The sequence below is a fragment of the Canis lupus genome, chromosome 28 (genome assembly GCF_011100685.1).
Source record: "Canis lupus familiaris isolate Mischka breed German Shepherd chromosome 28, alternate assembly UU_Cfam_GSD_1.0, whole genome shotgun sequence".
Taxonomy (NCBI): Eukaryota; Metazoa; Chordata; class Mammalia; order Carnivora; family Canidae; genus Canis; species Canis lupus.
In genome coordinates, this window is record NC_049249.1 from 22,278,613 (window position 1) to 22,400,508 (window position 121,896).

Here is a 121,896-nt window from a genome sequence, read left to right on the forward strand (position 1 = left end):
CAGAACTATGAAACAGAACCATGAGGCCCAGAGCCAGGTGCATGGCTGAGGGGATTGTCCATGTGGCTTCCTAATGCCTACCCAGGCGGGTGTCTTTTAGAGGAGGCTGCGCTCTGGATAAATAATCTCTGGGGACACAGAGGAGGCAGAGACCATGATTTGTGATTACTATGGATAGAGTTGCCCATGCAGGGCTAGCTCCTTGGTATATGCATTTCGATTAAGATCATGGCAGATCAGAGGTGCAGACCCTTTCACATTCCCTGGGGATCTTGTTGGTGGTTTCTGTTTAGCCTGAGAAATACTGACTTCGCTGGAACCACATGTTTCCCATACTTTTGTGACTCAGCACTCTCCTCCTGCCTTTGACCTGGTGCCTGTGACTTTGCAGAATGCCCGAGAACTGCTCACTCAGCACTTTCACTCATACTTTAAAGATGATCACTTCTTAAGCGAGGCACTGGACGTATTTATCCCCAGCAATTTGGTTTCCTCTTACGGAGTGCTTTCTCAAGAGAAGGGACTCTTACAGAACTTCAGCTAATCAATTTGTGTGGCTCTGATGTGTAACCTGCCCTTTTCTTGTCTTTTCAGTGTACCTGGGAATATCTTTAAACCACACTTGCTAGATTCATTCCTTCCCTTTTTTTCATAAAATGAAATCAACCCTTCTTCCCATCCATTGGATGAGGAGCTGATTTTCTTTTCTGTTTTCTTCTTTTTTTAATATTTATTTTTTTAATTGGAGTTCAATTTGCCAACATATAGTATAACACCCAGTGCTCATCCTGTCAAGTGCTTCCCTCAGTGCCCGTCACCCAGTGACCCCATCCCCCCGCCCACCTCCCCTTCCACTACCCCTTATTCATTTCCCAGACTTAGGGGTCTCTCATATTTTGTCACCCTCTCGGATTTTTCCCACTCATTTTTTTCTCCTTTCCCCTATAATCCCTTTCACTCTTTTTTATATTCCTCGTATGAGTGAAACCATATAATGATTGGAGGAGCTAATTTTCATCATTCACTGAAGGTTTGAATTCCATCATGAATTATTGATCTTTGGGCAAAATCTTGAAAGAAGCATACTAATTCAAAAATATCTTCTTGATTGATTTGTTTTCTTGTAATGTCATAGAGTATGATAAGGGGGTCTCATTTGTGTCCTTGGAGAGATTGATTTGCGCTTCCTTTGATGCTGATCCACTCAAGATGTTGGACAAAAGGCTGGTGAGGTTATGCAAGAAGAAAGAGGACTGGAGAGGAACTAAGAACAAGGAAAATCAGGCTCAGAAATCTTGCCTTCGCTGTGGAAATGAAATGTGGAAATTGGCTCCAGGAGCTATATCCATTTAACTTTTAGAACTCAGTTACTTTCAGGTATAGTTTTGAGTATGGTTTGAACTACACATATCATTGGAAATGATTCCCTCTGTCCTCCATTAAAACTGGATTTGTCTCTGCATCAAATTCAGTGTTATAGTCTACCTTGTTAAATCCTGTGGGTGAACTCATTTTATCCTGTAAGCTAAGATGTTAAACTTTTGGCATGGATCCTGTATGTTAAGATTCCCTCATATTCTCATTTTAAGAGAATACTTAGACCTAGACTCCAACCCACTGAGATGAGTAATTTTAATCTTAATATCAATGGTAGATATTTTCTCATTTGTAAAATAGGGTTGCTGAGAGGGTGAGGTGAGTTTATGTGTGTCCCTGGCACACCTCTCGGGTAGCTGCATCATTAACATCATCGCCACAGTGGCCCTTACTCAGCCCAGCTTAGCCACTATAATGGGGGAAATCCCCACCTGGCTGTCTGCCCTTTGGGCTTTGGACTGGAGTCAGGTGGCTCTTGAGGCACATCCATGGCTGGGCATTGTCCCTTCTCTCTCTCTGAAGCTAAGCATTAGAACTGACTGCTCAGCTTCTTCAGGGGCTCCTTGGTAAGACCTGGAGGCCAATGGTACTCCCCACCACTTCTGCAGCCCCTGTGATAACGTCCAGACTCCACTGGAAACCCAAATGGAAAAGTGTTGGAAGCCAGGCACACTTCCATGTTAACCCTCGTTGTCCTCAGGAGCAGCTGGTTCAGTGAGACAAGATGGAGAAATGTGATAATGATTACTTCCTCCCATTCCCTGAGCTCTAGCTTTGTCCCAGTTTTCAGGGCACCGGGCTCAGCAAGTTCACTTGCCTTCTTTAACCTTCACACAAGAAAGTATTTTTCTCTGCACCTTACAGATGGGGAAACAGAGGGCCATCTGCTTAATGACACATGGTGAATAAATGGCAGAGCCTGGATTTTTAAACAGAGCCCATCTGGCTTTAAAGGAGTGATATTAACTAGTCCCTAGAGAAATGTGTATTTAATTAATGTAATAATAACATCAAGATACCTGAGGCCAGGTGGGAAAGTGGGCCGGGCTCACCTGGTCACAGGTGACCAAAGATATAAAACATCTCATAGATTTATTATAGTTTTTTCGGGGGAAGGACAGTCTCCAGCCCCTGCTCAGAGCTCACTTGCTCTTGGAGGCACACTCAGATAATCCAAATAATGTTGGTTGGCCCCAGCCTTTGTTTTGATGTTTCCTCAAAGTATATGCTGTTATTTGGCTCATAGCAACCTGAGGACAAATTAAGTTTCTGTGTTCTAGATGTATATTTTTCCAGCAAATAAAACAAAGTGAAATTACTTGTTTGAAAAAGTGCATGCATATGATAAAAACGCCTTTGCATCATTGGCGTTTTTGCATCATCATCAGTAAATCTTCTTTCTTCCTTACACTCACTTCACTTCTCCTGTTTCCCCTCTTCAGTTTCTTGGATTTCTTTCCAGAGATATTCTCCATTTATATAAACATTTATCTATGTATATAGCTTTTTTATGCAAAAAGTAACATATATGTACAGTAGTTAGCCACCATATTTAACTTTTTTGTAACACTGTTGTCTCTGAAAACATTGCTGCCTGTCAGCCCATACAAACCCCCTTGTCAAAACAAACAAACAAACAAACAAACAAACAGACAAAACCCTTGTCCTTTTGTCCTAGTAGAATAGAATTCCACTGTACGAAATACTGTACTTCATTTGCATAGTCCCATTAAATCTGAGTTGTTTCCACTGTTTTGCTTCACTAACAGTGCTGCAGTAGCATCCTTGCACGTGCATTTTTGCATGTGTTAAAATGAAAAAAACCGGGACTCCTGGGTGGCTCAGTGATTGAGCATCTGCTTTCAGCTCAGGGCGTGATCCTGGGGTCCCAGGATTGAGTCCCGCATTGGGCTCCCCGTGGGGAACCTGCTTCTTCCTCTGCCTGTGTCTCTGCTTCTCTCTCTGTATCTCTTATAAATAAATGAATAAAATCTTAAACAAAATAAAAAAGAAAGAAAAGAAAAGAAAAGAAAAACCCCACAGGGGCTCCAGGACGGTTCAGTGGGTTAAGTGTCTAACTCTTGATTTTGGCTCAAGTCATGATCTCGGAGTCAGGAGTTGGAGCCCCATGTGGGACTCTCTGCTCAGTGGGGAATCTGCTTGGGATTCTCTCTCTCCCTCTTCCCCAACCCCTCTCCCTACTCATGCTTGCTCTCTCTCTCTCAAATAAACAAACAAATAAATAAATCTTTTTAAAAAATAAAAAGAGAAAAGCAAACCACAAGCCCCAAATGGTGTTAGAATGTATGAGTCCATTGGAAGGATCCAGTTTCTCTAAGTAGGATTACTGGTCAAAGGTGTATGCATCTTTTTTTTTTTTAATTTTTTTAAAATTTTTTAAGGTGTATGCATTTTTATTGTGATAAAAATAACCAGCCAGGATATGAGAGTACATGTCTGCCCCACCAGTCAGCCATTGTCTCCAGAGTTGATGCCTTCTAGTTAACCTTCTGCTACCACCTGTAGAACCCAGGACACTGCCCCATGTATAAAAAGTATGTAAGCAAAGTTACTAATTAACATGCATCTTAGTTGGAGTTTGAGATATTTGCCTAGGTTTGTCAATTTCATAGCTTGAGCATTCAGCCCAAGGAGTGAAAGGCCAAGATACTAAACTTTTGGCATGGATCCTGTATTAAGAATTTAACAAGCTTAGACTATTAAAGGTTCTGCACAATGTGTATGTGGTTTTCTAGCACCAGCTGAATGTCCTATAATTCAGCTCAATTCTGACACTAATCTACCTGGTACTAGGTACTGCTCCCCTTTGCCCCCACTTCTGATGCCAGTTGCAAGCTCAGGGTGTTACCTGTACTACTTCTTCTTTTTACAAATGTTTTATTTGAGAGAGAGAGAATGCATGAGTGGGGGGAGGAGCAGAAGGAGAAAGAGAATCTCAAGCAGACTCCACACTGAGCTTGGAGCCCAATGAGGAGCCTGATCCCATGATCCTGAGATCATGATCTGAGCTAAAATCAAGAGTTGGACACTCAACTGACTGCACCACCCAAACATCCCTACCTGTACTTCCAACCAGCCCACTATAGATCAGAAGTTCCAGTGGCCTGTTCTTGAGTTCAATTAATTTGCTAGAGTGGGGGATGCCTGAGTGGCTCAGCAGTTGAGCGTCTGCCTTCAGCTCAGGGCGTGATCCCGGTCCGGGGATCGAATCCCATGTCGGGCTCCCTGTGAGGAGCCTGCTTCTCTCTCTGTCTATGTCTCTGCCTCTCTCTCTAGGTCTCTCATGAATAAATAAATAAAATCTTAAAAAAAACTAAACTTAAAAAAAAATTTGCCAGAGTGGCTCACAGAACTCCAAAAAAAAAAAAACCACTATACTTTGTAGATTACTAGTTTATTACAAAAAGGTATAACTCAGGAACAACCAGATGGAAGAGACATAGAGTAAGGTATAGGGAAGGGGTGAGGAGCTCCCATATCCTCTTCAAGTGTACCACTCTGATTCTCCACGTGTTCACCAACCTAGAAGCCTCTAAACCCTGTCTTTTTGGATTTTTCTGGAGGCTTCATTACATAGGCATGATTGATTAAATCACTGGCCATTGAGTCTGAACCCTCCAATCACCTGGTTGGTCCTCCTAGCTACCAGTCTCCATCCTTAGGTGTCCACTGAACGGCAACTTATCAGTATAACAAAAGACACTTTCATCACTCTCATTACAGGTAATTCCAAGGTTTTTAGGAGCTCTGCACTAGAAACTTGGTTAACACCAAGTATACATGTATTATAAATCATAATATCCCAGCTACGAAGAAACACTATTCCCCACCCTTTTCCCTGACAGCTGATTAACGGGGCAGTGGGCAAACCTGAACCTTCCCTGTGCCAGCTGGTCTGTCTTGGAGAGCACAAATGCATTTGCCCAAAACGTTCACACTTTCAGCTCTGGAGAGGGTGAAACTCAATCTTTTGGCAGCAAATACTAAAGAGTATGCATTTAGGATTACAAAGTCACAACTTCTTTGCAACCAGAGGGTTTGGGAAGAAGTTGCTTAAACCAAGAAAATCATAATGCAGTTTTTACAACAATTCAAGAGATCAAGTCTACATTCCCAAATTACACTCCCAGTCACAGGCTTATTTCTCTACAAAGTGGTTTGCATGAAATACACCCAGTCTGCATTGAATTCCCTTACTTATATTCTTCCCAAACACACGCTCTATGTGTTTGTCAACACATTTACAGCTGTATAGAACAAAGTGTTTTGTTCTACTTTTTGCATTAAATTTCACACATTTTTGGATTAGGTCATTCAACAATAATCCTGTTTCTGCTTTGTGTTTCCTGGGAGAGCAAGAAAAGAGAGGGACATAGTGGTTGCTAGTGGCCCATGTGTTCTTGGCACACCAGCTTCCCGTTGGCCCATTGAGATCCAGCACCATTTAATGAAGGAATTGTCTTTCCTTTTTTCCTGTAAGTTTTTTTGCTAAAGTATAACATTAGCAAACATATATATGTATAACATAAATATAATATAAAGTAGAACTTACTACAGAAATAGTGAACATTCAATGAATTTTCATACAGTGAACATATCCCTAAAAATCTATACTCAGATCAGGAAACAGGATTACCAACACCCTATGAGCCTCTTTGTCCTATTCAAGTCATTACTCCCCCTCCAAAGGTGATTATAACTTTGACCATTCTGACCCTAGTTTAGTTTGCCTGATTTTGAATTTCACATAATTATTATACATTATGTTCTCTTTTGTGCCTGACTTTTTTTTTGCTCAGTTTTAGGTTTGTGTGATTTATCAACATGGTAGCAAGTAATGGCACTTTGTCTTTTTCACTGCTGTATAGTATTCCATCAAATGACCATACCACAGTCTACTTATCTGTTTTACTCTTCATGGATGTTTAGGTTGTTCTCCTTCCTATTACAAATAATGCTGTCATGAACATTTTTATACATGTCTTTTGGAGAACATATGTGCATGTTTCTGCCAGGTATACACCTGGGAGCAGAATTGGTGGGTTATCTTACCAGGGGTCAGAGGACCAGATCTTGCTAACTGCTAGATTCTCTGTGGCCATTCATTCATTCATTCATCCATTCATCCATGTGCCAGGCACTGTGCAAAACAGTGAGATACGGTAGTAAGCAGAAAGAGATGTGGCTTTTTCTCAAGTGCAGCTATTAACCAAGCAAACACCAAGATGAGGTGGTGTAGTTATAATAGAGATAAATGTTAAAGAGGAAAGAAGCAGGGTTCCAAGAAAACATATGACATTGGAGTTGGATCTGAATTCAGAAAAAGAGTGGTATGTAAGGGGAGACTTTCCTGAAGAAGGGATACAAGATGAGATTTGAAGGGTAAAGAAGAGTAAGCCAGGGAATGGGAGAAGCTTTCCAGGCAGTTGGTAGAGCATGTGGGGAAGTTTCCAGGGCTAGCTAAAGGAATGCCAGGGTGGCCGGAGCGCAGAGCCGGGCTTGATGGGCTGCAGAGAGCATTGAAGCCGGGGTTTCGGGCCTTTGTGGTTTTTCTAGAGTAAGGGGAAGCCACTGAGGTGTTTTAGAATGCAGTCACAGGGATCTGTAGGAATCGTGAGGACTTGCCCCTTTGTTCTTCTGTTTGACCATCCTCCTTTCAAACAAGGAGAGGATGTCCTGGCAGGATGGTGTAGAGAATGAAGGTTTTCAGAAGCCACCATCAGCTAAGTGGATGATCCCTCTTAGGCCAGTCTCCTCATCTGACCCAGGCACTGGCTAACGGTCTTTTTAGGTCTGTGTGGATTTTGTGTGTGACCCTGTGCACAAAGTCATGACACCCTCTCAACTGTCCCCTTGGTTTTTGTTTGCTTGGCACCTTCTTCATAAAAAAGGCTACCAATTCACATCCTAAAACCTTCATTGACAAGAAAAGCTCTATAGATCTTATATTAATAAATCCCTTCAACTTTACGTGTGCCTGCAACAAACATTGCAGAATTCCTGCCAGAGCAAGGCTCCTTCCTAGTCCCAGCATTCCCAGAGTCTTTCTGCCTTCCTTCACAAAGTTCCCCTAGCATAGCTGGTATTTCTGTTTATCTGTTTAACCTGTTCTTCAAGTCCTGAGTGAGCTCACCTCCACAGGAAGCCTTCCCAGATTACTCCCACTCACAGTTATTTGCCCCTTTCCAGTTTCTAGCAACTACTGTTGCTCCTGGGTACAGAAGCAGTGTTGGGAACATTTGGGTGAATTTCCAAAGGGAAGTTTTGAAAAAACCTATTTAATATTTCAACATAATTTGATTATTGATGAAGTAAACAAACTCCCACTTTTGTAATAGAGCCTGTAGGAATTAAAGCCAAGCAGATGGCCCAGATGTTCTTGTCTAGTGATTCTCGGTGGGGTGGATGGGTATCAACATCTATGTGGTGGGGGATAAGAGGATATGGAGGTGTACAGTGTAGGATGGAAAAGGTACAAACCATTATTACTCATTAGGAAAACGCAAATTACAACCATATATGAGATACTACTACACACCCACCAGAATGAGTAAAATTTAAAAAGACTGACAATACTGAGTGTTGGTAAGAACGTGGAGAAATTGGAGCCATCATTCATTGCAGGTGAGATTGTAAAATGATGTAAACACTTTGGAAAACAGTCTGGCAGTTCCTCAAAGGTTACTTACAGAATTACCATATGGCCCAGCAGTTTCACCCCTAGGTATATCCCAAGAGGAATGAAAACATATGTCCACACAAGGACTTGCACATGAATATTCATAGCAGCACTATTCGTAATGGCACAAATGTGGAAAGCTCAAATGCGTATCAGCTGATGAATTGATACACAGTGTAGTCTGTCCATACACCGGAGTATTATTTGGCTGTGAAAAGGAATGAAGTACTCATACATGCAACTGAAGTCTGCTACACCGCTCCTGGAAAGGTAAATGGTACAACCATTTTGGGACACAAGCAGTTTCTTTTCTTTTTTTTTTAAAGATTTTATTTATTTATTCATGAGAGATACAGAGAGAAAGAGAGAGGCAGAGACACAGGCAGAGGGAGAAGCAGGCTCCATGCAGGGAGCCTGATGTGGGACTTGATCTCGGGTCTCCAGGATCACGCCCTGGGCTGCAGGCAGGCACTAAACCACTGAGCCACCCAGGGATCCCCACAAGCAGTTTCTATTAGAGTTAAATGTATGTCGATCCTATGACCATGTCATTCTACTGCTAGTTACTTAACACAGTATTGAGTATATACATCCATAAAAAGACTTGTAAGAATGTTCATAGCAGCCTTATTCATAATAGTTACAAACTGGAAGCAACTTGATTGGGCAAATGGATGAAGAAATTGTAGTATATTTATACAATGGAATAGTACTCAGAATTTCAGAGTAAAAGCGTATAAATGAATGTCAGAGATACATGAGTGAAAGGAGCCAGACACGAAGTGGTTATGTATGAAGTAGTATGTACAATACAATTCCAGTAATATGAAGTTCAAAATCAGGCAAAACTAAGCTTGATATTCGAAGTTAGGAAAATGGCTGCCTTGTTGTGAGGTATAGATCAGGGAGGGAGGTACATGAAAGAACATTTCGAGGTGCTGGAAATATTCCATGTATCTCAATCTATATTTGGTTACGTGGGTATTTATGTATGTCAACAAGATTAGTGTTCTTTATGTGCTTTATTGTACATTTTGAATTTCACAATAAAAATAACTTAAATTATTTTATAAAAAATGTAAATTATTTAAAATTATGTTTAAATGTGTTTTTTAAAATAATTGAATTTAAAACACTTTAAAGGGCTCCCTGGGTGGCTCAGCGGTTTGGTGCCTGCCTTTGGCCCAGGGCATGATCCTGGCATCGAGTCCCATATCGGGCTCCCTGCATGGAGCCTGCATCTCCCTCTGCCTATGTTTCTGCTCCCACCCCTCCATGTCTCTCATGAATAAATAAATAAAATCTTTTAAAAAAATAAAACACTTTAAAGCCAATTTTAAAATTGTCTTGGTTTTCAAACTAGCTGTAAGCTCTTTGAACTAAGGACCTTGGCTTATTCCTATCTGGGGGCTACTCAAGCTGATAGAAGGCCTGGCATCTTAGTTGTGCTTTTTTCTTCAGGTCAGCAGAAATAATGTGGGGGCCAGGGGAGCTCTCGGCCCAGTTTCTGCAGGGCCACTGCAATTGGTCTGCTATTCTCCCAAAGGAAATAAAAGGTGTTGTAGGATCTTCTGACACAGCATCCCTAAAGGGAGTCTGGCTGAGGAGCTTTGGGAGTCTTGGCGGGGAGTCCGATGTATTTGTCTGTCCTCAGTGGGACATGGGAGACTGATGCAAAGCCAGGCCAGCAGCCCTGAATGGGAAGGGCCCCTTCTGCTGCAGAATTAGCAAGAAGGGTTTGGAAGATTCAAAAAGGCTCAGAATCCTTCAGGGGGCTGATATGTAACTGCCAGGAGTGTGGGGAGTTGTCCGAGTCCTTCCAGGAGATAACTGCTGCAGGGGCTTCTCTGACTGGATGCACTAAATTTGACATATGTCTTTCTGTCCATTGAGTATAGCCTGATCTCATGAGAACTGAGGATGAACCTACACATATCTGGGTTATGCTGTGTCTTTGTGGCTTCTTTAGTCCAGTTGAGGGCTCTTGAAACCTTGCCTGGTTTTTAAGAAGGGGTTTGAGGAGGAAACCATGAAAACTTGAGAAGAATCTGCAGTCTGGAAGGGTGTTTGTTCGACGAATGTTTATTGGGTACCTACTCTGTCAGCAGGTGGCAGGTGCTGTCCTAGGCACTAGGCATCCAACAGTGAACAAAACAGAATCTCCGTCCTCGTGATGCTACACTCATCCTTAGTCTTCTCTCAGAATAGGATTGTTTTGTTGAGCTGCCTGAGATCTTGACATCTCAGAGAATTTTACACAGGAGACAGGCATTTTTGCGTAGACAGAAGGAAGGAAGAAAGAAAGGGAAGAAATTTCAAGAGCCTTCCAGATAGAACTTGATTTGAAAACTGACCTGGAGGGAAGCAGAGTAGAGCCTGCTCTGCGAAAGTCAGTGTCGTTTGAATCCAGGCCTGTGACTTCCTGGGCATGTGGCTTTGGGCAACTTTGATCTGCAAAACTTTGATGTGTAAGATGTAAAATAATCCGCAACAGTGGGATTGCTGTGATGATGAATGAAGATTACTGAATTGAAATCATGTAGGCTACTGGGGCATGAGGCTTCTCAAATCCTCCCACACAGCAGTGAGGAAGGCTCACCCAGTGCCCTCCAGTTCTGGGCATTCTCAGCCCCAGCCATGTGGTCTCCCTCCTGCTCCTGCCCCAGTGCCCAGACGCGCCCCGGCCTCCCCTGATCCTCAGCAATGCAGACTTGTCTGGGAACTTGGGTGCTAAGGCAGCTTGGCATTTCTGGCCAACTGCTGAGCGGAGACAGGTTCATGGTCAAAGCCGGGCCAAGGAAGAAAATCTGGTCAGAGGCCCCAGGGCCACTGGCCCCAGAGTTTGGGAAAGAAGGCAGTTTAGGATTTTGTAAAAGTCTGTTGCTTGGGTATGTGTTTGATGGCCTTGGCTGTGGGTCAGGGTGGAGCAATGTTGACCTTGGAAAGTTAGGATGCTTTTGTTTCTGGTGGAATCACGTAATGTAGGTTGCTGGGCTGGGGTGTTAGAGGGAAAACTAAATTTTTTTTCTGAGGTTGGGTGTTTGCAAATGCGCCAAACCTGTATGGACCAGGTGGATCTGCGCTGCTGAGTTAGTACCAGGTAAATGTGTTTCATGGGTGAGGGTAGGAGCTGGGAAGAGAAAGTTGGCCAAGGTCCAGCTAGAGAGAGAGGCCACAGACAGCTGGTGGGAGCCCAGTGTGGGGAGCTGCCTCTCTGCAGAACCGGGTTAAGGAACCACCAGAGGGATGGAGCCCACCTTCCCTCCTGGCTCACCATACCTTCCTTGCCCACGGGGCTTCATGGAGAGTGTGTGTCGGAGGTGGGGGGCAATTTGTGGCCACCTGGACCTCCATTGGGAATGGACTGGGGACCCCTTCCTGGGCTAAGATGACTTGGCTTTTTCTTTTCTTTTCTTTCTTTCTTTCTTTCTTTCTTTCTTTCTTTCTTTCTTTCTTTCTTTTTTTTTTTTTTTTTAAGATTTTACTTATTTATTCATGAGAGACATAGAGAGGCAAAGACATAGGCAGAGGGAAAAGCAGGCTACTCACAGGAAGCTCGATCAGGACTTATTCCCTGGACCCAGGATCACACCCTGAGCCAAAGGCAGACGCTTAACCGCTGAGCCACCCAGGTATCTCGGCTTGGCTTTTTCTTACCTTCGTTCATCTTATTCAGGATGGCAGCTGATACAACATTGTTATTTGTGTGAAAACATGGAAACATATTTACTTCGGGGACAGGGTTCAGCAGAGGCACTGCACATCCATAGCTCTTGGGAGTTCAGAGAGAGGTTGCAGAAGCCAGCTAGATCCAGTAGGGGAGAAGCATCCTTAGCAATGCCTGGTGCTAGAGCTTCTGTCCAGGATAACACGGCTGTCATTATCTGGGGTTCAAGTCCTTCTCTACCTTACTGTCCGAGTTTGTCTTTTCTTGTGATTCTGTGGTATTCCCTTGGGCTTTCCTTAACTTCCTGACCATCCAGGGTGGTCCTCAACAGTTCCCCAACACTTCTTTCAGCTTATCTTGCTTCTCTAGCGTCTCCTGTTCCCATCAGCACATTTTTTATCCTTGCCTTCTGTACCACCCTGTCCCTGGTCAGGGGCCGGAGAGAGGGAAGATCTTCACCTTTCATTAGCTTCCTGAGCCATTCCTTCCTTAGCTTTCAGCCTGGAGGCCCTTCTTCATGTCCCTCCTCTGCTTCTAGGCATGTCCAAAGACAAGAAAACAGAGGACTCGGACCTGTGTTTCTCCAGAGCCACAGAAGTCTTTAGAACCTTACCAACATGGAACTTTGGACCTTGGTCTGGAGGGTGGGGCTTGGGCCACCCTTGCAGTGTGCTCACCTGGATGTTTTCTGGAGCTGTTAAAGGCAAGAAGCCCAACTAAATGTTCTTTTTTTAAATTCACCCACAACATTTAAAAAATTATTTTTCTTTACCCACAAACTTCCTTGTACAGAGGTTCTCATTTCTTTTTTTATGATAGACATATTAAAAGAAAAAAGAACCCAAACTTTACGCACAAATAGTTCTGCTCAACTATGCAGGCGCAGCTGGGCCAGTGACTATATGTTAAGAACTACTAGATTTTTTTTATTTTAAAAGTACCTGGGAGGCTCTGTTCATGTTTTAAAACCCCTAAAGCAGAAATCAGAGATTCTTCTGATTCTTAGTACAGGACTGATCCCAGAAACATGGGAAGATTCATTTCCATCTTCTTCAGGCACATTCTTCATATCAGCTCTCCCCGTGGAAGATCTGCTTTCTGGTGAGCTTGGATCCTGAAAAGACGGGTTAGCTGGGCACAGGCCTAGGGCTGTCACACCAGGTGCTGGACACTTCCTTGCTATGATCCAAGCTGTCACTCTCAGAGCAGCTCAGGCCTGCGAGGGTTTTGAAAACCTCATGGTTTAATTGCTACCTTGTTTGGGGACCTAAGACAAACTGTATTATAAAGAGTATTTCTGAAAGGTTTATGGTAAAATGGTAAGTTTTATATTGTGTGCATTTTAGCAAAAACTTTTTTTGGAAGGCTTATAAGTAGAAGCTTTCACATATGTGATCTCACTTAATTTTCTCAACCTCCAGTGGAGAAAAAGATTTTACAGATCATTAAACCAAGGCTCAGAGAGGTTAAGTGGTTTGTATTCGTGAACTAACTGGGTCAGCTTTACTCCAGAACTTGTCTTCCCACCATCCCACAGCCTGCTGACCTGTAGTTTACACACACACACACACACACACACACACACACACTCACTCACATTCAATGCCTGCGTTGTCCCTTGTTTTATTTTATTTTTTTCTTAAAGATTTTGTTTATTTGAGAGAGAAAGAAGAAAGAAAGAAAAGAAAGGAAAGAAAGAAAGAAAGAAAGAAAGAAAGAAAGAAAGAAAGAAAGAAAGAAAGAAGAAAGAAAGAGAAAGAAAGAAAGCGCGTCCATGAGTCAGGGTGGGGAGGAGGCGCAGAGAGGGAGAAGCAGACTCCCCACTGATCAGGGACCCCCCCCCCCCCAACAATGAAGATGCGGGGCTCCATCCCAGGACCCTGATCATGACCTGAGCTGAAGGCAGACACTTAACCAACTGAGCCACCCAGGTACCCCCCCCCCCTTTGTTTTGTTTTTATTAGGTTTTCCTTATTGGAAGAAATCAGTTTCTTTTCACCAGAGAGATTTGTCAGTGTGATCCCTGGCAGGAGCTCCAGAGTCCTTTTAATTAGGAGGAAAGATTGCAGAATGATGAAGCATATGGGAGCAGGATTTCCTGGGTTTGAACCCTAGCTCCTCCACTTGCTAGCTGTGTGACTTTGGGCAAGTTACTTCACCTCTCTGAGCCTCAGGTGCCTCACCTGTGAAGAGGAAACACAAGTAGAAGTATGAGGGGGATTACATGAAGCAGCAGCTGTCAGTCTTCAAGTCTCCAGTAGGCTTGCAGGATGCCCGTGGTTTCTGTGGTTCTGATGTGCCTCACTTGGGGCCTCTGAGGATGGCATTTTAGAACCTCAGAATTTGGAGGGAGGAGTGGCTGGGAGGCTGTAGGTTCACTGGCACTTTGCTGATGTTTATTATTGGGTTGGCCGGGATGGCTACCAATGTGATGAGAAGGTAAGGGTGACTGGATATATAAGGTCAGTGAGCTTGGAGAAGAGTTATTACCTTAGAACAAGTGTGGCCCCAGCAGCAGCAACAGCAGCATCACCCAGGAACTGGATAGAATGCAAATTCTTGACCTGACTCCTCCAGGCTTATTGAATGGGAAAACTCTGGGGTTGGCTGCTAGCAGTGTTAATCGCATCCTCCTGCCCACCCCCCTGACACCCCCCCCACACACACCCAGGTGATCTGAGGCTGCTAAAGTGGGAAACCAAGCCTTAGAATTAGAGCCAGTGCCTTATTTCCTATTAGGTAAGTTTAGATGTACTTGTAGCCATTGGGGAAGAAATCTTAAGATCCATTCACCTGTGCCAAGAAGAGAAAAGAAAGGACTGCGGGGATATGGGGGCTCAGTTATATTTCTAGCAAAGGCAGTGAATCCATCCCAGTCCTTTGCTTGTCTTGTGGTGAAACGTAGCGGCCAGAGTGTGGACCAGTGGAGTGAATGGTCAGGGCACTGCACAGGAGCCTCCACCTCCCCCTTTCTCCGGGGGCGCCAGCAGGAGCCCAGGGTGAGAAGTTCTCTCTCTTGCTCCCTCCCGGATTGTACCAGGGGCCTTCTTACACACCCTCTCCCCATCCTTGTGGCTCTTTGGGTCAGTGTCATCAGCAGTTGCTTGAATCAAACCCTCTGCCTTCTCATCCTTGTTCTCTAGGCAAGCCCAGATGGTAACTGCAGACCATCTCAAAATAGTCACAATTTTCGGACAGCGTCTCCCACCCAGTTTGGCCAAATACCCCCATCTAGTGGCAGTGGAGCCACCGGAGCGCCCAGGAGTGTGGCTTCCAGTGGGTGGGATCAGCTGCTGTCCCTGTTACAGAAGGAGACCCTTCTAACTAACACAGGATGAGCAGGGAGGGAATGGGATTTACTTCGACACCTCACATACCGTTCTGGCGTCTTCTGCTTCCCTGAGGCCATCACTTCACCTTTTTGTACCTTTGTGGAGTATCATGAATCTCTTAGGCTGCCCAGTCTTGTTGTCATCTTCTCTCAATGTTCTACCTCCAAATTTCTGGACGGAGATTTTTCTGAGATTTTTCACTTCTACCTTTTTAAGGGCTGAATATTCATTTCTTCCTTTCCCTTTGTGCCTTCTCCCACTCTCAGAAAGCTTCTCTGTCCTTTGCCCCCTCAACCCATTTGAGATACTCCCAGACTCCTCTGGGATGTAGAAGCACGTCTTATCTTGAGCAGGTGGGAGCCGGTACAGGTCTGGGCAGGCCAGTCATACCCGGGGCCTGGACAGGGTTAGCTCTGAGGTTATCTGGGCAGTGGGGCCAGTCTCGGCTGTCTATGGATGGGTGGCTGGGTGAACCCCAAACCACCAACCACTGGTGTTGGAACTCAAAATCTTGGGTATCCTCAGATCCTCGCTCATGCCAACTGAGAGGTTGGTGATAGGTGAAAACGTTCCTTTTTCAAACTCATTAAAGCTGTAAAAATAACAGTAGTTCCTGTTTATTGAGGGCCCCTTGTGTTCTAGCTAGATGATTGGTTCTCAAACTTTAGCGGGCATCAGAACCCCTAGATGGCTTGTTCAAACACAGATCTCTGGGCTCACCATAGAGTTTCTGACTCAGTTAAGTCTGGGGTGAAGCCCAAGAATTTTCCATTCTAACAGATTTTCAGGTGGTGCTGGTGCTCCTGGTCCAGGAACCCCATTCTGAAAGCCCCTGCCATAGATCATCTGACAGGCACTCAAGGGGTTAACTTCATCCTCAGGACAACCCTGCAGATTAGGAAAGATTACCCCATTTTATTGGCAAGGAAACAAACGCTGTGAGAGAGAGCAACTGCCTGCAAGTCATGCATAGTGAGAACAGAGCTGGGATTTATGCTCAGAGCCCTTGAAGCCACTGTCCATCATCAAGCCACCGTGTCCCCCAGATCTCACAGGTTTCATGGCCTAAAGAGGTGTTCTGGCTTCTCTTCCAGGCTTGTCTAAATGTGAGACTGGAGGAGCCATTAGTCCCATTAGCCCTGTCCCCTCACTCTTTAGGGTTGGGGGGTGGGGCAGTGGTTCCTCTGCTTGAGATCTAGACTCATAAGCAAGTGTTCTGTCCTCTGATATAACTTAACACTCCGATTCAAGTGTTTGTTGGGGGCGCCTGGCTGGCTCAGTCGGTAGAGCGCGCAACTCTTGATCTCGGAGTTGTGAGTTCAAGTCCCACGTGGGTATGGAGCCTACTTAAAAAAAAAAAAGTTGGGATCCTCCTTATGGGACCTTGATCTCGCTCTGGGGTGGGGCAGGAGGAAGGAGGCTATGGTAGAGAAATGCATGGGTATCATGAAACAGCCAACAATGCCCCCTGCTAGATCCCAATCTTGTTAGCTGCCATCCTTTCCTGCCTGTTCCCAGGGTTCCCAGGGTTCCCAGCTTCCTCCTAGGCTCCTCTTGGGCCTGACCAATGCACTGTGGGAGATTGCAGGGGGAGGAAGGGAAATGCCGGGGTATTTCTGCCCCTCCTTCTCTGTGGCTGGTGGTGTCTTTGGCGGTAGCTGACCCTCTTCCAGGGCTCTACCCACCCCCTCCCTGCCCCTACCATCTTTTGTTTGCCTTCTCACCTATATTACAAATACCCTGGATTAAATTCTTTTCATTTTAAATACTTGGATTGTTTTCTTTTCTCCCGGTTGGGTCCATCACTAATATAGTGCCCCTCCTTGCCCCAACACACAGGTGGTCATGCCTCTGTTCTATCCTAACACATACTAACTACTCTTTGTCATGACGTATTTACACATGCGTCTTCTCCAATAGCTGTGACCTCTCAGTGTGTAGTGGTCAAGATTCACCATATGGAAATATTGATGTATGCTGCCCCCACCCCCAGTTTAAAATAGGAATAATAAGCCTTACACTTAGAGGCCAGAATACAGATTTTTAAATTTTTTTTTAAAGATTTTACTTTTAAGTAATCTCTATATCCAGCGTGGGGTTTGAACTTATAACCCCGAGATCAAAAGTTGCATGTTCCACCAGCTAAGCCAGCCAGGTGCCCCTGGAATACAGATTTTTTAAAAAAAAGATTTTATTTATTTATTTATTTATTTATTTATTTATTTATTTATTTATTTATTTATTTATTCCTTCATTCCTTCATTCATTCATTCATGAGAGACACACACACAGAGAGAGAGAGAGAGAGAGAGACAGAGACACAGGCAGAGGGAGAAGCAGGGTCCATGCAGGGAGCCCAATGTGGGACTTGATCCTGGGACTCCAAGATCATGCCCTGGGCCAAGGGCAGGTGCTAGACTGCTGAGCCACCCAGGGATCCCCATGGAATACAGATTTTTAAAGTTGTATACATTTGGGAGTGTGCGTTGGTTACATACCACTGTTACAAGCCACCCAGAATTTAGTGGCTTACAAGAGCTTGTGATTCTGTGGGCTAGCCTTTGTGTTGGCGTTAGCTGGTCTTCCCTGGGCTCACTCATTGCTGTCTCTGGCAGTCTTTCGACTTTGGCTGCCCGGTCCTGGATGCCCTCACTCACTTGCCTAGGGCCTCAGCAGAAATGGCTGACACAGCTGGTCCTTTCTTCCTCCCTCCACATGGAGTTCCATCCTCAAGGAGGCTAGCCCGGGCTTGTTTGAAAGGCAGCAGTGTTCTGAGAGGGTGAGGAGGGAAACTCTGAGACCTCTTGACGTGAAGGCTTGGAAATTATGCAGCATCATTTCCTGTGTTTGCTGTTCCAAAACAAGTCACTGACTCAGCCCAGATTCAAGAGATAGGGGAATAGGCTCCATCTCTTAATGGGAGGGGCTTCAAAGAATTTGTGGCCGTATTTAATCAACCACACAGTCGTCTTAGTACAAAACATTCATGATTAGAATATTCGATACAAATGTACCTTAAGTAGAGCCTCTTGGAATAGATGTAAAAGGTGACTCAGTAAGGAAAGGCCCAGAAACAGGACTACCCACGATCACTGACTTTCTTAGTTCTTTGTGTGGACACCAGATGGCACCATTGCTCAGTGGACCCGGAGCATTTCAAGGCCCGCCCCGAATTCCACCTGGAGATGCCCTTAAGGCAGAGGGAATCCAGGAGCTCCTGGCTGGCTCAGTCTGTGGAGCATGTGACTCTTGATCTCGAGGTTGTGAGTTCAAGCCCCACATTGGGTGTAGAGATTACTTAAAAATGAAATCCTAAAAAGGATGAGGGAATCCAGTGATCTTGCTTCCCTAGATCAGGGCAGGACAAGTGCTGACCACAGACCAGGACCGTGGAGAGGCCCGCAATGGGCGTTGGCTGTTCCTCTGAAAGAGAAAACAACAACCCTTTCTCTGTTATTTTTATAGAACTGTTGTGGGAATGAGGATCAAGGAAGCCTCTTCACCTCGGGAGTAAGATGCTATAAATGTCATCCCATCACAGTGGACACAATCACAAAAAAACAATGTAATGAAGCAACCTTTGCCTGCTCAGGAACTGCCTATCAAAATCATATACTGATTTCATTACAGTTGTAAATAATTCTATGCCAGTGCTTTATTCTCTGCACCATTATAGTCATTTGTAAACTTAAATGAGAGTGTATGTAACAGCTGATGATGTCTGATTAAGATCTGTAGACTAGTTCATCATACCGTGCTGTTGGGTCCTGGTTCTGATAAGGTAATATGGTTACATAAGATGTCTGAGTCTGCCATATATAATATGCACCCGCTAGACCAGCTGATCAGCTGTGCAGAGGCAGGTGCGTTCACATCCCTCCTTGCCCTCTGGACTCAGAAACCTACCATTCCAGGTGCCCCCTATATTCAGGGCTCTGTCCTATGCTGAGCTCTTCCCATTTGGTGTCTTGGTGGTGTCTTCCATCACCTCTCTCTAGCTCATAGGAAGGCACTTTTTAAAAAAAGATGTTATCTATTTATTAGAGAGAGAGTGTGTGTGCATGAGAGAGAGAGCAAGAGGGAGTGAGCGAGAGAGAGCAGGGGCAGAGGGAGAGAGAGAGAAGCAGGTTCCCTGCTGAGCAGATAGCCTGACATGGGGCTTGATCCCAGGACCCTGGGATCATGACCTGAGCTGAAGGCAGATGCTAAGTCACCCAGGCACCCCATGAAGGTACTTTTTTTTTTTTTTGAAGGCACTTTTAATTCTCATTTTATGGATAGGAAAACTACCTCTGGGGTCAAAGGATTTGCCTAAGGTCATAAGTGGTAGACCCAGGGCTAACCTTGACTTTCAGCCTGGGTCTCCCTTGCTGGTTTCTAAATAGACTAAAAGGAGAGAAAAAAAATTTCAAGTGTAGTAATAAAACTTATTTTTAAGTTGACTATGTTTAAACTCTAAGCCATTATGTCACATGTTTTTATTTATTGGCTTGCTCTATTAAAATGCAACCTATAATAGTCACACAGCGTTTGAAGTAGAGAAATGAAACTTTCTCTTATGAGTAAGTGGATAAAGTGGTGTTAACTCTTTTTTCCCTTCAATGAGAAAACAATAGGTAGCAGTTGGCTTAGTAGTTCTGTGACAAAAAGGCATTTCCTGAGATTGAATCAATGCCAAAAGGAGACTGTTATGTTTTGCTGAGCAAAAGAACGTGGGAACTTTTCAGCCCAAATGCAAGTTAAAACTGTGAAAAACATAAACAGCATCCAGCATGCTTTTCATTTTCCACCACACCAGTGAAGTCAGTAAGCCCCCTGGGGAAGGCTTGGACGACAGGTCCTGTCCTCAGACAGCTCCCAGTCCGGCTATGGAGACAAAGAGCAGCATGCAAGAAGCCACCAGAGAGCAATAGGGCACAGATGCTTCGGGGCCAGGCGGTGTACCGTGGATGTTTCTGGAAACAAGGGCTATGAAGGCCTGGATCACTCAGAGGAGGCATCAGGGGGGATGCACTGGACTTGGGCTGGATGTAAGATATAGAGGGATAGCTCTCTGTTGACTCTTAAAATTGCAGTGAAATACCAGGCTTTTAAAGTCAACTCTTATAATCACTTGATAGTTGTGTGCACGTGGAATAATTATTTATATATTCTTAGCCTTGGTGTGTGTGTGTGTGTGTATGTGTGTGTGTGTGTGTGTGTGTGTGTGTGTGTGTGTGGTGTGTGGGCTGGGAGTGATGCGTGGGAAATGGAAGTAATTCCGGCAGAATGCCGGTGGGGCATTGGCAATGGGGAGAGTGCAGACTGGATGGATTTGCCTTTGCCATTCATAGTGTAGACAGACTCTGAAGGTTGAGGCCTTGCATGGATGCAGGGGTCACAGGGGGGAGGAGGTGAAGATGGGCCAGAGGCAGCCAGTCCAGCCATTCGGTTCAGCCTCTCTCATTTTTGCTTTGGTCCACAGTGGGCTGGTTGTATCCTGAGAGGCTGCTAAGTCATCAAGGCATTTTACTGACACTCTGAGGGAAGCCTTTGGGGGTCTCCCTGGCAGAGCCTAGCTAACATCTTGTCCCCCGTCTTCTCAGCTTGCCCTGGTCCTTCACATGATCTATTCAGGGATTTTCAGTGTCAATCCTTCATGCAAACTTCCTTCAGGGGCTTGGGGCATTTCAGAGACTAAGCAGACTGTCCCTTCTCCACGGTCCCTGCTGCGACAGTACTTGAGGCCATGGTGCCTTGCAGGTGAGGTACCTAGAGATTGAAAGGTGGCCATGGTCCCAGGTGCGACAGTACTTGAGGCCATGATGCCTTGCAAATGAAGTACCTAGAGATTGAAAGGTGGCCTGTGATGATAAGTAAGTGGCAGGGCTGAGACTTGAACTCAGTCCCCTGCTTCGAGGGGAGCACAGTCTTCTCTCCATTGCTCATGCCCGCTCCGGACTTGCACTTCTTGCTGCTGAGGAGGGGGTCGCCACCTTCAGCCATTTTGATTTTACCCCAGATGTGCAGCACCCAGTTTTCCCTCTTTCTAGCAGTTTGCTAAGACAAGGCTGGAGAGGCCTGGGTTGGGGCCACCGTCATCTCATCCCCTGACGTTTGCATTCCTCCGTGTACTGCAGGCAGGGGAGCTAAGAGTTGGGACAAATGACTCAGGAGTACAGCTGATGGCTCTGTCAGCTTCAAAGGGAACAGGCACTTGAGCACAAGAAGGAAGGATGGCCTGCAGTTCTGTTTCTCTCTTCCTCACCACCAGCATTTTCTCATCAGGACTGAATGTGGTTCCTGGTGGATTTGTGTGTACAGCTAAGGAGGGCTCTGCTGGCCATGTTCCCAGGAACTGCATTCTTGCTGAGAAGCCAGAAGGTGTGTGGCATCACTCCAACTGAAATGTATGAACAACCCCCTCCTGCCCCTGGAGTTGTTCTGCACAAAGGAATCAGGCCTTTTGTTTCCGGAAAAGTCAGTGAACCATTCAGGGGCCAGTTAATCTCCAAAAAAATCCTTGTTCACATGGGATGAATAAGGAGGGAGAGGATAAATAGTTTTCAGAGGGTAGTCAAATCCCAAATTCCTGACAGAATTCAGTTTTTAAAAACCAGAGTCCTTTGTTTTCTTCATGAACTCTCAGGACCTCACTACGTGAGCCATCATCTCTGTAAAGTTATGTACACACACATGCAGACTTGAAGAACACTCATTTTAGAACTGTCTAGCCAAATGTTGTTGCAGCTTCTACCACATTTGCTGGGGTCAGAGAAACAGGAAGTGTCAAAAGAAACACTGAGTAGTAGAATTTAGAAACATGAAAGCAATAAGCAAACATTTATTGTGCACTTACTGTGTGACAAACACTGTACTATGGTGGATAGAAAGGAGTATGAGATTTAGATTTAGGCCTGGCTCTAAAGGAGCTTACTAGTTGGAATTTTTTAAAAGATTTTATTTATTTGACAGAGAGAGAGAGAGAGAGCATGAGCAGGTGGAGGAGCAGAACGAGAGGGAGAAACAGACTCCTCCCTGAGCAAGGAGCCTGATGTGGGGCTGGATCCCAGGACCCTAAGATCATGGCCTGAACTGAAGGCAGATGTTTAACTGACTAAGCCACCAGGTGCCCCAAGAACCTACTAGTTGGAAAGATGTCATCTGAGAACATGAAAAAAGGCAACTGCCATTCTGTGGCCAATATCATGCATACTAGGGAAAAATTAGAAGCATTCCCAATTAGAGTCAGAAGTAAAAGTAAAGATACTAGATATCACCACTGCTGTTCGATGTTGTCCTGGTGGATCTAGGCAATGCAATAAGATAAGAAAAATAAATGAAGCATGAAGATGGAAAATAGCAAAGTTATTGTTATGTGAAAATTATATAATTGTGTACCTTCAAAATTCAAGACTTTTCAAAAGTATTATGTTTAATAAAAGAGGTAAGCATAATTGCAGAGTACAGTATCAACATAAGAAAAACAGTAGCATTTCTGTATAACAACAGTAACCTATAGGAAAAAAGATATTGTTCATAATAGCAACTAAACTTTATTGTACCTAGGAATAAATGAAATAAAACATAGATAAGGCTTTGATAAAGAAAATCATAAAATATTATCAGAGTATATAATAAATGGTCAATGATATGTTCATAGATGGGACAACTTATTAGCATAAAAGCATCTCATTTAAGACAATTCTGATCAACATTCCAACAGGATTTCTCTTAGAACTATACAAAGCAATTCTGAAATTCATTTGAAAGAGTAAGGTACATAAATCGGTGTGATACTTCTGGAAACATTTTTTTTAAAGATTTTATTTATTCATGAGAGACACACACACAGAGAGAGAGAGAGAGAGAGAGAGAGAGAGAGGCAGAGACACAGGCAGAGGAAGAAGCAGGCTCCATGCAGGGAGCCCAATGTGGGACTCGATTCTTGGTCTCCAGGATCACACTCTGGGCTGAGGGCAGCGCTAAACCACTGAACCAGCCGGGCTGCCCACATTTTTTTTTTTTTTTTAAGAACAAAGAGAGCAATAAAACAGATTAGAGAGCAGAGAAACAGACCTAAGAATCCCTATGAACTTTTGGCATGGGTAACCATGTATTATAAACCAGTGTGAAAGGCTGAACTCTTCGATGACTCATGCCAAGACAACTTGTTTTCTATAAAAAAATATTAGATACTATCTCATAGCACACATAAAGATAAATTTCAGCTAGCCCTAAATGTGAAAATCAAAACTTTGACACTGTTAGAAGATAATCCAGGGGAATATTGTTATAATATTCCCTGGGGGTTAAAATAATTTTTTTAGAAAAGACATCCCTCTATAAAACCCCAACAACTCAGAAGTGAAAAGGTTGATAAATTTGTGTTAATATACTATGATTTACAGATGTGTAGTATGAGAATATGGCTTAAAAATATACACATACATATTGCCCCTGGACAGAATGGGAGGGAGGAGGGTGGGATGTTTATCTTCAGTGTTAAAATTGAGGCTATGTTAACCTTGGTTAATTCTGGATGGTAGGAATATGACAACTTGCTATATTTATCCATATTTTTGTATATAAAATTTTTTTTGAGAAAACACAAAGAATGCTCACTTCAGTGGCACAAATACGAAAAAAGAAATCACAAAGCAACTACCGACCCAGATCAGCATGCAGTGTGGAAGCTATAGTTGTATTAGGGAAATTGCCTGGCCCCATAAGTCTGATTCTGGTCCTGGCACTGCTGTCACCAAGTTGTGTCTGTGGTGAGAAGCTTCCCTCTCAGGGGCTTTTCATTCTGGGAAACAAGAGGGTTGGACTGATCAGCTAAGGTCTCTTCCTTCAGAGCTGTCACATTTTCTCTTCTCTCCGTGGGACAGCTTACCAAGGCTGGAGAAACAGAGAAGGAAGAGTACATGGGGAAGAGCCCTCTCATAAGCATGAATTCTGTATGAGTGCATGGAAGTAATTATCACCACATTCAATTCATGCTTGCCCAACCTCTTAGCTGATAGGCGTTGCCTGATGTCTGTGAAGCCCTAGACTTTTCTGTTTTCCTTGGCAGGGTGGATCTGCATGTCCTGTAGTGATAAATGTGCTCCCTACCAAGTGGCAGAGATTCTTAATTAGCTGGGATTGAGTAGGAGTGGCATGCTGCTGACATTGGTGTACCTGCTTAATTGGTCTCCATTATTCTCCATTATTGCTCTGGAGTCATAATATGAAAAAGAGCCAAGAAATACACCCTGTATGGTATGGTGTTGGTGGAGGGAGCATGGAGGAAGGATGTCAGGGTTGTCTAGGGAGATACCAGTGTTTTGGTCAAGATGGTTGTCCGTGGTCTGGTAATTTAGAAACAGGACCCTTGGAATCCTGCCTCCCCTACGGATCTGCAGGCCTGTCAGAGTTTTCCTGTCTGTGAAATGGGGTTGACCTGATGAGACTGGAGTGATGTAGGGGATGGTTTCCTTTTTGCCTGCAGAGAGAGAGCTTTGCAAACAAAAACAAGGGAGGGGTTGGTACAGTTTTCCACTGAGTTTTGTTGTTTTTTAAAAAATTTTTTAAAAAGATTTTATTTATTTATTTGAGAGAGAGAGGGAGAGAGAACATAAGGGGGGGGCAGGGAGTGGCAGAGAGAGAAGCAGACTCCCCCTGAGCAGGGAGCCCAACTTGGGGCTCAATTCCAGAATTCCAGGATCATGACCTGAGCCAAAGGCAGATGCTTAACTGACTGAGCCATCCAGGTGCCCCTCCACTGAGTTTTTTTTTTTTTAAGATTTTATTTATTTATTCATGAGAGACACAGAGAGAGAGAGGCACAGACACAGGCAGAGGGAGAGGCAGGCTCCATGCAGGGAGCCAGACATAGGACTCTATCCTGGGTTTCCAGGATTACACCCTGGGCCAAAGGCGGCGCTAAACCGCTGAGCCACCCAGGCGTCCCTAGACATTTATTTTATATCAGAGCCTATCTCGTATTTTATCCTTTCTCTTCTCTGTTTCCCCCACTCTTCATCTCACTGGAACATCTCTTTGCATCTTCTGGATTCTTTCCCTGCAAGGCGGTTTGAGAAATAAGGAGCTTTTGAAGACTCCATTCTGTGGTCACAACAGTGGTTCTCTAAATGCTCTAAAATGAACCCACTGAGGCTCTCCATGACCTGAACCATTTGAGAGAAAATGGCCACACTTTTTGAAACCCATGGTTCCCAATGTGCTGGCTGGGACTTGCCTATGCAACTTTTAATTTCACCACTTACTTGCTGACATCCACTAAGACAGCGCTGTCATTTAAGAGGACACTGCAATAGGCAGTGATGGTGTTTGCATAGCAGAAGTTGAGAGTGAGAGGCATCTGGGAAGAGTAGACATTTCCCTGAGGCAAACATACAGCTCCCATGTTTTCATGACTAGCGTTGAAAATCTTGTGCTTTATGGTAGTTGTTTTAATCTGTTAGACGACTGTATAGAGAATTAGCAGTAAATGAAGTTACTGTTTAAATATTTTTGTATAGTGAGATGAAGCTGGTTTCTTAAAAATTCTGTGTAGATTTTCTTCTTAGGCTGCTGCTGCAGTTGTGCCTCTGCTTCTCCATTGTCCCTGCCCAGCGCACCAGGCTGAGTGATGCTTCCTTTTGAGTTCCTTGGTCTGGGGCAGTGGAAGCTCCCTGTGGTCTGGTGTTGTTTCCCAAGGTGTGATGCATGACCTGTGGTTTTAGCAGCATTGTGTAGGGTGAGCATCTCATTGGGAAGCCACCCTCAAGTCCAGGCTTGATTATGTGTCCTGTTTTTTTTTTAAACCCTGCTCTTAAAAAAAAAAAAAAAAAAAAAAAAAAAAAACCCTGCTCTTGGGATCCCTGGGTGGCACAGCGGTTTGGCGCCTGCCTTTGGCCCAGGGCGCGATCCTGGAGACTCAGGATCGAATCCCACATCGGGCTCCTGGTGCATGGAGCCTGCTTCTCCCTCTGCCTATGTCTCTGCCTCTCTCTCTCTCTCAATCTCTCTCTCTGTGTGTGTGACTATCATAAATAAATAAAAAAAAATCAAAAATAAACCCTGCTCTTGCACCATCTGAATTGTATCATTGCATCGATATTAAGGGAGAGACTTGCAAAAGCCCTGTAATCACAGGCACTCACACTTTTCTGGCCACTAGCATCTCTTTCTGAAATACATGGAATAGTTAAAGAGTCCTGGGTATGCAGACTCAGTTCTGGTGCTATCACAGAGCAACAGATATAGCACTGGGACATCTTTCAGATGAGTTTGTGACATATAGAGTGGGTGAATGGGGAGAGGTCAGTTAAAAATGGAATTTACTTTTTTTTTTTTTTTTGAAAAGTAGAAATAAAAGTAATTCCCAATTAACTCTCTGGATAAAATCACCTGGCCTTGGATAAATCAATCCATTTCATTAGGCTTTAGTTGCATCGTCTGTAAACTGGGTATAGTAAGCATTTACTCGGCTCTAGACAGAAGGCTGGATGAAATGGTTTCTGGAGAACTCATTTATGGGTTTTTGATTTGCTGAACACTGAGCTGAAATAAAAAAGTCTGGACGTGGAGTATAGTTGAATGAGATAAGTATGTGATTGTTGATGTTTTTTCAATCATTTTCAACTGTAAAATATGGCACACACACCCCAAAATTTTGAAAGCACGTATGCAGAATTTAACAAATCAGGCAAACACTTATGTAACTGTCCTGGGTCAGTAAATGGGATGCCTACTGTCTCCCAGAGACGTCTAAATGTCCCTGACCTCCCCCACCCCCGAACCCTCCCAGCCTCCTTCCTCACTTACACTTTTATGGTAACTTCCTTTCTTTTGTCTTGAGCTTTCGTACCTCTATCACCCTCTACTAGGAAAGTCACACACTCTATTCTAAAACTTAACAGTGGGCAGCCCCGGTGGCGCAGCGGTTTAGCACCACCTGCAGCCCAGGGTATGTTCCTGGAGTCCTGGGATCGAGTCCCGCATCGGGCTCCTTGCATGGAGCCTGCTTCTCCCTCTGCCTGTGTCTCTGCCCCTCTCTCTCTCTGTATGTCTCTCACGAATAAATAAAATCTTTTTAAAAAATCTTAAAAAAAAACTTAACAGTATTAAAAAAATAAAAAATAAAACAACGGTATTCATACTTGAGGTTTACCAAAACTTTCATTTCCCTTTGGGTAATACCAGGTCTTTGGAATACTCTAAAAACATCCGACCGTATTTTTTCTCATTGCCGTGTGTTTTCATTCTGTCTACATTAAAGCACACCATGAAATATCTTGTCCTGCCCAGGCACATTCATGGTGATTTAGCTGGTGCATCCATCACTGCTCTCTGCTCTGCCTTCCCTTTTGTGTTGCTGGCCCTCTATCTGGGATCACTTCCCTTCTGCCTGCCATGCAACCTGTAGAGTTCCCTTTGGCAGTAGTGGACTTTCTCAGGTTTTGTCTGCCCAAGAAATCCTGACAATGTCTTCACTGTGGAGGATAGTTCGGGTAATCGTGTTTGTTTCCTGTGGCTGCTGCAACCAACTTGGTGACTTAGAACAACACACATTTATTCTCACACGGCCCAGGAGGCCAGAAGCTTGAAATTCGTTTCCCTGGGCTACTGTCCCCGTGTCAGCAGAGCTCGGCTCCCTCCAAGGCTCCAGGGCAGAGGGATTTCCTTGCCCTTCCCAGCTTCCAGAGCTTTGCCTACCTTGGTTCGCGACTCCTTCCTCCATCTTCGAAGCCAGCATTGTAACAACTTGACATTTCCATCATCATCTCTCATATCACCTTCTTCTCTGTGTCAGATCCCCCTGCCTCTCTCTTTTTTTTAAGATTTTATTTATTTATTCATGAGAGACACAGAGAGAGAGAGAGGCAGAGACACAGGCAGAGGGAGAAGCAGGCTCCATGCAGGGAGCCCGACGTGGGACTCGATCCCGGGTCTCCAGGATCACACCCTGGGCTGAAGGCGGTGCTAAACCACTGAGCCACCCAGGCTGCCCGCCTCTCTCTATTATAATAAAGCTGTGTGTTCGTCCACCCGTGTAATGCAGGATAATCTACCCATCTGGAGATCCTTCATGTAACCATTCTACAAAGACTTTTTCGCCGTATAAGGGCACATCACAGGTTCCAGGAATGATGACCTGGCTATCTTTGGGGGCTATTATTCATCTCTGCACAAGAGTGTATGAAATTCTAGGTTGGTTATTATTTTGTTTCAGCATATTAAAGATCTGATTCAGCTGTCTTTTGGCTTCCATTTTTGATGTTGAGGAGTCATTTCTCAGCCTTATCCTTTGTTTTAAAACAATCTATATTATTCCTTTAAGATTTTACTCTTGCTTTTGGTCACTGGGATGTGTCTAGGTGTGCATTCCTTTATATTTATTCTGTTTGGGCTTCCTTGGATCTTTTGAATCCACGGTATCTTTCAGTAGTTCTGGAAAATCCTCAGCTTATCTTGTCAGTAGTTCTGGAAAATCCTCAGCTCTTCTCCTCAATATTATCTCAGTCCTGTGCTAACTTCCCTTCTCTTCAGAGACCCTCTCAGCAAAATGTACATTGGACCTTTTTACTATGTCCTCCATGTTGTAAATCTACTTTCCTGTGCTTTCCACACTTTTGCCTTCTGTGTTGTATTCTGGACGATTTCCTCTGATCTAACCTCTGGTTTCGAATTGTCTTTTCTATTGCTTTTATCCTGCTGCCAGCCACTTCTGCTGGGATTTTTATTTGTTACTGAATTTTTCCTTTCTAGACATTCAACTTGATTCTCTTTCAGATCTTCTAGGTCATTTTTTACATTTGTTTTCCTCTCCTGCAGACATTTGCAAACTTGACATTTCCTTTCTTCATGTGTTAAGCGTATATAAACTTAATAAATCTGTATCTGAAACTGTCCAGGTGTCTTTCTGCACTCAGTTGTTTATAATGGTTCTCCCCCATGTTGCCTTATTCCCTATGTATCTCATTATCTTTAACTGTTTTATTGGGTATTGCCCTTAAAAAATTATTTGTAGAGATTCCTTGAGGCTTGGAATAAATGTACTTTCCTCCTTCTGGCCGCCTTTTAGGGGCACAACTTGAGGACCATTTTAAACCAGATTCATTGCCCATTTCCATTGTACATTCTTGGTCCGAAATGTGCATGAGGGTGGGTCTTGGTCACATCTTCTCAAGAATATTTTATCTCCTTTATATTTCCTTCTCCTGCTCTGCTTAGGTACAGAGCAACCTTCTTTCTGGGCCTGTGGGGTTGGGAAGGTATAGGAGCTGCAGATTTGTTCTGGTTCATCCTAATCCTCAGCCTATAGCCCTCCGGAGCCCAGCTTAATGCAGGAAAAGGTAATTATTTACATTGTAAATAATTGTAATTATTTACATTGAATTGCTCTGCACCTGGCCTTTTGTCACCTGTACCCCTCCAGTGTCTTTAAGGCAAAAGCAATGTTCGCACTCAAATAATCCTCTAACCTCTTTGGTTCAAGCTTCTTCCAAAATTGGCCTGACAGGGCTGCACCATCTTTTCAACTCCTCATTGCTTTTCTAAGGGGATTTCTACAGAGTTGTTTACAGCCAGAGGGTTTATCTGAATATCCTACTGCCTAACCTGTCTTATGAGAAATAGCTACTATATTTTTATTGTATAAAGTTATGTATTTGTGTTTAATGGTCCTCCTATCCCAAATATGGACAGAAACCTCTGAAATTATAATCAACATGAGGAAAAGCCTATAAGTCATTTGTTGATTCAGAAAACATTTAATGGACTTCTACTCTCTGGAATACACCATGCTGGGTATTGTAGAGTCCTTGCCATCAGAATGCTTATAATCTTGTGCTATGCAGAGAGCTCAAAGATCTAAGAGAGAAAACTGGGATTTAGAAGGGACCCTGGGGCTGAGTGTGAGTGATCTTGCCAATTCTCTCAAAAACTCATTGTTCTGCAGTGCTCCTACACTGTCCTGCAGTGCTCCTACACTGTCCTGCAATGCTCCTACACCTACAGCCTACCAAGTGAGGTTGGTGCATTTATTAAGTAATGCCACTAAGAGAGCAGTTAGAGTTCTAGCAAATAACTGCCATGTGCACCTTTAAAAGGAGATCAGCTTAAAGTCAGATTTGTTTCTTTAGTAGGAATTAGACGGTACACTGCTGAAGCTTCTTAAAGTTGCCCTCTCTTCCTTGGCAAGAAGACAAGCTGTTTGCTTCCAGCCCCCCAACTTCCTTGATTATGGGGAATTCTTCTTTGTTTGATTCTGAACAAATTTTACTTTCTATTTGCTTATTATTCTCCTTTCATTGTGTGTGTTCTTTTTATATGTCCAGCTCCTCTGATTAGGGTGACTTCTGTACTCAGCTTGTTATGAAAGTTCAGTACCGTGACACATGGTATGTTTTCCAATTTTATATCTTTATACTCCTCTACTGTTTAACCATGGCGATCATGTTTTGCTGAATGTAATACTCTTGCCATTTAAATTTTAATTGAATGTGATAATAAAACAAAGTTGTAGTAGACTTCCCCCTCCTCCTTCTCCTATTCCAGACAGGGCATCAGAAAGCACTCATAGAGTACACAGAGTATTAAAATACCAACAGGTTGGGGTGCTTGGGTGGCTCAGTCGGTTAAATGTCTAATTCTTGGTTTAGGCTCAGATCATGATCTCAGGGTCATAAGGCCGATCCCTGTTTCAGGCTCTATGCTTAGCGTGGAGTCTGCTTGAGATTCTCTCCCTCTCTTTCTGCTCCTCCCCCCACTAAAATAAATAACTAATCTTTTAAAAAAATACCAACAAGTCCTTAAATTTAGGATCCCATCCTATCGTTTACTTTTGTATATGCATGTGGAGGAAAAGTGATCATGTGTTGGAAGGTGTCTAGTATGTTTGTTTGAGGGTATTTTGATCTTTTCTAAAACAGAGGAGGACAGTACAAGAGCTGGGTCCAGCCCTGTTGACTGACTGATGGAGGTGATGGAAGGCATCTGGTGCTTCGGGAGGAAAATCAGGACCAGGGTGGGTTTCAGCTACCCTGCTTCTACTGGGTGCTCCCACAGTAGAATGGGAGCTCTAAATGGGACCCATGCTTAGATATTGTTTTAGTCCATGGACAGATAAGCTGCAGCTATCTTGAGTGGCTGGTGTCCTCTGAGCCCGAAGTGATGGAGTAGACTCATTTATTGAACAAATATTGACTTGAGCTTCTGTTTGTGCCAGACGCTGTTCTGGGTGTTGGACATGCAGCAATAAAAGAGGCAGACAAGCTCTTTGCTCTCATGGAGCTTATATTCCCCGGCTGGGACAGGCAATAAAGTACGAAACAAATAAGGTAATTTCAGATAGTGATAAAGGTAGGATAAGGGGGCAGAGTCAAGAGTCACCATATGTCCTTTATGTTCCTGGGTCTACAGTGGCCTCTTTGGGAAGATGACAGTAGCACAGGGGCCTGAGCTTAAGAAGGAGCCAGTCACATGAAGAACTGAAGCGATGCTGCCTGGAGGAACTTTCTGAATGCTGGAGATGTTACATACTGTGCTATCCAGTACGGTAGTCACTAGTCCCATGTAGTTACGAACACTTGAAATGTGGCTAGTGTGACTGAGGGACTGAGTTTTAAATTCTATTTAATATTAATAACTTACATTTGAAAGGTACATGTGGTTAATAGCGACCCTATTGGACAGTGCAAATCTGGAGGAAGGACTCTCAGGCAGAGGGAACAGATTGTGCAAAGGTCCTGAGGATATAGTCACCCTGAGAAGCCAGCATGGGAATTATTTCTGGAAGCTACGTTCAGTTTTTAAAGAGCAATTCTGGAAAACTTAAAAATGCTTCCTGCTTCTGTTTTGGGGGCCCCTGGAGAACCTGCTGAGGAACAACAGTTACCCAGAATGGAATTAAAACCCCTGATCAACAAAGAACCAGCTTCCTTTTCTAGGAAGGGCTCATTCCCACGTGTGACTCACAACTCTCGACCGGTTTCCTCTGCTAACGGGTTGTGACTGGCCTTTGTCTGTGCAGGAAGTAGCCATTACAGGACTGAGCTTGTTCATTCTGGGAACGAATCCTGTCTTTGTTCTCTCCTTGCATCTCACTGTGACAAGAGATTGAAGCCTCTGCCCTTGCTCTGTCAAGGGGTCACCTGCTGCCTTCCATCCATCCCAGGGGCCTGAGACCACCTCTTTTCTGGCTGGCTGCAGTTTTCTTTTTTTTCCCAAAGATTTTACTCATTTATTCATGAGAGACAGACAGAGAGAGAGAGGCAGAGACACAGGCAGAAGCAGGCTCCATGCAGGGAGTCCAATATGGGACTCGATCCCAGGACTCCAGGATCATGCCCTGAGCCGAAGGCAGATGCTCAACCACTAAGCCACCCAGAGGTCCCTGCAGTTTTCTTTTTTAAAAAAGATTTCATTTCCTTATTTGAGACGGAGATAGAGGGCACAAGCAGGGAGGAGGGCCAGAGGGAGAGGGAGAAGCAGACTCCTTGCTGAACAGGGAGCCTGATGCAGGGCTCGAGCCCAGGACCCCGGGATCATGACCTGAGTTGACGGCAGACCCTTAACCGACTGAGCCACCCAGGCGCTCCCTGGCTATACTTGTCTTTTTTCCCCCATTGCCTAAGATAGCATAGCCAGCCCTAGGTATAAGGAGAAAGTGGTCTGGAGAGATAGTTTGACCTCAGTTGTGAGCAGAGTTGGGGAGGGAGTGGCCAGAGCAGAGTGTAGCTCTGCCCATCCAGCGTGGGCAGAGATTTGGCTGTAGCCAGATTCCCAGCCTAAAACAGAGACGAGGTGGCCACTTCTGGCCCAGTGTGCTGAAAATTAGAGGAGGCCCAGCTACAGTCTGTAATCCTGGGCTTAGCCTAGATTAGTCATTGGTTAACACTATCCTTGAATTTGCATAACTCAAAAGAAAACACCATTCTTAGCCCTGCCCTGAAAAGTATATAAAACTGAGCCAAGGAGCTCGAGATGTTAAATTAGAGACCACAGGCCTGAGCCTACTTCTAGGGTTGTTGGGTAACCCTGCCTTTCCCCTCTGTCCTGACGGTAGCTCGCTCCTCCTCCCCACCCACAGACCAGCAGGGGTTGGAGGGGCAGGCCGTGAGCAGGCGTGGAGGCTGCCGACTTTCAACTGTGGCGTGTACCAAGAAGCCGTCTTCATGTTAATGATTTTGATCTTTCTGGTGAGAAGCCTGAGGTCATAAAATGAACCTTTGTTTACCCCTGAACGACATGCCCGTGTGGCCCACCTGCTTTGTGCACAGTGCCTTCCTGGAATACAGGTGTGAAACCCACCTGAGTCATGTCCTTTAGCCTTCATGAGAGGATGAACACCACCGCGTTTTGCGTAGATGCCTCATTTTTCCATGTACCTTGTCCTTATTTTTAGCATATGGTTTTCCAGGAGAGAAGTGTCTGCTGTGGCAAGGGGCTGTGTTACACTATGTAATATGAAAGGGTCATTTGAAGGTCCTTATAAGCTAGATGGGCATCATTAGCCCAACTAAATGTATTTTTCCCTAAAAAATTACTCCTAAAAAACAAACATGTTTATTAAGGAAAAATTAGAACATTTATGAAAGGAGAACAGAGAAACAAATTACCCAAGTTTTGCCGTCTAAACAAGTGCCCCTGTTGACATTTGGGTGTGTTCTGTAATTTTTTTTTTCCTTTCCTACCTAAGGGAAGGGTTATTTTCCCTTTCACTTGTCTATAACCATAATATATATAGAATTTTGTGTACTTGTTTTTAATTGAACATTAAAGAGTAAGTGGATAAACATCGCTTTTATGGCCACACTGCATCCCCTTAAGTTCCTGTATGCTTGGCCCTGGGGTGTTTTGAGCCACCAGGACTCAGTGACTGACTGGAGGTCACACAGTGAGCTGGGGAGGAAGCCAGACGCAGACCCCATGTTTCTTACTCCAGCTGAGCATTCCTTATACTCACTGGTTCTCAGCCGTTTTCTGCTTTCATTCCTCACACGTGAGCTGGCTATATATCCCTGCCACTTGTATCTCTTGTTACGTTACTGTGCATGACTTGTCCCCTACCTTCTACTATACCACCTGCTTTGGGCCTCTCCCCAGGAGTAGAGGCCAAATTATTCCTTCCCATTGTGTCACCTCAAGAAACTCAGTATCATAATGAATAGCAGGATTCGTTTGGGCCACATTTGCCTCCTGCTTCCCGCAACCCATGTTCCACCCCTGGACCTTTCTCTGGCCCTTGCATTAATGCTAGCTCAGTAGCAGGAGACAGAATGGCCAAAGGAAACAGGGACAAGCTTGGATGTCCAGCAGATGGTCCTGGGCTGTAGTGCTCTGGGAATTGCTGCTGTCAGTATGGATGGATAATGAAGCATCCCCCTCCCCCCAGTCCCCTACCTCTCAGACTTCTTCCCTCACTTTCAGGACTGGCTTCATGGGCATGTGTTCACAGGAGCCCCTTTGATTAGAATGGTTCTGCGTTTAATTTAATGCTCTGCTATTGCCATCTTGAAATTCTTTTTTTTTTTTTTTTAAGATTTTATTTATTTATGAGAGAGAGAGAGAGAGAGGCAGAGACACAGGCAGAAGGAGAAGCAGGCTTCATACAGGGAGCCTGATGTGGAACTCGATCCTGGGACTCCAGGATCACGCCCTGGGCCAAAGGCAGGTGCTAAACTGCTGAGCCACCCAGGGATCCCCATCTTGAAATTCTTAATAAATTTTTGAACACTGGCCTTGCATTTTGTTTTGCACCGGGCCCTATTTTGTTGCCAGTCCTACATTCTCATTAGACTTGGAATACACCTTACCTGTAGCATTCATCTTGTTTTACTTTATGACTCACCTCGCACCTTGGGGGATGTTTTAGTGGAACACAGGCCTTTGGAATAAAAAAGACCTTGTTTCAAATGACCATATATTGACTTTGGGAATTTGGGTTAGTTACCCTGTCATTTCAGAGGTTTGGTACTCTCATCTGTAAAGTGGGCATAGTGATCTTAAATTTTTAAGACTTGTGATGATCAGGTATGTGAAGTGGGTAGCATAATGCCTTGCACATTCATACTCAATACCACCTTGTGTTCCTCCCTCCCTACTTGCCTGGCACAGCGTTGGTATACAGTAAGTGCTAAACATGTACTTACGACATTGCAGTTTGTGATGGTCAGCTTGTGCCTCTTCATTTCCACACGGGGCCACGCTTTGTGTCCTATTCTCTGAGTGAGAGCTCGGGTCACACAATTAGAAGGGCTCATTCTAAATACTGTTCTTCACATTTGGGGAGATATGTGTAGTAAAGCAGTTGTGGGTCTTTTTTTTAAAAAAAGATTTTATTTATTCATTCATGAGAGACACACACACACAGAGAGGGAGAGACATAGGCAGAGGGAGAAGCAGGCTCCATGCAGGGAACCCAATGTGGGACTCGATCCCTGGACCCCAGCATCATGCCCTGAGCCAAAGGCAGATGCTCAACCGCTGAGCCACCCAGGTGTCCCTGTTTTTTTTTTTTGTTTGTTTGTTTTTAGAGAGAGAGAGCGAGAGCATGCACAGGTCAGAGGGAGAGGGAAGAGTGAGAATGAGAGAGAGAGAAAATCTTAAGCAGGCTTCACGCTCAGCACGGAGCCTGATGCAGGGCTCACTCTCATGACCCTGAGATCATGACCTGAGCTGAAATTAAGAGTCCAATGCTTAACTGACCCAGGCACCCCTGGTGGAGTGCTTTTCAGTAAACTCTTTTTCTAGGAAAGTCCTGAGCATAGTGAAAATAAGACAGACAGAGGAAGGGCAAAATATGCAGTCGCTGATTGGAGCCGAGCCTTGTGCCTTGGGGAAACCTGGTAGATCATGGGCAGGACCCATAGCCTGAGCAGAAGTGCAGCTGTGGTCAGGTTGGCTGGTTCCTGTAGGTCAGGATCTGGGACTGGCGCCTTGGGTGTCTGTGACTGAGTCGGTGGCAGAGAGCCAGGCAAGCCTGTGGCAGCTAGTGCACTATGACTAAATTAGGGAGAAAGAGCCCCTGGGCTCTCCCCAGAGCTCACTGGGCAGGTGGGCAGTGCTCAGGCCTCTGGTGGGCAGCTGGAAATGGGCTGTTCAGATAGACATGACTGGCTTTCACTATGACTTTTCAGTGGGCTGCAAGAAGGTCACACACTGAGTTCTAGCAGAGAGAAGCTTCCCTGATGCCAGTGACCATACCCATCCTTCTGCCTTTAGGGGTCCGTATAAAATAGGAGAACCCAGTGAGCTTTAATCCTTGGTCCTGTAGAAGGTCTTTGGGGGGGGGGTTTACTTTGTATAAAGCATACCCTCCTGATAATTTCGAGAGGAGATTATATTGGATACTGGGCATCACAGATGAACATCAGACCATCCAGATAGGACAAACTGAGATGATGGCTGCTGTACATACCCTGGCAGTGAGGTAGTCATTCATGGACAGCTGGTTTCGATTTAGAACATCACCAAAGGCTTAGTTTGGTCTGACTGTTTAAATATTATGGGTAACAGAAGAGGAAAAAAGTGGCAGGAGAAGAGTGACTCCTGGAGAGAAAAGCGAGCAATTTCCTAACTGATTAAACCACAATTCAGGCGAAGCCCATCCCCGGACCCTGGGGCTTCCAGTCAGGTCCTCCCAGAGAGGGGCTCCTTGGATTTCTTTTCTTTTCTTCCTCTTGTTTTTGTGTCATATTTTCTGTAAGACTTGTAGAGGGCTTTAGCATTACAGCAGTTTCTCAACCGAGGTACTATTGATGTCTTGGGCTGGGTAGTCCTTGTTCGCAGGGGTTTGACTTGAACTTTGCAGGATTTTATTTTATTTTATTTTGTTTTGTTTTGTTTTGTTTTATTTTATTTTATTTATTTTTATTTTATTTTATTTTATTTTATTTATTTTTATTTTATTTTATTTTATTTTTTTTATTAATGAGAGGCACAGAGAGAGAGAGGCAGAGACACAGGCAGAAGGAGAAGCAGGCCCCATGCAAGGAGCCCGATATGGGACTCAATCCCGGGTCTCCAGGATCACGCCCTGGGCCAAAGGCAGGCGCTGAACTGCTGAGCCACCCAGGGATCCCTGAACTTTGCAGGATTTTAGCAGCATCCCCCAGTTCTGACAAACAGAATGCCTCCAGCACGCCCTGAGGGGGAGATCACCGTCGTGAAGAGCCACTGCTTAGCGCAGAAGACAGTCATTTTTCCTGCTGAAAAGCATTGCAGTTACCACGGAGCAGGTAAAATGATGGCGAGTCACCTCACTCCATCTCCTGCTCCATAAAAATAAAACCAAGAAGGGGCAAGCTGTTCAGGAGGTTTGCTGGCCGGGGGTCAGTGTGCAGTGCTGTCGGATGTGGCTACTACATTGCTGAATGTCCTTTTGGCCACCTCCAGGACCAGATTGTTGCCCATGCAAACCGAGTAGAAAAAGCAACAACAACAACAACAACAAAACAAGCAAATAAACAACAAACCACCATCACTCCCACCACTACCAATGAGAAATGAGAAATAGCAAAGCAAACCAGGACAGGAGGCTTGGGATTTTAATTAAAATGGTTACACGATTAGCACAGGACCCTCTCCTTCAGAGGCGCTCTCAGGAGGCCTCTCTGTGCAGAGCTGGCTTGGGTGTTGATATGTGAAGAGGCTGAGAACATGTGGCATAAACATGGACTGATATTGTTTGCCATTTCGCTCGGCGTGTGTAATGCAGCAGGAATGGCTCCTGGCGGCATGTGACTCCCCTTCCAGCCGGGTATGCCGCACCCTGGGGCCGCTCTTTCTCGCTCGCTCCCTCGCCTGCTTTCCCCCTCCTCTACCCCGTCCCGGACTCCAGAGAGTCCAAGTGGACGCTTGTCGTGATTGGCAAGCAGAAAGCCGGTAGAACGTCCCTGGAATTTTCTAGGGAGGCACATGCGCGACACCCAAAATGACTCCCGGCTTCGCTGGCCTCAGGTGAGCGCTCAATGCCAGGCGCCTTGGTCTTTTCCAGAAAGGTAAGGTTGCATGACATCTTCTTCCTACCTGTCCCCAGCGCAAGAAGGAAGTCGAGGGCTTTCTTTTTATTCCCTAGTCCAGGCGGCACTTCTGACCATGTTCTTGGCGCTAAGCATCTGTGCATGAGTATGCGATTTGTCTGTATCCCCACCCCCTCCTGTTAAAAAAAAAATCGTTAAGAACCGATTCATGACAGCAGGGTAGCATGTGACCCAAGACAGCTCCCCATGACCCCAGTGAAATCCGCGATCCCGATGTCGGCGAGTCTAGATGCTCTTTTTACGCTGGTTTGCAAAAACCCTTTTATAAAGAAAAGTTGCGGGGCCGCGTGATCACCAGACCCTGAGGGGACGGAAGGGGACATTTTCGGGATCCTGCAGCCTTATGAATGATGGGGGTTTCTTAAGGCTGAGATGTTTTGTATTGCTTTGCTGGAAATTTGTCAGCGGTGGAAAGTGACCCTAACGGCGTTTGGAGGGTCTTGTGTCTGTTGCATGCAGAGTCACGCTCGTGAACCTGGAAGGGAGCGCTGTGTTGGAATTCAGAAGCCTGGGCTATTTTGCCAAGAAATAATGCCTGAAAGTCGCTTCTGAGCACCTCTGAAGGAGCCGCGACACGCACTTGTGCAACTACTCCGTATCTCTAAGTGGAGTTTCACAACAAAACTCTTTTCCTAGTCCCCAAGCAAGCAAGTGTATAAACATCTGTTGTGAGGGTCAGGGAGCATATTTGGATAGGGGTGTGATGATCTGTGAGCAGGCTCAAGCACAGCCAAACATGACTCACCTCGTTTCTTTATCTGATGCAATTAAAAGTGGCTTTGACACATTCGGGAGAGGACGACTGGCTTTCTTCTTGCAAGTGCGTAAAAGCAAACCCATACCCGTAAAACGGCGTGTGTGATGTATCTTACCTCATGGGAATTTTTTGACCTTAAAAAAAAAAAATCCATCCTGTAGTTTGCCATTGGTTTCTGCCTCAAATGTGTCGGAATAGTTTTTTTTTCCTTTTTTTTTTTTTTTTTTTGCACGCCTTTGTGAAGATGTCAGAAAACTGAAGGGGAGATATTTTCACACACTCACCCCTCCCCCACGTGCATACACCAACAGCTGCCACATATGATTTTGTGGAACTTGATATTTTGAACGAAATGACTCCCTTATTTTCCATAGTAATATAATAATCAATTTTACCATAGAGGACTGTGTACATGTCCAGCGTTGACTGCTCCCAATTAGCAATGCATGGGGTAGCAGGGGAAAGTGCTGGAGAGCAGTTTTGAGTGAAAGAAAAGTCAGCCTTTGAGTTTTAACCATTCATTCTTGCCTTAGCCACGGCAGCTCTCAAGTCTCTGTGGGGCTTAACCACAGGTTTAATTTGTGGTGTTCTGAGAAGATATGGAGAATGGCACGTGCAAATGTAACCAAGATGGCTACATCTGACTTGTTTCTGTTTTTTGTGTTTTTATCCACTTTATTCACTAGCTTTCATCTGGCCACAGCTGTGTAACATAGAGACAAAAGCCAGAAGTAACCTGTATATAATATTTTCTGCATTGGGTGACACCTGTGTTTTGTTGTCTGTAGTCAGAAAGGTAGGTGTCTTAAGGTGCCAGAAACCTCCATCCACTTTAGGAAATGGATGCTTTCTCAAATAAATAGTTGTATGGCAAATTTATAATGGTCCAACCTTAATATTCTCATTTGCTCTAAGCAATTTAACAGAATCAGACACTGTGCATTCCCAACACACACACAGGAAACATACCTCAAGCTTCACAATGAAACCCTGAGCATGCTCTGCTAGGGTCTGCGTTCCCACATGCTCAGAGACAGTCATAAATTCAAGTGAGTTGGATAAGTATTTGTTCAGTGCTTCTAATTTGCCCGGCACCGACCCAGAGAGACACTCAGAAATTTGAAAGATTTTAGGATGTGGATGATGTCCTCAAGGTGCTTATTTAGAAGGCAAAAGTCACCCCCGGCCATTGTCATCTGGCTCTCTGCAGCAGAAACTATGTATACTGTGAAGAAAGTCTTGCCACAAAAATATTGAACCGTGTGAAAGATGCTTCAGTGTATATAGCTAAGAAAAATTGATTGCCCATTGTGTTTGTGACTCTTTGTGGGCTTATAAAAAGTGCAGTGTTTATTCTTAAGTATAATTTAGGACAAATGGTCATGCTGCTTGTCGTGACAAAAATGGCTTGTGGGGAAAAAAATGGCTTGTGGGGCTCAAAGTAATGAAGAACAGATCGATTGTATTTCTTTATAGATTGGCAAGCCTCAGACTTGCTTCACAAAAGTTCTCCTGCGGAGCTATTAAAAATCCCAGAACCTAGGGTGAATCAGAATTTCTGGAGATCTGATCCAAGCATTGGTGTTTTAAAAACACTGTGGGTAATTGCAATGCCACCATGTTTAAAATTTAATGATAAAGATGATTTGTCAAAAACTTTTTTTTTTTCTAGCCTAGGATAAGTTTGGAAGGTGGACTTTCTCACAATGTTGCTTGACTAAAGAATTTTTGGCATTCTGGAGTCTGATCCATCTATTCTCTGCATCAGTGAACTAGGATAAATAGAGCTATGCTTTCTTCCTGTTCATCAAACCTGATAACAAGACGCTAAGCCAATCAACAAACTAATTAGATTACCCGGGGTTTTGTGACTCTTGTTTTGATTCCAGGAGGCCAAATGTTGTTGAACACATCCATTGAATCTCTCTCTTTTAAAAAAGAGTTATTTATTGATTTGAGAGAGAGAGATTGAATGTGAGAGAAGACAAGCAGGGGCGGGGAGGGGCAGAGAAGAGGATGAGAGAGAACCTCCAACAGCTCCCTGCTTAGTGCAGAGCCCAATGTGGGGCTCAGTCCCACAACCCTGAGATCATGACCTGAGCCGAAATCAGGAATTGAGTCTCTTAAAGGAAGGTAGATATAAGGAGCTGCATGTGCCCTTAAAGTTATTTCTGCAGTATTTGAAACCCTCATAAAAAAGGAAGACCCTTCTTGGTATACTGGTTGCCTAGTAGGTAGAAGTAGCTTATTAAAAACAGTTGTTACTAAACTCTTTATAACCCACCATAGGTTCTTATAGTTACAAGGTAGGTTCCAGATATTCTAGTTCAGTGGTTTTCAAAGCACGATATCATTATCACCTGGACTTGTCAGAAATGCAAATTCTCAGCCCAGTCCAGACCTTCTGATACAGCAACTGGGGTGAGCCCAGCATCTATGTTTTAAGAAGCTCTCCTGTTTTTTTGTTTTTGTTTTTGTTTTTAAGATTTTATTTATTCATGAGAGACACAGAGAGAGGGGGGCAGATACATAGTCAGGAGGAGAAGCAAGCTTCCCCCCCTTGCAGGGAGCCCAATGCAGGACTCAATCCCAGGACCCCAGGATCATGATCTGAGCTGAAGGTGGATGCTCAACCACGGAGTCTCCCAGGTGCCCTAAGAAGCTCTCCTGATGCCCACCTAACCCTTGAAAACCACTGCTCTGGTTTTACCTGGTCATTTTATAGACAGGGCTGTTGAGTGGAGGTTAAATGCCTCTCTTTGGAGTCACCCAGAACTGGAGGGGGGTAGAAACTCAGATCTCCCAAGGCTGAAATCTCTCACTAAACCATGGTCAGTTAATCTTAACTTTTCCATGTGCCATAAGTAACAGCTTTAAGAAAACACACACCATACTAGAATCATATGGCATAAAGGAACCTTAAAAATGTTGTCTCATCTGGGATCCCTGGGTGGCGCAGCAGTTTGGCGCCTGCCTTTGGCCCAGGGCGCGATCCTGGAGACCTGGGATCGAATCCCACATCGGGCTCCCGGTGCATGGAGCCTGCTTCTCCCTCTGCCTGTGTCTCTGCCTCTCTCTCTCTCACTGTGTGCCTATCATAAATAAATTTTAAAAAAAATTTAAAAAAAATGTCTCATCTGACCCTCCCATTTCACAGATGAGAAAACTCAGCTCTACAGGGTACAGTGACCACAATGAGATGTACAATTATTGGTGGGAAGGCTTGTTTGAGAAATGGCTCTACTTATGACCAAGACAGTATTATACCTCTGCCTCGCTCCCCGCCAATTACCCCATACTGCATCTTGAGTTTCATATGGACTCCTAGTATTTGGCTTAAGTGACATTGGTTAAAATGTCCAGGTTAATAGGCAACTCTGGGGAAAGATCAGCTATATTGACTGAGAATTTTAATTTTTGAAAATTATTCTAAAATTTTATTTTGATCTAAAATTGGCTTGAATTTTATGACCATCCTTGTACATTTACCGGAAAAATCTCAGTGATCTAAACTACTGAAAATAAAGTTAAGAGAACATAGGGATCATTCTCAGAGCATGTGTTTTATCTCAGAATCATGTAGATTAGATACTTATATCTTCTCAGATAACACACGAAAATTGCACTCTCTTCAGATTTAGTTAAAAGGAAAAATGTGACAACGAGTCTATTTGTTGAATATTTTCTAATTTTATACTTGATGTGGTTGGTCGGTACTTACGTAGTTTTGACAGTGTTCAAAGACCGAATCTAATCCACATTCTCTCTAGAGCTTCGTCTTCAAAGCCTTGTAGCAATGTACACATGGAACATTTAGCTAGGAAACCAAACTGAAAATGTGATACACAACTACTAAGTCCACACACAGCACATGGAGCAGATGTGTATGTGTATAGAAGTGTTTATTAGTACCATACACAACCATGTGCCAGACACTGTGATATGAAATGGAGCACATAATTCCTGCCTTCAAAATAATCACGGGGCAGTGAGGACATCAGATGAGCAATTGTGTAGACAATTATGAGAGCGGGTAGTAGGAGCTAGAAGAGCGTAATTGAGGATAATGGGGCACCAGGGCATTATGGGGGGGGGGTCACAGAAGGGGCAACAACACACGCTGGTGGGGGCAGGAGTCAGAGAAGGCTGCCTGGAGGAGGTGCCATCTGAGCTGCATGTTGGAAGGACCTGGAGGGGGACTAGGGCAGAGGTTGTACAGGGAGAGGGGACAGTCTTCATGTTTGTGTGCACATTGTCCTTCATAAGGGCAGTTGGGCCTATAAACTCCTAAATATTTCATTTGCATGTATAAACATTAACATTTGGTGCCTTGGAGAACTTGTATAGTCGTTTATAAATATACATTTCAAACAGCTTGTTATTCCATCTCAAAAGACCGAGGTTCTCCTGAGATGTTTGTTGGTTGAGAGGCCACCCTATCTTATGTTACTGAGGAAACAGAAAGATCTCTCCTAACCCTTGAAATCAAAACAGCTTCTTCAATTGTAGCCTGCACAAAACCAGTGAAATTCAACATGAATTTTCTGAAAAATTGTGTCTCAGGCAAACCGACTGCAGCCCAGAATGGATTTGAACTTCATTTTACGATGGAAGGCTCCTCTAGCCTGTGGAGTGCTTTTGTAGAGGAGAACATCTTTTAATGAGGCACTTTTGTATTTTGTTCACAAAATCTTCATGGATAGAGTTAAGAGAGACTCTTCTTGTGCTAAACTGACTGCCAAAGAGAACAAAGATAGAATAAATTAAATTATTTTGTGCTGACTGGCCAGCATCACATATATCTGAACCATGCCATATATATATTTCCTTTAAAAGCATTTTCAGGGGACACCTGGGTGGCTCAGTGGTTGAGCATCTGCCTTTGGCTCAAATCCTGATCCCAGGGCCCTGGGATCAAGTCCCGCATCGACTCCCTGCAGGGAGCCTGCTCTCCGTCTGCCTGTGTCTCTTTCTCTCTGAATCTTTCATGAATAAATGAATAAAATCTTAAAAAAAAATAAGAGCATTTTCAGGAGCTTAAACATAGCTTAATTTGTGAGAAGTAACAATAAATTATCTTACAGCATTTATTATATATCAACATGTAATATTTTATTAATAATATATAACATATCATATATGAGTAAGAATACTTATTAAATAGTGTTTATTTTATAATATTTATGTATTATTATTCAATATTATTTGATTCTATCAGCAACGTCATTATGCTTTACAGAGTGCCTGCGCATCATGTTTGCTCTCTGCAACAGCCAGCAAGAGCAGACATTATCTCCATTTGACAGAGGAGGAAATTAAACCTGAGAGTTATCAGATTTCAAAGGTGGAAGAGATCTCGGAGGTCCTTTCTTTCCTTTTTTTTTTGTTTAAGGACTTTATTTATTCATGAAGACAGAGAGAGAGAGAGAGAGAGAGAGGCAGAGACACACAGGCAGAGGGAGAAGCAGGCCCCATACAGGGAACCTGATGTGGGACTCGATCCCGGGACTCCAGGATCATGCCCTGGGCCAAAGGCAGGCACTTAACTGCTGAGCCACCCAGGCGTCCCAGGAGGTCCTTTCATCCAGCTTTTTCATTTTCTATATAAAGGGACACTGACCAGCCTCTGGAGTAAGGAGTAAGCAGTGGGTAAGCACAGGAAGTAAGCAGTTGCTGCAGCACCTGCTAAAACTACTAACTTTTAGTTTGGTATTTTTTTTCACACCACCATACTGCCTGCAGTCTTCAGTGTGTTAAAAGAAACTACAGACAAAATGCATTTCTTTCTTTAGGAGAAGTACTGTTGAACCAGTCCTACATGCTGATACAAGACATGCAGGTAGAGAAAAGTCTCTTAGTTTTATACTTTTTCTATGTTTAGAGAGATACAGTTAAATAGACACACCACACGAGAATGTCACTAGGGAGACGGAGGAATTAGCTTGGGCGGAGTCTCAAAGGGGACTTCAACTTTGTATAGTTTTGTTTTGTAAAAAAAATATCTGAGGCAAAAATGACCATAATCTGGACGCTTGGGTGGCTCAGGGGTTGAGCATCTGACTTCGGCTCAGGGCGTGATCCTGGAGTCCCGGGATCGAGTCCCACATCAGGCTCCCTGTATGGGGCCTGCTTCTCCCTCTGTCTGTCTTTGCCTTTCTCTCTCTCTCCTCTCTCTCTCTCTCTTTCTCTCTGTGTCTCTCATGAATAAATAAAGTCTTTTTAAGAAAATGATCATAATCATGGCATTTGTTAATTTGGGGTGATGGGCAGGCAGTGAACTTGTAAAGATTTGTTATATTCCTTATATTTTTATAAGTTTTAAAGTTCAAAACAAAAACAAATGTGAATATTAAAAATAAGTTACCAAAAAAATAAGTTACCACCTACAGTGCTATGGTTTTAGAAAATATTTTATTTATTTATTTATTTATTGGTTCGGGGGACAGAGGCAGAGGGAGAGAGAGAATCTTAAGCAGGCTCCACACCCAGCATGTGAGCCGGATTCGAAGTTTGATCTCAGAACTTCAAGTCAGGCTCACATGCTGGGTGTGGAGCCTGCTTTGGATATTTACCCAGCTGAGGCACCCAGGTGCCCCTCACTTTATAAGATAAAGGCTATTTTACAGAAAGAACATTGGTATAGAAGAAGGAAAAGAAAAAGAACGAATGCATGGTTCTTAGTGGATAAGTTGACATTAATTCTGTGTCTGCTATAAAACTTTCCTGTTATGATACTAGCAGAATGTACGTTCTTTACTCTGCATTGGCTGTGTTACCAGTTCTCTTTTGGACATTTTGAACACTTCTAATAACTCCAGCAGGAAAGGCGGGCCTTTTGTGTTAGTTATAGAACTGCTAGCTGCCCCTTGGTGACTGCGCGTCCCCTGGTTTAGAGAATCTTATTATGACTGACCAAAAGTGGAAGAGAATACAGTGGACCAAAAAGCTGATCATTTAGTAACGCCAAGTGTGTTATTTAAAATCACATCTTAGGGCAGCCCCGGTGGCTCAGAGGGTTGGTGCCACCTTCAGCCCAGGGCGTGATCCTGGAGACCTGGGATCAAGTCCCACAGTCGGGTCCCTGCATGGAGCCTGCTTCTCCCTCTGCCTGTGTCTCTGCCTCTCTCTCCCTCCCTGTGTGTCTCTCATGAGTAGATAAATAAAATCTTTAAAAAATAATAATTAATTAATTAAAAAATAAAATCACATCTTAGATTGTTAACCAAACTTATTGTGGCAGTCATTTCATAATATCTGCATGTATCACACCACTATATTGTACATCTTAAACTTATACAATGTTAATACCAATAAAGATGGTGGGGTGTGTGGCTAGCTCAGTTAGAAGAGCATGAAACTCTTGATCTCAGAGTGGTGAGTTCAAGCCCCACACTGGATGCAGAGATTACTTAAATAAATAAAAAACTTAAAAAGTATATCAATGGAGCTGGCAAAAAATAAAATACTTGATAAATTGGGAGGGAAAACCACAGAATAAAGGAAAATGCCTCATATTTTAGTATCTTTAAAGAAACAAATCAAAACCCCTGAAAAACTAATCATATCCAGAGAAATAGAGCCAGAAATGTGGTTTTAGAAGTTCCCTTTAATGAATGTGCAAGCAGAGGTTAGAATCCTGGCCTTACAGTAAAAAGACCCTCATTCAAGTCTCTTACTAGCTGGATGCCTTCATGTGTTTTACTAGACCCTTCTTGGTTTACTTTCTTTTTAAGTGAACTGGAAATGGGCATATCTGACTTACCTTCCCATTTGGTTGTCCTGGAAATCAGATAGATAATGAGGTGAAAACACTGATTAACACTCCAACTACAAAACAGGCAACAGAAGAAAGATGGAAGGATCATCATTGCTGTTAGGAATGCCTCCAAGAGGCGTCTTGGTGATATGAATCATCCTATGATAAGTACGTCATGGCCAAAGCCCACACATGGGGTAATGCCAGCATTGCCCCAGTCATCTTGAAATTATTCACAGAGGCCTTGCTAGTGATAATCCAGTAGCCTCTGTTACCAAGCAGAGGGCACCATGAGAAAAAAGTATCCCCTCTCTCCTCACAAAGGAGACTTGCTAGGAATGTTAATAGGGTGTGTCCCACCCTGGTAGCTACATTAGCCCTGAGGAATGAGAGGATGTGGGTTCCCGTCCCAGCTCTCCTCCAGCTAGCTGTGAGACTTGGGGTGATTCACATATTACCCCAACTTCATGCAGTTTCACTTTTTCCCCCTCTATAGAATGAGTAGGTTAAACTTAAGTGGTCTCTAAGTCCTCGTTTTGTTCTTAACGTCTATGATCATTAGAGTTGGAACCTTAGCCCCAATATTACCGTGGTATCATCATTTTCGCCTTTAGTCACCTGGCCTTTGGGGATTGTTCCCTGTGCCTCACATCCTGACCTGGCTTCTAAGAGCATTCTGGTAGAGTCCAGTAGATGATTTGAAGTTCAGCTCCCAGGAGACAAGGGAAAGGCAGGACTCAGCAGTGACGTGACCCCACGCATTGTGCTTTATTTGATTTGACCACGCGGGGAAGGTGTGACCAAACCTGGAAAACATTCCTTTCCCTGGTCATAAGCTCTCCTGCCCGGATTATATTTTATATCTTAGCACGTAAGAAGAAATGACACATTCATTGCTTGGCCGGGAAAGGGAAGTGAGTTGAACTGGAAGTGAATTTAAATTCCTGATGGGTTATCTTGAAAGATAACTGTGCTTAACTGCGAATGTCACCATTCGGGTTGGCTTCGGCACCCCTGTGGTCTGGACTGCGATTCTTGGCTTCCGCTTCCGGATGGCTGAGCGTTACCAGGGAAGAGCTTGCTGTGAGTCCACACACATTTATACTGCTGAACTGCAGCTGCGTCCTTGTTGTTAACCCACAGCCATTAAAGTCAGCTGCTGACGACTCACCCAGGTCATCAAACTGCTGTTATAAACTCTCTGTTCCCCTCAAGTCCCAATCCAGACTCCTGCTTCTTCCTCTCAGCAAGTGTCCACCCTTATGTTTACTTCCTTACACTTGACTGTGTTTCCCTCTTCCATTCCTATCTGTCTCTAGGGAAGATCTGTCTCTCTGACCTCACAGAGCTCACCTGCCATCTGCACTGATGATGACAATGACGACAGTGATGATGATGGTGAGGGTGATGGTATTAGAGATAGTAATATTGATGATAATGGTGATGGTGATAGTGATGGTAATTGTGATAACAATGGTGATGATAATGGTGATGGTAATAGTAATGGCGATAGTGATGGTGATGATAATGGTAATAGTGATGGTAATCATGATAACAATAGTGACGATAATGGGGTGATGGTGGTGGCATAATAATGGTGATGGTAGTGGCGATAGTAATGGTGATGGTAATAGTGATGGTATTGCTGATGGTGATGGTAGTGGGGATAGAGACGGTTGTGGTTATGATGATGGAAAAGACTAATAGTAGTCAGACTCATAGCTCAGTGAATGCTTACTGTGTGCTGGGAACCATGCAGAACAATTTATGTACACCCTGTCATTTCACTCTCAGGACAAGTCTGTAGCTTAGATGTAACTGTCCTTGCTTTAGAGGTGAGGACCCTGAGGCTAGCAAGGGTAAGTATTTGCCATCATCCCCAGCTTTTAAATAGCAAACTGGAATTCACACCTATTTTGATACAAACTCAGAAACCTGGGCCCTTAGCCTCTGGGCAGTGATCCCATCCCCGCCCCCATCTGGAGTGCAGAGCACAATCATATCGATATTGCTGGTATTCCATAAATATGGCTACACTGATTTTAACTTGTCTTACCCTGAATCCTAGGGGCAATGAGATTACCTCCAAGGACTTGAGTAACAAATATCACTTCTATTGTAGAGGAATGTTTTCAGAAATAGAAAGGTGCGTTGTGATCACAGGAAATGTTCTCTTCTCAGTAATGTTTCGGACATGCCATACGTTTTCATCTGTGCAGCACCAGATGCAACAGTTTGCAGAGGGATCTGACAACTCTTTGCTTAACCCCACATCAAACCTCATAATGTAAACAAGAAAAGATGGTGACTTCTCTTCTTATAGATGGGGATACCGAGGCTCAGAGAGGTGGAGTCTGTTTTCCACTGTAACGCAGCTGACAAGCCGCAAGTTAGCTCTAGAGCCCACAATGCCTGATTCCTACCCCTGGTTCGTATAGGGCAGCCTGCAGCCCAATTGTTACTCACTATGTACTCTCCTTTCCTCCAAGTGAGGGAAGACCATTTTATCTTGAATAAAGATCTTTTGTTGGGGGGAAGGATAGATAGCTAATGCCTTTTATAAAGCCAGTTCTTAGTATATTAAAACCGGCCTGTTAAGTGCTAAGAATGATTGGTGTTAGTTAGAAATTGTCCCCTGGTGAGGGCCACAAGGCATTACATCCCCTGCTCACAGGAGCACCCGTGGGTCTCCGTACCTATAAGAGGTTGTCGTGTAGCCCATAGGCTCATGGGGGATTTTACTCCTGCACCCCATTCACACCCTGGCCTAGTGACCAGCATTTGGGGGGATCTGACTCCACCAAGGGCGGAGGAGCCTTCTGTGTCTCAGACCTGCAAGAAGCAGGTGTCTCTGGTCAGCAGATAGTCACAGCAAAGTGCCTGAGTTTCAGTGACCGTGTAGCTCCAGCTGTTGGGGCCTTATGGTCAGTCCACTCAGTAGAGGAACCTGGAGAGCAACAGGGAGCTCTTGAGCCAACATGGGGCCATGGAGGAGAACCATCTGAATGAAAAGCAGATGATTCAGGTAGGCTGGCTTTCTTATTACATTTTTTATTTTTATGAAGCAATAAAGGTAATGCATTGATTCCTGTACAGAAATGTCCAAGCAGATGCAGGGGAAACTGATTCGAGGCACCCCTAGGAGGTCACACTGCCAGTGCCTCTGTCTTTGGGCAGTGCCTTTGGGTTGGCTTTATCCTCAAGCAGGCTTTCCTTAAGTGGTGGCGAAATTCAGCCAGTATAACAACCCAGGCATGGCAGGACAAAAGAATGTCTCTCTCCCAGTAGCTCCAACAAAATGCTCATCCCTGAGCCAACCACTGTGGCCAGGGGGCTCTGATCGGCCAGTTTTGTGTCACATTGGATAGAGATTACTATCCCATTTTATAGATGAGAAAATTTTGAGTGTCGGAAAAATTAAGTGACGTTTCCCCATCATACAACCAGAAAGAGGCAGGGTCTCTGACCACAGTTCATCATACAGCTGCTTTTCACCAACAGCGAAGACATCTTTGCATCTGTAGGTGACTTAATAAATTCAGAATATTTGTCTTTGTTCAGGGATAGCCCTCGAGAAGGCCTTTTCTTTCGTTGATTACATTTTTCTAAAACATCTGAAGCAGTCAATCAATCAATCAATCAATCAATCAAACATCTGAGGCTTGAACCACCTTCCCCGTGCCGTACTATCTCTGTGCTTACTGGTGTCAGAATCCTCTTCACACTCTGGGTTGATCTGGCTCCCTGGGATCTCAGGAAGATTTCTCCTTGCTCATCTCTGTGTTCCCATCACCTCGGAACTTTGCCTGGCACATAATACATGCTCAATTCACATGGGCGAAGTAAACAGGTGAATGCCCGTTGGCCTATTTGATGGAGTCTGTTTCTGAGCAGAGGCCCCACAGAGCCTGCCTGTGTCCTGGATGCTCTCCCTTCCTTGCAGAACCGAATGGGTTACACATCACGGAAATCTTGCTGCATTTCCAGCATCATGCCTGACTCGAACCAAGGAAGGACAGTGCCTCACTCACTCCTTGTGTGCAGATGCTGATCCATCCTTGCATCCTGCTTGGGACTCAGAATAAAACATGAAAGAGCTTTGGGACAAATAATGAGCTTTGGGACAAATAACGAGCATTTTCAAGTCGAGACAGCTGTTTCGTTCTCCTGGTGAATACAATATGTTACACATCCTTTCAACACTATGGAATTAAACCATTAGAAACAGCTTTCATCTGAATCTCCTAAATATCCTGGCATTATAAAGGCAACCAGCTCTTCTTTATGTTATATTTTATTTTTAAAACTCTTGAGAGAAATGCTGCTTTAATTAAAAAATGCTGTCTCAGAGAGCAGGGAACCAAAGTTTTTAATGTAATTATGCACCGAGAATTCTTTGTAACAATTAATGGTTCAGAAAGGCAGCCTCGGCCCCCGGGGCAGTTAGCCTCGCAGAGGCCTGGGTGAGTCACGGTGGCTGTGCTGAGTGATAAGCTGTCCCAGCTCTGTGCCAGATGCCCAGGCTACAGAACTCCCTGTGCGGCACGCCCTCCTCCCCTGTCCACACTTGGACTACTTGGCTGCAAACCATGCCACTGCACAGTTTTAGGAGAAGAAATGTGGCAGGTGCAGAGAACTTTGCCCCCGCCCTCCCCCCTTCCCCAGACAAGGGGGCATCCCTGCTACCACCTCCAGAGTTGTGGAGATTACAGAAGGGGACTGTACTTTGCATCTCCCTGGTGCTCAGGGAGTGCCTTGCATATCAAAGGTTGTCAGTATTTCTCAAAACTGAGTGGAGAGATAAAAATGGGTGGGGATGATAATTTGGTGATGAAATAGATACTTCTGGGGCTTAGTTAGGGCTTTTGGAGGCAAGGCTAATTCTATCAGGCACTAGAAGCTGGTTTGGATGATCTGGGCTCTCACTAAGGTGTTAGGGCTATGCAGCTATGTGGCTCGGGACAAGTCACTTTCTCTCCTTGTTGTGGGGGTGAGAGGATGATTTGATCCCTCAGGGCCTACAATTCAAAGCTTTCCCAGGTTGCCACTGATGCCAATGCTGACTTTGAAAGGGAAGAGACGTCTGGGTTTTTCTGGCCTCTGGTAAGGTTTCCAGAGGATGTTGTGACACCCAGTCTGAAGGTCTGTGCTTCCTAGGTTCCCTAGGGGGGCAGGAGTTTATACCAACGAGATCTGGCCAGTGACCCCACACCCACCACCTCCTCTCTGAGGGGCAGCTTCTCTTACATCTAATTTTCTTGCTGGATTATATTAGTTTCCTATCGCTTCTGTAACTACCAGAAATTTAGTGGCTCACAACAATACAACTTTCTTACTTTACATTTCTGGAGGTCAGAAATCCAAACTCAGTCTCACTGAGCCAAAGTCAAGGTGTCAGCAGGGCTGGTTCCTTCTTGAGGCTTTAGGGGAAATTCATTTCCTTGCCTTTTCCAGTGTCTAGAAAGTGCCTGGATTTCCTTGGCTCATGGCCCCTTCCTTCTTCAGAGCCAGCAGTATTGCATATTCTTTCGTTTCATTCCTCTGCTTCCGTCTTTGTATCTATTCTCTCTGACTCTGATCCCCCTGCCTCCATTTTATAAGGACTCTCGTGATTACATCGGGCCTGCCTAGATAACTCAGGATAATCTCTCCATCTCATGATCCTTAATCACATCTGCAAAGTCCCCTTTACCATGTAAGGTTACATTTATAGGTTCTGGGGATTAGGATTGGATTATCTTTGAATGGGTCATTATTCAGCCTACCACAGGGATTATTTATTCAATTTCAAAACCTAGATTTGGACAGGGAGAAGGATGTGTTAGAACTCCTGCTTTGGAATGGGGAATTGTAGACACTCTTCTAGGCAGGTGACTCTGTACCTGATTGGGGTTTAAGCTGTATACCGCAGCAAAATCCATTTGGTTTCTGGGTATATTTAGATTCTTCTTTTTAAATTGTTTGAGGGTTTTTATTCACGGAGATGTATACTCTCAAATGAGGTGTCCACATCTTAAAGCCACCAGGTTGTGATGAGCCATATCTATTATCTTCTTTCTTCACTCCATTCATCGAAGTTACTGAGTGACTACCAGGTTCAAGGCAGCATGCCAGGATAATGTGAGAATCTCCACGCAATGCCTTGTTCTCTCGTGGAGCTTTGGTCGAGTAGAGGGAGAAGGGTACATAGCAATTATTTTTAACACAAAGCAGGATATACTAAGTGATATAACTGACAAATGGAGGTAGCAGGAATACAAGAAGGCGACGTTAGTTCTAGTCCCTAGGGATAGCCCAGCTTGGGGCTTAGAAAGATGATTGCTATCTGTACCTGAATTTTAGGTTCTTAACTCTTGTAGGCTAAGGATTTTAGGGCTCTTTCTTTCTTTCTTTCTTTCTTTCTTTCTTTCTTTCTTTTTTTTGTAGATAAGATGATGTATCTCTTCCTTTTTAAGGATCTTTGGTTCAAATGAGGTATTTCACTGTCATGATTCATGTGAAATAACTTCCTTTCAAAGTTGGTTAAGGTTGGGGACAATATGAATATGCTAGTCAAAACAGAAATTGGGAAGAAAATCTAATGAGTCTATATTTCATGCTGCGTTGAAATGGGTAAACTTCTGTAATCTGCGCCGTACTTGGAAGAGCACTTATTTCTCGTGGCTGACCTACAAATACCCAGTGAGGCTGGCTTTCTTAGTTGGAAAGATAGCTCTTCCTCGCATGTCCTTTCAGAAGTGAAGGGGAATCTCCTGCAAGAGCTCACTCCAGTCCAGAACACAGTTTTAGAAAATACAGCTGACTTCTCTGGGGAAAACAAAACCAATCTTGTGTTACCTTGGTCATGGAAACTAAGTTGGCACCTCATTATCGCCTTGTTAGCGGGGACAGGCTGTGTTATGGACAAACCTGGTGGGAAGGGTTGGCCGTGTGTGGGCAGGGTTTTGAGTTAAGCTTAATTGCTCTTCTAAAGCTCAACTACTTAATACTACACAAGTAGAAATCTATCATCAGACTCTTGACCATCCTCCTTTCCCTTCATATTCTCGCCTACGTAGGCAATTAGTGCCTTCCTAGCTCTGCTGCTGCCATGATTTGTGCCTGGGCCACACTGGGGTACCAAGGCTTGGCTGTAACCAGCACTACACAGAGGAGGAAATGTCTGTAACCACCTTTAAACGTGACTCCCCCAGCCCCCCAATATCTTAAAATACAGCCAAACTATTCTATCCTGGGAGCCCAGCAAGGCTGCTGGCTGTGTGAAGGTAATGTGTCTTTAATGACTTAGGGAAAATTCTTGATTTCGCATAGACTGGGAAAGAGCAATCCAAAATTATTTTTATCTGACTCTGAAATGTGTTTTGCACTTATGTTTGAATGCTGGTGTGCATGATGTTCTGAGAATTCACTTCAAACAAAACAGTGGAGCAGCCAAGGAAGAGAAGGTGTATTCAGGGAGGGCTGAGAAGCTACACACCTAACTGCCTGTGCCCCTTCTTTTCTTTTCAAAACCTGGCTGGGGTTTGAATCCCATGCCTGTATTCACCAGGAGTGAGTATTCCTAAGAAGCTCACCTAATCTCTTTGTGCTTTAGATTCTTGCTTTGCAAAATGAGGTGAACATTTTCTGCCCAAAAAGATTGATGGAGACATCAAATGGGATGATATAGGCTGAGCACTGACTGGTCACACAGAAGCATCACATGCAGATTTGGCTCTCTCCTACTCACCTTCCTCTCTACCACCTCCACACCTCCTCCCTGCCTCCCACTGTTCTCTCAGACCAATGCAAAGTGCCAGCCTAAGCAGAAGCTCTCTTCCCTCAAAGCATGTTCGAAGTGGGAGAGATGTGACATGCCACCCACTTTCCATGTCTCCCCTTTTTTCCTCACTGGGCCCTCACCCCCAGCCTCTCTCCCTTTGTGTCATCAAACTTATCCTGTATAGAACCTGTGACAGTGGAAACCTTGTCTGAAGTGTCCCAGCCTTACAAATTCTGCCCCACACTCCCATAGGCATGCTGAATGTAGAGCCTGGGTTGTTCATGATAATCCCAGTTTCAAATGCACAGTTCTGTTCTTCCCATGAACCTTCACATGTCCTGGAAATTCCAGTTCATCAATATCCCAAACAGATTTCTCTGATTACATCCACTATCCAGAAGGGCAGTTGAAAACCCAGAAAATATGGTCTTACAAAAGAGCCCTGACAATACTAACCACATCTTCAAGAATTTCTGGGGAAGTCTGTCCCCTTTTCAGAACATGAATCCTGGTGTTCGGTCAAGAAAACACCATAACCAACCAACAGAAGTCACAAGAAAGGCACATGTCAGACAGATCACCCCCACAATAGGCTTCTGTAAGAGCCCACCACTGCCTACGGCTTCAAATGCAGTCTTCATCACTTGTGACTTTTTTTGGTTATTCCTTATGCTAGTTGGGTTTGAGAGTGGATTGAAGGGAGCTTGATTCCTGTTGTTTTTGGATGCGAAATGAGGATCGGGATGAAAATATGTTTGGTGAAGATATACACACGATTTACTCTGGATGCAAATTTGAAGCTTGCTTTTTTTCACTTAGCATATAGAGCATATGGATCTGCTCATGTCACTAATTTGCTGTTGTTGTAAACAATGACCTTACCAAATTTAATATAGTATATACTATTGGCAATGATGGGGTGGGGCATGGATGGGGAGAGCAGATGCCAGGGGGATTTTAAAATGTTGGAATGTTTTCTGTCTTAACCTTGGTGTTGGGTTTACTTTTTTGAATGCCTTAATTATTACATAATAAAGTAGAAATTTACATTAATAGTAAATGATTCCTTGACATTTATTATGTAGATATATTATAAATTACTTTGTTTAAATCCTTCCCTCAAACCCATTATCGGATTTTTGTAATTTTCAGCTTTGGACTCTTAAATAAATGTAGTATTATTAAACATCTTTAGGCATCAAGTTTTATCTACATTTTAGCTCATTTTCTCAGGACAGAATTGAATTATTAGGTCAAAGAGTGTGGCTGTAATGAGTGCCTATTATCAGACTATCTTTTAACAAAGTTGCACGAGTTCAGACTATTATTAACATTGTGTTCACTCCACTTTATTTTACCAGTAATGAATACTGTTACTAAAAATTTTTTTTAGCTATTTTGATAGGCAGAATTTTTTTTCTAATGGTTTTAGCTTGTATCTGATTTAATGAGATTGACCATTCTGTCATAACATAATTTTTCTGTCTTAGTTTTTAAAAAATCAGAGTATGTGTGAGTACAGGTGTTCTGCAGACTCACTTATATGTGGGGTCTGTGTGGGTGGGTTTTATATGAGATGGGGAACCATGGATAAGCAAAGAAAGAGCCCCTTGCTCCCTGGGTGAAAACGAGCTGTGCATCTAGACTTTTGTGTTTCTGCAGTGCCGCCAAGCTCCTGGACAAGAACCCCTTCTCCGTCAGTAACCCGAACCCTCTGCTTCCTTCGCCTGCCAGTCTCCAACTGGCTCAACTGCAAGCCCAGCTCACCCTCCACCGGCTGAAGCTGGCACAGACAGCTGTCACCAACAACACCGCAGCCGCCACAGTCCTGAACCAAGTCCTCTCCAAAGTGGCCATGTCCCAGCCTCTCTTCAACCAGCTGAGGCATCCATCTGTGATCGGCACTCCCCACAGCCATACTGGGGTGCCCCAACATGCTGCGACCATGCCCAGTGCCCAGTTTCCCTCCAATGCAATTGGCTTCTCACCCCCTGGCCAGACACGAGCCCCAGGACCCTCTGTGAGCCTTCCCAGCCAAACCCCCAATGCTGTGGTGATGCATCCTTTCAGCGGGGTCATGCCTCAGACCCCTGCCCAGCCAGCAGTCATCTTGGGCATTGGCAAGACTGGGCCCGCTTCTGCTGCAGCAGGATTCTATGAGTATGGCAAAGCCAACTCCAGCCAGGCATATGGCTCTGAAACAGACAGTCAGCCCAGCTTCCTGCCAGCCACAGCCTCTACCACAGGCAGTGTGACCTATGAAGGGCACTATAGCCACTCAGGTCAGGATGGCCAAGCAGCCTTTCCCAAGGACTTCTACGGACCCAACTCCCAAGGGTCGCATGTGGCAGGTGGATTTGCGGCTGAGCAGGCCGGGGGCATGAAAGGCGAGGTAGGTCCACTGCTGCAAGGTGCAAACAGCCAATGGGAGAGCCCCCACGGATTCTCTGGCCAGAGCAAGCCCGACCTTACAGCAGGCCCTAACCTGTGGCCTCCACCCCCCGGCCAGCCCTATGAGCTGTATGACCCCGAGGAGCCCACCCCAGACAGGACCCCTCCTTCCTTTGGGGGTCGACTAAACAACAGCAAACAGGGTTTCAGCAGTGCCCGGCGGCGGGCCAAGGAGGAGCAGGCTGTGCTGTCTGTGCGGCCCCTGCAGGCTCACGAGCTGAATGACTTTCACGGTGTGGCCCCCCTTCACCTGCCACACATCTGTAGCATCTGCGACAAGAAGGTGTTTGATTTGAAGGTGAGTCCTCCAAGACAGCCTGGGAGCCACAGCTGGAGCCTGGGAGGCTCGCCACCACAACCCACCGCCTGCTACTCAAGAGCTAGGAGCGGTCGCGTTTGGGGACTCAGTGGCAGGATTTTGCCATCAGTACCCGTGATTAAAATCATAGATATCAGAGCCAGAATTCATTTCAGAAATGTATCAGGGCCGCTCCCTTGCTTTAAGGCAGCTAAGAGATTCTTATCCATGTTTATCGATGAGAAAGCTGCAGCTGAGTGGGGGGCCGAGGGACCCCACCCGCGTGACAGAGAAGGGACTCAGGAACTGTCTCCTGCTTCCTTGAGGAAGGCTCTTCCTCTGTGGTGTGCCCAGAGTACATTGTACTGAGTATGCAAGGCACGGAAACGCTGGCAGAATTTGGGATGAGGGCAAGAGAGCACTTCTCAGGTGAGACGTAGACACAGCATTATAGAGTGCCTCGGTTTCCCATCTGGAAGACCGAGATGGAGCCTCATCACACCTTCCATGTGGTCATAAAATGCTTTGGGCCCCTGTTAGCAAAAGTCTATTATAGTATGAATCCCACCCCCTCCAGAATGTATTAGTGACACAGTAAAAAAAAATTCTAAGGCAAGAGTAATTAAAACAGCTAACATCTATTAAATCATTTCCATATGTCAGCAGTAACTCTGTGAGGTGGGTACGATTACTAATATCATTTTTCCTCAGGTGAGGAAACCAAGGCCCAGAGAGAGGATAGGACTTGTCCAGGGCCCCATCGCTAGAGAGTGGCAGAGTGAAGATTGGAACGTGGGTCTCACGCTCCCAGAACCTGTGCCGCTTAAGCACTGGGCCATGCCGCCTCTCTTCTCCCATCCCATCTGCAGAGCATAATGATTCCTGTGTAGCGGGAGTCACGCCACAGTGTCCTTCACCTCTGTTTGGGTCACGCTGTGCAAGTTCATCCCAGTCCCCCGGCAGAGGGAGGGGGCTGGCCGACACTGGGAGGCGATGGCAGATTTTGTCTCTCATAAGCCTTTCTTAAGCTTTGCAGCTCACTGTGAGTCCACTTGCCAGATTTCCCCAACCAGTCATAGACATGGATGCAGTCCCTCTAGGGGAGGGGAAGGGAGTAGAAGCTGGGAGGTGCCATGGGACCAGGGGTCCACTGAGAGGGGAGGAGGGAATCTGGCTTGGGATGCTGGGTTCTTGTCCTAGAGGGTCTGGCCAATGGCAATGGGGCTGGATTTGACAGTAGATGTGGGGAGGAGCCTGGGAGGGAGAGGAAGAGGGGAGGGAGATGTGCTGGCAGGGTGGTGCAGTCTCTGGGCTCTGAGCCCCCTGCCTGATGGGGAAGCCTGCTCTCATCCCTTTACTTCTCACGGATTCATTTCTACTTTGGTCACTTTTCCTTTCCTTCTGGCCTAGGACTGGGAGCTGCATGTGAAAGGGAAACTACATGCTCAGAAATGCCTGGTCTTCTCTGAAAAGTGAGTGCTGAGCTTTGTGCAGTGGCAGTATCGTAGCCAATGAGGTTTATCCGAGGCGCGATTATTGCTAATTGAAAAGTGAGTGCTGGCCAGGAGAACAGGTGCATGCAGATGCTCAGCAAACTTTCATTGAGCACCTATTGTGCATCACCTTCTGTTTTAGGTGCTAGGGAAGCAGCAGAGAACAAAACAGGCAGTGTCCCTGTCCTCAAGGAGCTTATACTTAATGTGGGTGGGGGGACAGATGATAAAATAAACAAGTGAATCCTATAACATCCCTGGTAGTAAATGCTAAGCAAAAAACAGGGCAGAGCAAGAGCAGGAAGCTTGTGTGCATATGCATGTGCACTCATGGGGACTGGTCCTAGCATTTTATTTATTTATTATTTATTTACTTTTAAAATATCTAAAAAATATTTTATTATTATTATTATTTAAAGATTTTATTTATTTATTCATGAGAGACACACAGAGAGAGACAGAGGCAGAGACACAGGAGGAGGGAGAAACAGGCTCCATGCAGGGAGCCTGATGTGGGACCTGATCCCGGGACTCCAGGATCATGCCCAGCACCGAAAGCAGGTGTTAAACTGCTGAGCCATCCAGGGATTTCCCTATTTTATTATTTTTTTAAAAAAATATTTTATTACTTACTTGAGAGAGAGAGCACATAAACAGGGAGAGTGGCAGGCAGAGGGAAAGCGAGAAGCAGGTAGAAGTAGGGAGCCTGATGCAGGCTTGATCCCAGAACTCCGGGATCATTACGTGATCTAAAGTCAGACGCTTAATCAGTTGAGCCACCCAGGGGCCCCTGGTCCTTGCATTTTAAGTAGGGTGGCTGGGCAAGGCCTCCCTGAGGACCTCTCAGGAGGGAGTGTGATGAGCTGTGGCTGTCTGGGGGACAGGTACTCCCAGTAAGGGGAACAGCAAGTTTGAAGGCCCTGGTGTGGCCCCGGGACGCTCAGGCAACATCAGTGTGACTGGAGCGGAGTCCTGGGGTAAGGAGCCAGGGAAGTCACCCGGGCCCAGATCCTAAACTCCTCGGCTTCTTGTGAGGACTTCCATTTTGCTTTGAGAGAGTATCAGAGGAGTATCAGAGGGTGGAACGAAGGAGTGATGCACTCCGGCTCCACCAACCGGGACCCTTGCTGCTGGGCTAAGAATAGGCAGGGGCAGCCTGAGGGCAGACCAGGAAGCAGCGAGCTGGGGTCATGGAGACAGAGAAGAGGGCACGTGGCCCAGGATGTGAACAGCAGACTGGAGTTAAGTGTTTTGACAAGAGTGCATTGAAAAGGCTTCCCTTTCTTTTTCTTTTCTTTCCTTTTTTTTTTTTTTTTAAGATTTTATTTATTTATTCATGAGAGACACACACAGAGAGAGGCAGAGATTAGGCAGAGGGAGAAGCAGGCTTCCTGCAGGGAGCCCGATGTGGGACTCGATCCCAGGACCCTGAGATCATGCCCTGAGCCAAAGGCAGCCGCTCAACCACTGAGCCACCAGGTGCCCAAAAGGCTTCCCTTTCTTATTCACAATAGCTAATGGGTGGAAGCAACGCAAATGTCCACTGACAGATGAATAGATAAAGAAAATGGTGTACATCTGGACACTGGAGTATTATTTAGCTTTAGAAAAGGGACTTCTGACCTATGTGACAACATGGCAGAGTGTGAGGGCATTGTGCTCAGTGAGAGAAACCGGTCACAAAAAGACAAATCCTGGGGGACTCCACTTACAGGAGGCAGCTAGAAGAGTCAGAAAGGAGAACGTGGCTGCCAGGGGCACAAGGGAGGGGAAGTAGGGTGTTAGTTTTTCATGGGGGCGGTTTCAGTTTTGCAAGGTGAAGAGTTCTGGAGATGGTTGGTGGTGATGGCTGCACAACAGTGTAAATGGGCTGAATGCCACCGAACTGGACACTTAGAAATGTTAAGATGGTAAATTTTATGTTATGTATATTTTATCACAATTAAAAAATTTTTATAAGGGTCTCCTTTTCTGGCTCCTTCTTTTTGTATTGTGGTAAGATTCACTTAAGAGTCACCATTTTATTTTTATTTTTTTTAAAGATTTTATTTATTTATTCATGATAGACACAGAGAGAGAGAGAAAGAGAGAGGCAGAGACACAGAAGAGTCACCATTTTACTTCATAATTTTTATTTTTTTAAGTAGGCTCCATGCTCAGCATGGAGCCCAGTGTGAGGCTTGAACTAATGACCCTGAGATCAAGACCTAAGCTGAAATCAAGAGTCAGATGCTTAACTGACTGAGCCACGCGGGTGCCTCCATTTAAGCCATTTTAAAGTGTACAGTCGAGTGGTATTTAGCAGATTCACAAGGTTGTGCAAATATTATCACTATGTGGTTCCCAAACATTTTCATTACTCCAAACCCCAAACTGATTAAGTAGTCATTTCCTTCTCCCCTCCCTTGTAGTCCATGGGAACCACTAATCTGCTTTCTATCTCTGTGAATTTGCCCCTTTTGGACATTTCATAGACATGAAATCATTTTATTACCTCTTATTACTGACTTTTTTTATTTAGCAGAATATTTTCAGGGTTCATCCATGTTGTAGCATATACAACCTTTTTATGGCTGAATACTATTCCATTGGATGTATATACCACATTTTGTTTATCTATTCATCTTTTGGTCTACATGTGGGTTGCTTTTACCTTTTGACTATTGTGAATAGTGCCACTATGAATCTTCGTGTACAAGTTTTTGTTTGAACGTCTCTTTTTCAACTGTTTGGGGCCTATGGCTAGGCGTGGAATTTCTGGGTCATATGATAATTCTTCATTTAACTTACTGGGTTCCCGGTTCCCCTTTTCCATCCGTCTCCAGCGCTGGTATCCGGTGTATACTCGGTTCGGCAGAGGGAACGCTGTGTGCCTCTCCCAACAGCACAGCTGTTTATAACCCTGCTGGGAACTCTGAAGGTAAGTAAGGCCCTTCCGGTCAGCAGCTTGAAGCAGAAACCAGCTTCCCAAAGGCTTACTATGTCATGTCTTTAATAACCAAACTTCCCTGCTGATGTCCCTATCCCCTCTCTCTTTCTCTCTCTCACTCTGTCTCTCTCTATATATGTATAAATATAAAGCAGACAGATCCCAAGACACTAAAATGCATATTGGCCTACCTATTGTCTAGGCTCTTTCAGACATAAGGCTTTGTTGGTTACCAACTTGCCCAAGGGTAAAAATCACAACAATCACTATTCAATATGTTAAGAGGAAATTTTAATTTTTTTCTTCCAATTTACGTCCTAATAATGCCTTTTGAAGGTAAAATAAATGACTAGGATTTCATACAGTTGGTGTAATTTATCATTTAGATTATGCCTCAAATCTTGGATCATCATATGCGGCCATTCCAGCAAGGTCATTTGCTCAGTCAAATCCCGCATTTCCTTCGGCTTCCCCTGGGACAAATGTGAGTACAGAAGCATTTTCTCCATTGTCGTTGTCATCATCAAAGCATTTGTGTCACCAGTTCCGCCTGGGTATAGAAGTTCAGAGGAGGCTGGGATGAAGCTGGCACAAATGTGACTTTGTGCAGTGCAGGAAAATGTGTCCCTTGGGCAGAGGTCGACAGTTGTTTAATTCAGCTAGTATTGAAACACATAGATTTAAAAAAAAAACCTGACATACATTATTAAAATCAAAAGCATACATAGACTCTCTAGCACTGAGCCTTGATGTAGTGGGGGGAAAAAGGGTTTGAGCTTTTCAATGTGTGTTTTTAAGACGTTTTGATATTTTATTCAAGTGGATTATTTCCTATGAGTGGGTAATCCTGAAAGTTGAACCAGAAAGAAAAAATGTATGTTGAAAATAAGGACATGCAGTCATGGTATTTGTTGGCCTGTTGGGGAAATAGTTACTTCTGTGAAATCCTTTGTTTCGGTTGTGTTTTTGTTCCCCTCTCCCTACAACTGCTCTTCAGTCCCCCAAAGCTTCATTCTTTGTTTACCCACGGATTGCGATTGCGACAAGTTCCTTTCCCTCCTGGTTTGGCTGTTGGCCCACCTTGTGTAGCCTCTTTCCCTTGAAGCCCTCCGGCATCTCCTCTTCTGAGAACAAGTGGAAGGAGGTGGAAGATGCAGAACCAGAACTAACTGTGTGCAAAATGTGTCTGGCCAGACCCTGCGATAGGGCACGTGTCTGTGTGTTTGTGGCTATGTACCTGTATTTCTTGCAGTTTGTGGTGTGAGCAGCTGCAGCCTCGTTCTCTCTTCTTGTGCAACCGGGGAACACAAGCTCCAGGGAGCAGACCTCCGCGTGCTGTGCCCTGCGCGCTTCAGGGTGTTCATGCAAAGCTTTGGAAGGGCAAGCTGAGAAGTGTAGGTGTTAGGCCCTAGGGGATGAGTGAGTGGGGAGGCCTGCCTGGGTGGAGATTTCTATTTGTTTGTGTTTCTCTGTGTGTGATGTTTAATGGGAGAAGGACTCTAAGACAGAGCTCTGGGCCGACAGCCCACGCACAGTTTGGCGAAAGAGAATTTTGTGGTTTCCCTCTCTGCACTCTCCATGCCGAGGACCGTGCTTGGTCAGTGCAGCTTTGGGTCAGTCCCAAGAGAGCAGAATGGCTGGGTTCAGTGAGGTCTGTCATTTGTCTTTGACCTTGGGGGGGATGGGGGGATGGGCAGTTCCAGCACAGGCTCAACCTCAGGGCCTGTTTCCCCCTGGGGATCCTGGAGGCAGCTCTGTGCCCACCATCCTGCTCTGAGATCTTAGCACTAGGAAAAAGGGACTGTGACCAGATGGCGGGGGGCGCTGGATTAGGTGGCAGATGGGCCAGGGGTCTGGGCAGGGAAAGAGGGTGGGTGTTAACTGAGCCCCTTTATAAGGGGAAGGGGCTGAGCGGTGGAGGAGAAGCAAGAGCAGGAGACTGCGTCTGTTCCGTGCCTCGACCTCCCCCTCCAGCGCCGACCAGTGAACCAGAAGCCCCTTCCTGTGGATTTGGAGCCAAGAGACCACGTTCAAGCCCTAGTCTGGGGCCCACCAGCTAAATGGCCTCACTTTATTGCTCGGAGGCTTCGTTTTCCTAAATGCGGGCAACCCCCCAATAATGACTTGTGAAAGTAAAGCAAACAGCAGCGTGTTTACCCGACTTGTAATTTCGAGGATGCCGCAAATCCTGGCGCATTCACAGCCCTCGAGCAGTCTCCGACGGGAGCTCAGAGCCCGACGGCGGAGCGAGCCCGAGGCGAGCAGCGAGGACACGGGCCTGGTGCTCAACTGCGCACGCGCAGGAAGCTCCGAGGCGGCGGAGCCTCAAGGCCCCTGGATGCGCGGCGGGAGGGGAAGCCGAGCCCCCGGCAGGTCTCCCCCGCAGGTCTCCCCCGCGGCGCCCTCCGTCTCGCACACATCTGTCTGGTAATTCCTGGGGCCTTGTCTGCGCCCTTAGAGGCCTGCGGTAGGCACAGGCGATCCGACGGCTCGTGTTGATGATGGTCCTTGGTGATAACGATCCACGATAATCCGTGTCCAAGGCTGACGATGCTGACCGCAGCCAACACTTCCATAGTGCTTAATAGGTTCCTAGCTTTTTCTTTTAAAAAAAGGTTTTAGGTATTTATTCATGAGAGACACAGAATGAGAGAGAGAGAGAGGCAGAGACACAGGCAGAGGGAGAAGCAGGCTCCACGCAGGGAGCCCGACGTGGGACTGGATCCTGGGACCCCGGGGTCACCACCGGAGCCAAAGGCAGATGCTCAACCACTGAACCACCCAGGCTTCCCCGTTCATAGCATTTTCGTATGTATTATCTCATTTAATCCTCCATACAACCCTCTGAGGTGAGGAAACTGAGGCATAGACTAAATGCTTTGCTGAAACTCACTAGCGGATAAGTGGAAGTGTTGGGATTTGGCCAGGCTCTAGAATCCTCCCTTGTAACCACAAAGGAGCCCTGCTGCCCCTCTCTGAGGTCTCTGCTCTGAGGTCTCTACCTTCTCTTGCTTGCTTGCTCTCCTTCCCCTCCCCGCCCCCGTGCACTTCCACGGCACACACTGCTCAGCAGGATCTGAAGCTGCCTTGGGGACTTCTTGGGCCTCAGCTAGCCATCAGCCGAGGAGCAAGGTGAGGAGGCCAGTGAGACCTGGCACCTGCATTCTTCTGCACTGTGACAGTGTCCCCTAAGATAAGCTGAAATGTTCGGAGGCATTTTCCTACAGATCCAGTGGATGGGGAGAGGCATCACCGGACTGGTCTCAAGGATCTTCCCAAGGATGTCTAGGAGGCAAGGACAAAGCCTGCCCCAACCAGTCTCTGTATCGTCAGTGTCTGGATGGTCACATTCTTCTGCCAGATTCTGGTCCATCGAATGCAAGTGTGTCTGTCTTTTGGAAAACTGGAAATATGCAAACACTGACATTTGAAGAGAAGCTGAAAAATGAAGAGCTGATTAATCTACTACAGAAGGATACTTCGCAAGGTTCCTTTAAGTAGCGGGTGTGTCCCTCAGAGAAATTATGAATTGTCTTTTCTGCCTACAAACACCTCCAAAGATAAGCAGTTTTATCAAGGGGTGATTACTCTGTTACCAAAAGACACTTTGTGAGGCTCGAGGAGTGTCCAGTGGGCTCCTTTTGCACATACATTTCTGTTGTTTTTCCTGCTTACATAATTGATGCTCTCTGTGAAAATTCAAACAGAAAAGAAATATTTCATGAAGACAGGGAAACTTATCCATTATCCCCCTCCCTGTTCTCATAGAGAACTCATAAAAGCTTTGATGCGTTTTTCCTCCAGAAATGTTTTCTGGTCCTGTGCCAGCGCTTTTTCAGGCCCATCCCACTTATACATCTTTTCAGAGACACATTTGGTTGAGTAAAACCAGAACCAGCCAGGACTCCACCATTATAATATCATTATTATTAGTGGAGCAAAGAGCAATTGCTGTCTCTAACATTCCCTGTTTTTAGGCAGGAAAACAGAGTGACCCACGGCTCTGGGAATGGACTCTCAGAGGGTCTCTGCACTGCTACAAAATCTTAAAGGATAGAGCAACCCATCTACCACCTCCACCAAGCCCAGGCTTGGCTGAATGTATACTTCTGTTACTTCGTGGGAGCCCGACCCAGCCTTTCATTTCCATGCTTATTGTTGACAGAGATGGGACACTGAACTGACAGTTCTGTGCTGTGTTCGCTGGTGGTGGGGGTGGTGAGGATGGTTTGTGCCTGACCCTCCCACCCCAGGGTCCCAGGAGAGGGGTGTTCACTTTCACTTAAGCTTTTGCCATTTGACAGAGCAGAGGCACTTTATCCTTGGCTGCCTGAGTTGTCATAAACAGAGTAATCAGGTTTCTGGAAGGGGCCACTAGGGCCTTCTCAGGCTGTAAATAGTTTTCTTGTGCTTGCCCAAGATGCACTTTGCTTGCTGACTCTCCCCATAAAATGGCTTTGCCATTTTCACAGCCACCTTAGAGTTATTTAGTGCTGATGCTGCAGATGGGCTGCTCTGGCCTGGGAAGACAGACATCTTTTTCATGATTTCTTTCTCACTGGGACCCTGCACACCAGAAAATTTGTATAAATAAGGAAACTGAGACACAGAGAAGCATAAATGTTTGTGGAAGGCCAGAGGTTTAAGTTGTTCCTCAGATGGCTGGCAGTTCTGGAACTTCTCTCTGTCCACTGTGGCCTCTCTGGTCCATGGCTTAGAACACTCTGGTCTCCGGACTTCCAGAGAGCATGAAGAACAGTAACTGATGTGGTTACTGCCTACCCCCCCCCCCACCCTTCCAGCTCTGTCATTGCTCTTGTACCCTGGGTGGGGGGGTCACCTTGTGCCTTTTCAAAGTGAGCAAAGAGCCAGGGGGAAACAGGATACCCGAGTGGCTTTTGTTTTCTGAGCTTTTTTTCTTTTCTGTTTACAAATCTTAAGTATTTTTTCTTGTTGCAAAAGTAGTACAAACATGGTATAAAAAATCCAAACAGTAACAGAAATATAAAAAATAGAAAATCCAGCTCTACAGATAAAACTGACCGCAAATGTCTTATACTATTTATCTCTAGCTAGTCTATGTATGCATGTTTAATTAGAAAAAGTATATATTTTTGCAAAAATCAGGTAATGCCATGTCATATTGTGCCACTTGGTTCTTTTTATTTAAGTTTCCAAAATATCTTTTCATTGGTATCTAGACATATTTCCATATCTAGACATAAAACCCTATTTTATGCTATAAAACCCTCTGTTGGATGCATCTACCTTGATTTATCAAGTCTGCAATTGATCAGTTTTTCAGTGAGATCAGGGTTGTAATCACAAATCAACCAGTTTATTGCCCACAGTTCGAGTCCCTTAGCTTCTCCTAGGTGTCACAGTGTATTCTGTAGCTCTAAAGTTTACAGGGATATTGAAGTTACTTGGCAGATGAACCACCCAAGACCTGTAGGCAAGTCTGACACCAATAAAAGCAGATGTACTTTAGGTCAAAGCTAGCATGCTTTATAAAATACATGAAAGTGTCAATAAAGATATCTGTGTCTACCCTCCAGGTTAAGCTAAGATCCGTAACTATGCAACTTATGCCCATTTGCTATCTGCATAATATGTTCAAAATCCACACCACGAGAAATAAATATCTGCCATGTGTGTGTCCTGAGGTGTGTTTAGCACAAAACGAGAGACTATGCCAGGCGAGATTAGGTCCACCTGGAGAAGATCAGGCTGGAACACAGAAATTGTTTATTGAAGATCCAATCTACACTTTGTCGCCCTAGGAAGGACTTTGAGAGACTGCTCTCACTCAGCAGGCCCAATGCCCTAAGCCACATTTTTATTGCAGTTTTGTGAGTTATTTGAACTGAGCCTCTTCTTTGAACTCCTCTATGAAGCCTGTTCCCACCTGCATCAGAGGGCACTAAAAGGTCTCAGAATGTTCCTACACAATCTGTTTGCTGCTTTCACATTTCCATCCATGTATAAGAGATTGAGTGAGTTGAGAGGTCTGGAACCCAGCCACATGAACAATAGAGGCAGAATCTGTTTTGTTTTTTTTTTTTAAGATTTTATTTATTTATTCATAGAGATAGAGACAGAGAGAGAGACAGAGAGAGAGAGAGAGAGAGGCAGAGACTCAGGCAGAGGGAGAAGCAGGCTCCATGCAGGGAGCCTGAAATGGGACTTGATCCCAGTCTCCAGGATCACACCCCGGGCTGCAGGCAGCGCCAAACCGCTATGCCACCGGGGCTGCTCAGAATCTGGTTTTAAATAATTGATCCAGCAGGTGAAAATGTACAGCCAAGACCTCTGATTGCACATGGGGCATTCCAGGTCTGAACTGGCCTGAAGGCCTACTGAAGTGTCTCCCAGGCTGAGAAAGGATGACTGTCCCTTTAGGTTAGTAGTTAGGACTTTGGTTACAACCCTTGACACCTTAGCTTTCTTGGAGATTTGACTTTGGGCTGAAAGTTTCAAATGCACCTGTCACATGTGTGCCTTCCAGGCAGAGCAGCAGGTGGGATGTCAACAGAGTCCATTAACACTTCACATCAAAAATCCAAGTTGGCAAAGTCTTCAATGATTCTCTCTAAACTCATCTACTCTTCTGCCCCAGAGCACATAAACATATAATACACATCTTTTATAGTGTATATTTTATAACTTTTATTTTTAATATAGTTCAGATTTACAGAAGAGTTGCTCTAGAGGTATATCTTTTGCTCAGATTTACTACTTCTTAATATTTTGGCCTGTTTGTCATTCACTCTGTCTCTCTCTCTCTCTTATTGTCCTTATGTTTAATCCATCTTAATCTGTTTTATCCATCCGTCTAACCATTTATGCATGTTTTTTTCTGAACCACTGGAGACATTGTACCTTTTCACCCCTAACCATCTCAGTATGAATTTCTTAAGAACACAGACTTTCTCTTTTAAAAAATTTTTTTTTTATTGGAGTTCAATTTGCCAACATATAGCATATCACCCAGTGCTCATCCCGCCAAGTGCCCCTCTCAGTGCCCATCACCCAGTCACCCCAACCCCCCGCCCACCTCCCTTTCCACTACCCCTTGTTTGTTTCCCAGAGTTAGGAGTCTCTCATGTCAAGACTTTCTCTTACATAATCACCGTACAGTTGCATTTTTTCCCCTCAGTCTGGGACCATCATAGCATATCCTTTAACTGTTGGGAGAAAGAAAGAGACATATATTTTAAGGAGACTGCTGGTTGCCAGGGATTGCATCAAGGCAGTTTACGTACTTTGTGGCATTTTTGTCTTCTAAAGAGTCCCATGGAATCAATTTTTATTTTCCCTGTTTTATAGATAAGCAAACTCAGGCTTGGAGAAATTCAGAAATTGCCCCAGGGTTGGTCACTGGGGAGTAGACACAGATCCAGGTCTGTCTGATGCTCTCACTGCCCTGGCATTGGTACCTGGAGATCTGCCTACATCTTTAGTTCATCTCAGTATATCATCTCAACTCTTCTAGACGCTGCAGGCAACAGAATCATTCAGGGAGTGGCAGGGCTTTTCAGCAAGGTACTCACTGCTTGGAGCTTATCTTTAGCCCTGAAAGATGAGACCACCCCTAACACACACATGCTTCATGTTCATGTGTCTAGCTGATCACATAGAGAGGGAAGACAAAAACGTGCCGTTCACGGGGACGGGTATTGGGAAAGACACAGGTGTCCTGTCTTCCTGTTTATGCCAACACGAGTGGGGAAGGTTATTGCCCAGATCCTAGGGTTTAGTTGGGCAAGTCTTCTGGGAGGAGTGGAATTGTAGAACTTAGAGCCACACAAGCACAGATATGTCACATCTGGAAAGGACTCTTGATGCATAGGCTATCTCCCTTGTTCCAGAGATTTGGAAACTGAGGCTTGGAGAGGAAAATTAGTTTGTCCCTGTCATGCATCCAGCCAGTGGCCAAGCTGGGACTCGGATCCAGGTCCTCTGTCTTCTGGTCCATCAGGAAGCCCCACACTTCTTACAGCCCATCCTCTTCATCATTGACTCCTACGTACCTCAAGCAGCCACTACCCTGCATTCCATGTTCGGAAAAGTACTGTATCTGCCAAAGAAAGTACTTATATTAATGAGTAATTAAGTAGTTACTCATTTTCATTAATCAAAGACACTGGTTGACATACCAATCAGACTTTCTCATCAGCTTAAAATCTAACTAGGGTTACCATATCGATAGACTAGAGACTCAACCTAGGTTTTTTAAATATCAAAAATCATGACCCTCCCTTGAAATATTATTACCTTCAAAGGCCCTCAAGGACGTATTGGAGAACCCAGGCTGGGAGTCATCATGCTGAACCCTCAAAGGCACGCCAGTCATCTCTGCCCCCAGTGGACAAATTTTACTCCACCTGTCCACCTGAAAACCTCATTGTCTCTTCCTCTCCCCTTTCCTCTTTCCTTCCTCCCTCCTTTTCTGCCTCATTGTTCGGATCTGCCATAGGGCATAAGGCAAATAATAGCCACATTTATGTAAATAGTCTCAAGAATAGATTAGAATACATACACATATAACTGGACACCTATTATGAATCAAATATGGTTTTGAACTTGAGTTTTTACAAAAAGATATTTTTAGATCAGTGGTAGGAAAGAACATAGACCAAAGTATCCTAAATCAAATAGTTGCAAAAGAACATAAGACATAAAAAAATGTTGTTTTTTTCTAACCAGATAGGGTTTCTCACTTGCTCTGAAGCCAGACACTATGCAAACAAACCATTAACACAGAGATGGCTCAAGAATTTTTAATCCTCAAGATTTTTATTTCATGGTCACTTCATAAAATGATAAGTGGAAGTAAACTGGTTGAAATGAAGAAGCTGCTGGTGGTCACTGGAGGTCTTTGGCCTCCATCCTGAGTCAGTAAATCCAGACCCTTGTGCACATCACCAGTGGAGAAGCTCCAAATTAGTATAATTAACTGGGAGGATACGAAACGTCTCATGATTGTGATATTAAGGGAATCAATATAATCCAACTTTTATTTATTTTTTTAAAAGATTTTATTTATTGACTGATTTGATAGAAAGAGAGAGAGAACACGTGGCAGGCAGAGTAAGAGGGAGAAGCAGGCTCCTCACTGAACAGGGAGCCCAATATGGGGCTCCATCTCAGGACCCCAGGATCATGACCTGAGCGAAGACAGATGCTTAGCTGACCGAGCCACCCAGGCGCCCCCTCTCAACTTTTATTTCTGATTAAAAATCCCAGGAGAAGAAAGTGCTCATGAAATGTATTTTTAAAATTTGAGTGTAAACCTTAATTGAGACCTATTCCTTTTAGGACCTAACAATGTCTGCAGCATGAATTCCTCTTGCTCTTTGGGGACTGGCAGCTGAGAGGGTGCCAGGTTCCACTGCCCAGCAGCTCAGGTACCAGCCTCTTGAGTGGCTCTTTCAGCCTGGAGGAGACAGGGACAGAGGTGATGGTCTTCATGCTGCTCACTAGGCAACTGGACAGACAAGGAGCAGGGTGCAACCCAGAATGGCCCTGTGGTTCTGTGTGTCTGCCCTGTCGTCTAAGCACGAGTTAGCCCAGGCCAACCACAGGAAAGTCACATGCAGAAACATGCTTGCTTGGAGGAAGCCGGGCAGAGCACCCGGCTCAGCCTGCCTGTTGATAATAAACTCTGAGGACCTGCCATTTTGACCTGCCTCAGAGCTCAACTGGGTCTGTGGTCTTTGTGTGGACTCTAATGAGAGGCAAAGATCCTGCATCTTACTGGTCCTCCTCCTGTCATCCCTGGAGAAGGGTTCACTCCTTGTGAGGCGGGTGCAAACTCAAAGTCTCATAACTTGTGGAGAGTTCCAGTTGCACTCCATGTCTCCATGGAAATGCTCTGGGAGCTGCCTCGGCCTTATGCTAAATCCCGTTCCTTCTGCAAAAACACTTGACCTCTGGACATGGCCAAGGGGAGGTCTGCAAGGGATACTGGGGTTTCTCCAATTCAGGGCTGAGCCATAAAAGGAAATTCTCATTGACTCTAATTGTCCTCAGCCCAGATGAGACAAATGAAGGCTTTTTGTAATAGAATTACCCAAGTATTAGCCCTTGCTAGGGATGTGACCCACATCAAATGTAATTAGATGTTGAAGTTCACTTTATCTTTTATCATAATCATGGTGATTATGCAAATGTGCACTATGCTATTAGAACGTGTTTCAGGTTTGGAAAATTGCATCCTTCTCTTCCACGCTGGATTGGCTTCTGGTTACTAATTCTTGAACCTCCCAGAGACTCTGGGCTGATTAAGGTTTGCACAGACCAAACAGACGCACTTCTTCCCTCCCGGAGCTTTGATTAGGCCTGGGTCTTGGCTTCCAAATTCCAAAGGCCCTCTAAGGGCCTTTGGGACTGCTGGCTAGTGGTGACGACAGGGAGCTAGACCCCAGGGTTTGTCTAGAGCAGCTCCTCTTATTTGTGGAATATATTGGGCTGGTGACCAAGCTTGTGTTTGATAAAAGGCTAACAAAGTTGTGAAAGCCACTGCCCTAAACCACAGGGTGTTTCCATGTATGTCTATATATAAGGTTCCCACACATCCTTGCCATGCTCTTTCTTCTGTAATCAAACAATAGGAGGTCTATAAAACAAAAAAACACACATTAAAAACATCTTTCCCCTTATTCCCTTCCAGTTCTGGTCTTTGAAGATAACTAATGTTGACAAGTTGATAGGTATCCTCCCCTGCCTGCCTTTCTCTGTGCAGCATGAATTCCTTGTGCTTTTTTCATTGTGAAAAATTTTTCATTGTGAAACATTTCAAACTAGTACAGAACAGTACAGACTAGTATAATTTAAACCTTGTATATTCATCCCCCAATTCCAACAATTATCAAGACTTTACAACACTTGCTTCATCTCTTTCTTATATATTTTGATTTTTTTTGTTTTGTCTTACAAAAATGGCATTGTACTACATGCACTGTCCGGCAGCTTGTTTTTGTTTTGTTTTGTTTTACTTAATTACTTAACTATCTTCAAAATTATTCCTTATCAGTTCATTTACCTTTGCCTTTTAATGCTCTGTAATCTCCCACTGAATGCTTGAACCATCGTTTACCCAAACATTTCCCTGTTCTTGGACATCGAAGGTGTTCCCAGAATTTTTTGCCACCTTATAAATAACTGCAGTGTCCTTGTACATAAGTGTCGATATATTGGTGCATTTATTTCTGTGGGATAGATTTCCAAAAGTGGGATCGCAAGATCTGGGCTCCCTGTGCTTTAAGTTTTATTAAATACTGCTAAAGTATATTCTCAAGAAATGGTAACTGTACAATCTCCCACCAGTGACACATGGATTAGCCCACATGTTCATATTCTGACAGTCCTGGATAATGTGATTACTCATTAAAATGTTGCAAATCTTTGCTGGAAGAGGGTGGTATAAAATTGGTATTTTATGTGCATCTGTGAATGAATGGATTTGTTTTCAGCATTAATTTCAGAAGTTATCCTTTTGTAGTCATTAATGGGGGGAAGGTAGCCCCTAGGAACATCTGGAACCAAAGGCCAGAGGGATGTGTATTTTGAAGACCAGCCCCTGCTCTTTGTTCCCGTTAGTTTGCACAGCGGAGACCGGGTGCTGGCCGAGTGGTACACATCTGTAACCTCCCCGAAGGAAGCTGCACGGAGAATGACGTCATTAACCTGGGGCTGCCCTTTGGAAAGGTCACTAATTACATCCTCATGAAGTCTACTAATCAGGTAGGTCTGGGCACTTTCACACCAGTAGGCACCAGAGAGACCACACATTGGTGGAGGGCAATTATATATATATATATATATATATATATATATATATTTTTTTTTTTTTTAAAGAAGCTGGTCTTAAAGAAGTAATGCACAGCTGGCCTCTTGTTGGAACAGCACAGAGGCTTTTGGCGGTGGTGGTGTTTTGTTTACTCTTGTCTCACCTTAACCTCCTTGTGATGGGTACAGATTTTTGTGAGTTGCCTGGAAGTAAAGAGATATTTTGGAATGAGGTATTCATTAACATAGAAAAGCTAACTGGCCCCCAAAATAGAAATCCATGGGCTTGAGTCTTTTCACTGTTATGAACTCCCTGAGCTAAGGCTACAGTCTTACCATCTAAGCTTGTTCAAATCTGAGGGCCTGGATTTAGAGCGAGCCAGCAACTGACTGTGAACAGGTGTTTTCACAGATCTTTGGTGTTAATATCTGAGGCCCTTGGGTCTTGTAGCAGAAGAGTGGGTGGGAATGGATGGGTGCCTGGTAAGTCTAAAGGACAAAGAACCCTTAACCCATGGGGGTTAAGTCAGAACTTGCGGGTTAATATGGCTGTCTTCGCTTCTAAAGTCAAAGGAGGAGTTTATATTAGAAAAATGGCCGGGTTAAAGAAAAAAAAGAAAAGAAAAGAAAAATGGCTGGGAATGAGAATATTTTGTTTTATTGTTAATAAATATATTTACTTTATGGACCAAAGGAGCAGACATAGAAGAAGTTCTTTTCTTTTTTCTTTTTAAAGGTTTTATTTATTTATTTAGTGAGCGAGCAGGGGGAGGTGCAGAAGAGAAGGGGAGGGGGAGAGAGAGAATCTTAAACAGACTCTACCCAGCCTGATGCGGGGCTTGATCCCATCACTCCGATATCATGACCCAAACCAAAATCAGGAGTTGGGCACTCAACTAACTAAGCCACCTAGGTGCCCCAGGAAGTTCTTTTCTTAATTAACATATGAACTTTAGAGACTCTGAGCCACATCAGATGATCAGCAGTCTTCCTCCATCCACTTGGGCTTAGACTACTCAGTCCCTTTGTTCCAACTGCTCAGAATTCTGTTTTGGGTAAATGCACATGATTCAGCTTGCAACATTAATGCAATGAGATTCACTGATTTAGTATTATTCCCATTTGACAGTTGAGAGCTGGAGGTGCTAAAATGTTTGCATCAAGAAAAAGGCACTTAGAAAGCTGGGTGGCAGGATCTGAAATAAAACCCTAAAGAATCTTGACTTCTTCATCTCCCACACATCTGCCATAGATGGTGACAGCAGGGAAAAGCATCTCTGAAATTCAGAAACAGATGTGTGGGAAGGAGGGAGGATGAGCTTGGTTAGCCGACTTGGTTCAAGAAACTGGGAGTGTAGCGGCTCACAGTGAGGGCTCTTTTGTCACATATCACCTTTCCTTTTCAACACTGAGGGACCAGATCAGTGTGCTGTCTTGTGCAAAGCAAACAAATCTAAGAAATGGTAACAAAGCCACTATTGGGATAAACTAGCAGGTCAGTCAAAACAGTCTATTTAGAAACTGACTGAATAAAAAAAAAAAAAGAAAGAAAGAAACTGACTGAATGCAAAAGCCCATTCTTTTTCTGTTTCATTAGAACAGTTAAAGAGGAAAAATGCTATCGAGCTATAGTTGAGGGTTTTCTTCTCTCACTAACTCAAAAAGCTAAGGTCAAAGCAAGAAGCTATGACCTTCTTTCAGACCCTGAGTTTTTAGTATTTTTCCTTCTTTGCAAAGAAAGTGAGAGCTCAGATACCCTTGGCTGTGTCTCTGTCTCCTGCCCTCATCATGACAAAATAGCACATTTTGCAGGAATCAGGCCAAGGTCACTTGTAGAGAAGACTCACTCTCTCCCCTACCTCTCCTCAGGGCCTGTGGGTTAATGGAACTTCCCATCCCAGGGGGGCTTCTGTGGCATGACGTAGCCCAGGCTGGATATACATAATTTAAGAATCACTGGTACCCAGGGGAATCAGGAGAGGGACCATCTTATATAATGAGCTCTTCGGGTGAAATTAATAAATAGGTCTCTTTGAACAGATGGGATCAAAGACAGCTTCTTGTACTGATCTTTTTTCTTTTTATTGAGGTATAAAATACTCCAAAGTGTACTAGTCTTAAGTGTACAACTCCATTAATTTTCTACATGTGTACACCCATGTAATTATCAAAAAGGTCAGGAGAGAGAACATTTCCAGAACCTCACACATTTCCTCATGTCTCTCCCAGTCAGAATTCCACCTCCACCCCAAAGGGAAACTCAGCTCTAATTTTTATCAGCATTGATTCATTTTGTCTATTCTTGAACTTCATAGACATGGAATTATACCTAGTACTGAATTTTTTTTTTTAAGATTTTTATTTATCTATTGAGAGACACAGAGAGAGGCAGAGGGAGAAGCAGGCTCCCTATGGGGAGCCCGATGCAGGACTCAATCCCAGGACCTCAGGATCATGACCTGAGCCAAAGGCAGATCCTCAACCACAGAACCACGCAGGTGCCCCCTATGGCTGAATTTTGTTTAAGATTATTCAAGTCAGGAGTACCTGGGTGGCTCAACTGATTAAGCACCTGACTCTTGATTTCAGCTCAGGTCATGATCTGCCCCACGTGGAGCCTGCTCGGGATTCTCTCTATCCCACTCCTCTGCCCCTCCCCACCTAAAAAAAAAAAAAAAAAAAAAAAGACCAAGTCAACTTCAGCTTCCGTCCTTCCATTTTTCCCTAGGCCTTTTTAGAGATGGCTTACACAGAAGCTGCCCAGGCCATGGTCCAGTATTACCAAGAAAAGTCTGCTGTGATCAATGGTGAGAAGTTGCTCATTCGGATGTCCAAGAGATACAAGGAATTACAGCTGAAGGTAAAGCATTCTCTCATTGTTCAGTTATTCAACAAGCAGCAGCTGAGTGTGTCTTTGTGGGGCACTGACCTAAGTGCTGGCAGGAAGGCGAGGACAGAAAAAAATATAAAAATTACCCACTGCCTTGGGCGATATCACATGGGGAGGCCAACCATTATAACATATCAAGAAAAATGCTTATTGAGGAAAATACAAAATGCAAAGGGATGCTGGAGACAGGATAACTAGTTACCCTGGACCCAAGGAGGATTTTACAAGGGAACTCTTTTGAAAGATGAAGAAAGAAGGGACATAAGGTTGCATTTCAGAGGTGGGAGCTCCAAGCATAAACCCCTGAATATAACCTCCTTCTCTACCCAGAGAGATCTTCAGTAACTTTTTCTTCCTTTCTCACTACCACCCCATCTTGGTCTCTTATTCACTCCTCTGTCCTCTATAATCACATCTGAAGCCCCTTCTAAACAGCACATGACTGCATTGGCCACTGTCAGAATGACTGTCAGGGATGAATTCAGATCATTCCAAACAGCTTTTGTTTCTGTTTTAGCTTGTTCTACATTTCTCTCTTATTTTTTCTTTCTTTTCCTCCCTTCTTTTATTGTGAAATATAACATACATTCAGAAAGATGACTAGTTATGTATTGTATACTTTTTTAAAAAAGATTTTTATTTATTTATTCATAGAGACACAGAGAGGCGGAGACACAGGCAGAGGGACAATCAGGCTCCATGCAGGGAGCCCGACGTGGGACCCCATCCAGAGTCTCCAGGATCACACCCTGGGCTGCAGGCGGCGCTAAACCGCTGCGCCACCGGGGCTGCCTTGTATTGTATACTTGAAACATAGTAATGGGAGCACCGGGATCCCTGGGTGGCGCAGCGGTTTAGCGCCTGCCTTTGGCCCAGGGTGTGATCCTGGAGACCCGGGATCGAATCATGGAGCCTGCTTCTCCCTCTGCCTATGTTTCTGCCTCTCTCTCTGTTTCTCTGTGTAACTATCATAAAAAAAAAAAGTAATGGGAGCACCTGGGTGGCTAGGTAGGTTAGGCCTCTAACTCTGGACCTTGACTCAGGTCATGATCTTGAGCCCTTCATTGGGCTTCTGTGCTCAGCATAGAGCCTGCTTGTCCCTCACCCTCTGCTTCCCTCCTCTTTATCTCTCTCAAATAAATAAATAAAATCTCCAAAAAAATAAAATTTTTTAAAAGTAGTAATGGTTGAAATCCCATAAAACCACCCCCAAAGTCAAGAACTAGGACATCAGCCACACCCAGAAGCTCCTCTGAGTCCCTCCCTCTCCCCTCTCCTGACTTTGAGGATGATCACTTCTTTTCTTTTCTGTATAGTTCCACAACCCAGCTGTGCCTCTCTTAACATCATCATTTTTGCCTATTTTTGAATTTTACATGAATGGAATTATACTCTTTGTGTTCTTTCATTCAACATCTGCCATCCATGCTGGGTGTGTCTGTCTATTTTCACTGTTACATAAATTTATTTATGTATGTATGCTTCCAAAATTTATTTATACGTTCCACTGTTGATGGACATTTAGGCTGTTTCCAGTTTTAGGGTATTAGGAACAAATTACTGTGAACATTCCTGAATGTGGTATCTTGGTACATGTGTACATGAGAGTGTAACTTGGGGCACATACATAACTAGGAGTGAAATCACTGGATCTCAAGGCATGCTTTACTGATAATCGTAGCAGGTTCTTATCAAAGGTAGCTGTCCCAGATTTACATTATTACTAGTGTAAGAGTTTTCAGTGGTCTGCATTCTTGCTAACATTTTTTCTTTAATTTTTGCCTACCTGGGATAGTATCATGATTTATCATGGTTTTATTTTTTATTTTCCTGATTACTAATTGAGGTTGAGCCCTTTGTCCTATGTTCATTGGCTATTCCATTTGGATCTTCTGTGGTGGAAAGTTTCTTTTTAATGTCCATGCTTTTCTTTAGATTGTGTCATCTTAATGGTTTGCAAGGAGTTCACTTATCTGGAGTACTTAATCCAATAAAAGTATATTGCTTTTTAAAAAGGTTTTATTTATTTATTCATAAAAGAAGAGAAGAGACATAGGCAGAGGGAGAGGCAGGGCCCCTGCAGTGAGCCTGATGCAGGACTCCATCCCCAGACCCTAGGATCAATCCCTGAGCCAAAGGCAGACGCTCAACCGCTGAGCCACCTAAGTGTCCTCATTTAGATATATTGTAATTAAATTGTTATATTTGTACTTAAATCTGTGTCTTATTTTGTGCTTTCTACTGTCCCATTTTAATAGCCGACCTTCCAGTTTGCTTTAGCTTATTCCACATTTATTTAAGATCCATTTTATTCATGACCCACAGCCTTTAATCTGCCTTCGAGGTTGAAGGCAGAAGACAAAGGCAGGCTCAGTGGTTGTTGCTAGCTAGGAGCTGCATTCTGACAAGTCTACAGACATAGAGTGTAATGTGTCAACCTGCTGCCGATTGCCAAAGTCTTGATTCTGTTTTGCTTGCATTATTGCTTCTGAAGTTCCTTTGCCAACAATTCTAGCAGAACCTGGCATTTTTTCCCCCTGGGGAATGAAAGCAAGTTGCTTTTCTCAGACAAATGAAAGATCCCATCCCATACACAAAGTTTCTATTCTCCTGGATTCCCCCCTGGAGGCTACAATGGAATTTCTGCTTTAAATTCCCAGTGGAGGGGCGCGTGGGGGGGCTCAGTGGTTGAGTATCTGCTTTCAGCTCAGTGGTTGAGGGCGTGATCCCGCAGTCCCAGGATCGAGTCCCACATTGGGCTCCCTGCATGGAGCCTGCTTCTCCCTCTGCCTCTGTCTCTGTCTCTCTCTGTGTGACTCTCATGAATAAATAAATAAAATCTTTTAAAAAAATAAGTAAATTCCCAGTGGATCTCTGGTCTCAAAATGAGATGTTGTAAGATTCTTATTAGGATTAGCAGCAGTACTCAGCTTTTAAATGAAGGTACTAAGGCCCTGTAGTACCTTACTGCGGGATATAGTTTGGGGTGGTGCAAACACCAGGGTCTAATGAGGTCATGTAGTCAAGGTCTGCATTCAGCAAGTGTTCACTGAGCACCCACTGTGGGCAGGAACTGGGCTAGGCACCATGGCTAGAGACCTAGAAAGCTGGTGGAGGAGCTCACAGTCTGGTGTGAGGAAGAATGGGAAAATAGAACCATCGACAACCATGTGACCTGTTCCGGATTGGAGGGTACTGGTGCTACCTAGCTTTTACCTCTCCCTGCTCTGATGAGCTTCGACAAGGTGCTTCAACTGTGTGAACCTCAGTTTACCAGATCAGTAAAGGACTCTACCTTGAGTTCCTTGGTTTTAATCACTCCTTTTTTTCATGCACTATCTCTTTGAGTCTTGCAGTCACCTTCCCCTGTGAGGTGTACTGGGTGGATAATAACAGTAATTATGACAGTACAACAATTATAACAAGAATAGGTACCTTTTAAAAAAAAAGATTTTTATTTATTCATGAGAGAGAGAGAGGGACAGAGACACAGGCAGAGGGAGAAGCAGGCTCCATGCAGGGAGCCTGACATGAGACTTGATCCCAGGACTCCAGGATCACACCCTGGGCTGAAGGCGGCGCTAAACCGCTGAGCCACCCAGGCTGCCCAAGAATGGGTACCTTTAATTGAGTCCTGGCACTCTGGGTCAAGTCATGCACCAGACACTTCCCATACGTTATCTACTGTAATCCTGACATCAGTACTGTCAGACAGGTGTTCATGATCTCGGTTTTACAGATAAGGAAATGGAGGCTCATAGAAGTTCAGTGATTTGCAGAAGGTTGTAGGTATTGGGAAAGCCATGATTAAAACCTAGGCCTGTTTTGGTTTTGCGTATGTCTGCATCTCTATATTGTATGAGTCTGATCTCCATTGTCCACGTGAGAAATCAGGTAATTTGCATTTAGTCACCCAGCTGGTAAGCAGCAGATAATAGTCTAACAGAACTTCTCAGACTTTAATGTGTATACAGATCCCTGGCAGGTCCTGTTAAAGTTTCTGGTTCCCTGGGGCAGGGCTGTATTTCTGCCTTTCCAACAAGCTCCCAGGAGGTGTTGCCAGTTCTCACAGCACGCTTGAGTAGCAGGGATCTAGAACACGTCGTTTTCTGCCTTTTAGAAAGGATTTTCTGCTCCCAAGCTGTCACAATGGCTCTCTGTGAAAGCATCTCCAAATGTAGTACTTCAATTACATAGTAATGCGTGCACATGGGCCCTATGTTGACATGAATCAGCTGGGACTTTCTCCCTGCAAGTGGCAGAAAATTGTCTCAACTTATCAACTAAAATAAAAACCAGGAATTTATTGGCTCCTGTAAACGAAAAGTCCAGGAGTAGCCCTGGCTGCGGGTACAGCTGGACTCAGAGCCTAAGTGATATCATTAGGACTTGGCTCTTCTCCACTTCACCTTCTGCTGGCTTTGCTTTATTTTGGGGGGTCTCCTTGGGACGGCCCCTGACAGCCCCAATTCCATCCTCTAGGTGGCGTCATGGCTTCATTGACTTCACCAATTCTGGCTTCTCATCCTCCTGTTTCTTTCCCGGAGAGAGCCAGAGTTTTTCCAGAGTAGCTTCCTCAGAAGTCCTGAGAGGCCCTGTTATTGGGCTAGTTTGGGACACATGTCCTTCCCTGAACCAATCTCTGTGGCCAGGGAAGGCCAGCCTGTGACAGGCCGGGCCTGTGTCCGCTCAGAGCAAGGGTGGAGGAGGGGGAAGTGCCTCCCAGGGAGGTAGACGGCAAAACACCAGATCCATATGCATCTCTGGGTCAGAGGGGCCACCACTTGGGCTCCCACCAGGGCTTGCAGAGCGGGGTGTTGTGTGTGTGGGGTTTGATTGGTCTTTTCTCTCGACCTTTACCTTTAGCCCACCAGGCAAAGTGGAGGGTGAAGGGAGACAAAGAGGAGATTTATTTCTCATCTCCTCTCCTGAATATTTCCTCATGCTGGCGATCATGTCTCCCTATACACTTGTGGCAGAGTCTCTAATCCTCGGGGCCCTTTCACATAACAGGTGCCCCACAAATACATGGAATGAATGGGAAAGAGTGAATCTGAAGGAATAGTAAATAGTGAGTTTTTTCTTCCTGCAGACCTTGGAAGAAGTATTTTCTGGGTTGTTCTACAGAAGACTTCTCCAGAATTAGCATCTTCTATGCAGAAGGGAACTTGGAATAATTTAAACCAGTGTCTCCCAGTTACTGCATCAGAGAATGATCAGGGGAGTTTTCAGGTTCTTCTGATCAGAGATTTCCTTCAGTAGATTTGGAGTGGGGTCCTGGGTGGTTTGGGGCTAGAGGGCCTGGTTTCAGAGCCATTGGTCTGGCCAGCCTCCCAGCCACAGAGAGGGTCTCTGGCGCTGGGAAGCAGTGTTGAGTATGTTCCATGGTGCTCTTAGGAAGATTCTTTCAGCAAATGGTGATAAAGGGTCTTCTCCACGTAAGATGTGGTGCAAGGAGCTTGGTCCTCACTTGGGGACAGTTTGCTATGTAACTGAAGAGACAGCCTATTTTTGTGGAAATTATACAAGACTTAAACATGACTGCATAAGTACGGGAGCTTCGAGAAGTCCTGGCAGTGTGACTTGGTTGTGTAAAGAAGGGAAAGATTACTGAGTAGTTCTTGAAGGCAGAAGTGAATTGGCCAAACAGAGGGTGTCCAGGTGGAAGGAGTCAGGTGAGAAGGGATGGAGACTCTGGAAAGCAATGTCGAGAAGGATAAGAGCTGCTCTGACAGGGCCGGGCTGTGACAAGTTCAGGGCTCATCTGGAAGGTTTCAGCATCTTCCCAGGACTTTTGAGGTCAGAGGAAACTCTCCAGCAGCTCCTTTTATGTAGGCCCAGAACCTGTGGCTTTTATCAGCGGAGCCCGCCATGCCCCAAGGCTGTTGGTGGATGCCAGATGGGCCTCATTATCTCACTTTTATAGGTGGAGAGAGTGAGTCTCCCACAGACAAGCCTTGACCCTAGATCACCCAGTCAGCTGGGGGCAGAGCTGGGCTGTTCTTCCTGAGTTGAGATTCTCAGACCAAGGTGCATCCCTCTGAGTATGCCAGTGTTTTCCTGGGACAGCATGGGGCTTGGATTCTCACCCTTAAACGCAGCAAGATGTGTTGATCATGAGCACCGTGGATGGTCCCCTGTGGGGTTATTGAGCAACATCAGTGTCATCATAGAATGGATGAAAAGACCCTATGTCTGAGACTTGCTTCAAAATATTCTGTAGGGTGGGGGAAAGGTTGGGGGTATAGATGAACAAGATTGGTCAGAATTGTTGACAATGGAAATGGAGTCATGGGGGTTCAGTATACCATTCTCTGTGCTTTTGTGTATGTTTGAAATGGTCTACAATAAAGAGGTACCCAAATGGTCAGGGTCACTCCATTTAGCATTATGCTCACACTCCTCATGCTCTGGATTAAACATTTTCTTCCTCTAAAAAGGTACTTTTCCTCTTGGGTGGACTGGGCCGTGGATCTGAGTCCTCACTGCTCCCTTTTGTGTTTGCATGGCTATCTCTGATCTGATAATGACCTCTCTGACTTTGCCTAGAAACCTGGAAAAACTGTGGCTGCCATCATCCAGGACATGCATTCCCAGAGGGAGAGGGACATGTTCCGAGAAGCAGACAGGTGAGGCCCCAGCCCTGGGCATCAGGGCAGATTCGGGTAGTTGGGACACTCTCCTGTCTCTCATTCTTTGGGGTATTGAGTCAACCGTGCCCTTCCCTTGCCCTTGCCCTGTCCATCAGCTTATCTAGGCCCCACTTTTCCATGTGCCTGATGGAAGTCATCAGTCCAGTCTAGAAGTGCTGCTCAGGTTAAGCCTCAGGAAAATGCAAGATGGTAAGCCCCCTTCTTAATCTGTTCCTCCTTTGTTGGAAAGGAATATATAGAGGAAGGGTTCTGGTGGTATTTGACTCTTTGGGGCAAGTCTACACTCTGCTAAAACTACCTGAAAGTGTGTGTGTGTGTGTGTGTGTGTGTGGTCTATTTAGAACCACCTGTTGATTTTTTTCATGAGCTGAATGTAGATGCAGGTAAACCCCCCCCCCCCCCCGCCCAAAGTAGTGACTTCCCCAGTCACCTACTCTGAACATGGAATGCATTCAGTTTTCAAACTCATTTCTTCCTACTGGAATTGTGACCATGCCAAATTGGGGCTACAAGTTTCCCACTGTTGCTGCCCTACAAGGACAGCCCCTGTGGAGAGCCAAGGGGTGAGCCCCTGGCCTGCACAATCTATGGTTCTTACCCACGGCTGCCACAGATGGCGCTCTCACGTCACTGCAGAGGGCTGAATCCAGGCTCTTTCCCCACCCATGGTCAAGGCACCCTGGTGCTAGTGATCCACATCGGAGTGTCCCCTGGTTAGTGAGGGCTGCATGGGCTACCTGTATTTGGGAACCAAATGAAAATCACCTATTCTTTTATAATAATGGGTATATATATATGTGATTAAGTAGGTCTGCTTAATACCCAAACAACCTTCAGAAAGAGAGAGAAAAAGAGAAAGTGTTTATGTATGTGTGTATCTTTGTATGTAGCTGCTTAAGTTTGGAATTTCCATTCATTTGAGATTTTTTTTTTTAATGGTTGTTTGTTTTGTTTTTTAAACATGTATAAAGCCATACCATACTGCCTGCATTTCTGCAGTATTAGGAGGAACTAAGAGGTCTTGCTCTAAATCCTAGACAGATTGAGGTCCTTTTCTGGGATTCAATCTCTTCATCTGAAACACGAACTGGTCGGAGCTCTAAGGTTCCAAAAATCCAACCCCAAAAGGCCTTCCTTCATCTTTGGTTTGAAATCTCAGAGCCTGCCCTCCTCACTCTCATCCTCCCAGTAACTAGCAGCCTCCTGCCATGCCCAGGATCTGAACAAACTGAGATGAAAAACAAGACGAATGGAGGCCAAGAGGTTGCCTTTATTATGGTAGAAGTCAGGTGAAGTTGGGGCTTTGGTTTTGTAGCCAAGGGGCTGAGTAATTGAACCCCAGGGTCAGGCAGCCTTGCCCACCAGGCTGGACCAGGACAACCTCCCCACATTCCAGGGGGAGAGTTGCCTGCTGCCTGAGCCTAGCTTCCTTCCAAGAGGAAGAAAGATGGAGTGGAGCCAAACCAATCCATTTATTTATCCCAGTTCCCAGGAGCAGAATGAGTATAGGGGCGCAGATGGCCAGGACTGTCCTTAGGAAAAATCCCTTCTCCTAGATGCCACCAGGGAGGAAAAGCTCTCTCCTATACCACTCTCTGTGTTGTCTCTATAGTTGCAATGAAGAGCGTGTGGCTTCATGGGGTTCTGTGTGGGTGTGTCTGTGCGAGGGGCTAGTTGTATCTGTGCATGGTACATGGGGCTTGGGACACACAGATTCTAAAACCCACTCTTTTGCTCTCTAACAGGTATGGCCCAGAAAGGCCACGGTCTCGCAGCCCAGTGAGCCGGTCACTGTCCCCGAGGTCCCACACTCCGAGCTTCACCTCCTGCAGCTCTTCCCACAGCCCTCTGGGCCCCACCCGGGCCGACTGGGGCAACAGCCGGGACTCATGGGAGCACTCGCCCTATGCCAGGAGGGAGGAGGAGCGAGACCCGGGGCCCTGGAGGGAGAACGGGGAGGACAAGAGGGACAGGGCAGACCTGTGGCCACATGATCGCAAACACTACCCCTGGCAACTGGACAAAGCCGAGCTAGATGAGCGGCTGGAAGGAGGGAGGGGCCACCGAGAAAAGCACCTGAGGCCCGGGTCCCCCGGTCCTCCCCACTCTGCGTCGGGCTACAAGAGCCGAGAGGATGGCTACTACCGGAAGGAGCCCAAAGGCAAATCGGACAAGTATGTAAAGCAACAGCAGGATGCTCCTGGGAGGTCCAGGAGGAAAGAAGAGGCCAGGCTGCGGGAAAGCAGACACCCCCACCCCGAGGACTCAGGCAAGGAAGACGGGCTGGAGCCGAAGGTCCCTAGCACCCCTGAGAGCACCAAGTCTAAGCAAAATGAGAAAAACAGAACCAAGAGACCTGATAGAGACCAAGAAGGAGCTGATGACAGAAAAGAAAGCAGGATGGCGGGGAATGAGGTAATGATGCAATCTCTTCCCCAGGTAAGGAGAGGCAGGTTTCCGAGCAGAGTAATACTCACATAATGGTGATGCACTTTTATCGAATGAATGAAACACTGAAGGTTTACTCTGTGCCAGGCACTGGACTGAACACCTTATCTCAATCAAGGTATTCAATCTTCACAGCAACTGTGTGAGGAATATTGGTAGTAATACTATTAGGGCTAGAGATGAGGGAACTCAGGCCCAGAGAGCCCAAGGTAGTTGCCCAAGGACACACAGTCAGGAGATAGCAGAGTGGTGGGTCTCTGAATCCCTTGGCATGCTGCTGCCTGTGCTAGACGTTAGGCAGCGACCTGATGCAAAGGCCTTCTGTGGCCCTGTGTGTGTCTGGGGTGGAGGGGCACCACGGTGTTTGCACCCACAGACTCAGCCCTGGGAGATTTGGTTTGATCTGCTCCATCCTTTCTTCTGCCAAAAGCATCTGCCGACCCTGCAGTATGAAAGAGGGGGTAAAGAGAAGCAGCCACCAGCCACTAAATTACACCGGCTGCCCAGGGCTTGGTGTGCTGCCTCTGGACACTGTCCAATGCGTTACTTCCACTGTAATAAAAGTGCTTGGCAATTGGCTGGCACCTTTCATCCAAGCGTCTGAAAGGGCTTATAACCTACTACATGATTTCAGTTCACACAGTGGGTCGTGAGGACTCTGGGTACAAAATTCACACTCTAACTTGACTTACACTTCTTGCTAAAACCACCTACATTTAAGTAGGAGCAGATAGTGGATGTTGGAGAGGGGAGATCTGCATAAAGAGCCCAATTTAAAAAAAACCCTACATGCGTATCTGACTCAGGAGGTGGTGACAGGGACTAAGTTGAAATAAGGAGCCAATTCTCAACTCTATGGACACTGTAGAGTCACGCTTTTGTCCACTACTGCATTCACTCTTCCATGCTTTGGTGGGTAGCGGTACTAGATATGGGGGGCCCAAAGGTGAAGGATGTGGTCCATGCTGTGGCAGAGACCAAGGTCTAATGGTGGAAGGAGAGCTGCAAAAATGATTTACATTCAGTGGGGCCCGAGCTGGAGGAGAGTAGTGGACGAGCTGCCCTGTGGCATTCCCTCTGCATAAGGAGAGGGGGACAGCTGCACAAAGGAGGTGGCACTTGAGCTGGGCATTGAAAGAGGAGGGAAAGCAATTTGGGAAGCAGTGAGGGCAAAAGTGAGAAAGGAAGACTGGTTTCAAGAACCTGCAGATAGCGTGGCTGCCTCTTTAGGGCATGTTAAAGGATAATGTTTTTGAAAGGTAAAATCATGGCCCTTATGCAAATATAAAATGAATACATGTCAAAGATGTTATTTAACACGTTAATTAACGAGAGAGCCAGAAAATGTAAAGGCTGGTTCAAAGGAGAATCCAAGGGATCCCTGGGTGGCTCAGTGGTTTAGCGCCGCCTTCAGCCCAGGGCGTGATCCTGGAGTCCCGGGATCTAGTCCCACATCGGGCTCCCTGCATGGAGCCTGCTTCTTCCTCTGCCTATGTCTCTGCCTCTCTCTCTCTCTATGTGTCTCATGAATAAATAAATAAAAATCTTAAAAAAAAAATCCAGAGAGCAGGCATCATGGAGAGGCAATCAGGAATGCAGAAATGTATTTCAATAGATAGAAAACTGGCCTCTTCCATGGGAATAGGAAGCCAGTGGCATCTCCACCATATAAAATTCCTTTGCCTCTCTGATTGAGAATCATCTGCACTCTTCATCTCCTGCAGTTTACAGGGATGCAAAATCGCTCAGCTCAAGATAAAGAAATGTGCAGACTCCTGTGGGATCAGACCTCCTGGAGGGGCATGCTAGACAACAAACTGCTGTCCAGCCTTCCATGGACAGAACACCCTGTAGTCTGCCCATCTCAGAGTCTGCCACAGTTTCTCCTGACTGGCCTATCGAGGGGAGCTCAGGAGATGAGATTAGGGACCTAGGGTGGAAAGTGGACCCATGAAGGCCTTCCAGTGCCTGGCTGAGGACTGGAATTGGATCCTGAGGACCTGTGAACCAGAGGTTGTTTTTAAGAAGTGTGTCCATGCTTGGAGGGATCTAAGGGGCTAGTGATGGGTCAGTGCCTCAATAAGAGGTTCCGTGGGACAGAGAACAACAGCTCCTTGAGCAGGGGCTCAAGCCCAGACCTCATACATGGGCCACCAGCAAAGGGGTGGAGCTGCCCCTTCCCGATCCTACCCACATTTCTGCTGCTCTTCCTCAGTAACCTTATTGCTCCTACTGTTTTACCCACCTGCTGTCATCGGTTTGCCCATTTAAGGTGACACACACTGTGTGGGTCATCCCCAGAGCCCTGATGCAAAAAAAGATGCCCAGAAAGTCCCATGGGTTTCCCTAAATTCTGTCTTTCTAGCTGATTCTGCCTCTAATACCCCTAGAGCGGGGTCAGTAGGGACTTGCTGGGGTCCCCAACAGATTGTGTCTGTGGGTTTGGAGCCAGGAAGCCAAACACCATTTGGTGGAATATCAGCAGAACCAAGTCTTCTTTGCTGATCTTAAACTGTGTATCACAATCTTGAGGACAACCACAACCCCCACCCACCAGGGCTGCCCCAGGAGTCAGGCAACAGGCGGTGGTTGGACTTAGAGATAGAAGCAGCAGGGCTGAGTATGGTGTCCTTGCCTTTCTCCTAATATACAGGGCAGCTCCCACCACAGGGCATTTACATGCGTTCCCCTGCTTAGGCACCTCTCCCCGCTGAAGTCAGTTTGGCTCCCTCCTCTCCTTTGTGTTTACTTGTTGTCACGCTCTCCCCATGTTTATTCCTAGAGAGAAAAACCACTACGTAAAACCACGATGTTCCAACCTGCTTCTCTTCCTTCTCTGATGACCATTCCTAGGCCCACCTTATCCCCTGATATCTGTCTGTATTTTACTTAGTATCTATTTCCTCCGCCCCACCGCCCCACCAGATGTAACCTCCAGAAGGGCAGGAATTTTTGTCTGCAGTGTTCTCTGCTGTGTCCCCAGTCCCTAGATCAGGGACTAACACAGTGATCAATACGTATTTGCTGAAGGAAGAAAGAAATGATTGAACCCAGACCCTGGAGACAAAGGCCTGGCTCCTGAGAACCAGGTCACACCCTGTTCTTCTCTGCCTCCATTTTCTCATTTGTGAAATGAGGGTGATCACAAGGCTTTTGTAGGACTTTAATGAGCTTGTGCTCGCTTGGAACCTCTAAGATCTTTGGAAAAGTGCCCATGTGGGAGAGGCCAGTGTGTGTGCTGCTCAGTGTTTGGTGGGTGGCCAAATCCACACATAGGACCCAACCTTGAGCATAAGACCCCAGAAATCAAGTCACTGAGTACAGTGAACACGGAAAGCATCCCTTCACCTTACTAGAAGTGTGATCAAGGTACAGACCCAGATGCCTGGAGCAGGGAAGCCAGGCAGGGGATACAAACCAGGTAATAGGAGTGGAGCCAAGGTGGAGAGAAGGGACCATGGCCACCCGAGGAGGAGGTACTTGTCTGTTGGGGGCAGTTAGCCACTGTGCTCAGCTCCATTTTATGGCTGTCATTCAGGGCTGCATGGCCTGAGCTCTTAGATCCCTCAGTTTTCTGAAAAGCAGCACCAAAGTCTAGATACTTAGGAAATGTCCCACATCTTAGAAACTGTATAGGCCAAAACATGTCTGTGGGCCAGATGGAGTCCAGGAGTCCCCAGTATAAATAGTCCATAGGAGGCAGAAATAGAAAAACTAATCATGCTCATTTGGAGCCTAGATAGAGACCCAAGCATGACAGAGGCAGCCTCTGCCACTCCTTCAAGCCTTCAAGTCTCTGTTCTTTTATTGACTAATGTCCACAGAGCACCTAGCACTGGGGCTACTGTTCTGAGTGAAAGCTGAAATGACCTGTGATCTCATGGAGCTCATGGTCTAGTCGAAAAGTATATTGATCAATCCCTCAGATGAGTGGAAGAGCATGAGTGTTGGGTGCTAAGAAGGCAATGGAGGTATGCACTGCTTAATGCCTATGATGAATCAGAGACTTCCCTGTGTTAGGATGTGACTGTTGAGATTTGAGGGAATGATGGGTTTGGTTTCACTGAGTGAAAAGGAAGGAAAGCAGACAGAACATCACGTGCAAAGGCCCTGTGGCTGGAGGCCGGTGTTACAGGAACAGAGAGCCGGGTTGGAATGGTGGGAGGTATGTCTGATCTGTCAAGGGGTCATATCACACAAGGCCTTGTGGGCAGGTTGTGGATTTTTGTCTTCATCCCAAGTGCAAGGGAAGCAAATGAAATATTTGAGCAAGAATATACAGTGAGATTATGGTAGTTTTTGAATTTTGAAGTGATCATTCTTGATTGCCTTGGGGAGAATAGACTTAGGAGACTACGGAGCAGAATGGGGAGAAAAGTTAGGAGGTGGTTTATCAGTAGACCTAGCCCTACGGAGGCAGGCCTTGCTCACAACAGTTGGGACTTAATATCTTAATCTGTGAGCTGGTGTGGGCAGTGGGTACATTGGTTGCATTTGTTGGTTTTCCTTAAGCTGCTACTCTCACATGAAGTGATCCCAGAACATGGGGTACACTGAAGTCACTGCTCCATTTCCTTTGTCTGCAGGGAGGAAGCGCCAGGATCCAACTGGCGAGGGACTTCCAGCCAGCCAGGCTGTCCCTGCCTCTCCCCGCTTGAACTGGGGGGTGGGGGGGTCTCTACTGTGTTGACCTAGGAGTGTGGCTGTAGGAATTGCTTGGGGGGGGTAAGGGTTACTTACTTGGACAAGGGAGGGCCATAGGTAGTTTATTCAGGGAGATAAAATAAAGAAACAGGTCTCCTGTTGGTAGAAGCTATGGATTCTAAAGGCTAAAAAGGCATTTGGAGCTGCTTTGCATTTAGGATAGCTTGGAAGACTAGAGCAGAACTTGCAGAAGGATCTTCTGCTCTAAATACCAGAAAGAGCAAGGACATAAGGATTTCAGCTCTCTTCCCCTGTCTGGTAATAACTGGTTAAACCAGTCAGCCCTGAGCTCTTGCCCCAGCTGGCTCCCTGTCAACTCAAGAGAGGTGTGTCTGGTCATTAGAAATCAGAACTAGAATCATTGACTTAGAGCCAACCTCAGCCAAAATTGTCAAGAAAATGCAACGTGCCCTTGAGAAAGTCCAGGAAGAGTCATTGATTTGGTGGCCAAAGTTGAGGTCATTGGAGAATATCCTCCAAAAACTTCTAAAATGAGGGTTGGCAAACTTATTTTACAAAGCAGAGGACAGTAAATGTTTTAGGCTATGTGGGCCAAGAAGCCAAAGTGAAGATACTATGTAGGTATTTATGTGATCATTTAAAAATGCAACTATTTAAAATCGGAACGGTCTGGTTAATTCACAGATTACATAAAAAGAGACACTGGTTCAGTGCCTTGAGGATGATAGTTTGCTGACCCTGGTTTTCAAGGCTGATCAGAGACTCTCATTCTCAACCAAACACCTGCTTTCAGTTATTTGATTTCTCAGACATGAGCACTAGCTATCATGAGGGAGTGAATTTGAGGGAGGGAATAGAGGCAGGAGGGAGGGGATTACTAATTTGGGCTATAGCTCCAGGGCAAAGAGAGGACAGAAAAGGGGTGAGAGGAGGAATTGGTTGTTGACAAGCCCCTTCCTACCCATAAGTGGCTTGGATGTGATTTTTATGGCCAAAACAGAACTTTTGGGGAGATGTCACCATGATGATTGTCAACCCCAGGGCCAGTTTACCCTTGGTCCCTTTACTCACCCTCACTGCTTGTAGGTTTCACAACTGTTAAACACATGCAGTTTGCCAGAGATTTCTGCCCCACTGAAGACATCAGTCCAACCATTAAGACATTTCTGTGGCTCCACTTGTCTATGTGACCTTGAGCAAGTTACTTAACCTCTCTGATCCTTAATTTCCTCATCTGTGAAAGAAAAGGCACCTGCCTCCGAGGGGTTCAGTGAGGACAAAGGAAATGGTGTCTGTGAGACAACCTGATGACTGTTAGTTGAGCCCAGTGTCATTTTCTCTCTTGGCCTCTTTCTTCTGTCACTGCTCACTCACCATTGATTTGGTTTGTTCTATTCTTCCTTTGGTCAGGCTGGAAAAGAGGAGCAAGAGGGCATGAAAGAAAGCACCTCATCACCAGGCAGGAAGGAGAAAGAAACGGAGTTCTCGGATGCAGAAGACACAAGGACAAAGAAGGTAAAGTTTGTCCCAGGTGCTGGCAGGACAGTCGCATCTGCGTGAAGGCCAGTGGGCAGCATGTGTCAGGAGTCCCCATCCTGCCCTGTGACGCCCCACTTGCTGCATGGTGTGTATCCAAGACCCCACCCATGATTCCACGAATGAAGCCAGCACTTCTTGTAAGAATGGTTTTGCCCGGGATCTCTCCACAGTCTTTATTAAGAAGATCTTTACTACACGCCTGGGCTCTGCCTCAGTCTCCAGCGACTTGGCTGTGCTCGTAAGAGAAAACATGTGCCCAAAAAAAGACTCAGGCTTCAGAGCCAGGCTCCCAAAATAGGTCCCTTGGGAGGGGCTGGGGGAAGAGGGGAGCTTTGGATGCTCAAGCTGGGGCCCTGACCTCAGCATGCCCAGACCCTGGGATTAACAAAACATCTACTGTGCTTGTAAAGATTATTTTACTTAATTAAAGTAAAAAATCCAGTTATAGTGCTGTGGCTGCCTCAGCAAAATGAAACGTGTTTGGAACGCGGCCAGCTTTGTGCCTTTCTGGTCAGGAGAGGTGGGGAGATGAGTATCACTGGCAGGGAAGCTGATCTGCGAAATCTGGCTGCTGGGGACATGAGAAAATTTCAGGAGGGGCCAAGTATGAGCCATGGCTGTGAAAGTTACACCCTTGCTGGGAAAGGGAGCTTGGGGGAATTCTGGCGGGGCGGGGGGGTGATTTTGCTGCAGTTACATTTAGTGATGGCCTTCATGCAAGGAAATAGCTCCAGCCAGCTGATTTATTTAGAGTTTATACCTTTTTTTTATTCATTCATTCATTCATTCATTCAGAAGCTGTTTGTGGAACACCTATTCTATACCAGGGTTTGAAATTCTTTGTGCCATTTTAAACATGGTAGATTAAGCATTAAGGGCTTACTCTCGATGCTGTTTTGAGCCTCATTCTAGGGATGAATCAGAGATGTGGGACTTGAGGGGTTTATAACTCCTGATTACCCAGTAAATGTCCCCAGGCAGAAGTAAGGGTGCTCAGGATCTTTCTGGTTTGAGGGGCCCTCAGGTTTGAATACTAAGACCTGCTCCTCAGTCACTCTCTGACTTTTTTTCTGCATTTTGGTTCAGGAGCAAGAGTGGGAGAGTGGAAGTGAGGCAGAAGGAGAGAGCTGGTATCCCACCAACATGGAGGAGCTGGTTACAGTGGATGAGGTTGGAGAGGAGGAAGATTTTATTATGGAACCTGACATCCCAGAACTGGAAGAAATTGTGCCCATTGATCAGAAGGTCAAAATCTGCCCAGAAATATGTCCCTGTGTGACAACCACCTTGGACCTGGACGTAGCCAAGGATTTCACCAATGAGGGAGTGAAGCCAGTAGGGAATGGGGCTACAGAAATCAACCCCAAGTCGCCCAAAGACCTGCCTTCTGCTTCCACGAGCTGTCCCAGTGACATGGACGTGGAAATGCCTGGCCTAAATCTGGACGCTGAGCGGAAGCCAGCTGAACGGAAGACAGGCCTCTCACTGGAGGGTTCAGATTGCTACGAGAAGCAGGCAGAGGGTGGGGAGAGCTCCGATGTTCGTCTGGCCCCTCCACTCCAGCAAATGTCTTCCCCCAAGCCAGCAGAGGAGGGGGCCCGGCAGCCTAGCCCACCTCTCGATGACTGCAAGGCCAGGGGGACCCCCGAAGATGGGGCTTGTGAAGGCAGCCCCCAGGAGGGGAAAGCCAGCCCTCGCCCGGAAACCGACCTCCAAAGCCAGGCTTGCCAAGGAGTGTCGACCCAGGGTAACTACCTCCCTTTTCTCCTGTGCGGTTGGGTTGATGGGACCACTGCTCACCTAGGGAGGTGTGTGGGCATGTGCAGGCTGGAACCAACATGTGTGAGATCTCAACTAGCATTAAAGCTGGTGCAGAAAGCCAGCTTTGGAAGGCCTGGTTAAACAGTTAGTGCTTTGGGGCAAATGGTGTAAAGGAAATCAGATAGGAGGCCACATGTTTTCTGAGAAGCAAACTCAGATAGGACAGACTTTTCTGAATTTCCGGGAGCCCAGATGGACTCTGACAACGAAAATCAGCAGAAGTTTTGAGCTAGCAGGCCAAGGGGCTCCAGTTCCTTGCAGCCTCTCAGGCCTGCACAAGGGTGGACCACTCAGGCTGTTGTTTCGGTGAGGCCCAGGTGAGGGGGCAGGAGTGTGCGAGGCAAGGAAGGAGCACCCAGCGGGCAGAGGGAGGAATAAGGAGCTCCTGGCGGGTACAGCCCACTGCCCCTGCTACCGCCGCAGACCCACTGCTCTCCACAGCCCGACAGTGAAACAAGGCTCGTCCCAGGCTGTCCTCTGCCTCCACTCCACTGCAGGTGATGTTGTGTCTGTGCCCGGCACTATGACATCATGAGAGACAGAGTTTAAAATAGGCTAAGCCCTATCTTCTCTGCCAAGTGGAAACAAAGATCCATCAAGGGCTACAGTGGGGAGGAGGGACGAGGGAGGAGGGAAGAGGAGTAGCGCTCGGGATGAGTAGCTCTGAGTGAAAATAACTAGAGCTTCATTTCCCAGAAAGCCCGCAGCATTCTGAAGGCTGAAGGAAGGGGTATGAGAGTCGAGGGCAGAAACCGTTGAGTAAAGGCTTGAAAAGAAACGTTTCCATCCAGTGCCCTGTGGCTGGCACGAGCAGGTCCGGGAGCTGGAGGCGCAGGCCCCCTCCACGGCAGGCTGACCCGAACTGTTTTTCACCTGCGAATCTCCATGGAAACCGCCGTGAGAACTGCCTTCTTGTTGCCAGAGAAACACTGAGGCCTGGGCTGTGTCTGCTCAAGGCAGGAATAAAGCAGGAGCGAAATGTTCGCCTTGCCCTGATTGAACCCCTTTTTTCTGCCATATAGGTCTCAACACGCACTGGTGCTCATGGCTTATTAGCTCACCCAGTGTTTGGAGTTCATATTTAATAACACTGCTAAGCAAGCTTGAGGTGAAGATGACATTGCCTTCTGCGCCAGCCTCTGCTTCTAGAGGCGTCAGCACAATATTTGCCCTCCGGCGATCCTCCTGCCTGCAGAGAGGGAGTGATTTCGGAGTTGGAGGGCAAGGTGCAGATCATCCCAACTGAAGGAGCCAGCAGCCCATCCCCCACGGACCCAAGGGGAAGAGTTGCCAAGGGTTTGTGTGTGTGGCGTTCTTTTGGCAGTGGAGCAAACTCTCAATTACAGCATTTTGGTTCTAATTAGCAGTCCTCGCCCTAGCTTCATGTCATTAAGCAGTGCAGAGGCCCATTCCTGATCACACAGGGCCAGTGTAGGATTGCAGAGAATCTTTGAAGTACATCGTGCTCCCTTACTTCTCTGTTTTGGCCCATGTTTTGCAGACAACTCCAAGTATGTGGAAATGAAATCTCTGGATGTGAGGTCACCAGAATACACGGAAGTGGAGCTGAAACAGCCCCTGTCTTTGCCTTCCTGGGAACCAGAGGATGTGTTCAGTGAGCTTAGCATTCCTCTAGGTAGGTGAAGCACCCAGTGTTTCCTGGGCATGCAGCTCCAGGAAATGATAGTGCCATGGTAACGTCATAGAGCTCGAGAGGGCTTCTTGTCATTTCCTTGTTGTGCTCAATAACCAGTATACGGACGGTACGTATCTTTTAAGTTTCTTGCAATTTCAGTCTTTAGAGAGTAGACCTCATACCTCATGGCATCAGGCCCTGATCAGCACTGCCCTAGGAGCCAGAGCAAAGAGAGACTGGATTTCCCTGTTTGGGGGTGCTTTATTCCTGACCACACAGCTTTTAGTCAGGCAGAGATGGGAGGCCCAATGGCCGTCCAAAGTCAACAGAAATGAACTTCTTCTGCTACTGGCTTCCCTGCTCTCCTTGCCCCAGCCCTTCCCAAGACAAGGCTACATCTTTTTCTTTTTGAGGGACCAGCTTCTCTGGGGCAACAATGCTGAAGAGACTGCATTTGGGGCAGACACTCTATATTTGGTAGAGGGAGCACTGAACAGAGTGAGACCTGGGCCCCTTTCCTTCCTGTTCTACTTATTATTGGATGACTGCGTGACCTCAGACGAGTCATAACCAGGAATATATTTTTTTTCTAGACACTACAAGTCCTTTATTAATAAGCCAATAAAAGAGAGAGAGATGTAAAAATACTTTTCTCAGAGGCCCCAGGAATGGAAGGTGCTGTCAGAACCCTCCTGGCCAGGGAGGTGGCCCAGCCAGATAAAGAATCTCCAGATGAAGGGTCCAGGGGTACAGCTGGCAGGGGCAGGGGAGGAACCTAGCAGGGGGTGGCTCAGGCCTTGGGCAGGGACTGTGCAAATGCAGAGGCCTCCCAAGGAATGATGGTGGGGGTGCCTGAGCCTTACTTACTCACCTGCAGTGTGGGAAACAATCAGAGTCAGTGGTCTTTCAGTAGTGGAAGTGTTGGGGATGAGTGGGAAGGGAGATTAATGATAGGATTATCTCGGACACATTTTCAAAGGGGAGAGGTAATAGAGTCTCAGAGTAGGGAGTGAAGTGTCCCTGGAGCTTCTGACACCACCGCTAACCTGATGACCCGATGACCACTCCAGTCATCTATGAGTCTTTCCATTGACCGTGAGAGGTTGGAAAGCAATGAGACAAAGGAGTGGTAGCAGCCACTGGAGAGACAGCTTGGGAAAGTGTCATTTGGGAAAGCGTTGCAAGGAAATGAGAGAAAGGTGGGTTAGTTATGTGAGGAACTGTGACCACATGTCTACTCGCTCAGGGAGGGGCTGGTCAGTATGGAGACTCACCCTTTCCATCAGGTTTCTCTTCTTTCTTTTCTTTTCTTTTCTTTTCTTTTCTTTTCTTTTCTTTTCTTTTCTTTTCTTCTTTTCTTTTCCTTTTCTTTTCTTTTCTTTTCTTTCTTTTCTTTTCTTTTTTCTTTCTTTTTTTAGAGGGGGAAGGGGCAAAAAGAGAGAGAGAAAATCTTAAGCAGGCTCTATGCTGGGTGTGGAGCCTGATGAGGGGCTTGATCTCACAATCCTGAGATCATGACCTGAGCTGAAATACAGAGTCGGATAGTCAACCAACTGAACACCCAGGTGTCCTGGGCTTCTCTTTTTCTTTTCATCTTCTTTTAAACTTTTCTCACTGTTTCTGCCCTTCACATGTTTCATTGTCACAGACTACCCGTTTTTACTGAGCAGCACTTTCTAGATAGCATGGCACCATGCAAAACACTCTGGGGCAGTTGAGAAATGTAACACAAGTCTCTTGGCATCCAAGAACTTGGAATCTGTATGACATACACAGGGAAAAATTAAGAATAAGCTCTACTACCTTGTAATTCATGTCTTTTTTTTTTTAACTGTTTTTCATTCCAAAAAGTTTGAAAGATTATTATGACAAATGTAAAAAAAAAAAAAATTAAGGGCCATGTTAAGTCAATGTTAAATGTTGTATCTCTTCCCTCCAGTTTCTCCCCTGCTCCAAAGGTAGTCACGGTCATACTCACAGAGTCTAGGTCACACCACGTGCAGAGTATTCTACAGTTTGCTTTTCTAACTTAACAGGGGGACTTAGAGACCTCTTCACATCACTACACAGACAATGCATTCTTTTTAACCATTGCAAATATCCATTCAAGAAGATGTACCATAAGTTACTTATCCATTTCTCTACCCGTGAACATTTAAGATGTTTTCAATTTTTTCCCCATTGTTAAAATACTGTAATAGTTAAGTTTTTATCTTTATCATTTACCATGCAGGCACCATTTCTAGTGCTTATTACTTCATTATTTAACTCTCTCAAAACACCTATGAGGTAGGTAATATTTTTATCCTTATTTTAGAAATCTGAGATGCAGGATTACAAAGCTGATGATTAGCAAACACTGGAGTCAGGATTCAAATCCCAATAGTTTGACTCATAGGGCCATGCTACCTCTAGGATCTGCTGCCTTCCAAACATGTTGTCACCTTTGTATGTGTGCCAGGGTTTCTGCAGAACAGCATTCCAGATTGGGGGGCCACGGTGGGGGATATGGGGGAGGTAGGGGTTGTGGTGGTGTGTATATTTGCATTTCACATTTTCATAATTGCTGCTAAATTGCACTCTAAAAAGATGATACCAGTTTTCACTTCCAGAGCGAGAATTCTCATTCTCTTCTCCTTTACCAGTATCAGACGTTATCAGTTTTAAATCTTTACCAACCTGTTAGGAAAATGGGATCTCATTCTGCTTTTTAAAAACAGCTCTAATGAAGTATAATTGATGTTATGAAGTGCACGTGTTTAAAGTGTATGGTTGATCAATTTTGATATATGTGTCCACCGATGAGACCATTACCACAGGAACACAGTGAACATATTCATCACCTCTCACGTTCCCTGAAGCTCCTTTGTAATCCCTCCCTTCCCATACCTCAGCCCCCAGGGAACCACTGGGTGTTTCTGTCACTAAATATTAGTTTGAATCCAAAGGGAAGCATACAGAATATTCTGTGTTGCCTGATTTCATCCACTCGACATAGTGATTTTGAGATTCACTGATAATTGTTGGGTATATCAGGAGTTATACAGCTGAGGAGTATTGCATTGTGGATACAGGTAAACCACATTTTGTTTATTCATTTACCTCTCGATGGGCATTTGGGTTGTTTCCAGCTTGGGGTTATAACAGATTGTACTTTTGTGTTGCAGGTAGTCTTCGGGTGAGCTTTAAGACCCAGTATCTTATCGATCTCAGTGGGTGGGGGTACGATACCATTTACCACATTTGACAGAAGAGGAAACAAGGGCAGATACTTACCCAAGATCACACAGCATGTTCAGGTCAGAGCTCAGGGTTTCTAATCTGAGACACTCCACCCTCCTGTTCCTCTGGTTCAGGAAGCACAATGTAGGAAAGGCAATTTTTGTGCAGTGGTTAAGAGCACAGACTGTGGAATCTGACTCCCCGGGTTCAAATCTTAGCTGCCTGGGGATCAAAGAGCAACCTCTTTCACCGCTCCTCATTGACTTCTTGACTTTCTTCATCAATAAGTAAGGGTAATAATAGAAGCCTATCATGTATAGTTAGTGTGAGGAAGAAATGAGTGAGTACTCGTAGGGTCTTAGTATCTTCCAGTAGGAGGGTTCTCTACTGTTATTACTCATTCATGAAGTAGTTATTGAGTGCTGCCATTTCCTCTCACTGGAGCTGCAGGACCTTTATACTCCAGAATCCATCACTCCTACAGAGACTTCTCTGGAGGTAGGGAACAGCTTTCAGGCTTTGTCCCTATGAAGAGCAGGGAGACGAATGGGGGGAGTGCCAAGGATCCGGAGTGAAGGGGGATGAAGGCCCATTGCTCGGGGACTGGGGTGGACATGGGGGGAGTGGCATGGAGAGAGGGCACTGCCATGGATTTCAGACCAGCTCTGGGTGACCCCAGCCAGCCCGAGTCTGCCGAGGCCCGCATTTCCAGAACCAAAGGCCATTGCCTGCAACGCGCAAACTCCCCCTCTACCCATTGCAGTCTTTGCTAGGATGATGGAGTTATAATTACCCAGGCCAGGAGCTATTATTAGAAAGCAACTACAGCTTTAATTGTCATGCTTAATAGAGGCTGAAAAATGGGAGGACAGAGTGGCTCTGCACGGGTTGGGGCAGTGACCATTTTCTTGACACTATAGCTTCACTCATGGCCCTCACTTTCCAGAGGTGTCCTGAGGTGGTGTTGGCGGGTAGTGCCCATGGCAACACCCAGTTACTCAGGGATCCTCCTCAGGCTTCTCCTTCCTCAGTGTTTTTAACCGCCAAGTACTGCCTGACCAGCCACTGGGTGCCGGGCAGGGGCGGGGAACAGTAGCTGCCAACTTTCGGAGCCTGAGTTCTCCAGGCCGCCCTGGTTAGAGGGCAAGAAGGCCTCTGTGGAGAAATGTCTGACACTCGTCAGGAAACTAATATTTTTTGAGCACCAGGCAAATGATAGATGCCTCCCATAACACCCTTTGTGGTAGTATTATTTCTATTTTACAGATGAGGAGACTAATCTCAGAGTTTAAATTATATACCCAAGGTCACACAGTGCAAGTAAAAGAGCTAGATCTTTCAGACTCTAAATTCCATTTTCTCTCCACTATACTGTGGCTTCCAAACTTTTTTTTTTTTTTTGGCAGTAGAAACCTTTGTTCTAGTGAAATCTCACCCAGAGTCCCACAGCTGCCAGCTTGGGCCCTGCTTTACACCCCGTGGCGGCTTCTGAGGCAGTGGCATCCCTTATTGGGGACCCAGGACAGGGGCTGGAAGGCCTCTTGGAAAACTTAGAGGATGCTGGAGGCCTTAACTGGGGTTCTGCAGTGAAACCACCCAACTGGCCCCTCCTGCGGGGTCTGGGGTAGGCTAGAGGGAGCGGCTCTGCTCATGGGCTTCTCTCTGCTCCCTGTGGCCTCTGGAGGGTGCTTCTCCTTTTCCAGTTGCCTTTATCTTGTCTCTTGTGGGCATCTGCTCCCTATAGAGCACAGCAGGAGGAAACTAGCCTGTGGGAACAGAGGACAAAGGCATTGCTTCATGCTCCCTTGCCACCTGCCTGTGTGTGAGGTGGAGGGGCGAGTTGGCCACCCACAGGCGGTGGGTGGGGGAGGGAGCTTTTCTGTCTTTTGCAGTGGGGGTGGGATGAGGGGGATGAGGGGGAGGGACACAGCCTCTTTCTGGGCAGCTGGCCCAAGAGAGGCCCCCTCCCTTCTGGGGACTGCTGTAGGCAGGGCAGCGAGCTAGAGGAGCTAGAGCTACGTGGCAGTTAAAACTGGCTGAGGAGGCTGCCAAAACCAGGCCCCAAACCACAGAGGAGCAATCAGTCAAGGCAGGCCTTGGGCTGGCCTCCCGGGCTCCCCCTCCTTTCAGGCCTGCCACTGCATACCGATAAGTGGCTCTTTTGAAATAAATAAAAGAAAAAACACCCGTAATTACAAGTCTAAGCTGCCGTTCTATGACAGGGTCTCCGGTGCACTTAGCTCAGTCTCCTAGGAGGTGGGGGGGATGCAAGTGAAGGAAGCCCAGACTTGTGGTCACACGCAGCGCCTTGATGGAGACCTGGCCTCTCTCCCTCTCTGCCAGCAGCAGCGGGTCCCTCCCACCCCCCCACTGCGGTTCTCCCATAACCCCAGCCCGCCAACAGGGCAGCAGCGAGGCCTGGCTTAAGTGTCCATGTGAGGACCCTCAAGGCACCCCAGTTTGCAAGAAGGATGCATGTTCTGAGCCGCCAGCCCTGATCTGTAGTTCCAAAATGGGTTGGAACCAAGCAGCAACCCCCCCGCCCCCTGAAACAGGGGCCTTCAGCTGACTCCCCAGCCTCCTCAGGTGCCTAGAGTCTGGTCTGTGCCCTCTCCACTCTGGTGACCATGGCCTCGAGAAGAGAAGGGTGACCCTCAGAACACCTGGGCAAAAGCAGGAGTAGCCATCATCCCTTCGAAGGTGAATCCTCTGGTCTGTGTCACTGTCACTTCTTTGGTCCTCAGGGCACTATTTCCTTTCCTCAAAATTAAAAGGCCTCCCAGAATCCTGTGACTTCTATTTAGCGAATCATAAATAAAATGCTACTGATGGGTGCTTCAGATGTAAAGTCTGGAGGATGGAAAATGTTTATGATGCATGATTGCATGAAAAAGGGAGGAGACAACTGTACTTGGGGTATGATGAAAACTGCCCCCCCCAAAGGCCACTCTGCATATAGGGTAGTATGGAAGAAAATATTTTGATTGGAATGACTCTGATGAATATTAGATGTCATTAGTAAAGTCATTAGGATGATTCTAATGACTTGAATGAGTAGAATTCTAAAACAAACTAAAATGAGAGCATCTTTCCAGAGTCCTGGCCGTAACAGCTACAGAGAAGGGTACGACATGCAGAAACGAAAACCAACCAGTGAAATGTAAGAAGCCTCCTTCCTCCTGCTTTCCCTGGAAGCAGGCTGATAACAGGAGAGTCTGGGCCTAGTTCCCAGGAGCAGCTGCAGAGTTGAGAATTGTGAAGCACCCCGTCACCCCTGAGGGAGTGCGTCCCTTTCTTCGCAATGACCTGTGAATGCAGTCGACACTATTCTCAGGCTTGTTTTGCAAATGAGGAAACTAGGCTTGCAGAAGCTCCATAACCAGCCAAAGTCAACAGCAAGCGAGGGATGGAGCTCTTTGCTCTCATTTCCACCTGTCGGCTGGCAGGACCACAGGGGTCTCACGTGGCCTTCCTAAGTCCTGCCTGTCCATCCCCCATCCTTCTGCAGGGGTGGAGTTCGTGGTGCCCAGGACTGGGTTTTACTGCAAGCTCTGTGGGCTGTTCTACACGAGCGAGGAGATGGCGAAGATAAACCACTGTCGCAGCACCGTCCACTATAGGAACTTACAGGTAACCAGAGCCTTCCCTGCCCTGGCCCCGGGGCTCCCCGGTCTGTGTGTCTGGGAGTTATCTATTTCCTTCCACCACGTGGAGAACGGCTCTTTCCCCAGGCCCAGCTCCACCAGGCTGCTCCACGTGGTGGCTGCCTTCCCTCTGTTCTCACAGCATCTGTCTCCACTGGAGTATCTGTCTCCACTGGAGTACTTACAACATTCTGTTTGGATCAGGTTTGGGGGTATCTGCCTCTCCCTCTGACCTAACTCAAGTTAGTGATCACCTGGCCCGTGTTTGACGTTGACCCCTTTTCACAAAACCCGGATGTTCCAGATGCAGACATTTCCCTTTGTTTCCATTCCCCCGTGCAGTATCCCTGTTTGCTGGAATAAAAATCACCATTATATTCTATTTAAATGTTCATCCATACTGCAACTATTTATCAGAGGCATACTGGGTAGTAGACACTGTTCTATGCCCTAGAGATAAAACAACAACAACAACAAGACACACACACACACACACACACACACACACACACACAAAGATAAAAATCCCTGCCCTCTTGAAGCTTCTAGTCTAGTATAGGCAATAGTATAGTATAGTATATAGGTAATAAATAAAATAAGTATGTTTTATGGTATAGTAACATGACATATAAAAAATACTTTCTATACTGTGTTTCATCCGACCTAAGGTGCCAGCAGTTGTAAGACACACTACCATTTTTTTTATACCAACAGAAAAAAAAATATTGCAAAGTAAACCTTGAGACTCCATCAATTGTAAAATGCATCTCAATTTCAGAGATGTTAATGTGTGTGGGGAAAAAAGCCTTGTCTTAGAATCGATGACAGATAGTAGGTAATAAGCTCTATGATATATACCTAGCTAACATGTAGCGTGTTGGAACTTCTGGGGTGTAGTAACTTAATGAAAAGCATGGTGTATCAGATGCCCAGGGATAAGTATTCCAAGGCACTTTCTGTTTTTAGTACAAGGAGTCAGACTAGTTTTTAGACACTTAAGGCCTCCCCTGCGGCAGACCCTTGTGGTAGCAGCATGCCCTAATTCCAGAGCAGGCATCGTTGTCTCAGTTAAGTTGTTAGAGTGGCTGATTGAGAGTTTCTCAACCAGAGATGTGAAATAGATCACTTGGACAGTGTTTTGAAAGTATATATGTATATATATATATATATATGCTATTCAGTTAGGATGGGGGGTGCTGGTCCAGGAATACATGATTTGAGAAAGTTCTCCATGTGATTCGAATGTGCATCCCTAGTTAAGAAACTCAGATATAGGCCAAGTCTAGTTTTATACTTAAGGAAACTGAAGCTATGTGATTTGTCCAAGGCCATGCAGATGGTGAATTACCAGGCCTGGGAACAGATTGCCTAATTCTTTATCACTTTACTTTTTTTTTTTTTTTTCTTTTTTTTTTTACTGATCTTGCAAACCAACACCCATAATGGCATGGCCTGTGTCACCATCTGCAGGATTGTCATTGGCTATGTGTGGACTCATGTCATTTAAGCCTCTTGATTTCCCTCTGGGGAGCAGCTGCTCTGTGACCAAGGAAGCTATGGGGCCCCAGGTCCAAGTCCTGGCCTCTCCTAAAGGAGCACAGTGAAGGCCCAACATGGCCAGACCAAGGATTCAGACTGGGCTTCGCAGAGCCAGCGGAGTGCGGCCATCGTCCCTGAAGGCATCATCATCCCCCACCCCAACAATATAAAACCTATAGAATGGCAGGGCTGGATGGAGTCTTGGAGATGATCTATTCCTGATTTACCCAAACTGTGGTCCTCATAGCAGCTGGCATCTTTTAAAAATGGAGCTTCCTGGACCCACCTTACATCTGCTTACTCATTCTCTCTAGGGCGAGGCCTGAAAATCCTCATTTAAAAATTTTTTTCTAACAGGTTCTGATACCTCAGCGTGAGAGCTTTTGATCTCATGTGGCATTTTCAGCCTGGGTCATGTAGCTCTCAAGGAGACCACACAGCTCAAGGTCACTCAAGAAGTTAGGATGAGTACAGACTTGCCAGGGCCTCTAATTCTAAATCCTGTATTTTTTTTCCAGGGCAGTGGACTACACTGCGTTCTGGGCCTATGGGCGAAAGCCCCAGGCGGACTCACCTCCCCATAGCAGGCCAGAGCCATTCCTGCAGTCCCCAGGCACGTCAGGGCCAGACATGGGCTAAGCCATTTAGGCCTGCCAAGTGCAGTTCAGGTTTCTCTAGCACACCTGTTGGGGAGCTGAGAGCCTCCACCATGGGCTTCCCAGATAAGGTTTCTGTCAGTGGCTTGGACAGCATGTCTCTTGTCAGTACAGCCTTGCCCACCGCATACTACCCCAAGTTACATGTGTGAAAAAGGAAGAATTCAGACCAGAGCAGCAGGTGCTGACTCACACCTAAGTCAGGCAACTTGTAAACTTAGCACCAGCAGGAGGCCTTGAAGTGAGGGTGGGGGGTTGCTCTTTGAGGTGGGGAGCAGGTGGAAGGAGCCCTCTTTCTCTCTGTGCATCCTCTGCTGCCCCCACTGCTGCTCATAGCCCTACAAGAACCCATCTAGAGTGACCTGAAGCAACATTGGGAGTCAGTGCCTGATAGGAAAACTGGATGCCTCCCTGGCTCCGGGTCCAGAGAGGAGTGAGCCCACACTTCCCTTCCTGGGATAAGGTAGAGGACAAACCAGGCCCTCCAGCAGCAGCCCGGCCTACAGGGACCTACCGTTGGTCTGCTGCTCTCCCCATCAGGCTCACCCACCTCGCCAAGCCAACCAGCTTTGTCTAGAGAGAGCAGGTTATCTTGCAAGCATCACCGTGTCTGACCCTCAGCATCACCCTTGAAGGAGGAAGGCACCATTTCTCTTGTTTACCAGATTAGGAGTCAGAGGCTGAGACAAGATGAGTGACTTTCCCAGCGTCAGATGGCTGATGCCACTCACGACAAAGGGCAACATTACGGAGTGCTTATTCTGTGCCTGGCACTGTGCTAAGTGCTTTATGGTAGCTCCTGCCGACTTCACAGCCACCTGATGATGGGAGTTCTGTTATTATCCACACTCCACAGATGTCACAGTGTCTGGGTGACATGTCTGCTGAGAGCTCGAATTTGAACCCGGGTCATCTGGCATCAGAGCCCACACCCTTGACCACGGCATGGGACCCAACCCTGCTGACTCCTAACCTAATGATCTTTGCACTGCCCCCTGCTGCTTGGGGAACCAGGGGACCCTGCTGGGGCCCCAGGCCTTTCCTAGTTCTGTCTCACTGCCCAGAATCTAGAATCCCAGGAGTGGCCTGCCATGAGGCCAGGGGCCGGTGATAGCAGCTAGTGTTTGGGGGGAGTGGGGGGCGGCGGGGGGGAGCAGCCTCCAACTACAGAACAGGAATCCAGCCATGGGCCTCCGGGGCACTCAGGAAGCAGGGTGTCACGAGAGGCTGCAGCCGGACTTGCACAATCCTCGGAGGACAGCGCTTCTCTGCTCCCTGTTGGTCCAGCTGGCCTCTTCTCCCTTTGCCTTCCAGTGTGCCCCTGGGTGCTGAGGCTCTTCTGGAAAACAAGTGGAGTTGTTGTGAGAATTCAGTTAGTTCCTATAAGAAAAGCAGAACAGCACTTGCACAGGATAAGGGCTTGGGAAGCGTTCGCTGCTGTTAGGATCCGTGCTTTCTACAAGAGCCCTGCGTTACTTGTAAACTAACATGAAGAGAGGACAGAGCTTAGTATGGGTCCTGAAGCCCCAGAAGGATTGTGGGGCGGGGAGGAAGGGGGGGTCCCACTCATGGGGAGCCGTGATAGAAGGGGCCCAGGTACATGCCTTCCTCTCCTCTCCTCCCCACAGTCCCCTCCCCTCTCCTCCCCTCCCATCCTCTCCTCCTCCTTGCCCCTCCTCTTCCCTCCCCTCTCTGGCCAGGGCCCTACTGACCCTCTGCCTTCCCTTTGTCCCTGTCTCCGCCCCACAGAAGTACTTGTCCCAGCTGGCCGAGGAGGGCCTGAGGGAGACCGAGGGGCCTGGCAGCCCCAGGCCCGAGGAGGGCGGAATCGTGCCACACTTTGAGAGGAAGAAGCCCTGATGTCCCTGTGGCTGCTGGAAGCCGGGAGAGGAGGGCCTTCGAGGTGGGGCCTTCCTGACCTCCGGGACGGGAACTAACGCCAGAGAGGAAGGAAAACCCGGCTGCCCGTGTCGCCCTGGCTTGTTCTCGGAGACTCAAGAAAACACCCTTGAAGCGTCTCCCCCGTGAAGCTGTCACCAGATGTGTCCAGCAGCTGAGGGTCACCCTCTCTCTCCCCATTGATTCTCGTTTCCTTCAATCTACTTCTGTCTTCTTTCCCCTCCCTCCCTCTCTCCCACCTTCTGTGCCAAGGGTCATTTATTTTTCATAAAATCCAACTTCTCAGGGATTTTCAGTGTTCAAATTCTTGACGGGATAGGACAGGTCAGGCCAGCCTGATCGACCAAGGAGGAGATCTCACGGAGGCTCCTGGGTCAGGCACCACTTCGGGGGCCTGGCATCCCGAGTGTGGGGAGCTGATCGGGTCCTGCGGGCCTGGAGAGGGGGCACCCGGGACCACCAGCTGGCAGAGGCTGGGGGTTCCTTCATCGGGACCATCTTTTTGAAAAGCCCCCATTTTTAATAACTCTTTCATCCTCTCAGTTATTCTAGAAGTTCACCAGATTCATGCCTTAAAAGTAATGAATTTCACAGAGGAGGAAAAGAGTTTTCATTTTGGAAGCTCTGTTACCAAAGTTTATTTCCACCCTCCAAACTTATTTCCATCCTCAGGATTTCAGGAGGTGCCATGGTTTGTTCTGTTCTGGACAATGAATTTGATATAGATTCACTTCAATTAAAAATGAAAACAGTAGCATCTTCTCCCTTCACCCAAAACAGTAGTTGGTACGGGCTTGGGTCGAATGTTGGCCTCCCAGCCCCGTGTGGCGTTGGCTCAAGAGACACCAGATCAGGGAAATGGAATGTCCTGGACTCACTCTTGGTACCTGGGCTTGGGCTCCCAGCAGCCTCTCAGTGGGATGGTTTTTAAAACTATCTCTCAGCGGGGGAAGAAGCTAAGGAAAGAGCAAGGCTGCAGGAGTGAAGAGCAGCATCCGAGGCTTGCCAGGTTGTAGGTGGGCAGGACGTCAAGGGCATTTCAGAGCGCCCCATGTGCAGACTTTGATGTTCAATATCATGAGGAACCGAACTCTTTTTCCTCTAGGGTTTTCTGATACTGGAGGTCAGTGCCTTCAGGCCCCAGACTAGGGAGTCTGATGTTCCTTTGGGAGCATGTGGGGCAGAGGTTCTGGGGGAGATGAGGCATGAGGCTGGGTCACAGCCCGGAGAAGACCTCAACAAGATCAGAGGGGAGCTTGTGCTGCTTCCTCAAGCCCAGCTACCTCCCTGGCCCAGCCCTTGGAAGGCTGTTCCTGTGTTTCTGTACCTGACCGCAGATAGACTGGGAAGGGATTGTTTGTTTTATATTAGTTTTTGCATTTTTTATAGTAGATAAGATTTTTTAATGGTTAGATGTGTATACGGCACACTCTGTCCTCTGCACTAATGGCCAAAGAATAGAGAAATTATTGAGTTCGACACTGACATTTTATCAGTGCATCTGAGGTGCAGAGAAGAAGGAAGTATAGAACATAAAATGATCCTGTGTAAACCTCGAGGCACATGGTCCCTGGTGCAGAGGGAATTACAGGGAACCTGTGAAAGAGAACAGCCAAGGCAAACCCCAGAGACTGACCGACCAGCCTGGGCGCCATCAGAGGCTGGAGGAAGTGGGAAGCCTGACCAGGGCATGAGGTCATCTGGGGGCCTCGGGAAGGTTGGTGTCTCAAAGAGAATAGGCTCTGAAGATGGTGGCTCAACTCAAGCTGCCTCCACCAGTTCTTCCCTGGTGTTCTGGAGACCGGCCTCCTCCATTTCTGGGAAAACCTCTGGCCCTATTTGTCTTTCTTCCCACTCAGGGAATGTCCAGGGCCAGTTCCCTGGGAACCTTGCTGGGAAGAGCCTACCACCTCCATCACAGGCTGGAACTGAGCATTTTCAGAGAGGCTGGCAGTCTTTTTTCCCAGCAAAGTAAAAGACAACCCCACCAGCTCATCCCCCCCACCCCCAAGCACTGTTTCCATGGAAATCAGGATGGGCTGTTCAAACAGCCTCATTCCCAAGTAACGCAATGGCTCCCTTGCTGATAGACTGACCTTCTCCATATCGGAAAGCTGGCGAGAACCCCTGGGAGGGATTGAGGAAAGGCTGCATTCAATCAGAACCTTCACTTTAAAAATCATCTGAGATTCTGTATCTGTGTATATATATGTATTTATTTCTATTTATTTTTATACAATTCCATTGGCATGGTCCTTCACCCACTCTATAATTTGCACTTTTTATTCCTACATGTGTCATACACAATTCAAGATTACAGGCAACCAGGAAAATACTGATTTATTTTTAAAGCTTTTCTTCAGTGTTTGTCAACCATTTCAAAGTGTCTCCCCAAAAAGCTTGTTCAAGAGCATCTGCTACCTTGAACAACAGATTCATTTGTATCCTGGGTTAAGGTAACAGAAGACCTAGGTAATTCTCTTTTCATCATAAGACACCTGAAATAAAGTATATCCAGGCAGTGTTCCCAAAGAATTTGGTAGATTTGATGTTGGTGTGAACACAGCCTTTACTGCCCTTTCTTGGACAGTCTGAGACTGTGGTGTGTTAGATTGTACCCAAACTGGACCAGAGTTTGCTTTTTGAGCTTATGAGAAGAAGAAAAACACTAGGTAATTTAAGTTTGAACTTGTAAAGTATTGGAATTTGTTGAGTGTCGTATAAATCGTCATCACTTTTCCTGATCTGTATAACTGACCGCAAGTGTTTGTTTTTACAAAAGGAAGAAAAAAAAAGATTTTTAATAAAGAGAATTTGAAAGCTTGTGAGTCGCTGTCATGCAAGGAGCCCTCAACATTTGGCTGGGGGAAGCTCGCTGAGCACAGAGCTTGGGATCTGGCTCCTCTCGCAGTCTAGAATGTCTCTAAAGAGTTGAACAGAGAAGACACAACAGCTTCCATCTGGAGCTCTGGGGAATCAGAGATTCTCAGGGGTAAACCTCCAGAAGGACGAGTCAGGGAAAGTACAGAACTGCCGTCCCCTTTGAAGGATCAGATAGAAAAGTCCCTTGGCCTCTTAACCCCTTGTTTTGCTGCCCAGCATCCCAAGTCGTCTTCTACTGGGCTGACCCCATTGTCCCGCACCAGGTCAGGGTGGGTCGTTTCTGGCCCTACCATCCGCTGTGAGCTGGTTGATGCTGGGCCCAGCACTTGAGTCCTTGGGCGTCCAGGGGGTTCATGGTGTGCATCCCCTCTGGGTTATTTCAGATTTCAGGTGATTGCTAATGAAAACACTTGGTGTGCTGCCCACCACTGAACCTTGTTTGCTTTCAGGATCCTAAGCTCTTTCTCAACCATTTCTTCTAGCAAAACAAGGCCAGTCTCCGGGGCCCAGTTGGCCAGTCCTTTGAACGGCCTGGAATCTTCTGTGAGCCCTTCCCTCCTGTTGGCAGTGGTCCTGAGTAAACGGGGAGGGGCTGGGCAGTCTGGCCCCAGAGGGCAAAGTGAGTGGGGCCGCCTGTAATTAGTAGCAGCAGATTGTAGATCTGAGGAAAGTTCCTGTCGAGCCTGTTGCTGCTTCCCCGCCCCACCCTCATCCTATTGTGGCCATCCCGGAGGTGTGCTCAGGCCTCCAGTTCCCACCAGGAGGGGTGGAGAAGCATCCTTCCCTGCAGCTGCTGGCTGTGCCCCAGCTGGCCAAAGTAGTGAATGGACCAGAGCTGGTCCTCTGCGCCAAGTTCAGGTTAGGCCACGTGGCATAGCTCTGGGGGACCATCGTGCACTTTGCATTCTGTAAGATGGCACTCCCTGGAGCTGTGCGGCAGGGGTGTCCTGCCAGGGAACCCCCTGAATTGCAGTCCTCCCACCCGCCCTTGCCTGGGCACTCCCATTTTCTCTCTGATATTCTTTTTTTTTTTTTTTTAATTTTTATTTATTTATTATAGTCACACACAGAGAGAGAGAGAAGCAGAGACAGGCAGAGGGAGAAGCAGGCTCCATGCACCGGGAGCCCGACGTGGGATTCGATCCTGGGTCTCCAGGATCACGCCCCGGGCCAAAGGCAGGCGCTAAACCGCTGCGCCACCCAGGGATCCCTCTCTCTGATATTCTTAAAGACCCTAGAACCTGGTTCTGAGCCAGTGTCCCAAGCTGGAGCCCTGACATTCAGTCCCTGTGCTCAGTCCTCTTCCCAAGGATGAATGTCAGACTCCCCTGGTTCAGCTCTGCCATGGCATAGACATTGATATTGCTTCCCATAGTCCCTGGCTAGGCCAGACCACTTGGATACTGACCTTGGCCCCCCTGGCAACCTCAATAGCAACTGTCTATCTTCCACCAAGGCAGTGAGGGGACCTCTGGCCTTGCCCCCAACATTCTACAAAGCAGCCTGTCCCAACCTGATTTCTAAGCATGTCTGAACAGGATGGACCCAGAGACCCCTTGGTCCTGGACCTTCCTTTTGCAGGTGAGAAAACAAAGGCCCAGAGAGGAGAAGTGACTTGTCCAAGGCAACACAGCTTATTAGTATAAGATCTAGTCTAGAATCCAGATCTGAGTGGTTCTGCTGGGGACACCCAGGGATATAGGTTGTTTTCAGTTAGATTACTTCATGAATTTTCTAGGCCTAAACCTAGTTGGATTTGACTTTCAGTGAAGACTCAAGACAGATCACTTGGTCTTTCTTCCTCTTCTTTCTCTCTCTCTCTCTCCAACGTTTTGTGTGTATCCAAATCATCTGAGGGAACTTGTTAGAAACACAGATTCCTGGCCTCTCCGTGGAGATTCTCTCGCCGGCTCTTGGGAGCACGCAGACACTTGCATTTTAGCAAGCCTGTGGGTGATTCAGTGCGGTGAAATCCTCTGCTCACGCTGTGAAAAACACTTCCCTCGAAGTCAACCAGGGACTTCCCCAGCAGCTCCTGGAATAGAAGGGGCGTTTATTTTGCTGGGGGAAGGGCGGGCCAGATGTGAATGGAGACCATTCAAGGCAGAAGAGGCTCTAGCATGAAAGAGACTGGTCGGAGGACCCTCATGGCCATGGCAAATGGAGATGGTGGCAGCTGGTGGTGGCAGGGGTGGTCATCAGACTGGGTTTGGGGCATGTGTCAGGATTTTTTTAAGCTGGATTCATATTGACTGTGCTTAGGCAAAAGTCAGTTTTCCAATGGTCTCTTTATCCTTTTTAATGGCTGAGAACACTGGTTATTATGAAGGCTCCATGAAACCTAGATAGCCCTGGCCCCCTGTGCACACTCTGCAGGTCTTCTGGGAGACTGGAATCCCACAGAACAGGGGCACCCCACAGGGTCATGTCACTGCCAGTGAGGAACCCTGAATTTCGCAAACTCTTCCTCCAATCCTGTGAGCGCCCCCCCAATACCAATATTAGCCCCTGAGACTATTGAGCAGGTCTACGTGCCACACTCAGTGTGTGCTCCATGGGGACATTGTCTCCTGGCCTTAGCACTGTTAGTCTCCCATTTCACAGATGGGCAAGATGAAGCTCAGGGACCACAGAGGTTTGCCTGGGGTCAGAGACCAGTAAACGGCAGAGTTGGGATTCAAACCCAGGTCCGTGTGACTCTAAACCATGCTTTTAACCCTTCTCCACTGGCTGTCTCGGGATGGGGGCCTTCTCTTCCTATGTCTCCCTAAAGCCTCTCAACCAGGGCCACGAGACACCATGGGGTAGAGATGATTGCAGAGCCAAGTTTAGCTCCACTCCGGTCTTATGACTGACACCTGGATTGCTAAAGTCCTGAAACTGATCTCCTCAACACCTGCCCTCCCTAGAAAGTAGCTAAAGGCAGGCCCCCACCCATCGCACAGAAAAACTGGCAGGAAGGCCCCAGGCATCGAAGCAGCAGTTTCTTCCTGTCCTCAGGCAGCAGTTCACCTGGAGGAGCAGGATCTGGGGGTGAGCGTGGCCTCAGGGTCCAGGGATGGGGCTGCTCCAGTTTCTCCTGCTTCAGGGAGGAGAGGAAAGCACCCTGTTCTCTGTTTTGGGGTAATTTGGGGTACAAGGTGTGATCGAAAGGGGATTTCCCACAGCCCCAGCATGCAGGCCAGACTTTGCACTTTCAACCTCTCCTTCCTGAGTGAAACTTCATTGTTTATTTACTACCACATCTTTCCAACAAGTTGAGATAATAGACAACACGGACCACGTATGACCAGAGTAAACCAACAGGAAAAAAATGAATTTTTTTAAAAGTTTGTTTATATTTTTAGTAATCTCGGTACCCAAAGTGGGGCTCAAATTCACGAGATCAAGAGTCAGATGCTCTCCCAACTGAGTCAGCCAGGTGCCCCTAAATCAAGAGAAAAATTGGGGACTGAGAAAAGTTGAAGGATGTGAGCAAGAATGGCTGCTGATTGAGGGATGGTGAACAAGCAGGACGTTGGACTGGGAGCCTCCTGGGAGCCAAGGCAAAAGGAGGAAGCAGGGTCTGTTCTGTGGCTTTCCTTGTTAGAAGAGAAAATGTGTTCCAGTCTATCTGGGGAAATTATTCTTGACTCTGTATTCTAGAATTCTCCTGTAGGACTGTACACGATGTGGGCAGAGGCACTGAGAGGCCTGGAGGAGGTCCTTGGGTAGCTGGCAGCCCAACACTGGAGACAGTGCAATAGATGACTTTTGGCCTGTGTGAAGGGGTTCCTGATGTCAGGGTGACCTCTCCCAGCGTCAAAAGACCTGAACCTTGTGTGTGCCTGCCTAGCCCACTTGGGCCAGTGTGCTGGCTTGAATTTGTGGGGTTTTGTTTTGTTTTGTTTTTCCAGCTCCTCCTGTTACTTAGTTGAGCTTCCAGGAGCCAAGTGCACAAGACAAGGAGGAGGCTGCTGTCTTCTCTGCCACCAGATTGGCCTGCACACCCACCTGACGATAGAGCGCTGGGTGGTAATCCTGTTGGTCTGGGTCCTGGGACAGAACTGGTGGACGTTTACTCTTCTGGTTTCTCCCATGGGTGGCACAACCAGGAGGAAACCCAGCTTGATTGGGAATCACTGAGCCTGGGGCCATCTCAAACGTGTCTGGAAAGGACCAACCCTGGGAATGGTGGGTAAGGGGGGGGGGGTACTTCCTATTGGTTTGCAAGGCAACAAGGGAGAGAGCTTTCCAGTTCAGGGGCAGGCTCCAGGGCTGGGAATCAGGACCCTGCTTCCGTGTGTCAGAGCCATAGTGAATTTACTCAGGCTTGGGCAAGTGTCTGCCTCCTGCCACTTCCATCTGCCCCTCTGCACGTTTGATGTGTGCCTTGTGCTTGCCTGAAGTTGTTGGAGCCAAAGGGAGCCATGGAGGGGTGGGGAAAACCAATTGCTATTGGTCACCAGGGACGGGGGCCTCTGCCCTTCTGTCCTAGTACTTCCCACCACCCGGTGCTACAAGCCACTGGCCCATCTGGAGAGGGGGCTCATTCCCAGCACCACCACCACCCCCAGCTGGGGCTACATTTGCCATCCTGGTGTCTGCGTCCTGCTCCTCACGGGCCCTGCAAGGTACCTCGTAATGCCTGCATCCTCTGCACACACCCTTCAGCCCCCCAGCTGTGGGGTGGTCCCACTCCCTGCCTCACTGTCCTGAACAGGCCCTTCTTGGCTCCTTGGTTCTGCACAAGGTCTTCCCACTGGCTGGAGTGCCCTCCCCTTTCTCTCTACTGGCAAATGGTGACTTTCTGGAACATGCCAGGGAAGTGTTACCTTCTCTCTGAAGTCTCTCTTGACCCCCTTTGACCTCCTCACAGGTGTTTCTGCGCCCCCACCGTGTCTCAGGACCCAGTTCCCCACACCACACACGTAGGCAACAGCCTCTCTCTTTTATAGCCCTTGTCACGCTGCCTTGTGATCAATTTATGGGTTTGTCTCTACATTAGCCTTTGCATCTGCAAGGGCCGGGAGTGTGTCCTGCTGCTTCTGGGCGCACCGCAGATTAGGTACTGATGATTCTTTGAAGACTGAGCAGCCTCCTTGGCCACCCCTGGGACTGGTTGCAGCAACGGAGAACTGAGCCCCCAGTCTCTGCCCAGTCACCAGCTGCCTGTAGGAGCTCCTGCCTGCCTCCCCCACCCCACCCATGGCTTTGTCCATCCTTCCCTCCAGGGTGCCTACCCACCTAGGCCTGGGACATAGCTCTGACAGTTGGAGACACAAATCCTGTTTGTACTGCCCAAAGCTTGGCCTTTTACCAGTTGGAATCTTCTGTGGCCACAGAGCTGGGCTTCTTATGCCAGCCGCAACCCTCTGTGTCCCCAGGAGTATCCCTTCTCCAAACCGATCTGTCCTCACTCTGCATCCCCACCTGGCCAGGCCCACCCAGTTCTCAGGGACCTTCCCAGGCAGAGCTGGGAACAAAGCATGGTTTGTGACAGTTGTGTCAACACTGGATGGATGGCCTTGGTTCACCCTGCATCTTGGAAACAACGCCTGCCTCCCTGGTGCCCACACCTAGTCAACTCCTCCTGAGGACCCATGGGCTACAGGGAGCCTCCTGACACCCTTCTCTCCTAGCACCTAGAAAGCCCTAGGGGCTTAGCCCAGTGAGTGGGGATTTCACAGTCCGGGAAGAGAGAGAGACCTTGATCTAGATTGATTAGGCTAGCTAGATGCTTAATAATTAAACCTGACCCATTCCCAGCCACACACACCCTGCAGCCAAGAATCCCCGGAGAACAGGGGCTGAGAAGAAAGCCGGGAAGCTCAGTGTGGGCCCAGCTCCCCAAGCCCTGGGGGGTGAAATAGCCTCTTACGAGTCTGAGTCTCGGGGCTCCTCCTTCCCACCTACCAGAGGTCCTATGAGTCCACTGCCTAAGTAAAGCTTTCCTGGTTTTCCCACAGGCTCTGAGCAGACCTTGGGCAACAGTCGGGTGCAGCCAGCTGGTTCTGCCCTGGGGCGGGATTTGCAGATCAGATTGAACTTCGGCTCCACCTGCATTGACGCTAGATTTCCTCAGCTCCTTTGTGAGTGCCTCCAGAGCGGCCTCTCCCTTTCTTATCCGTGTTCCTGCTGCCCAGCTCCCTAAGGGGCCACAGACTCCCAGCAGGTCCAGTACCAGCTTTGTGTCTGACCCCGGCACAGGAGCAGCATTCAGCTCACGCAGGGAGGATCTAGTCAGCCAGGATGCACTTCACCCTCCCAACAGGGACCCCCTAAGTTCTCCCAACATCTTCCTCAGCCACAAGGACCCTGAGACTCCGGTTGGCTGCTGGACAACTTGGAAGCTGAGGACCCCACCACCAGGGCTCAACCAGGCAGCCAAAGTGGGGTTCCTTCATTCCTTCCCCACTCGGCAGATTAACCCTCTGGTTTTTCCCTGTTTTTTTTTTTTTTTTTTCCCCTGACACCCTAGGGAAGCATGATCTCCTCTCTAGAGACCACCTTTACAAGCCACATCTCCCCAGAGCTGATAGGCAGTGGCAGCCATTCTTTTAGCACATTGACCAGCCTGTTGTGATTTGTTTGTATTTGGGAGGGTGGGGAGGAGCAGCTTCTCCAGCTCTGTAGTGCCTCGGCCTCAGGCCAGCCCTCCTGACCTCCCTCCCTGGAAAACAGGCCATTGCCCTGGCCCTGCCTTCCTCCTCCTGGCACTATGAGATAGGACAGAAAGGCCTGGGCTTACTGTTTGAGCTCAGGTGCACGTGTGCAATGTGTGTTCGCACCTGCGTGCATGGGTGCCTGTAGATGTACACGTATGTGAAGCTTCTGGAAAGCAATAGTCACAGGTGGAGGTTTAAAATCTGAGCCTTAAAAAAAAAAAATCTGAGCCTTCCCAGTATGTGCAATCATCGTTAGCACTCCTATCCTGCCCCTTGGAGCTGGGTGCATCCAGCTCTGTCTCCACCCACACTGTGATCTATCTGCCTGTACTCTCACTCCTGGCCCAAGAGTTGTTCCTTTGGGATTATTCAAAGTCTCTTTCCCTTGCCTTGCTAAAGAACGGCCTAACCACCAAGCATTTGCCCCTTCCTTTCTTATTAGGTAGGACAGGTCAGTCTGCAGGGCTGGGAAGGTACTCTTTGCAGATGGCTGAGACAGACTCCCACAGAGAAGAGGGGAGAGAGAGAGAGGGGAAGAGCAGGAGGGAGAGGAAGAAAGGAATGTTCTCTTTCTGGGGAGGATGTCAGGGAGGCTCTGACTTGTCCTTGTGGACAGTACAGATTCCAGGATGGGGAGGCAGAGAGGCATCCAGCCAGCTCGAAGGTGTTAGAGAGGTAGAAGCCAAAAGAAATGGAAGCAGGGATTTAAGGACACATTGTTACCGATTACATGTTTGATCTCATTGTTCTTTGAATGACCCAAATAACGTTTTTCCTTTAATCTAAAACAGCATCAATTGTAAATTTCAGCTTTATTTTTTGTTCTAGGAGGAAGGAAAAAACACCTGCCAATTAAATTCTAACCAAGTGTTCTTACCCAGTCATTTGTTAGATGCAGCCTGCCTTCAGGGATGTTACATTGTGAAAAATTGCATGTGTTTAAATGTATGAAAAAAAAGAAAAAAAAATAAATGTATGCATATGATACTTTGGATTCTTTACCATTCAGTAGCCTGCTAGGACTAGCCCCAGTGTGGGGCTCTTAGATTTATTGCCTGCAGTCATGTGTCTGCTTGTCCTCCAGCCCCACCCCCACCCATCCCAAGGAGGGACACTGACTCTCACCCTGGTCAGCTTCATGACACCTACTAAAGGCGCCTGGCACGTTGTAGGGACACACTCAACTGAACTTTATGGAGCAACCACATATTCGCAGGGTGTGGGGGCTGCAGTCGGATCCTCTCCTAATGTCTTCATAAATATTTTCACTTAAATGACAGTCTGAAAGATAGATAGGACCGTCTGACATCTGGGTGACCACAGGCCCTGATTTCAGTGCTCTGATGCGTGTGTGGAGTTATGATGGCCTTGGTGCCAGTAGTGTACCAATTACTCCAATTATCTCAGGTTCTTGGGGAAAGCGTAGATGAGGACTTAGCACCCAATGAATGTTTGTGCACGCTGCAGGAAGGAGGAGAAGGTTCTGCAGCAGTTTTAAGAAAGAAACATGTTGAGGCACCTGTGTGACTCAGTGGGGTTAGCATCTGACTTTGAGTCAGGTCATGATCTCAGGGTCCTGAGGTCAAGGCCCTCTGCTTGTACTCTCTCTCAAACAAATAAAATCTTAAAAGAAAAAAGAAAGAAATATGGTAGTAACTGAGAGCTTGGGGACAGATAAGATTGCCTACTGAGAAGAAAGGGGGTTTTATGACAGCACCCCCAAAGAGTGGCATCATTTAAGGACGTGCAAAGGAGTCTAAGAAAAAGTAGCCAGAGCTGAGTGAAGTAAGTCAGTCAGAGAAGGACAAACATTATATGTTCTCATTCATTTGGGGAATATAAATAATAGTGAAAGGGAAAATAAGGGAAGGGAGAAGAAATGTGTGGGAAATATCAGAAAGGGAGACAGAACGTAAAGACTGCTAACTCTGGGAAACGAACTAGGGGTGGTAGAAGGGGAGGAGGGCGGGGGGTGGGAGTTAATGGGTGACGGGCACTGGGTGTTATTCTGTATGTTAGTAAATTGAACACCAATAAAAAAATAAATTAAAAAAAAAAAAAGTTAAATAAATAAGACAAAGCCCAGCAAAAAAAAAAAAAAAAAAAGAAAAAGTAGCCAGAGAATCTCTCGGAGGAAACCTGGGAGAGTGCCATTAAGGAGATCCAAGAAAGAGAATATTTCAAGAGAGAAGAGCTAGTCATTGAAGGTAAATAGCTGAACTGCTGTTCTGTAATCCTGCTAGATTGTATTTGTTCAGTGCTAATTAGTTGAGTGAGTCACACTGAGGATACACAGAAGATGCAGGTGTTCAGAGGTAAATGTGGAGAAGGCTAGACAGGTAGAGTTGCATTTGAACCAATGCCATTTTAAAACTGCAATCTCTGTCTATGATAGATGGGCAGTAGAGACAGTCATTCTCATCTCCAGCTTCTGACACGTGAATCCCCTCTGCCTTGCCCGGCTCCCCACCCCTGAGGGCCCACTGGGTTCCAATTCCTGAGTCAGGCCTGACCAAGATAGGAAATGTCAGCAGTCACCGCTCCAGTATTGTTGATGGGATTCGCTAAAACACACCTGGCCCCTGAAAGTACACACCATTTGACCAAACCCAAGCCCTGCTCACTTGGTCCTGCCTGCTGGGCTGATTTCCGGATGCCAAATTGGCTGCAGGCCCCGGTGCCCGCAGGGGCTGGGCTGCTGCCTGAGCACCTTCTCCTAAGCTGTGACCCATTCTCCTGCCTGACCCTGGCCCCAGGCTCCCTCAGGAACAGGACTGTCCCCTAGCCCAGACACCTATTCTTACCCTATTGAACTGTACGATTGGTTGTGTTGCCTGTGTAGCGACCATTCCCTCCTCTTCCTGTGAGAGAACTGCTCTTTCTGGTGGGAACCCATTTGCTGTGATTTGGGCAGGTAGAAACATCCCATCCAGCTGGGAGAGCTGTTCACATGATCAAGGCCTGACCAATCAGAACACCTCACCCTCCTCTTCACAGTGACTGATTCCGGAGAGGAAGGAATGTGACCCAAGTGAAAATCAATATCTTTTGATTTCCTGTGATTTTTGCCCGAACTATCCAGAAAAAAACGGAAAACAAAAATGAAAAACCAGCATCCTCCAATTCTGGGGTTGCAATCTTTAAGTCTCTGGTTCTCCCAGTGGGGTCTAGAGATCACTGAGGGGGTCTCTGAGATCATTTCAGGGGATTAATAAGGTCAAAGCCATTTTTATAGTAACATCGAGATTTCGTGTGCCTTTTTCTCTGAGTTGACATTTTCACTGATAGTGCAGAAGCAATGCTGGGTAAAATTACTGGCACGTTGGCCTGAATCCAGGCAGTGGCACCAAAGCGGACTTGTAGTCACTGTGCTCTTCATTGCCACACATTTGCAGGGAACACAAAGCCAGTTGCACTTAAGAAATCTTGGGATAGGGCAGCCCTGGTGGTGCAGCGGCTTAGCGCTGCCTGCAGCCCAGGGCGTGATCCTGGAGACGGGGAATCGAGTCCCATGTGGGGCTCCCTGCATGGAGCCTGCTTCTCCCTCTGCCTGTGTCTCTGCCTCTCTCTCTCTCTCTCTCTCTCTCTCTCTCTCTGTCTCTCAGGAATAAATAAATAAAGTCTTTAAAAGAAATCTTGGGATGAACAGTAAAAATGATTAATTTTATTAAGCCTTAACCTTTGCCTATACATCTTTATTGGGTTGTGATGTGATGAAATGGGAAGTGCCCATAAAGCTTGGGGAAGCCATGAGAAGGCCCCCCTCAAATCTCCTTCCAGGGGAATGTCTGCCGTCCACTAGTTCCGCCACCTTGTTTTTGCCAAAGCCATGCTTCTCTCGGTCTGCTCCCAGCTGATGCTCTAGCACTAACTCAAGTCCATTCTTGAGAGACATGGGCCTCTAACCCTGGGTGACTTTGGCCTGAGGACTCTTGACTGGCCTCACTGCAGGCTGAGACGTTTCCACCCCTCTCTCCTTTCCCCCGTTAGACCAGCATGGTGGTCTCAAGAGTCTCCTTTCTTCTCTAGCTCTCACTCTTTTTCCTTCACAGGTGATTTTCCCATCATGCCCGTCTAATCTCTCTTTGGTATTTGTTTCTGGAAGGTCCTACAGGTACAGAAAGTACTTTTGCGTAACAAAATACCATGATTGTCTCATGAAACACACTCATGTGATTGTTTGAGCCATGAGCAGCGTCAGCTGCTTTTTTCATAGAATACCATTTTGACTGAAAAGAATGACTGACTGGCAAACTGTAGTTTCTCAGACTTGGTATTTGGCAGACATTTCCTTAAAGATGAATGAAACAAGTTTGCCATTTCAAGGAAAACAAATGATAGTTCTGTTGTCAACAGTAAAATTTGAGCTTTGAAACAAAAATTGGAATTTTGAAAAGTCATATATCTTCGCCATGGACTTCATAGCTTTCTAAAGCTTGAATGCTTGCTTTTCTGGTAAGATTGGTAGGGATGCTAAACAATAGGATATTGTGTAAGGAGAAGGGTCAACACTGAAAGATTCTGCAACCCTCAATGAACCAATACTTTTCAAATGCCTGGCCCATGATGTTTTTAAATCATTCATGGGCCATGGAGGGTGAGCCTGGGTGGCTCAATCAGTTAAGCTTCTGACTCTGGCTAAGCTTCTGACCCTTGATTTCAGCTCAGGTCATGATCTCAGGGTCGTAAGATCAAGCCCCATGTCAGCTCCATGCTCAGGAGGCTACCCCTCCCTCCACTTGTGCTCTCTCTCTTTCTCTTTACAATAAAAATAAAATATTTTTTAAAAATCACTCACAAGTAGAAGACTTATTCACGGTGAAGGACAGATCAATGGATTTTCTTTATATTAATTTTTTTTTATTTTTAATTTTTTAAGTAATCTCTGCATCCAATATGGGACTCAAACTCACAACCCCAAGATCAAGCATCCAGTGCTCTACTGACTGACTAAGCCAGCCAGGCACCCCAGATCAATGGATTTTAGTATAACAGAGTATGAAAAGTTCATTGATATGGTTTCATACTCCACATTGCAATGACCCTTTAATAAACTACTGTTGAGGAGCAAAAATTCCTGTTCCCTTCAAGGTCCTTCTAGCTAGACCTAGAATCAAATTGACATGAGATAGATTAGCAGGAGAAAATGAAATTTAATAGCATAGGTACAAGGAATCTCCACAAACATGGAAATTCAGAAGCCAGGCAAATGAGGAATATATGTCATTCTGAACTTAAAAAGAAAGAGGTGGGGTCTGGGTGTTCAAAGGGAAGGAATACAAGCTTCCGGAAGAATGAAAAAGAGTAAATGTTTGGTAGACACATATTTGCTAGACCACTCAGAAACAATGGAAAAAAGAGAGGCCTTTGGCCAAACAGGCCTTGCCAGATTCCTCCCTGTCCACCATACTTGCTTTCTATCATAAAGCAGTGATCTATTGTGGTGATGCTTTTCCTGGAGAGAGTTCTCTACCTAAATTCTTTTTAGGCAGTTGTTGGGGGACGTAAAGAATTTTTCCTGAATCTGCTGGGTTTTGATAACTTTCTATTTTAAAAATTAAAAAAGGGAAGCCTGGGTGGCTCAGTGGTTTAGCACCTGCCTTGGGCTCAGGGCATGATCCTGGAGACCCGGGATCGAGTCCCATGTCAGTCTCCCTGCATGGAGTCTGCTTCTCCCTCTGTCTGTGTCTCTGCTTCTCTTTCTCTCTCTCGGTGTCTCTCCTGAATAAATAAATAAAATCTTTAAAAAATAATAAATATAAATAAAAATTAAAAAATTTTTAAGAGATTTTAGTTATTTATTTGAGAGAGAGAGAGAGAGAGAGAGAGAGAAAGAGAGAGAGAGATCATGAGCAGGGAACCTGATATAGGACTCGATCCCAGGACCCTAAGATCATGACCTGAGCTGAAGGCAGATGCCCAAATGACTGAGCCACCCAGGTGCCCCTGATTACTTTTTTTCCCCCCTGATTACTTTTTTTTTTTTTATTACTTTTTAACTCAAAATAATCTTCATGCAAAAGTGGCCCATCTTGGGGTGGCCTGCCCTTGGCTCCCAACACTACCATTTTTGAATTTTGGTGTAATATCAAAAAAGCATCACCACAACTATCTGAAAAGGTTATTAAAAGATTCTCCCCTTCTCTACCTACTTATCTTTGTGAGGCCAGATTTCTTCACATACTTCAACCAAAACAACATATTGCAACAAATTGAATTCAGAAGTAGATAGGTAAATTCAGCTATCTTCTCTTAATTTCAAGATTAAAGAGATCTGCAAAAATGTAAAAACCATTGTTTACTCTCTTCTTAGTAAATACTGTTTGTTCTGGAAAATATAATATTCTCATAGAAACTAGAAACATGTTCTTTATATTTACATGTAATGAGTTTCTTATTTTTTTAAATGAATTAATTATGCATG

General features: G+C 46.1%; 1 protein-coding gene and 1 pseudogene across 3 annotated transcripts; both read left to right on the forward strand.

The window, feature by feature from the left end:
• Positions 1 to 37,820: 37,820 nt before the first annotated feature.
• Positions 37,821 to 108,767, forward strand: RBM20 (RNA binding motif protein 20). 3 transcript variants are annotated; one of them, XM_038578771.1, is made up of 14 exons: positions 37,821 to 38,049; positions 56,029 to 57,115; positions 58,526 to 58,587; positions 61,434 to 61,528; positions 61,924 to 62,021; positions 73,142 to 73,285; positions 76,059 to 76,190; positions 82,770 to 82,849; positions 84,619 to 85,288; positions 91,397 to 91,501; positions 92,612 to 93,272; positions 94,848 to 94,982; positions 101,713 to 101,834; positions 105,793 to 108,767. In XM_038578771.1, exons 1-14 carry the CDS (start codon positions 37,967 to 37,969, stop codon positions 105,901 to 105,903), a joined length of 3,585 nt encoding a protein of 1,194 aa, XP_038434699.1. In that variant the 5' UTR covers positions 37,821 to 37,966; the 3' UTR covers positions 105,904 to 108,767. The 3 variants fall into 3 exon arrangements, with proteins under 3 accessions (XP_038434699.1, XP_038434701.1, XP_038434702.1); XM_038578773.1 differs by having other exon boundaries at positions 37,822 to 38,008; XM_038578774.1 differs by having other exon boundaries at positions 37,823 to 38,049; positions 56,029 to 56,758.
• Positions 58,598 to 58,752, forward strand: LOC119866631 (annotated as a pseudogene).
• Positions 108,768 to 121,896: the final 13,129 nt, after the last annotated feature.

Bases quoted from the DNA above. Each gene is read 5' to 3' on its own strand.
- RBM20 (XM_038578771.1), top strand. From the start codon at position 37,967: ATGCGCGACACCCAAAATGACTCCCGGCTTCGCTGGCCTCAGGTGAGC. The intron at 58,588-61,433 runs GTGAGTGCTGAG...ATCCGTCTCCAG, and splicing joins TGCCTGGTCTTCTCTGAAAA to CGCTGGTATCCGGTGTATAC. The intron at 62,022-73,141 runs GTGAGTACAGAA...TGTTCCCGTTAG, and splicing joins CGGCTTCCCCTGGGACAAAT to TTTGCACAGCGGAGACCGGG.